This window comes from Gossypium raimondii, chromosome 11 (assembly GCF_025698545.1).
Source record: "Gossypium raimondii isolate GPD5lz chromosome 11, ASM2569854v1, whole genome shotgun sequence".
In the NCBI taxonomy this organism is placed as follows: domain Eukaryota; kingdom Viridiplantae; phylum Streptophyta; class Magnoliopsida; order Malvales; family Malvaceae; genus Gossypium; species Gossypium raimondii.
In genome coordinates, this window is record NC_068575.1 from 42,731,542 (window position 1) to 42,865,154 (window position 133,613).

At 33.8% G+C, this 133,613-nt stretch overlaps 6 protein-coding genes and 1 non-coding gene across 10 annotated transcripts; 3 read left to right on the top strand and 4 right to left on the bottom strand.

Annotated features, from left to right (window-relative positions):
• The first annotated feature begins 17,988 nt into the window (after positions 1 to 17,988).
• LOC105803801 (vacuolar sorting protein 39) lies at positions 17,989 to 23,781 on the top strand. The gene is made up of 12 exons (XM_012636203.2): positions 17,989 to 18,513; positions 18,961 to 19,172; positions 19,264 to 19,395; positions 19,478 to 19,621; positions 19,765 to 19,877; positions 20,171 to 20,594; positions 20,878 to 21,207; positions 21,611 to 21,832; positions 21,959 to 22,201; positions 22,444 to 22,896; positions 22,993 to 23,091; positions 23,226 to 23,781. Exons 1-12 carry the CDS (start codon positions 18,084 to 18,086, stop codon positions 23,424 to 23,426), a joined length of 3,003 nt encoding a protein of 1,000 aa, XP_012491657.1. The 5' UTR covers positions 17,989 to 18,083; the 3' UTR covers positions 23,427 to 23,781.
• Positions 23,782 to 23,907: 126 nt separating this feature from the next.
• Positions 23,908 to 24,952, bottom strand: LOC105803802 (uncharacterized). The gene has a single exon (XR_008190913.1). It is a non-coding gene; the product is annotated as an uncharacterized LOC105803802 (transcript).
• A 9,730-nt stretch (positions 24,953 to 34,682) lies between these two features.
• On the bottom strand, positions 34,683 to 36,478 carry LOC105803800 (ADP-ribosylation factor-like protein 2). The gene is made up of 5 exons (XM_012636201.2): positions 36,206 to 36,478; positions 36,003 to 36,113; positions 35,682 to 35,844; positions 35,422 to 35,502; positions 34,683 to 35,042 (listed from the first exon to the last, which is right to left on the bottom strand). Exons 1-5 carry the CDS (start codon positions 36,268 to 36,270, stop codon positions 34,905 to 34,907), a joined length of 558 nt encoding a protein of 185 aa, XP_012491655.1. The 5' UTR covers positions 36,271 to 36,478; the 3' UTR covers positions 34,683 to 34,904.
• A 579-nt stretch (positions 36,479 to 37,057) lies between these two features.
• Positions 37,058 to 44,090, bottom strand: LOC105803799 (uncharacterized). Of its 4 annotated transcripts, none has more exons than XM_012636200.2 (26): positions 43,869 to 44,090; positions 43,620 to 43,781; positions 43,195 to 43,360; positions 42,959 to 43,075; positions 42,720 to 42,853; positions 42,486 to 42,636; positions 42,335 to 42,399; positions 42,028 to 42,099; positions 41,730 to 41,845; positions 41,111 to 41,285; positions 40,924 to 41,034; positions 40,758 to 40,836; positions 40,492 to 40,635; positions 40,275 to 40,388; positions 39,972 to 40,093; positions 39,795 to 39,877; positions 39,570 to 39,694; positions 39,368 to 39,488; positions 39,099 to 39,236; positions 38,635 to 38,731; positions 38,402 to 38,527; positions 38,189 to 38,281; positions 37,983 to 38,088; positions 37,727 to 37,872; positions 37,567 to 37,647; positions 37,058 to 37,463 (listed from the first exon to the last, which is right to left on the bottom strand). In XM_012636200.2, exons 1-26 carry the CDS (start codon positions 44,022 to 44,024, stop codon positions 37,335 to 37,337), a joined length of 3,129 nt encoding a protein of 1,042 aa, XP_012491654.1. In that variant the 5' UTR covers positions 44,025 to 44,090; the 3' UTR covers positions 37,058 to 37,334. The 4 variants fall into 4 exon arrangements, with proteins under 4 accessions (XP_012491654.1, XP_012491652.1, XP_012491653.1 ...); XM_012636198.2 differs by having other exon boundaries at positions 37,962 to 38,088; XM_012636199.2 differs by having other exon boundaries at positions 38,177 to 38,281.
• Positions 44,091 to 53,708: 9,618 nt separating this feature from the next.
• On the top strand, positions 53,709 to 55,740 carry LOC105803798 (GATA transcription factor 18). The gene is made up of 2 exons (XM_012636196.2): positions 53,709 to 54,892; positions 54,985 to 55,740. Exons 1-2 carry the CDS (start codon positions 54,452 to 54,454, stop codon positions 55,285 to 55,287), a joined length of 744 nt encoding a protein of 247 aa, XP_012491650.1. The 5' UTR covers positions 53,709 to 54,451; the 3' UTR covers positions 55,288 to 55,740.
• A 57,575-nt stretch (positions 55,741 to 113,315) lies between these two features.
• Positions 113,316 to 115,440, top strand: LOC105803797 (uncharacterized). Its single transcript, XM_012636195.2, has 4 exons — positions 113,316 to 114,249; positions 114,772 to 114,861; positions 114,958 to 115,025; positions 115,143 to 115,440. The coding sequence occupies exons 1-4, from the start codon at positions 113,596 to 113,598 to the stop codon at positions 115,276 to 115,278; spliced, it is 948 nt and encodes a 315-aa protein (XP_012491649.1). The 5' UTR covers positions 113,316 to 113,595; the 3' UTR covers positions 115,279 to 115,440.
• A 6,878-nt stretch (positions 115,441 to 122,318) lies between these two features.
• Positions 122,319 to 122,951, bottom strand: LOC105801051 (uncharacterized). The gene is made up of 2 exons (XM_012632389.1): positions 122,811 to 122,951; positions 122,319 to 122,711 (listed from the first exon to the last, which is right to left on the bottom strand). Exons 1-2 carry the CDS (start codon positions 122,949 to 122,951, stop codon positions 122,319 to 122,321), a joined length of 534 nt encoding a protein of 177 aa, XP_012487843.1.
• Positions 122,952 to 133,613: the final 10,662 nt, after the last annotated feature.

The window sequence follows — 133,613 nt, forward strand, 5'->3', positions numbered from 1 at the left end:
ATCCACGATGATGTTGTAGAGCTAGGTAACCTATAAATTTCACTTGTCGTGTGAGTATGGAGCCATCATCTGAGAAATCGGGATCCCTTTGCAACTCCAAGTCCATGTTGGCGATGATTATATCGTTTGGGGTTGAAGTGTAACTAGAGCTTCAAGTTTACAAAGGTTATGCTGTCAAAGGATGGAGCATAACCTATGTCGTTGCTGATGGTGGTTATGCAGGCACGACAATGAGCTTTTCCTTGTCAGAGAAAGATGCTTTATAAAACCCATACACAAGTTCAAGGAAGAAAATCACAACGGTCTTCCAGTATAATCAAGCAATTCGTTTTATCCATCTACACCAAATGGCAAAGGCAGTGACCCTGTTACTAAAATCTGCTACACGCCAATTTTTTCATAGGTTATATTAATGGGGTCACTGCCTTTGGTGGAGATGGATAAAATAAATTACTTGATTATACTAAAACACCACTACATTTTTTATGTATAAGTTTTATAAAGCATCCTCTTCTAATGAGAAAAACTCATTGTCGTGCCTGCATAACCACTGTCAACTATGGCCCCATCTATGCTCCATCCCTTGACAGCATAACCTTTGTAAACTTGAAGCCCTAGTTAAACTTCAACCCGAGATCATATAATCATCATCAACGGGGACCTTGAGTTGCAATGCGGTCTAGCTTCCCGAGTGATGGCTCCATACTCACATGGCAGATGAAACTTGTAGGTCATCCAGCTCTACAGTACCACCGTAAATTCAAACATCCCTTAAAACTATAACCATGTCTATCTCAAATATGGACAAAAATAAATCTATAAACTTTTAATTTCTAATCACAATAAAAAAAATAGCAAAGCATTTTCATTGCCACATCAGTGAAAACGTGCTCTGTAAGACGCGCTTTCCTTTTTCTCTCCAAAAACAGTATAGATCAATAAATTTTTAAAAAATAGAATAATTTCTCTTTTGTTTTTCTTTTTTTTTTAGCATATTTCTACAATTCTACCAAAAAAATAACTCACCCACATCTTTATGAAAAGATTACATTTTTTCCTTAAATGGGGTTAAATAATGTAATTCCTTGTATAGTATCAAATACCGACACTTTATATATTATTAATGTATATAAGTGTGTGTATATATATATTTTAGAATAAAGACTCTTTTTGTTTGTGGCATTATAGATTAGGTCATTTGAATTATAGAAAATTGAATGACATGTATAAATTAGATCTAATTCTGTTTTTAATAATAATATTGAAAAATGCAATACATGTATGTTGACTAAAATTACAAGAAACCCTTTCCCTAAGGTTAAAAGGAAAACAAAATTGCTTGATTTGATACATAGTGATTTATGTGACATGCATAATACTCCTACATTAGGTGGAAAGAAATATTTTGTTACTTTTATTGATGATTGTTCTAGATATTGTTATGTATATTTATCGCATTCAAAAGATGAAGCGCTTGATAAATTTAAAGTTTATAAATCTGAAGTTGAACTTCAGTGTGAATCATTTATCAAGTGCTTAAGATCGGATAGAGGTGGAGAATACTATAATCCAAGTTATTTTGAATTCACTGGAATTGTCCATCAAGTTTCATTTACACACCACAACAAAATGGTGTAGTGAAAGAAAAAATAGAGTCTTAACTGAAATGGTAAATTCAATGTTATCATATTCAGGTCTTGGAAAAGGTTTTTGGGGAGAAGCTGTTCTAACAACTTGTCATATATTGAATAGAGTTCCTAATAAGGAAACTAAAATAGCCCCCTATGAACAATGGAAGAAAAGTACACCAAACCTTAATTATTTGAAGGTTTGGGGTTGTAGAGCTATTGTAAAAATTCCAACACATAAACGTAAAAAGTTAGGTGAAAGAGGAATTGAATGCATATTTATAGGTTATGCACATAATAGCAATGCATATAGGTTTATAGTAATTGAACCAAATGATTCAATTTCAATTAATACTGTTATTGAATCAAGAGATGTTATTTTTGATGAAAATAGATTTAATTCTATATCAAGACAATTACAACCACAACAATTGATCCATTCTTCAAATGAGAATGAGATTCCATTGAAACAAATTGATAATAGTGATGAATCTTGTCAAGAATTAAGAAGAAGTAAGAGGATTAAAAAGGTCAAAGATTTTGGACCAGATTTCATTATGTTTCTTGTAGAAGGAAAATGTGAAGGTATATGCAATAAGATACCTTATTGTTATAATCTTGAATCGATCCTATTACATTTGAAGAGGCGGTGAAATCTCAAGACTCGCTTTTGGAAAGAAGCAATAAATGATGAGATGGATTCAATAATGGGAAATCAAACTTGGATCTTAGTTGATCTTCCACGGGTTCCAAACCAATAGGTTGTAAATGGATCTTCAAAAAGAAAATGAAGGTCGATGGAACCATTGATAAATTTAAAGCAAGGTTGGTAGCAAAGGTTTTACACAAAGACAAGGTATTGATTACTTTGATACCTATGCTCCAAGAGCAAGAATTGCTACAATTAGACTATTAATATCACTTACCTCTATATATAATTTGGTTGTTCACCAAATGGATGTTAAAACTGCATTTTAAATGGTGAATTGGAAGAGGAAGTGTACATGGAGCAACCGGAAGGATTTGTTGTTCCAGGACAAGAGCATAAGGTATGTAAGCTTGTTAAATCTTTATATGGGCTTAAACAAGCACCAAAACAATGGCACCAAAAGTTTGACAATTGTTTTAGCTAATGGCTATAAAATAAATGAATCCGATAAGTGCATATATAGCAAATTTGATAATGGAAAGGGTGTCATAATTTGTTTATATGTAGATGACATGCTCACTTTTGGCACGGATTTGGAACAAATAGAAAACACAAAGAAATTCTTGTAAAACAACTTTGCTATGAAGGATATGGGTGTAGTAGATGTTATTCTTGGGATTAAAATAACCCGAGATAAAAGCACTATAGCTTTATCACAATCACATTACATTGAAAATATGCTTAAAAAGTTTGATCTTTTCAACTGTATACCAGCATCTACACCCATGGATCCTCAATTAAAATTAGTATCTAATGCTGGTAGGAAAATTGATCAATTGAAATATGCAAGTCTAATTGGTTGTCTTATGTATATAATGACTTGTACAAGACCAGATATTGCATATGCTATTGGAAAATTGAGTAGGTACACAAGTAATCCAAGTAGTTTGCATTGGCAAGCTTTGAATAGAGTACTTAGGTACTTAAAGAAAACTATTAACTATGGATTGTGTTATAATGGATATCCTCCAGTTTTAGAAGGGTATTCGGATGCTAGTTGGATTACAAGTTTGGAAGATCATGCATCTACTAGTGGATGGATCTTCATTCTTGGTAGAGGAGTCATTTCTTGGGGTTCCAAAAAAAAACAAACATGTATTACTGATTCCACCATGGCAGCAGAATTTATTGCATTAGCCGCTGCATCTAAAGAAGCAGAATGGTTAAGAAATTTGTTTTATGATGTACCTTTATGGCCTAAGCCAATTTCACCTATTTCTATCTGTTGTGATAGTGAGGCTACTCTAGCAAAGGCATATAGCCAAGTATATAATGGAAAGTCTAGACACGTTGGATTAAGACATAGTTATGTCCGACAATTAATCTCTGATGGAGTGATCACTATTAATTATGTGAGGTCAAGTGAAAATTTGGCAGATCCTTTGACAAAAAGTCTTGCTAGAGATGCAGTAAAAAGGACCTCAAAAGGGATCGGATTCAAGCCTATTAATTAGAGTCACCCATGATGGAAACTCGACTCAACGCTTGGTATAACGTCAAGTCTTAAGTTCAATGAGACAAAGTACATCATTAGTATGTGACTGTTAGCACTATAAATAAATTCATCCTAAGATTAAAGTGCTAGGTACCCGTAATGATAAGGGAAGGATGAGTAATATACTCTTAATGGACCCATAACATAAATATGTTAGAGTGTTATAATTACGGGAACACTTTTGATGGGATCTACCTATGTGAGTGGAAGTGTGGCCGCTTCTAGGAGCTTAAAGGCTTGGCTCTGACAGCACTCATGAAAAGAGGACATAGACACATGGCCATAATAGTGTCCCTAGATACTATGCATTGACTGATGTTGAAATCATTGTGTGCGATGTGTTCAGTTAATCAAATGGAATAGTTGGTTCAAAGCTTAGTCTACCATGCAATTTCGATTAACTTTAACATGTTTTCACTAAGTGAAGGTTCAATTGTAAGACACCTTTATTTATGCAAATTGATTTCCAAGAATATCAAAATCTAAATATTTTGAAAATGGGGGGAGATTGTTGGAACATTTTCAAATATTTATAGAATCTCAATAACTATAAATGAATGGGTGTAATTAATCAAAAGATAAATCTTTTGGTCATTGGTCAAAAGTTATATCATTTGATTTTTTTAAAGAATTATAACTATTCAAAAATATTATTTGAATAGTTACAAAATTAAATGAATAATTATTATTATTTATTTATTCATAAAGACACCTATTGAAAGATGTCTCTATGAAGAGACATGAAAATTCCTATAAATAGGAATGGGATTTCATTTGGAAATATATCAACAAATTCTAATATTATTTCTTCTCTTCCTTCATTTTCTAATATTATTAGATTATTCTATAAAGTATTACTGCAGAAATCTTTTATAGAAATTGAGTTTTTGTTATACATTACTCAATGCATAGTGGACTATTCTCGTCAGTGCAAAACGCAAATAGTCATTGGCTTCATTGTATCCTCGAGGTTAATTTGTTTGGAACTCATTTGCACACTGAAGATAAATTGGGGCGAATATAACCTTAAAGATAGTGGCTTGATACACGCATTGGAGCCTTGTCCTATTTCTTCTTTTTCTTTTCGAGTTCAGATCGTGTGTTCGAGATTTTCCTTACCGGAGTTTTGTACTAACAGCTTGTACTATTACCATCATTGAACTAAAATGAAAATGGCTTAAGATATCACGTGAGTTTGACACTTTTTTTTCTAAGGTAGTACTATTTTTATTATTTTTTAATCTTATATCTATATTTGACAAAAGTTATATATTTTGATACTCAAAAGTAACTTTTTAGTATTTAATTAGGGCTTCAAGATTGATTTGATAAAAATTAATTACTAATATTATTGGCTAATTATGAATTATTATCGAATCAATTATAAAGCTTAAATTAAACACTAAAAAATTAATAATATTACCTTCAAGTATCACAATTTATAACTTTTATCAAATGTGAAAACCACATTAGATAAAAATGGCTTAATGACAAATTTGGCCACTAACGTTTACATGTTTTGTCAAAATGACCCTAATTGTATTTTCGAGTCTTTTTTAGCCATCAACCTTTGTTCCTTTTTTCAATTTGCTTTTTTTAACATATTTGATAAAAATATTGTTAAAAAAGTTAACGGAGATGATGTGGAATTTCATATGTGGAATATTTTTAATGAGATGTAATTTATTATTTAGGTAACCCAATAAGATAATTACATGTGGAAAATAATAAAATAAATAAATCATAAATGAATTAAAAACAACTTTTCTACTCAGAAACGAAATGTTCCAAATGCTCCTGAAAATTTTTGCTCCCATTGTACCATTTGTATCTATATGCATTAGGATCCCAATTCTTGGATCTCTCGGTCCGAGAAATCAAAATAAGAGAATCGGACCATTTCTTCTGACTCTTTTTCAAATTAGATAAACTTTGGTTGATCGTATATTTCATTATAATTCTATGATTCAGAATATCATCTCCTATTTGATCCCTTTGAATTCCATATTCGAAGTTACGATCAGATTGATTCTTTTTAATGAATCGATTCAATACATTTCTTATATATCCATAGGTGCTATATCGGATTTGAATTTGATTTCAGATCAATCTATCTTAATTGATTGCCTCCATTATGTTGTTGCTAGTAAATACCACTATTTTTGGTTTTGGATCTTCCAAATAATTCCGTAGGAGATCTGGACCCATTTTTTTTTCTGATCCTTCGATAAAAAAAACTCATTTTCTTCATAAAAAATAGGAGGTAGAGTTGATAAAGATTTCTTTTTCGATTCATCCCTGGAGTTTAATTTCATTTATGATTATTTATTTCATTATTTTCCACATGTAATTATCTTATTGGGTTACCTAAATAATAAATTGCATCTCATTAAAAATATTCCACATGAAATTCCACATCATCTCCGTTAACTTTTTTAACGGTACTTTTATCAAATCTGTTAAAAAAAGCAAATTGAAAAAAGGAATAAAGGTTGATGCCTAAAAAAGGCTCAAAATATAATTAGGGTCATTTTGACAAAACATATAAACGTTAGTGGCCAAATTTATCATTAAACCTGTCGAAACCATTTTTTGAAAACAAAAATAAGTTATCGACTTTAAAAACAAAAATTGGAGTCGCCACCGATCCTTTATTAAGGTGTGATCGGCTCACCAAAAAAAAACAATTACAGTCGCAAAATTTGAGAAAAGCAGGTTCGGAGTCGATTCACATACGAGGAAGGGTTAGCACCCTCGTGACGCCCAAAAATCGGTACCAAATTTGATTATTTTATGTCTTGATGTCGAAAATTTGAAAAGATTTTAAATAGAAATTTTTAACCCGTGAATGGATTTAAAATGACAAAACATTCTCATTTCAAAGAAATAAAACACCACACCCAGTAAGTTAGGGCACAATATTTTATATTTTCAAAATACCGAATATTGCCTTTTGTTTTAGAAATTCTTATTTCGAGATAACGAAATGTCACGACCAGTAAGTTAGGACCCGACATTTTGAATTCCCGAGAATAAGGTTTTATTTGAAAATTACGAATTTATTGTAAAATAAATACTTAGCTTTCTAAATTCATCGAAAAATGATCACGATCCAGTAAGTTAGGACACGATCTTTCTCGAGAATCATGATTGCCAAATATTTAAAAAAAAATTTTAAAAAAATGATGATTTAAGTATTTTGACCAAAATCAAAATATATTTTTCTTTAAAAGTATGATAAGATGTTGATGCATGTACATACAAAGATCACGAAAATGAATCAATAATGCAATGTACATGCATTTTAAAAATAATAAACATAATAATGTATAAACATAATATATTGGTAATTATCAAAATATGGACATATGTATATATAAAAAAATTAAAAATATATTTATAAAGGTATAGAATAATATATATCTATGTATACGTATATATAAAAATATTTGGATCATAAAATATAGAAAACATATATATATTATAAAAGTATATACGCATACATATGTATATAAGGCTAAGAAAAATAAAATATAAATTATAAAATTGTACATATTATAAAATATAAATAATATGTATATATTATAAAATTGTATAAACATATGAATTATAAAACATGAAAATATAAATAAATATAAAATATGAATGTATATAATATATATATATATAAACTATATACAAATAAAAATAAAAAATTTGTAATAATAATAATAACAAAATACGTACTACATATATATTTAAAACATTTAATATATATTATATATATGAGCACACATATATACATACAATAATAATATAATAATAATTAACAATAATAAACAATAAAAATAACATAATAAAAATAAACTAAAAAACAAATGAAGGAATAAATTAAAATATCAAATGAAGTTGAATGCGAATTTTGAAAATAAAAACAAGAAATGGAGTAAATTAAAACAGTGCAATAGATAAAGGACCGAAAAAGTAATTTTCCAACCCACCCTAAAACGCGCACACTATTGGACCAATTTGAAACAAAAATAAAAGGTGCAATGATTTAGAACAAATAAATAAGTTAATTTGAAAAGCACCATAAATCATGAGGACTAATGGCGAAAATAGTCCATTTTGAACCCTATATACTCCCATTTTAAAACCCAAAATCAATTCCCTTCGCCATTTTTGTGGTGTGCATAACTCCTCTCAAAACCCTCCTCTGCCGTTCCAATTTCCTCCCTTTCCGACGGATAACGGCTAACGAGAGCGCCTGTGAATCTCTCGACGGTAAGTCCTCCTCCCTCACCCTTTTCGTGTTTTGTTTTAAGAAAATAAAAGAAAAGAACCAAAATAACTTTACAAAAGGCGGTAAAGAACAGAGAAAAATAAAACAAAATCCTACCTTCAAAAGTATTTTTGTATATTTCCTTTTTATTTTGCATAAAAATTTCCTCCCTTTTACATAAATCCATTGGCTTTTTATAGCCTAAAACCTCTTTACAATTTGTTGTCGTATATTAGGTCATTACTCTGTTTGTGGTTTGTTGCGGTGTGAACGTACATGGTGGTGTGGGGAATTCTTTGAGCGTGGGTGGAGACGATTGCCATGGCGTAAGGCGATTCTTTGCGCCGATTTGCTTCAATCTGCTTAGGGTTTCGCTATACCTGTGTTCTTTTGGGCTAATGAGCTAGTGCTAGCAATTTGGGTTGTTTGGGTATTGGGCTTGTAATTTGGTTATTGGGTGGGTGTTATTGGGTTTAAAAGCTGGGTGTAATTTATTGTATTTTTATTTTAAGGTTTATGTATTTGGGCCGGGCTAAAATGGCCTATTACAATTGCCCTCTTTGCTTGTTGTTGCAGTAATCTGAACAGAGCAAAGACTTTAAGATGGCCAATTTTGCCGGGCATACCGGACCTTAGCGCTTTTCTTTTCAAGTAGCCTCATTCCAACCTCTCGCATCTTGAGAGGTATAGGAATTGGTGCTTCAATCCACTCCAATCGTAACGTTAGGAGATAGAACTTGTCTTGTAACTTCTCAAAAGAACAAAATTTGCTATCTTTAGTCTGCTCCATTGCAACTTCAGGGAGATATGACTTGTAGCTTCAATTTATTCCACTGAAAGTTGACGCGACCTGCTCCTTTGCAATTCATAGAGATAAGATCCGTGGTGTTAATCCGCTCCACTGCAACTTCAGGGAAATAGGATTATCTTCTTCAATATATCCAATTACAATGTCGAGGAAACAAGATCCGCCGTCATCAGTCTACTCCACTACTGCTTAGGGAGATAAGATCTGCTATTCTTCGATCGATTCCACTGTCGACCAAGGAGATAGAATTACTGACTTCAATGTACTCCACTGTAACCCTAGGGAGGTAAAATCTGCCATCTTCGATCTGCTCCACTAATGCTTAGGGAAATAAGATCTGAAATATTCAATCTATTCCACTGCCAACCAGGGGGATAGAATTACTAGCTTCAATGTACTCCACTGTAACCCCAGGGAGGTAAACTTCGCCATCTTCGATCTGCTCCACTACCGCTTAAGGAGATAAGATCTGAAATCTTCAATCTATTCCACTGCCAACCAGGGAGATAGAATTACTGGCTTCAATGTACTCCACTGTAACCTCAGGGAGGTAAAATCTGCCATCTTTGATCTACTCTACTAATGCCTAAGGAGATAAGATCTGAAATCTTCAATCTATTCCACTGCCAACCAGGGAGATAGAATTACGGCTTCAATGTACTCTACTGTAACCACAGGGAGGTAAAATCTGCCATCTTCGATCTGCTCCACTAATGCCTAGGGAGATAAGATCTGAAATCTTCAATCTATTCTACTGCCAACCAGGGAGATAGAATTACTTGCTTCAATGTACTCCACTGTAACCTCAGGGAGGTAAAATCTGTCATATTTGATCTACTTTACTAATGCCTAAGGAGATAAGATCTGAAATCTTCAATCTATTCCACTGCCAACCAGGGAGATAGAATTACGGCTTCAATGTACTCCACTGTAACCACAGGGAGGTAAAATCTGCCATCTTCGATCTGCTCCACTAATGCCTAGGGAGATAAGATCTGAAATCTTCAATCTATTCCACTGCCAACCAGGGAGATAGAACTTGTCTTCGATCTCCTTCGCTGTCGATGCAGGAAGGCAAGATCTGCTACTTTCACTGATCTGTTCTCCGGAGAACATGACCTGTATAATGAACCTAATTATGCCTAATGATTAGGATGGCATGATCAAAATGAATCAAATGCTCCTAACTAGACATGTGTGAATGGTGTTTGCATGAATGCAAAATTTTACTCTCCGAGAATGATCCCGCTTAGGTTGTCATTACTCGAAGTTTATTAAAGTCGTATCACTGACGTGCTACAACGTCTTTTGTTCGGATCACATCTCCAAATAAACGCTTGATCAAATTGCCCCTCACTGTAAACCTCAAAGTTTCATCCATTGGGACGTAAAATTTGTATCATCTTTCTCCTGCTGTAACCCAATGGTAGAAAATTTTAGTCTTTTCTCAATCCTCATCTATCGCAATTCAAGGATGCAAAATGTGAAGCTCTTTGGTCTTTCATACCAATCTTAGGGTGTCATACCCAAATGCCTACGCACGAATGAAGGATTCTTCTCTCCAAAGAAACCCCTTTTTATTACTTGGTGATTATTGCTTGCTTGTTCATCTAAGCCTTGCCACCAACCTATCATCCTGTCATTTTGTTCAATGTTTTTGACAACAAAATCAAAAAGAAAGTCCTAATTTAGACGTTTCCTTCTCAGATTTCCAACCTTTAAACCTGGTGCGTTCTAAACAACAGTCCTGTTTCAGGCTCCAATATTGTTTAGAAACTTCTAGAGTAATATGCAAAACTTCCCTTGTGAAAGTTTTATTAGTCCATTAATCATTATTCCAATGCAACATGCTTGCAAAAAGGTCATAACAATGGATAAGAATAAAGTTAGTTTTGAGCATAGCTCGAAATGAATAAATTATCAAAAATAGTAAAGAAGGATAACAAAGAAATTGATTGGGAATGCGTATCTTGGAAAAGAATGAAGTATTCCAAGAATAACAAATTCAAAATAAATAGTATGGAGACGAGGTGCCCCAGATGTCGCAGCTTGAACTTCTCTGTACAAACTTCTTGAAGACCATTTTGAGTTTGACATGTGTTTAGGAGATCTACATTACTCTGTCGATACCCCAAGATGTCGCGTACCCTTTCCTGCTGACTAAGGCATATCAAGATCACAGCATGTCCCATTCTAATCAACATTTGAGCTGCTTTGATTACCTTATGCCCATTTTGACCAATATTTGAGCCGCCCTTTTCGGGTTTTCAACTCAAATCCCCTTTGGTCTAAGGTGCCCTTTGCGGGTTTTCACCTTAGCCTCTCCACTTTTACTTTTTCCATTTTTCATTTTTTATTTTTCACAACTTTTTTTTCTTCTCTTTTTTTTGTGACTCAAAGTGCCCTTTGCAGGTTTTTACCTTGGTCCTTCCTTCTTTAAGCGAAGCATTTCTAAATTGATTTTGAGTTTACAGGATTAGACAAGTTTTTACTATCCGTCTCACTCAAAATCAGTGCTCCTCCAAAAAAGGTCTTCTTTACAATATAAGGACATTCCCACTTTAGCACTCATTTTTCTCTAAAATCCTTTTGTAGAGGAAGGATCTTTTTCAATACCAGGTTTCCCTCGTGGAATTTTCTGGGACGAACCTTTTTGTTGTAAGCTCGCATCATCCGTTTTTGGTACATCAGACCGTGACGAATAGCCTTTTTCCTTCAATTAAGTTCAACTGATCTTATCGAGATTGGATCTTCATCCTACTTCATTTCACCAATACCTCGAGAAAAGAATTTCAACTTCAATGGAAAACTGTGATAAGCTAAAGAGAAAGGCATTGCCCCAGCGGGGTTCTTTTTCTTTTTTTTACTTTTTCCCTTTTTTTGTTTTTTTTTTGTTTTTTTTGTTTTCTCTCTTTTTTTTTTGGATTGAATCTGCACTTATAGGATTAGGCAAGTCCTGGTCATCTCTTTCAATCAGAATCAATATTATTACAGATAAGGTCTTCCCCATAACTTCCACTTTCATTTTGTATGCGAAAGATCTTCTTTGGCATCAGGTTTCTCTCATAGAGCCTTTTGGGGCGAAATTTAACTATGACGAGAAAATTTTAGATCTTCCTCTTCAATTAGGATCACATCTAACAAAAATACGGAAAAAAATTACAACTTGACTTCAACGGAATAAGCCAGAGAAGAAGGTATTGCCCCGGTAAAGAATTCTAACTACATCGTTTATGATGTGAATCTTGAACATACTGCAGATTTTTGACGTTGTGCTGTTGCTCAAATTACAATATCAGTACTTAACTCGGGCACGTCCTGGTATGACCATGCGATAACATCTTTGAACTCTCGAAGTAACTTAACAAGGTCTTGCTTCATTTCTCCGGTTATGCATGTTCTCTTAAAGTCACAATCTCCATTGTCTCTTCAGGAGGTAAAATTTGCTCTCTTTTTGCTCTACCATCCTCAACAAGTCTGGAGATAGGCTACGATCTATGTCATCTTCAAAGTCAGGAGATCCCTCTAAACACATGTCTTGCTCAAAAAGAGATTCTAAATCTGTAGAGTGTCATTCATGTCACTGATATCTAGGGGCCCATAATAAATATCAAAGAATATACAAAAGAATGTATAGATTTATGAAGAACTATCTATACAATATGATTATGAATGAATGAATGATGTAAAAGAAAATCCAAAAGAATGAAAGAATAACTATTCAGACAGACTGAAAGAATATTGGTTCAAAAATGAATGCAAAGATGTATTTTATTAGAATAATGACGTTCAGACATGAGCCTATTTCACAAAGGAATTTCTATCAATTTTAGGCTAAAAACAACAAAAATGTTCCGAACATTACTCTAAATAAGCTCTAAAAACTACAGGGGTCTCTTCCGCAATCCAAATTGCTTAGAACACTCTCAAATTTATAAGGGCAGACATCTAACAAGGCCCTTTCTTCAGTTGTGTCTTCAAACATGTCATTGATGTGAAAGCTTCTCAACATCTCTTCATACATCACATTAACCCCATTATCAATAATGATTGGGTAGTGAATTTCTTGCACTCGATGAATCCTCAAATCTGACAATGTCCATATTGATGAGCCTTTCAACCAATTTCTTGAAAGCAGTGCAATTTTCTATCGAATGCCCGCAATTCCTGCATGGTATTCACACTGAGCATTTGCATTATACCATTTAAGAAATGGGGGCAACATCGGTTTCAAATAGAAGGGAGACACCACATGTGCATTAAATAGGCTTTGATACAGCTCACTATAAGACATCGGTATAGGCGTGAACTGAAGTCCTTTTGTATTTGTCTTCGTGTAAGATTCTCGCTTTAAAGGGCTCTGACGGTTAGTGATTTCTGTCTTTGGTCGGCCCATAGTGATTGGTTTTGAGTGACCCTTTTTATATCTACCTACATTATCCCCATTATTCCCCTTTTTCCTTGGGCCTTTTAAAGTATTGATTTGAGAGTTCCACTCTTGCCCCTTCCGTTTGTAACGATCTTCAAACTGTTTTAGGAACTCCACCCTCGTCTGTTCTATTTCTGCTTGATCATTAATGACAATAGGATTAGTTGAATCGCCTATCGAGTTGGAACCTGAGCCAATCTGGAAATTCACCGGTGTCGAGGTGCTGGTCTGATATTGGGGTCGGATGTTAACAATTACCCTTTGTGGATATGCATTTGGTTGTGCTTGGGTATTTGTTGGGGTGAAGCCTGAAGGATATGTAGAGTCCTCATTATTATCCCCAAAGTGGGCCACTAGGGTCTTTCCTCTTTCTAACCCTTTAGCCAATAACTAGGTTAACTGGCACATTATATTTCTTTGGAATTCTAACAACTGATCTCTCATATCTTGCTAAAATTTGGTCAATTGCTCCTATATCTGCACTTGCATTTGCTCTAATTTCTCCAAACTTTGGTCCATTTCTCTAGTCTTTGCTTGGATGCCGTGAGGATGTTGGTTTTCCAAATTAACTGAAATAATTTTACTCAATTAGGCTATTTCAATAGATTTTAATGCATATGATGCAATGTAATGCAAATGCATGAGATGAATGCAAAAAGAGACGTTGATTCTGATTCAATTCCATTTAGAAAACTTTTCTAGAAGACAAATTTCTTTACATAAAGCGGATATATATATACGGCTTTGCCCTCATACTCCAGGCGAAGACATCTTCTCCTTCTTCATCTGGATGCTAAGATAAATCTTGTGAATTCTTCAAAAGGGGTATCTCCTCTACCTCCCTTTTTACTTGATCCTGGTTATAATCCAACGTCTGCGCATCCTCGTAAGGGTTATCAGCTTCTTTAAGGAGGTTGAAATGTCAGAAACTCTTGAATGATCAGCTTGACCTTGAGGCACGAAATAAAGTCATGTATTCATCCATCACCCTTCTAGCGTTTCTTGGAATATATTCAGGCAGTCGTATTATCTTCCACTTTATCAAGAAATCCATTTCCCATGATAAACTTTCTGTCTAGCAACTGAATACGAAACGCCTCTTTATAATGGAATGCCATGTAATTGTAATGCCATGCAATCAGAGTAAAACACAAAAAGTCAGTAACAATTAAATACAATACAACCAAGAAATAGTAAAAACTTCTAATTAGGTGCCTACTAAGGTTCAAAGTAATTCTATCTAGGGTAGGTTCCTAAGGTTCAATATATGAGGTTTTGGCTTTAGAGCAACTGAACCGAACAGTGATTCCTCGATCCTCACCCATTATAGGCTCATATAGACCGAGTTCAGTTCAGGGGGACACATTTCCCTATGGCTACACGGAGATGAAAATCTCACGAAGACATAGGTACAAATGTATCCCGAAAGCGATCCACTACCCTGCACGGAGGTGAAAACCTCACGAAGGACTAGCTTCTCACTCCCACTTAGAGGGGTAAAATTGACCATGAAATGCAAAATGCAAATAAGCTAACAGCCTTAAGCTAATCAAGCAAATATATAACAATGAAAAATCAATGAATGTAAAAGGGAAATCATGGTTTAAAAAAATCTTTAATTCTCGACAAAAAGATACTAAATAATCAATTTATGGCTCAACTCTCGAAAGTCCCCAGTGGAGTCGCCAAGCTGTCGAAACCATTTTTTGAAAACAAAAATAAGTTATCGACTTTAAAAACAAAAATTGGAGTCACCACCGATCCTTTATTAAGGTGTGATCGGCTCACCAAAAAAAAAACAATTCTGGTCTGCAAAATTTGAGAAAACAGGTTCGGGAGTCGATTCACACGAGGAAGGGTTAGCACCCTCGTGACGCCCAAAAATCGGTACCAAATTTGATTATTTTATGTCTTGATGTTGAAAATTTGAAAAGATTTTAAATAGAAATTTTTAACCCGTGAATGGATTTAAAATGACAAAACATTCTCATTTCAAAGAAATAAAACATCACACCCAGTAAGTTAGGGCACAATATTTTATATTTTCAAAATACCGAATATTGCTTTTTGTTTTAGAAATTCTTATTTCGAGATAACTAAATGTCACGACCAGTAAGTTAGGACCCGACATTTTGAATTCCCGAGAATAAGGTTTTATTTGAAAATTGCGAATTTATTGTAAAATAAATACTTAGCTTTCTAAATTCATCGAAAAATGATCACGATCCAAAGAAGTTAGGACACGATCTTTCTCGAGAATCATGATTGCCAAATATTTAAAAAAATTTAAAATGATGATTTAAGTATTTTGACCAAAATCAAAATATATTTTTCTTTAAAAGTATGATAAGATGTTGATGCATGTACATACAAAGATCACGAAAATGAATCAATAATGCAATGTACATGCATTTTAAAAATAATAAACATAATAATGTATAAACATAATATATTGGTAATTATAAAAATATGGACATATGTATATATAAAAAATTAAAAATATATTTATAAAGGTATAGAATAATATATATCTATGTATACGTATATATAAAAATATTTGGATCATAAAATATAGAAAACATATATATATTATAAAAGTATATACGCATACATATGTATATAAGGCTAAGAAAATATAAAATAATAATAAAATCTATGATATGTACATATTATAAAATTGTATAAACATATGAATTATAAAACATGAAAATATAAATAATTATAAAATATGAATGTATATATATATATATATATATATATATATAAACTATATACAAATAAAAAATAAAAAATTTGTAATAATAATAATAATAACAAAATACATTACTACATATATATTTAAAACATTTAATATATATTATATATATGAGCACACATATATACATACAATAATAATATAATAATAATTAACAGTAATAAACAATAAAAATAACATAATAAAATAAACTAAAAACAAATGAAGGACTAAATTAAAATATCAAATGAAGTTGAATGCCAATTTTGAAAATAAAAACAAGAAATGGAGTAAATTAAAACAGGTACAATAGATAAAGGACCGAAAAAGTAATTTTCCAACCCACCCTAAAACGCTGCACACTATTGGACCAATTTGAAACAAAAATAAAAGGTGCAGTCAGATTTAGAACAAATAAATAAGTTAATTTGAAAAGCACCATAAATCATGAGGACTAATGGCGAAAATAGTCCATTTTGAACCCTATATACTCCCATTTTAAAACCCAAAAATCAATTCCCTTCTGCCATTTTTGTGGTGTGCCGCAACTCCTCTCAAAACCCCTCCTCTGCCGTTCCAATTTCCTCCCTTTTTCGACCAGATAACGGCTAACGAGAGCGCCCAACGAATCTCTCGACGGTAAGTCCTCCTCCCCTCACCCTTTTCGTGTTTTGTTTTAAGAAAATAAAAAGAAAAGAACCAAAATAACTTAAAAAAAGGCAGTAAAAGAACAGAGAAAAATAAAACAAAATCCTACCTTCAAAAGTATTTTTCTGTATATTTCCTTTTTTATTTCGGTACAAAAATTTTCTCCCCTTTTTACATAAATCCATTGGCTTTTTATAGCCTAAAACCTCTTTACAATTTGTTGTCGTATATTCAGTCATTGCTACTGTTTGTGGTTTGTTGCAGGTGACGAACGTGCATGGTGGGTGTGGGGAATTGCTGAACGTGGGTGGAGACGGTTGCCATGACGTGGGCAGTTGCTGCGGCGCCGATTTGCTTCAATGTGCTTAGGGTTTCTGCTATACCCTGTGTTCTTTTGGGCTAACAGGCTAGTGCTAGCAATTTGGGTTGTTTGGGTATTGGGCTTGTAATTTGGTTATTGGGTCGGGGTGTTATTGGGTTTAAAACTGGGTCTGTAATTTATTGTATTTTTATTTTAAGGTTTATGTATTTGGGCCCAGGCTAAAATGGCCTATTACAAAACCGATAAAAAATAAAAGAGATATCGCATCAAATTATGTATTAAGGTAATGAAAATTTGTTCCAAAAAAGTAAAATCATCTAAATGTGGGCCGCCTAACCCTTGCTTTAGGAAAAGGAGAACTGAATTGGGCCGAACATTGAAGGAAATTTGTCGCTTAATCCTTGATTTTTTTGGTTCATTGGTTCCGACTAGACACATCCATGGGTAAGGCCGGCAGTTCGGCCAGTTCGAAAAATTTTCAGCCCGCCTCTTAAGCTCGGGCCCAGCCCGGCCCAAAATATGGGCCTAAAATTTTGCCCTGGCCCGGCCCGGAAAAATATCATAAGCCCGATCCTGGCTCGGCCCGGCTCATTTTTTAATAAACATTAAAAAATTATTTTAAAAATAAAAAAATAAAAAAATTTTAAAAGTATTTTAAAATTAAAAAATAAAAATAAAAAATATATATTTATTATATTCGGGCCGGGCCGGGCCTAGGCCTCATTTTTTACGAAGCCCATATTTCGGGCCTATATTTTTACCCGAACCCTCCCATATTTTGGGCAGGCCGTCGGGCCGGGCCAGGCCACCCGGCCCATGGACAGCTCTAGTTCCGACCACCCCGTGTCCACGATTGTTTTGCACTTATGAACACGACGTGGCAGCTTGTAATTGGATTTTTGTGAGTACTAAGAAGCGCCGGGCCTCAGGACAACGCATCAGGCTGGTGTTGGATGTATGGTTGATGAGAAACGGTGTCGTAGTTATATATTCATTCTCAGGAGTAAAACTACAATAATTTGAGAACAGACCGGAAACGATCCGCAAAAATGGTGCACAGCGCCTATGATTCCTTCCAGCTCCTCACCGATTGTCCCACTAAGATCGACGCCATCGAATCCTACGGCTCAAAGCTGCTGCTGGGCTGCTCCGATGGTTCTCTTCGAATCTACGTTTCTGATTCCTCCGGCGCTGACCGATCTCCACCGTCCGACCCGCACGCGTTGCGGAAGGAACCTTACGCGCTGGAGAGAACCGTTGCAGGGTTTTCAAAGAAGCCTCTGATTTCAATGGAAGTACTGGAATCGAGAGAGCTACTGTTATCACTCTCTGAATCGATCGCGTTTCATCGGCTCCCCAATTTAGAGACCATTGCTGTGATCACCAAAGCTAAAGGCGCTAATGTCTACTCTTGGGATGACCGTAGAGGTTTTCTTTGCTTTGCTAGGCAAAAGAGAGTCTGTATTTTCAGGCACGACGGTAAATTCTTTGAATTTCTCCTGTTTTCTCTTTTTTAGTTACCAATGAATTAATGTTTCAACTCTTTTAATTTTTTAGTTTTTCAATTTATTTTTTCTATTAAAAAGGAAGGGAATAAAATCCAATGGTGTTTTTGAATGAAAATTGAAAAGCAAATAACAATTATTTTTAAATGTACTATTTCTGTAAAACGAATGCATGTTTTTACTATAATCTAGACTAATTTATTACAATTGGTGTGACATTTGAATAATTTGCTTATTTTTAGTTAATTAGGGTTTTTCTATTTAACAACTTTTTGATTAATCAAAAAGCAAACAGCAATCAAACTAGCCATATTGATGTGATCTCTTGATTCAGATTTGGTAAATTTGTTTTGTATTGTCGGAATTAATGGTTATTGCCTGCCGACTGTTGAATGAAATTGATACGAAAATTAATGTGCAGGAGGGCGAGGGTTTGTGGAGGTGAAAGATTTTGGTGTACCAGATACTGTAAAGTCAATGTCATGGTGTGGTGAGAACATATGTCTAGGTATTAGAAAGGAATACATGATATTAAATGCCACAAATGGTGCGTTGTCAGAGGTGTTTTCTTCGGGGAAGATAGCACCACCTTTGGTCGTTGCTCTTCCCTCTGGGGAACTTATTCTTGGGAAGGTAACAACTTAGTTTCATAATTTATTTTAAACATTATGGATCTTTTAGCTAGCGAAGAGTAATATCAAGTGTGGTTCCTGCTGTCACTTAGGAAAATATTGGTGTCTTTGTGGATCAAAATGGAAAGCTTCTTCAAGCTGATAGGATATGTTGGTCAGAAGCTCCTGCTGTTGTTGTCATTCAGAAACCATATGCTATCGCTCTATTTCCTAGGCGTGTTGAGGTGGGTGTTACTAAATGCTAAAAGAAAGGGGTTTTTTGCTTGTCTTAATATTTAAGCACTTTCACTTATCTATGCTTTGCAGATTCGCTCTCTTCGAGTTCCTTATCCATTGATACAGACAATTGTACTCCCCGGTGCTCGTCGTCTTACGAAAAGTAACAATGCCGTTGTTGTAGCCTTAGAAAAATCTGTTTATGGACTCTTTCCTGTTCCTCTTGGTGCACAGGTATTCCTATTTCCTAGTATACTTAAGAAGTTTAATGTTCTCTTATGGATCTTGATCCTTTTTCTTTATGCTTTAACATCACAGTTTGCCCTTATTTGAAGTTCTTTGATTATTGCATTAAAAGGTTCCAACTTGCATTGCAGATTGTCCAATTAACAGCATCTGGAAATTTTGAAGAAGCACTGGCCTTGTGTAAGCTGCTTCCACCAGAAGATGCAAGTCTTAGAGCTGCAAAGGAGGGCTCAATTCATATAAGGTGGATTTTTCCTCATTAGCAGTTATTGTTATGTGCGGTTATATCAAGTTGAATAAGAAATAGTGAATTATTCGCAAAGCTTATATTATCTTTAAAACCACATCATCATTGTAGTGCACATGGTCACACCTTTATTTTCTCAAGAAATCATAACAAAATACTGCATAAGAAACGTCTGTTTCTTACTTGAAAACTGTATTTTCCCTGGCATATGATCATAATTCAACTGGTTATTCAGGCTTATTGTATGTTCCTCAAGTGATACATTCTGGTTAAATGTTCATGTTTCGCAGATACGCTCATTATCTTTTTGACAATGGGTGCTATGAGGAAGCAATGGAGCACTTTTTGGCATCTCAAGTGGATATTACTTATGTTCTTTCTTTGTATCAGTCCATTGTTCTTCCCAAAACAACCGCAGTTCCAGAGCCAGAGAAGCTGGCGGACCTTTCTCTGGACGCTCCACAACTTTCACGAGGTTCATCTGGAATGTCAGATGATTTGGAAACCTTCCTTCCACAACTAGCAGAATCTGATGAGAATTCTGCGCTTGAATTCAAGAAAATGAGCCATAATACTCTTATGGCTCTTATTAAGTTCCTACAGAAGAAGAGATACAGTATTGTAGAGAAGGCTGCTGCTGAGGGAACTGAAGAGGTAGTTTTAGATGCTGTTGGGGATAGTTTTACATCGTCAAGGTTTAAGAAATCAAATAAGGTGAGGCTAGTTTCACTTTTTGTAAATGACACTATGTTTTGTTACTGCGAAGCTTATTTTGTGATTCTATGTCAATTCATACATTAAAATTTGGATTTATGCAGAAGTGCAAATTCTTTTGACAAAAACCAACTAAAGTATTTGCAACTTCAATCATGATACGTTGATAAAAGAATCTTGCAATGATTTTCTGTTAATGTCCAATATCTTTTTCCTCCAAAATTGCAGAATATTTATATCTATTATATAAATTGATGATCTAACACTATGTTTTATCTCTTAGGGGCGTGGTAATGTTCCAATTAACTCAGCTGCTAGGGAGATGGCAGCTATACTGGATACAGCCCTCCTCCAAGCTCTGCTTCTTACCGGACAATCCTTAGCAGCTGTTGAATTGCTGAAAGGTCTTAACTATTGTGATGCAAAAATATGTGAGGAGATCCTTCATAAAGGGCATCATTATGCAGCTCTTTTAGAACTTTACAGAAGTAACTCCATGCATCGGGAGGCTCTAACACTTTTACATCAATTAGTAGAAGAGTCAAAATCAAACCAATTGCAGGCTGAACCCATCCAAAAGTTCAGTCCTGAGGCAATTATTGAATACCTCAAGGTCAGATTATTAGTTAGTAGGAAACTTGCTCTTATTACGTGTTGGGTTGGATGTGGTGGATAAAAGGAAACATAAAAGGACTAATATGAGAAGATAATGTTAATTTTGGGTGAGTTTGGATAGGCGGTGCATTTACCTGTGGTTAGTGTAAAAGCAGCGGTGGCGGTGAGATTAGATACTGTAGCGATACTGTAGCGTGAGACAAAAAATAAGTTAAACGCACCGCACCGCACCCAATCGCCCATCCAAACCCACCCTTTGTTATGGCTTGATTTCTGGACCATATTCTGTTAGCACTATATATATAATTGCTTTTATTTGATGCAATATTTATTCCATGGTCAGAAGAACATGCTGTAATAAAACTTCTATATGCTGAGTACTTTGTCTTGTTTATTTGCAGCCTCTCTGTGGCACTGATCCCATGCTTGTACTTGAGTTCTCAATGCTTGTTCTTGAAAGCTGTCCAACACAAACCATTGAGCTTTTTTTGTCTGGAAATATTCCAGCAGACTTGGTCAACTCTTACTTGAAGCAGCATGCTCCAAACATGCAGGGCAGGTACTTGGAGCTTATGCTTGCCATGAATGAAAATGGGATCTCAGGGAATCTGCAAAATGAAATGGTAAAGCACTTTTTGTTTGTTATGAAACTAACTTATTTCAATTGTGTTCAAAGCCACTGGAGTTCTCATTGTTGCCATTTGCATTGCTGATAGTTCAGCTAATATTACTAGTAATGACTAATGTAGGTACAAATATATCTCTCTGAAGTACTTGAATGGTATTCAGAACTAAGTGCTCAACAGATATGGGATGAGAAGGCTTATTCTCCAACCAGGAAGAAACTATTGTCTGCATTGGAAAGCATCTCAGGATACAGTCCTGAGGCTTTGTTGAAACGTCTTCCTCCAGATGCTCTATTTGAAGAGCGTGCGAGTCTGTTGGGAAAAATGAACCAACATGAGCTTGCTCTATCACTATATGTTCATAAGGTAGTTTATGGCTTTGGTTCATTTGGTTTCCTTCTTAAGAAAGATGGCTAATATAAAAAGCTAAAAGTTGTTGAATATTTGATTGATCTAAGGTTACTACAGCTTATTTTGTTAAAACAGTTGCATAGGTATTAGTTCATTGATAACGCCAACTCCCCCCCCCCCCCAATTTTTTTTTTTAAATTACTTGTTCTTCATTGCTAATATGCTCCTAGTAAATTGATTTCTCTTTATCTTGATAGCTTAATGTACCTGAACTGGCACTGGCCTATTGCGATCGGGTTTATGAGTCATCTGTTCATCAACCACCAGCAAAATCTTCTGGCAATATATACCTCACTCTGTTACAGATATATCTGAATCCTCAAAAGACAACCAAGAACTTTGAAAAGAGAATTACAAATTTAGTATCATCCCCAAACGCAAGCATCCCGAAGATTAGTTCAGCAACTTCATTTAAAGGTAGAGGAGGACGAAAGAAAATTGCCTCAATAGAAGGTGCAGAAGATATGCGTATTAGTCCCAGTAATACTGATAGTAGTAGGAGTGATGGTGATGCTGATGCTGAAGAATCTAATGAGGAAGGAGGTTCTTCTATCATGCTTGATCAGGTACTTGATCTTTTGAGCCGAAGGTGGGATAGAATCAATGGAGCTCAGGCACTTAGACTGTTACCCAGGGAGACTAAACTACAGGTATGTCCTAAAATCTTGTGTCAATTACAAAGCTCCCGATGCAGTTGCATCTTAGTGTATATAATCGTTGATATTTAACTTGTCTTCTGCCTGCAGAACTTGCTTCCATTTCTTGGACCTCTTCTGAAAAAATCCAGTGAAGCATACAGGAACTTCTCTGTTATCAAGAGCTTGAGGCAGAGTGAGAACCTACAGGTACGTAAATTGTTTAAGTGCATAAAATAACTTGTATACTATACATCGTCATAAATGTTGTTGGCTCCTTGGAAAGTACTCTCTTCTTTATTTTCTTTCATTCAAGCATCTATCTGAAGTTGTATTTGAAACAGGTTAAGGATGAACTCTACAACCAACGAAAAGCTGTAGTGAAGATATCGAGTGACAGTATGTGCTCTCTCTGCAACAAGAAACTGGGAACAAGTGTATTTGCCGTCTATCCAAATGGGACAACACTGGTCCACTTTGTTTGTTTTAGAGATTCACAAAGTATGAAAGCAGTATCCAAAGTCTCACAACTAAGGAAGCGATGATTTTGAGTCTCTCCATACAGTGGGACGGTTGGCTATTATTTATCACAAGATGACACTCAAATGCCTAGAATCAGTTTTGGAGGCATTTATTATTTCTAAGAGTTTTAACTTGTGAATGGTGAAAGAAAGCAATGCTTCAAGTGTGACTAGGCCACCAGCAACAGGAAAGGGAGCATGGCTGTCATTTGTGTGAATGTAGATTCTAGTATACTTTTTTTTCCTCTTTCCCTATTGTTTCAAAGACTTCATTCCAGGTACTCCCGATGGATGATCAACATGGGTTTTGGCACTTTTGCTGTAAGCACAATCACAGTATATTGGGTTTGGTGTAAAAATGCTGTTCATTAGATTTCAATTTTATCGCTCTCAGTCCAGTTTAAAAGTTCTAACACTGATGCTGGCAAGGAAGTGTTGTACCGGAGGCAGGAAGCAACCAGTCAAGAATTTGAACTCTGAAATGAAACAACAGAACAGAAATGCGTAAGAAATCGAACTTAATTATCAACTTAATTAACCATAACCTTGTCGGCAATCTTTGGTCAATTCAAACTCCTTTTAGCATTTTAGCTTTTTCCCAGCAAAGACATAAACAACTACTCCAAGTCTAGATCCCTCCTTCGGAGGTTCAGTGTGTATGGTTTCGACATCAAAAAACTTTCTTGAAAAATACAGATTCCTTTTTCCACCTTCTCGAGTGTGCCATAATGAAAGCCATCTTTTCACATCCTCCGTTCAACAGAAAACGTAGCGTTTGGATCAACGGCTCGAACAAATGAGCATGATAAACCACGTCGGAGGCCAAAACAATATCAAATTCCCGCCCAATAACCTTCACGTCATCATCCTCTCCCCACCTCAATGGAGCCACGTTGACGGTCCCACCTTTTCGAGCTACTACGTCAGCGTTCGCGTCAACGTTGAATTGAAGGTTGGGGACGACTTGTGGCAAGTCTGTCACCGTCACATTAGCTCCGAACATCACGGCTGCGGAAATTCCGACGAGCCCAGTACCGGACCCTAGCTTAAGGATTTTCAGTTTCCGATCATCATTACCTCCACTGGTGGACAAATCAGTTAGGAGGTTTTTGTTGGGGTAACGGCGGTGGTTTTCAAGGAGCGTAACAAGCGTCGTAGCGGCTGGCCAAAGCTGGAAAGAAATCCCTTCCGAAGGAAGCTGCCTAATCACCACCGTTGACTCGATCGAACGGATAGAATGTTGTTGCAGTTGTTGCGTCACTGCACCGTCACCTAGCATGGTAAGGCTCTTCCCTTCATCTTCTTCATCAGGCAAGATCATTTCAGGGGGATTTATATAGTCTTCATCGTCTTCTTGTGTAGCCATTTCTTTTGGACTCCGTTGCTTTAGCGCCGCCAATGTCACAGAGTTCTCCCCTCCATTTTCAAAGCTAGTTTGCTTATTAGGGCTCGTCCAGGGCAAAGTCTACGACTGGATTATTATATTATTTAAGTTAAAATACGTTATAAATCTCTATATTTTTTTGTAAAATTTTAAATATAGTCCTTTTAATTTTATTTGTAAGAATTTAATTTATTTTTTAGAATTCAAAATTTAAGTCTAAATATTAACATTATTAAATTTGTTGTATAACATTTTGAAATAAAAAAATTTTATTTGATAGCATATAACTAAAAAATGACGTAATAAACTTGAATTTAACAAAAAAAATAGTAATGTTTGAATTATACTTGTATTTTTAATTTAAAAGTAAAAAGTCTAAATTGTAATTGTATGAAAATTATAGACTTTTTCTTTGTCGAGAGAAGTATATAGATTTAGGGTGTGTTTGGGTGAGAAATTTGTAAAATAATTTCATTTGTATCAAGATTTTCAAAATTCTAAATATATATTGAAAATTTTCAAAATTTTTGAGTAATTTTAAGAGGAAATTTTATAGCTCAAATTTTTTTAGATTCCACTTAAATAGGTGTTTTTCAAAATTCTTTCTAATTTTATTTGACTAATACATATTATCCCACTATAAGATAAAAACTTAAACTACAAAAATTATTTTTACTTCATTATAATATATATTTTAAATTTTATTATATTAAAACTATTTATAAAATTTTACAAATATAACAATATTTATATTGAATGTTTTTATATTATTTATTTTAATATAATTATTATTTTTTATAATTATTTTAAATTTATAAAATTCCATTAACCTAGTTTTTTTCTAAATCAATTATTTATCCAAATAAAATAATTAAAATCTTAAAATTTTAAAATTCTTCATTTAAGCATGCTGTTAGAGAATATATTAACCTATTATTTACTTGCCAATTTCTTAATTTATCTAGTTACGTTATTACTCCGTTGCTTACGCTGGGAGATTTTTTTTTTAAGTAGCGAGATTTTCAATTATTTTAAATTTACTTAATTAATTAACCTTTTAAAATAATAATTATCTTTAATTAAAAGAATGTTAGAATATAATTATTCATACATTATATAAAAATTTATAAAATTTAAATATGCAAATAATTTTTAAATACATCATTTACAAATTTAACAATAATGAAGTACACTTGTATTATAATGATGATGTGGTAACCTTTTTTTAATAAATGAGTACAAAAGTGAATCGACCGGATCATATGAGCATTTTCATTTAATATTTAAAGAGGTTGTAATAATAAATTTAGTTTTTAATGTTGATTTAGTTATAATTTTTTTATTTTTAAAATTTAGTTAAAATATTTTTATTAAAAATTGATTGGATTTTAAAATTTTAATGGCATTGACGTGACAAGTGGCAACTCGCAGTTCATGTATGCTTCATAAAAAATAAAAATATATATTAAAATATTCAACAATTTTTTAAAAAATTTAAAAGATTATCCACATTACAATGAAATACATGTAGATTGTTATGTGAACTGTCACACGGTGCCATTAAAATTTAACAGTACATAAAAAAATAATTTGACTAAAACTTAAAAATTAAAAACCAAAGTGATGAAGAAAAGAGTTAAAGCCAATATGACAAAATAAGTAAATATTAAGGGTTAACTTTGCCAATCATATATGTGAAATTTGTCGAGAGAGTAACCCATTAAAATTCCAACAGTACAAAAATTTATTTAAGCTCAACTAACTCAACTTATTGCAAACTCTCTCATGCAACTATAAAGATTCAACTCTCCTACCAAAATTTTCTCTTGTGAAAACTTAGGGCAAATTAATAAAATAGTTTGTTTACAACATAAAAACACTCGTAAATATTCCTAACAATGAATGGATATTTTTTTGATACATTAGAAAAAATACAAAACAACTTAAAAATGAAGCAAACTCGAACTCGAAATGTCCTCTTGGAAGAACAGGATGAGACTCGTTGCTGGTTCCAACAACTCTACCACACCCTTCACCATATCTTAAGCAAACCCAACAAAATGATCTACACATCGGTAGCTTGATTGAAATGAAAGTGAAATGGTAGTTAGATATGTTTGATGTGGTGGCATGAATGAAACTTGAATTGGTAAATTGAAATAGAAGTGCTTATAATGCTTTGTGTTGGTATCCAATATGAGTGCAATGAATGAAAAATTTTGATGTTGAAATGGTGCCAATGAGGCATATTGGTTAGAAGTTTAGGCAATGTTTTAAAGTGTATTTTGACATGTTTGAATAGGTACATCATTGAGTATAAGCATTGGCATGTGTTTGGAATGTTTGAGTTAGGTAAATTGCATGTAAAGTCACTTTATGTTGCACACGGTCTAGTACACGACCGCGTGTCTCCACACAAGCTAGTGACACATCCGTGTGACCATTGTAGGAGGTTAATTTTTGTTCCACACGGTCTCAGTTAGATACACATCCTAGCCACACAGCCGTGTGAAATTTTGTTGAATTGTTTTATTTTTAATCCACACGGCTTTAGTGAGATACACGGCTTGGATGTACAGTCGTGTGACCCTTATTTACTAAAATTTCTATACTTTTTGTTAAGTTTACAATTAAGTCCTTACATGTTTCCGGATTGATTTAAGGGCTTTTGTAAGCCTGTTTGAGACCCGATTTGACTATGAATGGTATGAAATGTTTGCATGTAACCTTTTAAGTTTAAACATGTTTACGAATGTTGTAACACCCCTAACCCATATCCGTCGCCGGAATAGGATTAAAGAACATTACATGAGTTTACAAAACAATTTCAATTAATTCATGTCAATTACTATTCATATCAAAAACCAATCATATTTAATCATAATGTCCATTGAATGGGCCCTTGAGACCCAATTTATGCTTTAGAAACAAGTAGGGACTAAATCAAGAACTCAGAGAATTTTTCGCAAAATCTTAAAATTTTTCTTAGGTGCAGGGGACACACGCCCTTGTGGCTAGGCCGTGTGAGCCACACGGCCAAGTGACACGCCCGTGTCTCAGGTTGTATGGGCATTCGATGTGAGGCACACGACCGTGTCCTAACCTGTGTCCATACCCGTGTAACTCTCTGACTTGGGTTAAATGGCCAGCCACACGCTCGTGTGTTAGGCTGTGTGGACAATTTAATTTTCAAAAATTAGGTGCAGGGGTCATACGGCCAAGTCACACGCCCATGTGTTAGGCTGTGTGACACACATGGCTGAGATACACGTCCGTGTCTCTGCCTGTATGAGCAATTCAAATCATTCTGTTTCTTAAAATTTAATATGCAAGGGACACACGGCCAAACCACATGTTCGTGCACATGGTCGTGTGTCACATACGGCTGAGACCCACACCCGTGTGGACAAAATAAGACTATTTCCAAGCCTCATTTCTCACCAAAATTTGCTTTGCACCTACATTAACATTTTAACACATTCCCAAACCAATTCAAAACATTTAAATCAAGCCAAAACCAATTCTTATGCATGACATATCATCACATATTTTCAAGTGACCAACTTACCAAATTGGTCAAATATTCATTTAAGCATATTTATACCTAATATGTATATCAATTCAAGCACACAAACACATATCAACATAATATGGTCTCATACACATATACATCAAAACTTACCATCACTAGCCATTTCAATGGCTAATTACAACCAAATTTAATATGCCATCATTTGCTCAATTTAACCTATACATGCCATTATACTAAGGGAACTTTTACTAATTATACCAAAATGAACTGAAGGATAGTGTGATCTTGCTCCGACCCGCTTTCAACCTTTACGAGCTTCCGAGTACTATAAAACAGAGGAAATAAGACAGAGTAAGCATATTATGCTTAGTAAGTTTGTATAACGAAAAATCAACTTACCAATCATTTATATTTAAGATAAGCATACAAAATTTATCCAAAAAAATTTGGCAATTTGTCTAAACACATATAATCTCAAGAAACTTGTTAGTCAGATATTACATATAAACATCAAGAATCAATGATGAGCTCATCATGTAATAACTTTCATAAACATGTGCGTTTCATATTATATTTCCATATAACATGTGCATTTCCATAACAAATCATCTTAAGTTCAGTTTAACCATGTCAGAGCTTTACCCGTTGAATTTATTTGAAATATCGATGGATACACATGTAGTACACTCGAAGTGTACAAAACTGTAATCTGTCAACTCATATTCAGGGGTACCCATTAGGGAACATAATCAGGAAGCACTCTCTCGAGCCATATAACAGGATGCTCATGTAAGCCATGTAACAAGAAGCTTATCCGGGCTATAACAGGAAACTCATAAGAGTTTAAAACAGGAAGCTCATTGAGCTTAATAGGTAACTCCGAAGGGTTATTATCAGGGAGCTCCGGATAGCCATATAACAGGAAGTTCAAGCGAGCCATATCAGAAAGCTCATGAAGAGCCATATATCGGGACGCTCATAAGAGTTGCGGTATGTTTGCAATACATGTAAGATCAATACTGATCATATAACAGGACGTTCACAAAGAGCTGCGGTATTTCCGCAACACATGCAGGATCAATACCGATCAGGATGCTCGTAGGAACCATGTAACAAGAAGCTCGAGAGGGCTTATAACAGGACGCTCTTTCGAGCTATAGTGTGTCCGCAACATATGCAGTACCACATCTAATACGGGAAATCTTGTATCCATCAAATTTTATTTATTCAAACGGGACTTAACATTTATCGGGTATTATTGGATATGTGACTGATTTTCATACATAAGACATTTATACAATTCACACATATACAACATTCAATTCAAACATATTAATATACATAATTTAGTTACACGAGCTTACCTCGATAATTGTTCGTGTTCGTAGGCTACTAATCTAATACTTTTTATTTTCTTCGATCCAATTCCAAACTAGGTCTAACCGGATCTATATGGGTAAATTTAACTCATTTTAATAAAATTCACATTCAATTTTATCCAATTCACATCCTAGGAAAAATTACCATTTTGTTCCTATACTTTTAATAAATGGCGATTTCGTCTCTAGGCTCGGAATATGAAATTCATGAAATTTAATCCTTATTCCAAGCCTAACCAAAATTTTCATATAACATTTACAGCCCATTTATTTTACAAAATTCAAATTTTTTTTATAAATTTTACATATTTTCAATTTAGTCCTAAAATCACAATTTCATGAAAATTTCCTTTCCAAAAGTTGTTTATCTATCAATAACCTTTCATTTTCTACCATGAATTTCAAAATTTCAACATACTCATCCATGAAAAAAATTTTATACTTTGATAACTTTGCAAATTGATCCCCAAAATAGATAGATTAGGCTAGTACGATCTCGAAAATATAAAAATTACTAAAAATGGGACAATAATTCATACCCAATTGGGCCAAAACAACTTGCTTGAACTCACTTTCTCTTAGCTAGGGTTTCTATGTATTTTAGTTTGGGGAAGATGATGAAATAAGATGATATTAGCTTATTTCCATCTTTAATTAATTTAATTTCCAATTTATTCCTTTTCTTTTTCTAATTTTCCATGGTTGAATCATCATAAATATCTACTAACTCCATTTAATGGTCTAATTGCCATATAAGGACCTCAAATTTTAAATTCTATAGCTATTTAATCCTTTTAACTACTAGAACTCAATTTTTTTCATTTTATGCAATTTGGTCCTTTCTATAATTAAACATGCAATCAGTAAAATTTTCGCAACAAAAATTTCATACGTTATTTCTATCATAATGTAGACCATGCAATAATATTAAAATAATTTTTCTTTCTAACTCGAATTTGTGGTCCCGAAACCACTGTTTCGATTTCACTGAAAACGGACTGTTACAAATGTTATGTGTTTCGTTATCTATTGTGGCATCCTATAGCTCGGGTCCAGCAACCAGATTAGATTAAGGGGTGTTACAAAACACATCTCGCACAATAATTTCAACACCAGTCAATGCACAATATCCATTGGCACTATTATGGTCATGTGTTTGTAACCTCTTTTTATAAGTACTGTCAGAGCCAAGCCCTTGAGCTCCTAGAAGTGGCCACACTTCCACTCATATAGGTAGATCCCATCGAGAGTGTTCTCGTAATTTTAACACTCTAACATATCTATGTTATAGGTTTATTAAGAGTATGATACTCATCCTTCCCCTATCATTAAAAGTACATATCACTTTTTATCTTGGGATGATATATTATATATTATTTTATAGTGCTAGCAATCACATATTAATGATGTACTTTGTCTCATTGAACTCAAGACTTGACGTTATATCAAGCGTTGAGTTAAGCTTCCATCATGGGTGACTCAAATTTTATAGGCTTGTACCTCATCCTTAAATTTCAAATTTTCAACATAGCTATGTTAATTATCTATACCACATGGTGAAACTTTATATTTATTTGTGTCTTGAAATTCACAAGACCAACATTATCCCCACCATGTTCAATTACCCATTCTTTTGCAAAAGAATGCTATCAAGGATATCCTTTCTACTATTGTCAAACTATAGTGATCATTTTATCTTTTCTTATCATGAGAATTTCATAATTGACTACTTTATTTATTTCTTAATATCCAAGAAATTAATTTCATAATCACCAAATATATGAAATTATACATCATTTATTTTCACCAAGTAAGTTGTTGTAAAGAGGCCCCAAATCCCTTGTAAAACTAGACAACATATTTGCTATTTGTCATAGCTTCTTTTCAAAGTCAATACATGACTTTAAAACTTTTTATTTTATTTTTACATTCATAGTCGAATAACATTATTTTTCTCAACACACCATATATAGACAAGGGTGTAACATACATAGTCATATTAAAGAACCATCAATTGTCCAATCAAGTGACTATTAAATCATACATTTATTCACCTTTCACCATGGACATTATCAATTATTTTCTTACTATGATCAAAATCATGTTCATCACATGAATGGGTCAAATAACATTCATATTTCTATTTCATACTTACGAGATCTTTGATTCATGGCTTCCAAAATAAATTTCAAATTTTACTACATCACAAATTTTTATAGAACCACGAAATTATAGATCATATCCAAGCCATATATTAAAAAAAGAACACATGCACCATCGTAAATATGCAAAATATGATCTTGATTTCAAATATATGATTATCATGTTATATATTCTCACTAAAAGATTTGGTAGCTATTCAATTTTATTATATAAGCCAATGTTTTCCACTATTCTACATTGACTAGAAAAATTGACCATGCATATGTATATGACTTATTTCATTTCTAGTCAAAACCACTTGACCCAAACTTAATAGCATAGAATAAAAATGTGCAATCATATATAAAACTCATTTAGCTTATGGTTATTTAACAAAAATAACAACCAAAATTATTTATATTATACGGAAAATGATGTTTCACCAATATAATCCAAATGTTAGTTTTAATATCATGATTTAAATTAAAAATAAATTCATATATCAAATTTAATACATATCATAAAAATAAATAATATTTTTACTAAAAATTCACTCACAAATTGGATGGAATGAATTACATTTCAATTTTTTAAACTTATTGTTTATTTATAATACACTAATAGGTGCATAAGTGACTTTTTAAATGACATCACTTTTCAAATTACACTTTTTGGTTTCAAGAGATCATTTCAGCTCAACCTTTTGAAAGTAACTGTTGAATTTAATAACACAACTTTTTGACTTAGAAAGGTTTTCCTGATTGGTCATAATGCTTCTATTAGATAGAAACATGTTTAACAAATGTTTGAACCATGTCATCACTATTCAAAATAAAAATATTGTTTTGATGCATTAATAGATCATTTCCCAACCGTGCATTTTCATTCCATTCATGCATTCTATCCATCTTCTTTCTTTCTTTTTTGTTGCATGATATATTTTACATAATTTTATATCAATCATAATCATGCATCTTAAAAAGTTATGTAGACAATGAACTAGCATTTATTTTTATTTTTTTGTTAAGTAATTGATGCATAAAACACTCACTTCTTTTGCATAATGCAAATCAATAAACAAATAATAATTAAAATTAAATTCATGGAATAAGAGTAAAATAACAAATTTAACATACTATTTATTGCAATTAAGATTTCTTCTATATCAAAATTTGACAAGATCATTGACCTTGATGCAATCATGGTACCATGCTTGTAATGGCATGTGAATGCACAATGAACAGACAAATTTTCTTTAATTTCTCATAAATTGTAAAAATAGAACTTTAAAATTGTTGGAGTGTAGGATAAAATGAACTTATGAGAAATTAACGAAAACTTCAAGGCATGTATCCATGTCACTTTTTTTAATGTTTTATTTGCCCCTATCTATATTATAGTATGTAAAAAAGTTACTGACAAATGAACCCCGATGATACAATAAAATCCAATGACTATCTACATTTTTCATTGACGGACAGTCCACTGAGCACTGAACGGAGCATAGTAAGGATATCAATTTCTATAAAGAATTTTTGTAGTAATTCTTTATAAAACAATTTAGAAATATAAAATATGGTGGGGGAATAAAAGAAACTTTATTTCTGTTTTTTTTAAGTGTGCCACACAAATAAGATTTTACTCCTATTTATAAATTTTAACAGATAAAATAAAAAGAAAAAAAAGAAGCAAATATTTGTATCTGAAGCTCTATCTTCAGAAAAATTGGAGTTTGTTCCTTTCCCAGGGAGAAGATCTATTTCCTTGTGATATTCATAATTAAGGTGATTAGTGGTTTAGAAGAATTTTGTACAGGTATTGAACATTTGATTTAAGAGTGAGTGGTTTTTTAACAACTAAACGTTTGGAGTTAACTACGAATAAAATGCTGTTACTGAAGCCCAATCATGCTTTAATTAAGCCACCATGTACATGGCCTACCAGAAACTCGTGCAAATTTTTTTTTTTTAATATCAACCAATTTTCGATTAAATATATTCCAGAAATAAACTTTGAGAACGGGTAGGAGTTAATTGAAATATAAGTTTTGTTTAAAATTTTCCTTTGAATTACTTTTAATATTTTATTATTTGTCCATCATATTCAGTGGCGGAGCCAAGGGGACTGGCAGGGGTTTTGGTTTCCCCTAAAATAAAATAAAAAATTCATTTAGATCTTTTTTTTAGAATTTATAAAATTTTAAACTAGTAATGATAAAATTGTACTTTGACTCTCAAAAATAATAAAAATTAGACTTAATCATTTAAAAATTATAAAGATAAAAACTATTAAAATGGTAAAATTATATTTTTACTATCATAAAAATATAAATTTATTTCTAATCCAAAAAAAATTCTCATTGATCAAATTATATTTGTAATTTTCTTAATATATATAATTGACTTATTCAGATATATGTGTGTGAGCAAGGCAAGCCCACCGAACGCATAAAAATGAACAGCAAGCGGAGTCCAAAGCAGAAAATATAGGACGCATCCATCGAAAGGCACAAAATATAAGATTGTAGGCACAAAATATTACAAATTTACGAACTGATATCGAAGGTTTTGCTCGCGTCTTATTCAGAATAGATGCAGTCATGCCGTTCATTAATAATCATCCAAATATTGCAATTTCCATTTTTCTTTTATTACCAAAAAATATATCTGTTATTTTTCAATTTAAAGACAATTGAAGGTCTCGGGTTACTGGATTCAGAGTCCAATGTCCCGACCACTAGACCATGGGACCACCGTTGAATACATGACCACAGACTCATCTATATAAAGTAAATACTAAAAGACAACAATCTTGACGGGAACGTAAAAAGGGCAAACGGTCCGTAAAGAAATCATTATCAGATTGGCATTAGAACATTGTGTTCAAAGATATTTGATAAATATAAGTACTTCAGACCTTCAATTTTGATATTTGAAATTCTCCAAACACATTCAAATGTTTATCTTTCTGCTTCAAAAGTCAACCAAACAAAGTACTTAGATTTCTAATCTATTACTGTGCTCTCAAATGAAGAATTATAACATTTTATACCAATCAGATTCAGGCTAGTCAAGCATGTAAATCCGCGAGGCAACATCTTGCACCAACCAATCGAATCCCTCAAGAAGCCCTTCACCAGTGTATGCACTACACCCTACAATTTTCCAATGCCGAGTTTTATCCATAGATTCCAGGTTCAGCACCTGCACAGCACAATTTTATGACCAAACTCAATGGGCGGGGGGGAGTTCAAAGTACATGACTTTAAACAATATTCACATGCCTACAGCAAACCAGCATTTCAAATACTAGTTTTAGTGGCAGGAAAATCTGTGAACTAGAAGCCAAAAGAAAAGCTCATACTGTGAAATTTAGTCTCCAATCATGCATTTATACGAAACCTTTCTAGCAAACATGCAACACATCCGAACACAACATGCGCAAAATAACTTTGGGTCCTTCATAAATTAAGAACTAAACATCGCATTCTCAGTTTTGCAGTCTAACAAACAAAGACAGAGACAACGAAATTAAAAAATTAACAAGCTGAAGAAGTACTTAATTATCAACTAGTAATCTTACTTTAGCAATTTCAGCTGGTGTAAGAGCACCTTTTATGTCCTGTTTGTTAGCTAGTATCAACAAGGATGCTCCTGATAACCTCTGCAACACAAAGAAAGCATAAGCCCCAGTTTACATTGCACGGCATTAGCTTGCAAGTTTTCGTTTTCTAATATTTATTGCAGCAACCTCAAACTGTTATAGTAAGATGGATAGCTTCACCGAAATGAATATAAGACGTGCATTTGATGGGGAAAAAACAAGTCAAATTAACATCTTACCTCTTCCTTTAGAAGATTATCCAGTTCCATTTTGCAATCATCTAATCTTCTAAGATCTGAGCTATCAACAACCCAAACCAAACCATCAGTTTGCTCAAAATAGTTCCTCCAATACGATCTTATAGTTCTTTGACCACCTACATCCCATATATTCAAAGTATATCTGCCGAAACCCAAAACCAAATCTAATTCAACATTACAAATCATAAATATAATGAAGAAAACTAAAAAAAGAAACAACCCAAAATTTTTTATTTTCAAACACTTGGTGAGCTCAGGTAGTTAATGATTAGAAATTGTTAAAAAATGCGAAAGTTTTACTTCTGGTATGTGATGGTTTTGATGTTGAAGCCAAGAGTGGGACTAATTACGCTTGTATCCTCTCCGTTAATCTTCAAAACAATTGTGGTCTTCCCTGAATTATCAAGTCCACTGCGCCAACAATTCGGTATAATTGTGAATACAAATTATCGAATGAACAAAAAAAAGAAAAAATTGAAGGGAGAGAAAAATGTGAAACTTACACCATAAGGATTCGCATTTCCTTTTCTTTTCTCTTGATTTTCCGAATGATACTAAGAAGTCCCATTTCTTCTGCTTACGGCAAAGATAGAAAGAAACTAAGAAAATTTTCGATTGATCTGCAGATGGAGAAATTTTGGTTTCAAGATTTTGCGGAGAAGTTGATATATAGCGCAGCACTGTCCTTTGGACGATATTGTTTCGGGATTAAAAAGAAAAAAAAGAGTACATTCCATTTTTTCATTTTCCCTCATTTTTATCTCCTGTTCTTGGTGATTAATTTAGTGATTTGTGTTTTAACTAGATCATTGGACGTCCACAAAGTGAGTAAAAGAAAATTTATGTAAAAAATTATATTTGAAAATTAAATAATATTTAAAGAAATGATTTTTTTTTTCTTTGTAAAAAAAAAAAAAAACAGCTAATCCTTTCAAAAGAAAAGGTTCCGATTGTGTAGATAGTGGATAAGTTTTAATTGGGTAAAACATTTCTTCAAGTCTTTCATAATTTCCGTATTAAGCAATTTAATCCTTTAAAAAGCAACTAAGTACGATTAATAATTATATCAATGCTTTTCATCAATTTACCCTAATGGAAGAAAAGATAAAACAAAAAGATACGTATCTAAGATTTCTTTTAAGATATATACACAAATTAGATGCTTGAACATTTGATAATTGATACATAAATGCTTAAAAATAAGCATTGAACTAGCTTGTCAAGTTTCATTAACATCTATTTCCACATTCGTTTCATTTATGTTTTCACTATTTAATTTTTAAAAAACAAAAAGCAAAAAACCTAAGAAATCTCCCCTTGCATAAAACCTTAACTCCTGTATCAAGACAGAAAAAGAAAAATTAACTCATTTTTTCCATTAAGATATACCCTCTGTTTTTAACCTTTGTCCTGCAATTACATCAGCATTTTACAAAGTAAATTCTAGCAATGAAAACCATTAAATATAACAACAAAATTGAAGGGTTTTGCTATATCAGTTTGCCAGGGCAACGGCTCTGGAGATTGGTGATCTATGCTACAAAAGTTGAACACTGCTTTCCCTTACTCCACCCTATCCTGGCACCTCGTGTTTTCAGCTACCAAGGGTGGGTGTCCTAATTTGTTTTCCCCTTAACTCGAAAGCCTGGGAGCCTTGAGCAGATAAACATCTCTCACAAATCCTTTCCCCAGTTCACCTATATTTCTCAACAAATCAACCGGATATTTTCTGTCCGTCTCTTCCTCTTCTCGTTCTCGTTTCTTCCAAAAGTATATGTATAAAATTAGAATTCAAAACAATTTGCAGATTGTTTTACATCACAAAATACTATCATTCAGAAAAACAATGCGTCATTCATCTTACCTTTGACCGTTCCCATGTTAGACCGATAGCATCACCTCCTAATGAATCATACCATAACTTCAATCTGTTGGAGAACCCTTTCTACGGAAGTAAAGAATATGTAAGCACAAAAGATTGAGATGCTAAGATCGACATCTAAGCTTTTTTCTTAAATACTTACCTCTACATCTCCAACAAAGCACCTTAGTGGATCAAAGTTTACCATTAGCTTGGTTTTAAGTTGCTCTAAGCTGCTACCCTTCATATCAGAAGGCAATAGGAAGGGGTGGAAACAAGTGCTAGCATTGCCATGAGCCACATGCCGCCCTGACCAGAACAGTATTTATATTACTAATAATTCCACAGGAAGAAATTGATAAAATCAAACTAATATAATAGTGGTGAAAACTGAAAACCTTTGCCTCCAAGGAATATACCTTGGTCCAGTTCAGATGTGAAGAGGAGACGTTTTGGGTAAGGTAATCTATCTCCATGGAGAAGTATTACAGCATCATAGAGGCTCAGTGGAGTTCGGAGAAGGCACTGCAAGCCAAAAATGGCCAATATAAGTATAGGTTTAGAAACAATGCAATAGCAGAAAAACAGGAATGGAAAACCAAAAGTCAATAACTGTATAATGCACCTCCCATCCACGGGAATCAGTCTGATTTTGCAATATGAGTTTTGTCAACAAGCTTGCACTGCTTCGAGCATAAGCCGCCAACCTTTTGAGCTCCTTTTGCATAAAAAAGAACACATTAGTTAAAAGATATAAGCAGTTCTACTACTACTAGTACTAAAGCCTGAAGGTAAATGGAGTTAATGCAACCAAATTCAATTCAAAGGGATCACTAACCAATGGATTTGGTGAGCATCTAGTCCAAGCTTCAGATGCCTTGTCATAAGCAGTAGCCAGGAACATGGCCTTGCTTTCGTTTTGGGTGTTTTCTTCGTAAGCTTTTCTACTTTGTGTAAAGTTATCCTAGACAAGCAGCGTACAAATTAATTGCTGCTTAATAAAGAACACACATGAAAGAAAAACATCATATACTCTTAATAATTAATCATTTTCCGAACTGCAAAACTTACATCAATCTCTTTCTCATCATTTTGGCTCAGATCACCATTTATATCAACAACCAATGGAGAAAAAGCCCAATCATGTTCAGCTAGTAGTCGCAAGAACCTAATATTCAAGGTATAAAAAAGGGAAAAGCAAAGGAACATTAACTGTCAGTTTATGTAGTCCCTTCACAGCAGTTTCAAAGTGTTGCTGAATCAATCAACAGCAAAGAGCTATATACGTCACCTGACAATGTCTATAAAATAGGATACATCCTAATCATTTTATAATTATAGTAATTGTAACTTCAATATATTGCAATAGCAAATCCCATATTAAATCAAAACTAGAAATTTATATTCAAGCACAGCTTAACCATACAACATAATGTGGTTAAGTATGGCACAGGTTTACTACCTTATTTGCATAAAATAAGAAAACTTCAAGATCTATTTCAAATGAAACTTCAAAGTGACAGAGAGAAGTCAACCTTAAAAATCCAGTGATCCGCGAACAGGGAACATTAAATGGTAGAGGCTTCAAAAAGAGGTAGGCAACTAATAGCTCAGCAGCCTCTTCTGCCAAGCAAGCTGAAAAGAGATGTGAAGCAAGCCACCGTTTTGCAATCCTTCGCAAACATTAAAACAAAATCAACATGATTAAGGATTCAGAATCTTTTCTTTCAACCAGATAAAATAAATTTCAATAATTAAATCCAAAAGAAAGAACTCTACAAACTAAAACGAGTCAATTTGGCACCTAACAACCGGCCCAAATATCGGGTAACGAAACTGTAATCCATTTATCATGCTTGCATGTTGACTACGAACAAAAAGCATTTTATCAGCAGATGAAACCCGCTTCATTTGGTCACCTCCAACTACAAAGAAATGAAATCTGTAACTCTACATGACAATAATTCAAGAATAAAGAATTCATGTATCAGGATGAGAGTTCATACTTTCTTTATTCACCAGGCTTAGGCCTCTCTCATGCAAAATTCTAAGACGAAATGCATATCCATCCATGAAAACATCCACATCTTCCTCAGTAGCAGTACATGTTATCCCCCAGTTATCCTGAAGACTGCCGTAACACTTCATTAACTAGATTTTTCAAAAAAAAAAAAGAAACATGTTGATATATTTAACATAGCCTAGGGATAAATGCTGCTATAATGACTTACCTTTCTGCAATTTTCAGAAGGAAAACTGATTTAGTTTTCTCAATTAAGACATCATCCATTGGCCAATTCCCAGAACCTTCCAACTAAATCATCAGAAATAAAAATAAATAAAAAATAATTCAACTGTTTGAATATGATGAAAGAGGGGGAAAATGACTTGACGAAATAATAACATGCCTGAATCATAACTTCAAGTGACTGAACACAGAATGGGGTCAAATTATGTAACCTTGCCACATCCACCTTTTTACTTGCCAGAGGATGAGGTTCAGGAGGAAATACAGAAGTAAACCTGAAAGCTGCGAATGTAATAAATTATGCCAAAAATCATGACTGCTTATTCAAACAGAAGGAACCAGTTTATCCTTTGCTTCAAAGCACATGCAGAATATATCCCTTAGAGCCCAACCGCAACAAAATTCCACAAAAGATTTAGAAAAGATCATAAAAGGATAAGCTTTTATAATTAAAAAAAAATACCAGAATCAAGAGGCTGCACACTAGATATCTTCAAGGGAACATCTTCAATAGAACGCAATCGTTTAGACAATTCTTCAAAAGTTCCAAGCAGTTTTGCAGAATGTGATACCGGGTCTGAGAAAATGATATCAATGCATGCATTGCATGAATAACCACAGAAGGCAAAAACAAACAAACAAACAAAAAAGAGCAAGCATTTAATGGTTAATACGATTACCTTTACCATCATGTAGCAAACAGAAATCAAGCTGATCCACTACTGGGACAATATCCTTTTTCGATAAAGAAAGATGGCGTCCCAGTAAAAACTCAATAATTCTTTTTAAAATGAGATGTCTTGTCCCCTGCTTGCTCTCCCATACTAGAAAAAAGGGGGTAGCAGTCAAGCTAAACTTTCCAATTTGGATTGAAGAATGGAGTCTGAAGGGGCAATTACACAACTTAATTCTCAAATCAGCCAATACAGGACCATTACTTTCTCACCTGTGCTTTCTGCAATTTTACCATCTTGAAATCTCCGAAGCTCAGCCTTCTCACCCCAAAATTTTCGAAACATGAGAGCCTGTTGCAGGAAAATGAAGATTAGTCCAAACTAGATGATTCGAGCAATCAACACAAACTTATCAATAAAAAGAAATGAAAACAATACCTCGTCTTTCTTTTCAGCATTTGGGCCAATATCTACAACCCTAAAAGCCTTCTCTACAGAGCTCACTGAAATTCCAACAAATAATGGCTCACTATCAAGTGCTGATAAGCCCTGGATTCATGACCTAGGATTAGAAGTAGAACTATAAAAAATTTTAAAAAATTAAAGTCAATCATAGATTCTGTACATTTTCAACATTAAAGTCCGAATAAGTGTTCCTCCAAATAACACGAATAAACTTTGCTCTATCAGTCAATCCTTGATTAAGCAGACTGTGTACATCCTGCTCATACACTCTCCAACATTCCTCATCCAAGCAAAATCCCAGAGAATAAACCTCACTATTTCCTTTCAAGTTCAATCTGATAAGTACAAAGATATAAATAGTCATTACAAGAGGTAAAAATAGTGATAGATTGCCTTCAACAAGCATCAAAAACACAAGTAGCGACAAGAATGCATCAATTGAAAGAGTGGTTGCTTCAAACAGCTAGGCTCCAAGAAAAAGATGCATTCAGTAAGATAACAAATTATTTACTTCAAAATTTGAAAATATATATATATCAAATAACAACGGCAAGTTGATCAGGGAAAAAGCATAATCTCTTTCTTTGTTGATTCTATCAGACCAAAACAGAATGTAAATATAAATAAATAATATCTGGTATAAAGACCTTCTAAATGCTCAAACACAATTATTTTATAACAATAAACAGAAGGAAACAAACTAATTACAGTTTACAACCTATCATTTTCTTTGAGACAAGACGAAACAAAGAAGGAGCCATCAACTTATTGATGCATACCTAATGCAATAATCGTATTTAGCAGCATTGTCGATCTTGGTTGTGAAAATTTCCTCACATCCACCATCTCTGCATTTTTCTAAACACCTAAGTGTTAACGCAACTTCATCTTGTAGCTGATTGTAGGAGGAAAATATACTTCGTATTAGAATTCCATCCAATCAGAATAAATCAGAAACTTAAAATTTGTCTTCAATTAAAGAAGTAAAGTCAAATATAGACATGGAATCTTTTGAAGAGTGACATAATTTTAGAAAATCGTCATATAGGTCTTCCAACCATAATCACAAGAGGATACCTCAGGATAAGCAACACTTGATATTCTGAATGCCAAATTGAAGCGGGTTAAAGAATTAAGCTGCTCATTTCCCTGTTCAAAAACCCAAGGAATTAACACAATATGTATTGTACATCCATGTAAAAATACAAGGTAAGAAGGTTAAATCGGAAACTCATGAACTAATTAGCATCTCCAACCAACATTATGTTACATCTTAAAAAGTATCTAATAACGGTAAAATTTAATAGCATAAAACATTTACAAGGATAGCTTTTCAAGGATCATATACCAAAAAGTATGAAAGCCAATGAAAATCACAACAGACCTTAGAAGAAACATTCTGGTCTGACATTGGAAAGTAAAGCCCATGCTTCCACAATGGATGAGTTTCTGTGGAACAAAAACAATTTGAATTTCTAACTAAATTTGATGATTAGTGTTCCTCTACAGGTATATATTAAATGCTAAAAGCATACCAATAAATTTCAATGTGGCACGAAATATCCCCATTGGCATCATATCACGGTTAATCTTATTTTTGGCCACAAGGTACGACACTATAATAGATATTAGAAACCCATTTAAGCAATCATGAACATATATCGAACTTCTCAACCGAGCCCAGACCTGCACCAACAATATACCAAAATTTCAGATGCAATGCCATGAAAACTCAATGTTTAAAATGCTTCAAGTATATGGCATAATACCTTCAGCAAGATTAAGGCCTCTCCCAATTCCTTCCATCCAGAAAATGTTTTCTTAATAAAATTTGACTTCTCCTCTAAATACATGTCTTCCAATATGCTACAATTATATATTGGTGTAGGCTGAGGATCATCCCCTTCATAAGATTTATAGACATATATTATCAGTATGAAGAGATGGACATTCACCGTACAGCTCAAGGGTGGGGGGAGGGAGGGAAGAACTAATGGCCATGTATTACCTGCATTCAGAGCTCGTACATTGTTCCGCTTCATGTTCAACTTGGAAAGATCAAATAGGGATGTTGCTGTGGGAATTATTCTTATAAAAAGCCCAGGAACTTCACCAAGGTTTGCAGCTACAATGCCATTATTTAAATTTGACTAAATCAGGGATTTGTTCGAAAGTTTAGGGAACTGTCAACTTGTGATAACATGACAAAGGTGATTTTATTGGGAACTCAAGTAAGAAATAAACCTGGATAGACAACCAATACAGGTTTCCTAGCCTCGTTTTGCAAAGCAGACCATTCAACCTTCTGAATTGATGAAGAGGATTTCAAGTGCTTCTTTATAACACAGAGGTAAAGGCACCTTTTAGCATGATACCGGTAATTTAGGTAGTCTTTCTCGTGGAAACATTCCTGCCATATTTTAAAAATTGTTAAACAGCAGCACCTTTGACTTTGTATCAATGTAATAATCTGACCGATTTAAAGCCATGGTAATAATTTCGAATTCATCAAACGAAAAACAAAATTGAAGCATTTTAAGTAATGCTAAGCAAAATTGAACGCAATAAACTAAATTATGAATTGACTTCTTAAATGCTACACGTTAAATATATGCATTACAATAGAATACTATAGTGAATAAAACATTGCAAATTGTAAATAATCTTACCTTTGGTAAGCGGAGGAGAAGATCAATATTAACATCTGGTTTTGCTATGCAGCCTATTGAATAACTACCACCAATTTCAATAGACTTCGGCTTCTTAAATTTAAATTCGGCTTTGTCTGCACCAATATCTCTCACAAAACCTCGAGCCCAATCCGCGGTAACCTTCAAAAATCTTCCATCACTATTCCCTTCCCTCTATTTATGAAAAAGAAACCAAAAACAGAACTAATTAAATAAAAATTTAAATACCTGAAGGCCTTCAGGAATTTTATCTATGGCGGATTTGATGGCGGAAACGGTGTCGTCGACGAGCTTGGTAAGTAGAGACGAACATTCGAGACGAGCCTCCTTTAATAACTCTTGAACTTTGAAGTCCATAGAGTCAATGCAAGTTTCAGTCTCCATTGCTACTTGTGTAAAGAGATGAGAGTTGGCCAGCTAGGGTTTAAGTCGAGAGCAGGGTTTAAACTTTAAAGTTGAACACGTTCTTTATATTTTATTTTATTTTATTTTTTGCCAATAAGTTAAACACGTTACTAAAAGATTGAAACAATAAAAGCCCAAAGTTCATACACCTTTAGAAACCGGGTCAAGTAGGACTGCTGTAGCCCTTTCTTTTATCTAGTTACGTGACAAAGGCCCAATATATAAGTCGAATGATAATAGCTGCTAAATACTTGTATTTCCCTTTTCACATCGTGAATAAATCTGCCTAATTATTTCAATATTTGTATGATAAAAGGAGGCCTATAAAGAGCAGGGAGCATTTTGAGCTTTTGAAGATGCTCTTAATATAGCTTTCCTGAGCACAAATTTGGAACTTCATGATTTCTAAACTAGTTGTTCACTTTATCAAACTCTTACATTTTTTTTTGTATATATTGGTAACAATTAATATTGTTGCCTGCTGACAAAGGAGAAGATGGAGGAGGTCGGATAGGTGGTTCATTCAATGGGTTGCAAGTCACAACAAATGTTATGAATAGGAGATTAGCTTAGGTGAGAGAAGGAAGGAAGTTGATGGTTGATGGTTGAGGCAGTTATGTGGTAACCAAAAAGATGGATTCTTACCTTGATTCCTTCATTCTGCGTCGAACTCAATATCGACTTACTGCATTATCTTGACATTTACTTCCTTATAACTTAGCTTGTGCATATACTCTTCCAGAGGAAAACCTGTTTACTTACATCCTCGTATGTGGCCTTTGAGTATAAGTTTTGGCCAATAATTTTAAGAACTAATCATTTCTCGCAGAATTGTACTTGTAAGATAGCCTCACTAGCTTTCCCCTTCAAGATAGTCCAAATAGATATTCCATTAATTAGATAGTCTTTAGTAGACTTTCCCCGTAAGGTAGTCATTGGTGGACTTCCCCTCATTAGATAATCCTTGGCAGACTCTCCAATAATGATAGTCCGGGTGGAAATTTCATCTATCAGATGGTCCTAACTTATTTTCCCATCATCAGGTAGTCCCAAACAAACCTTCTATTTAATATAGCCATTGGCGAACCCTTCCATTTTATCTGGTAGTCCTAAAGGACTCTCTTTCAACAGAGTCTTTAGTAGATTTTCCCAGAATAGATAATCCTTGGCGAACTCCAAATGGCGGATATGTATTTGCAAATACTCTAAAGGGAAATCCTTTTTTCCACATATATGCCCTAATGGCTTCCTTGTTTACTGTCTTAGCAGACTTCATTTTGCCATAAAGGTGAACTTATCCTCAACTGGATCATGCCATAGCTAGACGTGGACTTTTGACTCTGAAGAGTCAGTAGACCATTTTCATGGTGTTGCTCCGTAGAGCTAGTAGATCATTTACATGATATCGCTCCATAGAGCCAATAGACCATTTATCCATCCAGATTTCCTCAAGTCCTCATTTTTAGTTCAAACACCTAAGTGTTCACTCGGAAGGCCAGGCCATTTCATATTTCGGTGACTCCAATTCGCATTCAATTCATCTATTCCTTCATTACATTGATTTTCCTATCTTCAACTAACCTGCCAAATAATTCCTTCTATACTCCACATTTTATAAATATACATTTCACGCACAACATTACGTTCATTATTACAACACGGAGTATGCCACATATCAATTCATCAATACACATCCATATCATACATTCAGATAACATACTTGTAGACATTCATATAATTGCACAACCATATGCATGCATAACCTTTCCAATCAACAAAGATCATATATAGCCAAAGAACTCAAACTGAACTCAGTGCAGAACATACAAGTAGCACAACAACTAGAACAACACCCAAATAGTGGAGTACAGAAACTCACCTATCGTCTTTCCTCTCTGCCAGCTTAGCTTTTTACAACAACCAGAGTCTCCTCCATCCTGGTTAGCTAAGCATGACAACCAAATATACCAGTTAAATTGAATGACTTCATGTTTCAAAATCTAGATTCTAGAAACTTGCAGAAACCTTTCAAAATTGATAGAAACCCCCTAACTTCTCTTTTTTCTCAAATCCATAAGTACAGAAAGATTAAGAAGCTTACTAGTTCATTATATTATTATCTTTTCAGACTCAATCCTCTTGTTCATTGTTCCATGCAGAGCTTTACTTGAATTTTCTCTTTTTCGGAACAACTAAATAAAAAGATGAATAAAAGAAGAAAATAAAACAGAATCGAGAAGAATTCCCCCTCGAAATAACACTTTTTATCTATATATAATCTTACACGCATGGTCACCTAAAAACCCATCAAAACCAGTGACTGAAATCATTATGTTTTCCACTCAATAACCAGTCAATTCCAATGTAACTGAGCTAGAATTAAAACTCAACTATTTTCCATTCAACCACTAAAATTTTCAGATTTTACAGTAGAGGTTGCCAGACCTACGATTTCTTTCAATTAACACCCAACTCTTTTCTTAATTTCGGACCTCTATTAAAAATTAGGTGTGACAGATAGACTCCAGAAATGAGCTGAATGGTATGAAATCAAAGTAAAAGAAATGAATACCATGAAATATGAAAGATATGATGTTATTGATAATTTGTAAAGATGCATTAATGAATGCTTGGTTATTGAATGATATGGAAATTAATATGTATTGAATAATTGTTAATTGCTAAATAAGTTGGAGTTGGTCATATAAGTTACACTGTTGAATAGATTGTTTGATATTGATATAAGCATGTTACCTGTACAAGTCCACAGTTGGAATCGCTTGACATTTTGGAACATGAATTGATTGAATATTAGATGTATATACCCATGTCTTATCTTAAAACATATTGATAATGCCTTGGTATATATATCTTGAATCATAAATGTACTATTGAACCCTTTTACTCAGCGTACGATTTGTTTGTTTGTGCATAGGTTCAGGTATTTTTAAAGCCCCAGGAAAGTGAAGTCAGCATTTGGACCTCCGTTTTCGACTCAACTAAGTTTGTATAGCTTATTTAGTTTTGGTCAAATGGCATGTACCTAGATTTTACTTGTTTCAAATGTTTTGAATGGTCATTTTTGAGAATTTGTATTGTAAATAGTCAAAATGGTTAGTAATTATGCATGTAAATTGTGTTAGTTTCTTGGTAAATGGTTTTTAACAGGTTGAAAATTGTGGTAAATGATTAATTGAAGCCTTTAAGGTATTCATGTATGCTATAAATGCTTGTTGGGCAATCTATAGAATTAACTTGTAGAAGAACAAGGGTCACGTCGCGACGCCGGTCCCTCAACGTCGTGACGAGGGCCAAGTTAGTATGTTGTGTCGTGACGTGGAGCTCTTGTAGTCGCAACGTCGACCTGAGATTTTGTAAACTTTACAATTTGGAATTAATCTGACCTCGGGTTAGCAAAAGAGCTTTTGTAAGCTCAATTAAGACCCAAAAATGATTTTATATCCTATTATGCACATTTGATACTTGTATTTAAATGTTTTAATGTTCTCAAATTGAATATAAATGATTGTAGTTGCTTCGAAAACGAACGTGACATCCCGTAGCTCAAACCTGGCGATCGAGTCAAGTACGAGGTGTTACACTAACCTTCATTCTGCTTGTTCAAATAACTTAAGTACTTTGAAAATGGTGTTTCTTTGTATATAATTGCTTTATTTATTAATGGAGTTTTGCTTCAATCATTTTAATTTTGTATGCTTTCCAGACTCAATACAATTTTCATTTCTTATGCCTGGTTGGTATGTGTTACAACACAAAAGTTGGAATGACTAATTATGGTGGTTCACACCGTGGGTTGAGCTAGCAAAACATACCCAAAGTTGAAAGCCCTCCCATATAGATTCAAGCTCACAATGGTATGAACTTGAAAAAATTTGACCCTGTGACAACTCAAGCCTAAGAAAGCTCGAGCCCAAAATAACACGAGCTTAAAATCGATATGAGCTCAAGCCTAAAATAAATAAATATATTTTTATATATAAAGAAATGAGACTATTGTCACAATTTCAACTATGCTTGTGGAGTTTAACTACACTAGTAGTGTATTTTTTTATTCCACAAGCTATATAAAAAAATTGTCATGTTTTTTTATAAATATTTTACTATATCTTATAGGACACTTGTCAATCCTTGATCTTGCTTTTAGAGTCTAAGAACTTCATTGATAGTGCACCAAATATTATTCTAAAATATATTAATAAAATAATATTCTTAAAATTTTAAAAGTGCCAAAGTCATACAATCATACGAAGTCAATATTTAGTACAAATATTCAAACATCAAGTTATCTCAAATCGAATTCCTAAACAAAGAAAGATCCAATTTTTAAAATAAAATTTATTTAATGTTTATAAATTTGGGTTGGTATATAATATTTTAGGTTTGGTTAATATCTTTGAATTTGAATTCAAGTATAAATATTTAAAAATATATAAATTTAATAAGGCAACACATTTAAATTGAGAAATTGATTTAATCGAATATATTTGGACGATTAAGTCAATTTTAATCGACTTTACTCACTCATAAAAGCATAGATTAAGGGTTTAAGGTTTATAAAACTATCTCTATATTTGATTTACCAAATTAAATTCTTTGAAACATCCCAAAAGTGATACAAACTAAGAATCTCATCATATTCCGAGATTATTTCCATTTCTTTTACTTGGTGAAGCAATATTTTGTGACATATTTTCTACTCAACATCTCTTGAAATGCAAGCTATTCTTAAAAGAAGAGTTGTTCTTAAAAGAAAATTGTTTCTAGATAAGGGTTATTTTGAACACGAATTATTCTCAACATAGTTGTTTTTAGTAGAGGTTATTTTGAACAAGAGTTGTTCTATGGTGAGACTTTTCTTGAAAGTGCTTGCTCCAAATGATGGTTCTTCTAGAAAAAAAAACACAATTTTTCTAAATAAAACATGTTCTAAACAATAGCTATTCTGAGCATAATTGTCCTTGAAGCACAATTATTTTAAACAAGAGTTATCTGAACATTAGTTATTCTCAAATGACGACTATATTGAATGACAACCGTTCTAAATTGAAGCTCTATTTTGAACATAACTATCTCGAACGTAATTATTTTTAAACATCAATTGTTTTGGACCACTATCATTCAGAAAACAAGAGTCATTTTTTTAAAAGAGAAATTAAGTGAAACATGCTACTACTTATTCAAGTTAACTCTGTTCTTAACTTTGAAAGTGTAGTTGATTTTATTTATCTATTTTAACATGCTACTACCAAGTGTGTACTTGTTTTTCCTTTTTCCATAATTTTACTACAAATTTGTTGAGATTTGTATAGAATGATTCTTAATTATATCATTATGTGTACGATAAAGGATAGCTATAACGAGCAGGGGAAATATTAAGCTTTCGAGGAAGCTCCTAATTTAGCTATCCTAGGCACAGATCTGGAATCTCATGATTTATGAACTAGCTGTTCACTTCATCAGCTACCATTAAACTCTTACTCCTTTTATTTATATATGTTGATAATAATTATTCTTTTGACAAAGAAGAACAGTCAAGTAAGTTCCAATTGACAAAGTTTCTTAAGCGTCAAAAAGATCTCCAGAACAATACTGTTGCCAGCACCAGCAAATATATATATATATATCTATACACCTACCTCTGACTGATTCCCGAAGCTCCACTCTTCTGATTCATAATAGGACTTCTCTTTTTCTGACAAAATTACAACTTTCTTCATATTGTCTTTTGATTTTTGATCATTATCAGTTGAAAATGAGATCCTCAACTTTGTGGGTTTTCCGATATCGACATAATTTCATTTCCAATGGCTAAGATTGGTTTCCAATACCTAACTTCACCATCTTTTGCTTTACCCTGTTCAACTACTTAATCAAGAGGATTGGATATGAGTTTGTGACTTTGTGTTAATTAGTTTATTTTTATATAGTTAGAAAATTAGTATTAATAGTCCATCATCCCATTAATTTTGATTTAATGTGTAATTTTATATATTATCGATTTTTATAAATTACTAACATCATTATTGATATAATATTATTTCATGTTATATATTACATACACAAATAATTATATTTATCTAATATAAAACTAAGTTAAATGTATTTATTTTATTTTTATAATGTATATAACTGAATTAAAATAAAAGATTTATATATATATTTGAATCAAAATAAAATTTAATGTGTATAATTGCACAAATTTAAAATTCATGTATCAAATCATGTATTGAAAGTATCAGCATGTGCTTTTTTTAATAATACATTAAATTTCATTAACTCTTAAAAACTGTATTTCATATGCATATAGAGATTTATATAATTTCATAGTTGATATATATATATATATATAAATATTAGTTAAAGAAAGCGTATCTTCCAACAGATATTTAGAAGAAGAAGTGCAGTTTTTCCGTGAATTCAAAACTGGAATCTGAATGATGATCAATTGTCATTTTTCGTGAAAAAAGAAAAATAATCTCCTAATACGTCTTATATATATAATATATATAAAGGCTGACGTTTATCACGCTTTACATTGCTAAAAACCAATAGGATAATAGGTAAGGTAGAAGGTGCAATATAAACAACTTAAAATCGCAAAGCTTTCTGCCATCAGATCATCAACCTTTTTTCCTTCGCCAGAAGGAATAAAGATGCAGCAGACAAGATATGGGAAAAGACCAGTCAACAAATTATATTCAATAAATATAGGATCCTTATAGGGTACAACTGAATGGAATTTACTGCCACAAAAAGAAAAAAAACTTACTGTTGATTCAATATTTTAGTATCATAAAAGAAAATGGCGGATGAAAAAAAAGAAGAAAAGAGTGTCCATATCGTAAGCTTTAAGCATTTAAAATATAAATGTTTGGGTTTGGAAATTTGTGTTTTGTTGCAGGGAAAAAAGGGTTATAGATAGAGATTCAAAGTATTTAAAGAAGGGAAAAATAAAAAAAAGAGAGGGTTTACGTAAAGGACATGCATACAAATGACAGTCAAGGAAGACTAGATCCAGTCCAATGATACCTAACCCTTCTAAGGCATTCATCCATTTCTTTTTCTAACCATCTTTTTTTTTAATAAATTATTTTGGGTTTGGTTTTAGGATTTATATTTGATGTAACCATGTATAAGTTGGTATATTTAAATCAATGAAATTCAGATAAGCACAAGTGCAAGGAGTTTAATCCTTAGGACAAACTCATAAGACCAATGAAAGAAAAGAAAAAGGTGCAAAATTTGAACGTAAGGTTTAAGAAGATAGTGATTAGACTTCCTTGGAGGCGACAATTAGAGGTTACAGTGACCCTTAGATTAGATGCCCATTGATACTGACAACAACTTATCTTTCATAGGACGGCTTAATATATTTGTTTTTCAAACAAGCACTCCTTTTTCTAAATGTTGGTCCGTTGGGTCGTCGGATCCTTTGTTTTTTTCTTCTTCTTCTTCTTCAAACAAACACTCCTTTTCTCAACTTACCTTTTTCTTTTCCCATCCATCATAAAAAAAAAAAAACTCAATCTCCCAAGAAACATTCCAGTTGTATTCTCGTTGCTTTTGAGGAATGTTCAATTAATGCGGTCTCTCATTATTTAAAAGCCTGTTGCAAGGGTCTTTCCTTGTTTATCACATTTTTGCATGCCCTGCATGGCATGCAAAACCCAACCCAACCCAACTCTACAATTTTTTTACATTTTTAAAATTAAAATAAAACAAAATCTACACCCTCACGGTACCCTCGTGGCACCTTGAGAATTGATAAAACCCCTGAGACGATCTGCTTTGATTTCCCTTGGAAAAACCATAAAAACTATCCTAAACCCTAAAATTAGTGGACCCCACCCCAACGAGTCACATAGCATCATGATTCAATTCGGGAGCACGAAAAAAATAAAAATGCCATCTAAAACATTAAATCATCTTCGATGGGTTTTGTGGGTTTGAGATGATTAAGCAAATCCCAGAGTTTCCCATTAAAAAAGATCTCCTCGAATTTTATGGGCATTTGAGCTCCTCCCCCACTCTCCTCTCCTCGGCGTGTTCTCCACGCTCGTATCGATCATTTGTGGGTCGCGTGGCGGAAAATGATGATTGGAAATGGCGACACTATCTCGGGCTACTCACAGGGTTTTTTTTTGTGTGTGTTTTCGTGGTTTACAAAGCGGTGAGAAGAGCATCTTTTGGAAAGCGGTGGTCGTCCCGTTTGTCGAACTAAGTAAGGCCCCTCACCAATCTCTAGACGATCTGATTCTTTTTTTTTTTTCCTCTCCTTCTCTCTCTCTCTTCATATCTTTTTGAATCTTTCCATCATATTCTTCATGAGATCAATTGAATATTATTTTGGGTTTTTTATTTTGGTTTGGGGTTTAGTCATGATGATGTGGGGTCATTTCTGAGTGTTCCCTTTTTTTTTTGGGGGGGGTTTCTTAATTTCTCAAATTTTTTGACCTTTTTCTTTTTGTGATTTCCCATCTTTGACTCAAACATCTTTCTTTTCTTTCTCTCTTGGTAAGCTAAGTAGAAACAGAGATGTTTGTTGCTTTGATGATTGCAGAGTATCTCATTTTGATACCTTTATTTTTAATTTAATTTATTTCATTTCATTTCCCCTTTAGCCTTGTTTCCAGTGTTGGGGATTTTACTATTTGCTAAGACAAAATACTAGAAACCAAAAGGCTTTTTCGGGGTGGTGGTGATGGGTTTTAGATACGGAACATGAAGAGATGATTATCATGACGATATTGGCTTTGGTTTTTTGAGAGAGGTTCACGTGATTCCAGGGTACGGCTTGGTTCTTATCATAGTAACCTTGAAAACTTGATTATCTTTTTTTTTTTTGGAAGGGACGAATGGATTGGACTTGCCTATGACTATAACAACTAACGGAGTCGCCGTTGTTATAATAGCAGTGTTCATAGCTCTGCTGAATACACTTATAAATAAAATTATCAGCTTAATTTATCCTTCCCCCACTGCCAAAACCAGTGCGTGACAATCACTATCTCCTTCCTGTATACCTGATCATTGAAGACGTAGTTAAAGTTAAAACCTTTCAGATATCACAAACCAACAAAAAATTTAAATAAACAAGTATTACTAAGTGATCAATGTTTATGGGAAATTACAAAATGTCTTTATTCTCTATCCAACTTGGAAAACAACAATTTTAAACTTCAGACACTAATTTTTCTTTCAAACTATAATCAAAACGATGGTGGTTTTATTATCTGAGAGCACGAAGGAATGGTATAAAATCCTGGGAGTGAATAATACCCTTCGGCAGTGGGGACTGGAGCGTGGGAAAAACGCCGCAGAGAGAAGGGGCGTGGGGGGGGGGTGAGGGGTGGAAATGTTCCATTTTCCTTGGGAGGCTGGCAATGACAGAGGAGAGGGAGCAGAGATACGGATACGGACAGAGGTTTTGATGTATTGGGTTTGAGAGTAATAGGGCCTCGTGATCGGAGAAGGCAGATCCATGGAAGACTGTTCCCGCTAGTCACGTGGCCCTCTTTTGACTACCCAATGACCAACCCATTGCCTTGCTTTGTTACGAGCGCCCCCCCTCCCCCACCTCCCTTTTCCCCTTCAGTTTTGGAGTATAAATTCCATTGCCCACGACACCACCAAGTCCTCAACTTGCAAATAGTATAGCCTTATTAGTTATTTCTCTATACTATCCCCTCCACCCTGACCCAGACTCTGACTGGCCGACTTATTTTTCTTTTTTCTCTTTACTTAATATTTAAGAGTACAAGTATACTAGTAGTATTTTAACTATATTTATGCATAGTTTATTGTGTTTTTTTTGGGGAGGTTTTCTAAAAGTTTATTTCTCTATCTGTAACATGCAACCTGGGACCCTCTCTGTCTGTATCTTTATGTCTCTCTTGCTATACAAGCATGTACATCTCTCCATTTGCATTTGACGACAACGTGGACTGCAGGTGCTGACTGGTATTTCGCCATTTTATTAGCTTATAAAGCTACCAGACAACAACTCTTCTCAGTCCCCCCCCCCTCTCTCTCTCTTTCCTCCCAACTTATTATTCAAACACTATATTATTGCACTTGGCTCTCAGTTTTACTATTTGGCTCGTACTACCCTGCCATTGCCCTTTAACTATACACTCCCACCATCAAATTCTTTCTATTTTCAATTGCATTAGCTTGTTCTTTTTCCATTCATCTTCAATCCCTTTGTTTCTTCGTTTTTCATTTTGTTCTCACTGATCAGTTGGCGATTGTTGGTTGGTTTTTTGATCATTCTGAATCTGCCCCCATTCGATCTTCGTGGTCATCCCATAGTGCTGAAATTGAGGTGACAGTGGGTATAGTTAGGCCTTTGGCACATATTCATAGAGAAACCGATTGAGAAAACAATGCACAGGTGCAGTAGCTCTCAGGGAAACATGGTGGGTCCATGTTCATGTGGCCTGTATCATAACCAAAGCAACTCCTCGTGGCTATTTTCCATTCCGAACCACCGATCTTGCGATGAAACCAACATGTACCCTTTCATGCCCTCTTCATCTTCTTCCGTCGATTGCACTCTCTCTTTGGGAACTCCATCCACTCGTCTTTGTGAAGACGACGACAAGCATATCCGGCATGAACGTAGTAACCCTTGCATTTCCAACTATTACTGGGACATGTTGCAGAACAAGAGCGCACCTTATTCACACCAAACCACCAAAGCTAGCCGTGGAAGCAATGGAAATAGCAGTAACGGCTCAGGCAACGATCCTCTATTAGCTCGCCGCTGCGCCAACTGCGACACTACTTCAACCCCACTTTGGAGGAACGGGCCGAGGGGTCCAAAGGTATACCAAAATTTCCAAATCCCAATCTCTCCATTGTTTCTTCGGGATAAAAAAAACAAACAACCTTGTATCCTTGTTTCTGTTAATTGCAGTCACTTTGCAATGCCTGCGGGATTCGATTCAAAAAAGAAGAAAGAAGAGCTACAGCAGCAAATGCAAACAACTCATCGAGTGCAACAGCTTCAATGCTGGAACAGCAACACCATGGCTATCAGTATCACCACAACAATTCATGGGTTCATCAGAACCAAAAAATGCCATGTTTCTCGCCTCTTAATGAATTCAGGTTCATTGAAGATACTGATCGAGATTCTGATACTGGGATCCCCTACCTTTCTTGGAGACTCAACGTCACAGACAGGCCAACAAGCCTTGTCCATGACTTCACAAGATAAAAAAAAAAAAGAACATCAAAGAATAAAGAAGAAAAAAGAAAAGGAAAAGAAACCCTGGTTCCCATTGACGGTCAAGATCATGCACCAATGACTGAAACGTATCACGATGATGGTGACGCTTACATGGTCTTCGTTTCGTCTAGTCAATTTTTTTTTTTTATTTAAAATTTTGCTTTTCTTTGTTTGTCTCCTTTGTCTGTCTTCAATGGATGGTGTAAGAACAGGATCATCCTATGTTCTTAGTTGCTTTTGATTTTGATAAATTTTTTTCATGTTCTTTAACTTTTCCTTTCACCTTCAGTTCTATATTAGTAAAACATTTCTGTTTTAGAGTTGCAACTTTCTTCACATATCATCCCCTTGTTGACCTCCCCCAGTTTCTTGGTCTTCATCATCCCACTAGGTGAAACATTTTTATCAGATATATGATGAGTTCAGCACCTTTAGATTTAATTACTGATATTTCTTTCCTTCCCTGATGTAATGTAAGGATATAGGAAGTACGTGTTTTGCTTACATAATGCAGCATTGGTACCTTTTCTTTTTTAATGTTTATGAAACTGGAGTTTGCTTTACCTGTTGAGACTCTGGACTCTGAATCTGCCTCAGTTTTTTTTTTTCATTTCTCTCAATTTCACAACTCCTAGACAACTTAAGATGAAAGAGAATATTTTTTTAATGCCTTGGGGGACTTAGTAGTAAATTAAGTAACTATTCATGATTTAATCTTTGGTCCAAATACTTGGAAAATTAACAATTTGTGGTTGTCCTTGCGGTTCAGGCACATAGCAGAGCAATAATTTGTCGCATTAGGCTTTTTGGGCAAATCGACAATGTCTGAAACGCACACGCATACTTGAATATTGACCGTCAAATTGGCCTCACCTCTGCAAAATGCAAACCCTATTTTTGCTTTACGTTAGATTTATTTCCGCATAGTTGATTCTGAAATCCAAGTAGATTGGTTTTTCATTTAAAAAGGAAAAGAAGAAGAAGATATTTTTCACAAGGTTATAAATATTGAAATTTGGAATTATGAATAATATAATATAAGATAAGATGGTTGGTGCATGTGGAGGGGGGAAGTCTAATTACCAAAAAGAATGTTTGTTAAGGATAAGTAAAAAGGAGAAGTCAAATTAGAAAAATAGGCCGAATATGGAATTGATGGTCACATGTAAAGTGGTTGTGTTCAACCTTGAATGGGGCAAGCAAACCCCACATTTCAAAATTTTTAGACAGGACTTGTCTTCTATGCCCACACATCTGTCTTATTTATTTTTTTATTATATCTATTCTGCCATCTGTAATTATATATGTTCGCCTAATATTTAAAAAAAAATTTGAATTATTACATAAGTCCCTATACTTTTTTTCTTATTTATTTGATTGGTACCCTAATAAGCTTTTATTTTCAAGTGAAAGGTTAACAACTTGTTTAGGCTAAGGTATAAGTTGAAAGATTAACTTTGTTTTTAGGGGGAAGACTAATATAAAATAATATAAAAAATGTAATTTTGTATCAAATATAAATAAATTTATTGTTTTTACAATGACAAAAAAGAAAGCCTTACCCACCACATTGCAGACTGCCTATTTCAGTGAAAATAGGCCCAGCCCACAGTTCACATTTTTGTTTCCTTTTTAATAGATTGATTTACGCAAAACGTGTCTTGGATCATACCAGGCCTATTCGTTATTCTTATTTTAGGTTTAACAGATTAAATTTCACTTGTATTTTTTTATTTATTTTTCTGGGCATAACGTTAAATTTGGTATGATAATAATTTTTTCAATCTGACCTTTGTTTCTTTTTTTTTTTTAAAGTTAAATATGATGATTAACTTTTTCAATAGAATTCTCTCTCTTACAAATCAAAAGTACTACGTTATACATTTTAGAAGGCATAGTACAAATGGAACTCTCTCTGGACGCTCTCGCTAGCAATGAACGCTCAGGCTCTCCGCTACCGACGGAGCTGCTACGAGCTACTAAGAAAGTAAAAAACAAAGATTTCGATCTGGTGGATGTTGATGATCAGGTGATGAAGGAACCCGAAACACGTAAGGTTTCCTTTAAAGAGATGTTAATGGGCAATGGGAATGAAGGAAAAAGATGAGGATGTGCATCTCCCCTTGGATGATGAAAAGGAGATTGCATTTCTTGAGGGTGATGTTAAAATATCTTTAGATGCCCCATACCCTCAAATCTACTTCTCTGAAAGAGTTCATAATTTGATCAACAAAAGCATGAAACAAACGGTGATCGTACGCATGCTCGGAAGACCAATCAGATATAGGGCACTATCTAATAGAATTGAAAGCCTCTGGGGGTTAACAAGTGACTACAAGATTGTTGATCTTGATAATAATTACTTTCTTGTTAAACTTGCTAGCTAGAATGACTACAATAGAGTTCTTATGGGTGGCCTTTGGATGGTTTACGACCATTACTTGGAGGTGCAACCTTGGAGCCGCGAATTCTCTACAGAGGAGGCTCATCTATCGAAGATTATAGCATGGATATGATTACCGGGGCTTTACTATCGTTATTACATAAAGGGTCTTATGCTCGCATTGGCTGAAGTCAGTGGTAGAGTCGTTAAGGCGGACTACAATACCACTGATGGGAAGAGAGGTAAGTTTGCGAGGATTGCTGTGGTGGTTGACCTATCAAAACCTCTTGTTTCGTTCTTGGGGATCGACAGGAAAAAACAAGCAGTAGTTTGTGAGGGTCTTCCATCAATTTGTTATGACTGCAGTAGGGTTGGCCACATCAAAGAAAATTGAAAACTGAATCCCAGTGAAAAGAAAACAGATACCCTGTCAACTGCTATGGAAGAGACGATGAATCACACATCGGTCAATCTGATGAGGAATAAAGAAAATAGATCCAATGATCAAGGACTCTATGAACCTTGGATGCAAGTAACTAGTGGTCGGAGCAGGAACCTGACAGCGGCCGGAAGGAATGGTGGAAGACCTACGAGCCATATTAAGGGAACTCCTACAATTCAATGTTTTACTGTCTTGAGTGAGCTGCAATAATGGCAATATAAAGTCCAAAAAAGGAAACAAACCAAACAGTTTCTTCCATGCAAACGACGATTATTACAAAGGAAGCGGGGGTTAGAAGATATGGGAACATGAAAATTAATGGTGATTAATCAGCTAACGACACTTGACAAGGAAAATCACCAAGCAGTAATTGTAATTGATGAAGGCTTGAAATCGACTATTCATCGAGTTGGTCAACATGTAAGAAAAGATATAGGAATCCAAAGTAAATTCAAGACTACCAGCATGAAAGAAATTACAAAAAAGGGTCATAAAGTCAGGAAAAAGGTGGAACGTAAAAATGCACCTAAGCATCTTCTTTCAGAATGGATTGCTTCTCTATCCAGAAAACTCGATGAGCACACACAAATGGATAATCCTAATGGAGGGTCCCTGAATGGTTTGCTTCCTTCTACAAGTTCTGGGGCAAATGAGGAGATTGAGCAACCAATGATAGTGGCTGGGGATATGGTGGCTGAGAATGATGTGGAAGAAAACGACTCTCCTGACAGTAATTTATGAGTTTGATTCTTCTTCTCTTTTTTCTTTATTTTACTATGATGAATATATTGTTTTGGAATCGTCAAGGTGCAACGAGTAATAGGTTCAATCACTTTTTAAAGACGTTTGTGTCCAAGCATAAACCGAGAATCCTTGTCCGAACGGAGACTCGTATAAATGGAATAAAGGCCAATGGAATTGTTAAAAAAGATTGGTTATGATCATTCTTACAAAGTTGAAACACATGGTTTCTCAGGTGGAATATGGATTCTTTGGAGACAAAACATCATGATAGATGTAATTTCCATATCGAATTAGTATATTGATCTGTCATAATTCAGTGTAGCAGATTAAACTAGTTTTCGCATTTGAGGAGCTTGAATACAAGCATTTTGTTATGTTTTAGTCAAGTTTTCATAATTTCATTTACATTCAATAAAAATGTAATTTGAGTCTTTTATTGACCTTAGGGGCCGAATAAGGCCTAAGGGTGAGCTAATATACTTTGTGAGTGTGCAGGAGACCATTAGAAGGCGTGCTAACTCGATACTGGTCATTGTGTTGCAGCACGAAGAGTTTGATGTCGCAACAAACGGAGCAGAATAGAAGAATTCCAAGTTTGCCTTCGGTGTCGCGACACGGTCTAAGGATGTTGCGACACACCCCTGAAGATACCCTGAATATGAGCATACTGTCTTTGATGTCGTGACATAGGCATTAAGGTGTCGCGACATCAATCTTGTATGGGAAACACTTATGAGCCAGGGGCGTTTTGGTTCGCACAATCAAAAGTTAAATACAAGAGCGTCAGCTAACCTAGGGTTGAGGATGACGACAACCTTAACTCTATAAATAGGCTCTTAAACACTTGTTAAAGGACAACTTTTGATATTATTAGTTTCCTTTGTAGAATTTAGTTTTCAATTTATTTTTCTTTCTCTTAGGGTTTAGACATCTTTTCAGTTTTTTTTGTAATAGACCCATTTTGCCTAGGGCCCAAATCAAAAATAAAACCAAATTTAAAATAAATAAAACCAATAATTAATAAAAAGTTCATAGTCCAATTAATTACAAAGCCCAATTGTATACCAGACCCACTACAAACCCAAATTCAAAGTTATCCTAATACTTAACCCAAATACCTAGCCCAATTGCTAAACCTATTGGAGCCCAATACCAAATTTAACCCTAATTAGAAAACCCTAACTCAGCAGGCTGTTCGCGTGTCGCTCCTCCCCCAAGCATCCACACGCGCCACCCATCCCTTGTGCGTCGCCACGTCAGCACAACGGCCTCGCACCTATAACAAACACAGCAAACCAACAAGAGAACGCACTAGAAGATATAACAGAAAAGGGCCAACGAATAATAGAAGAGATTTTTGTATTTTATTTTTGCTATAAATTCATAGTATTTTGGCTATAAAAAGCCAGTTCGTTTTTGTAAAGAGGGATATTTTTTTGATTACGCACGAAATAAAAAATACAGAGAAATTGAATAAGACGAAGGTGATTTTCGGATTTCTTTTTTTCTTCTTCTTTGTTTTCTTTTGTTTTTCTCTTTGCAAATAAAAAAAAAGAAATAAAATGGAGATATACTTACCTGCGCGGAGGCGACAACAGAGCCCTATTTGTTCCGTCCAAATCGGAGCTAGATGAGACTTCGAATTTGTTGAGGCGGCGCAGCGGTTGAGAGACAAAAGTGCCTAAATATGTGTCATGCGGTTGAAATGATTTTGGGGTTTTGAAATTAGTTCTTATAGGGCATTTAAACATTGTCCTTTGGGGCCTGAATCAGTGGCCCCCAAAATGGCGTCGTATTTGCTCAAACCATGTACGACCCGATCCGGCCCTGGGAGGATTCGCGCATTTTGTTCAACGGTCTTTTTGCGCAATAAGCCCCTCTGCATTGGCTATCATTTCAATTCAGTTATTCTTCATTTTTTTAAATTGTTACCGCATATTTGATACAGATTCCATTTAAATCCCTGGTTGAATGGTGTCGTTTCCATTAATTGGATTTGAATGCTTGAATTTGTGCGTTTAATTGCTGTTCAGTCCCACAATTTTGAATCGATTACAAATGTAGCCTTTCTTCTATTTTTATTTCTGTGTGTTGCCCTTTTAATTTTGTTTTAATTCCAATTTAATCTTCGATCTATTATTTTCTTTTTTCCTTTTCTTCTTTAATTATGCTTCAATTCTAATTTAGTTTTTATTTAGTTTAATTCTAAGTCTAATTAGTTCATATTCGACATATTTTTAAAATCTAGTATTATTTTAATATCTAAGCTTAACATTGTTTTAAATTTATCATTAGTATTATTTTAATATATAATATACTATTATTTTAAATTATCATTAATATTATTTAAGTTTATCATATATCATAATTTGAAATTTATCATGTACTATAATTTTAAACTTATCATATTATTATTTATATCTATCATATACTATTTTTATGTATATATTTTTATATAAGCTTAATATGATTAATATGTATTTTCTTAATAATCTTATTTTATAATATATTTATTTTTAAATTTTCTTTTATATTTTTACATTTTAAAGGATTATATGATAGTATTCTCATACAATATCATTATTATATGTATATGATATATATATATATATATTTATATTATTATAACTATGATTTTTTAGTTCCCCTTTAAATACGTTTTTAAGCTACTTATATGTATATAATTTCATTCTTTAAAATACCTTCTTCTATATTTTTATCTTTCAACTTTTACATATTATTTCATACATCATTATTTATATCGGGTTTTCATTTTATACGTATCACTTATTAGATTAATATATGTATATTGTTTTGTATAGTGCTTGTTTTGATTTTCCTCATGTGCAACATTTATTTTAAAATTTGTTTAAATATTATTGTCTCACATAGTATTTATTTTTAACTCAATTTTGGTTATTTCAATTTCTTGCATATTTTTTATTTTAAATTTTTGTACATATGCTTTATTGATTTACAATTTCCATTTCCTTCATGCCATTTGTTTTTAGTTATTTCAAAACTTGTACATTTGGTTTCATTTGCATTAATTGGCTCGTTTTTATTAGCTTTTGAATGTTGATATTGATATTGGCATAATGTACAATTGAGATTATTGTTGCTATGTTTGTTTGTATTTATTTATTGATTATTCATTGCTCATTAATGTATATTTTATTTTGAATTATCCTTTTATGTTGTACATTATCATTCAATTGCAATACGTTCATTTAAAAGGTTATGTTTTATTAAAATATTGAAATCATTTTTATCCATAAGTTTTTCAATATATTCAGTATCCAAGATTCTCGAGAAGATTGTGCCCTAACTTACTAGGCTTCAATTTTCTTCGTTGAATTTAAGTAATCGAGTATTTCTTCTTCAATTAAAGTGTAAAAATTTCAAACCGAAGCTTATCTCGGGAATTCGAAATGTTATGTCCTAACTCACTGGATACGACATTTTGTTATCCCGAGACGAGGTTTTTAATAAAAACAAATACATGTGTTGTCATCGGAACTTCAAAGAATCGTACCCTAACTTACTAGGTTTCGATTTCTTCATTGAAGCAAGATGACCAAACTTTATAGTTTTCAAAATAATAAATTTCAATAAAAATTTTGAAAATGGGAATTGCTTTCTAATCTTTTTATCATTCGACCTTAAGACATTAAATGATCAATTAGGTACCAATTTTGGGCGTTACGAGGGTGCTATCTTTTCCTCGTACGTAACTGACTCCCGAGCTCATTTTTTTTGAAACTCGTAGACCAAAGTTATTTTCAAGGTGATCCGATCACACCTCAATAAAAGATCGGTGGCGACTCCAATTTTCATTTTTAAGTCGAAACTAAATTTTTGTTTTAAAAATTAGTTTCGACACTTTTCATTAGTGTTCTTTGGAGAACTTAATTTGTAGACGCAATCAAACGTTTAAGGATTTCAACACTTCATATATCAAATACAAATAGTATTCTCTAAACTTTACTCTTGTTTTATTCTTTATGCATATATTCAGTACCGAGTTTATGATGTTTAGTGATCCTGTGAGGAACTAATCCTCTTATGAGGGATTAGCGAGTGGAGGTATGATTAATTAATTGTTATGTAGGGTTTTCTTAGTGGATCAACTGTTTGGGAGAGGAAGAACTTGAACCCTAGGCTTGACCACCCTAGGAAGTCATTTAGGTGGAAATTAACCCAAAATTGGTATGGCCTATTCGTGAACACCTTAGCTCGAACCGGTTTAGATTGTGAGGTCCAAAGATAAATAGTTATTACCGACTCGTTATTTGAGTGGAAGACCGGAAGATCTTGCTGGGATAGTGACTAGTTGATTGCATAAGAAAGCCCGAGACGATAGTTGATTATGACTACCAAATTGAGCTAATCACCCATGTTTACATTTGATCCTGTTTATAATCTAGTTTTTCGAAGACTCTTTTTATTTATGTTATTTTTAGTTCTTTAATTATAAAAACAAAAAAAACCTTTATTTATGTTTATTTGTAATATAGTTTATTTAAAGTACTAATTAGATCTAATTGCGTTTAGGTTAAAATTGATCTAGCACTCACCTCTCTTGGGTACGATTCTCGGAGTACTCACCTACTCTGCTGTAACTATATTACAACTGGACTCGTATACTTACAGATTCCACCTCATTAATATATCTTTTATTGTAGTATTCACACTCTGGACGTTAGTATGTCCAAAGGCAGTCATATATCCACACTCAATGCAAAGATATTGACACTAGCTTAGAATTTTTGCTTACTACCATTATGGTAGTCCAAATGCAAGTAGGAGGCTTTTTTGGCAGCATCTTGTGAATATTTGCCCACCCTCTAATAAACCTTGGGTTATGGGCAGAGACTTCAATGCAATCTCTTCTCTTGATGAACGGGCTGGAGGATCAAGGTGCAACCATGGTGTAAGTTCTCAGTTAATAATGCTATATTTGAACTTGAGTTACATGATCTTGGTTTTTCAGGCCCTTCCTACACTTGGACTAGAGGGGCACTACATCAAATACTTTATAGGTGTCTTGCTAATGAAAGTTGGTTGTTGGGATTCCTGAACTCATCCGTTCAACATCTAGAAAGACTAAGCTCTACCACAGATCCATCCTACTTTCACTTGGAGGAGATTGTGGTGATAAAAGTGACCGCCCTTTTCGCTTTATTGTTGTCTGGCAACAACATCTAGGATTTGGTGAACTGATTGAGAAAAGTTGGTCTTTTTCAAAAGGCATTGTTGGTAATGTTGAACATTTTAAAAATATCGTTAAAGTGTGGAACACTAATTTTTTGCCATATTATTGGAAACAAAAAGAAGCTGATTGTGCGCATTTTCAATATTGAAAGAGCACTTGAGAGGCTTGATATGCTACAATTCGTTGTAGCAAATTAAATAGTTTCATACTTGAATGAGCTTGAATATGAGCAATATTATTATGTTTTATTATGTTTTTATATTTTAGTTTCAAAGTTAATAAAAAGTGTGATTTGAGTCGATTTTATGACATTAGGGGTCGAAGTAGGCCTAAGGGAAGAATAAAAAAGTTAGTGAGTGTGCAGGACACTATTCAATGGCATGAAAACTCTAGGCTAGTCATTATGTTGCAACACAAAAGTTCAATGTTGCAAAATAGTTAAAAAAAATGCCAAAATAGCCATACTACCTTTGGTGTTGCGACATAGTTAGAGCCAAGTAAACTACCTTCAGTGTTGCGACATAGGCAATGGTGGTCACGACACCAGCCCTATTGCGAAGCATTAATGAGCTGAGGGCGTTTTGGTCTACACAATGTATTTTAACATAAAACATCAACCAAACTAGGGCTAAGGACGACGAACAACCCTGAATTTTCTATGGGGGATTAGTGAGTGGAAGTGTGATTAATTAATTTCTATGTAGGGTTTCTTAACGGATTAGTTGTTTGGGATATGAAGAACTTAAACCTTAGGCTTGACAATCCTAGGAAGTCATCTAGGTGGGAATTAACCTAAAATTGGTATTACCTATTCGTGAACCCCTTACCCCAATCCGATCTGGACTGTGAGGTAGAGAGATAAGTAGTTATTGCCGATTTGTTAGTTTTGTGGAAGATCAAGAGATCTTGCTAGGGTAACGACTAGTTAATAGAGTAGAAACTCGAAATAAGAATTAGTTATGACCATCGAAGCGAGCTAGTCACCCCTGCTTTGATTTGATTTAGTTTACATATTGATTATCTGTTTTTATTATTTTATGCATGTTTATTTCTTTTCTTACAAAAACAAATATTTTTCACTTTATACTTTGTCGTACTATAATTTGTTTATAGTATTAATTAGATCTATTTATGTTTAGGTTAATATTAATTTAGTACTCACGTCCCTTAGGTACGATTCTCGGAGTATTTACCTACTTCGTTGTAAAATTATATTACAACTTGACTAGTATACTTGTGGACACTGCCTCAATTCTATATTTTTAGTAGTAGTATTCATACTCTAGACGTTAGTACGTCCGGAGGCAGTCAAGTTGTTCGTGTCAATGCTAGGGAGGAACAGTACTAAATTAGTTTAATTTTCGTGTCTTATAGAATAATTAGGAAATTTTAAAATATAGATACGAATTTAAATCTAATTATTTTTCTTATTTTTATTTTAGCATTTGTTATTAATATTACTATAATTTCTACTAACAATTTGTTTTTTTTCTTGTAACAAGGATTGCTGGCAGTCATTAACACCTAGTGCAAGACATTCACGAGGGAAGTTCATAAAACAATTCATAACATTTGACTTAGAGTATATCCTATCTAACATCTAACACAATGATCCAGGTGCTAGGGGGTAGTTCCTTTTGATATGAACTGGTTACGACCTAGTATTACTCGACCTGTTATTCAAAGTCCTTATTTTGAATTCAACCATCAGTTGCTAACATGGATTTCTTCAAATATCAGGTTTGGTAGTAACAAAAATGAGGACCCCATAGCTTTCCTCCGGTAGTTTGAGCACATTTGCAGCACCATTGTGTATGCTGGTGTTTCAACAGAGGTTATCAAAATTGTTATTAATATCATTCACTTTAGAAGGTCAAGCGAAAGCTTGGTTAGATGCACTTCCTCAAGATATGATTACAACCTGGGCTAAATTTATGCAATTATTCTTACGTTGAGTTGTGCCTATGACCCATGTAAACAACACATATGAAAAGTTATTTAAATTCAAGCAAGATGTTTTTGAAACATTGGGATAGGCATGGGAAAGGTTTAAAATTATTATTCGGTCAAAATTGGGAGGAGGTGTTAGCTTTGCAATACAACTACAACATTTCTATGATAGGTTGTAACAACCCGTTTTTCTGTGGCATTGAAAATAATGGTTTCAAGATCACAAATCCGATGAGTGATTTCCTAATATTATTATTTAATATTTACAAATCAATTATGATATTATATTGAATGTTGGTTTAATAATTTTTGCAAATTGAATGAATAGTTAAGTACAAGTGAATGTCCCCACAATCAAGTGGTTTTGGAAAATGAGGTACCAGGACCTTGTTTCTGTAAACTGAGCCATCAAATATTTTTATTAAATATTTACGAAGTTACAATATAGGTATATTAAAATTGGGTTAGGAAATTTTGGTGATTTGATAGTTAATTAAAGAAAAAGGACTAAATCATGAAAGTTGCAAAAGCTAATCACTATTGATTATTATGGGTTAATTGAGCATAGAAACATATTTGAATGGCTTTATATGGTAATTTAGCCATAATTATTAATAATAGACAGTTTGCCCATTGCATGATTGTAATATTTAGTTAACAAAGGCTAATTTTGTAATTTAATAATTGGTTTAAGAAAATAAAATGTAAAAATGCTATCATCTTTCTCTATTGACTGAAATTGAAGGAAATAAAGCCATAAAACCCCATTTTTGAATGCTTGAAATTCAACCAAGTTTATAATTCATGCACGGTAAGCTTTTTCAATTATGTTTTAGTGATTTTTATGTTTTGATATTGTTGTAGCTTAATCTAGCTAACTTAAGGGCTAATTTGTAAAACTATTAAATGTTTTAAATTATGCCATTGATGAACTAGTGATTTTTTGAAGTTTTATGATAGATTTATAAGCTTGATAGTTAAATAGGACAATATTGTAAAGTGATTTTGATTAATTTTTATGTTAAAGGATTAAATTGCTAAAATAGTAAAGCTATATGAAATTCTTTTAAAAATATGATGAATATGGGATGTATGGAAATTATACAAAATTCGGTTGGCCTTTTTTGGATTAATTTATGATTAAATTGAATGTTTCGGGTTTAGGGACTAAATTGAATTAAAAGTAAAAGTTCATTGTAAAAGTGTAAAATGACGATTAAGGGTCAGCCTTGTTTGAATGAATTAATTGAAAGAAAAATATTATTTAGATCAAGGAACGAAACAATCAAACTCGAATTGTGGAAAAGCTAAATTAAAGGATTAATTGTCAGCCTTGTTTTCACAATCGTTTTTGTCTAGGTAAGTTCATATTATTTTTCAAATTAAAATTGAATATTAAATGTTGTTAATTAATTGTGTATAAACTACTGAAATTGGAAATCAGACTACGTGGTAATGAATCAAATTCTGAGATAATTCTAATGGACTAAGTAAAAGTCTCATACATAAGGTTTCTATATGATTCTCGTTCTGGACCAAGCTCTAACATTTTTTGCAGACTCGGATATGCATGTGACATAAATTTTGCCTGGACTAGTAATTCTTGTTGTTTTAAAGGTTTAGCCCGGTTGTTTTAAAGGTTTAGTCCGGGCGGGTAACCTAACACATATATTTATGTATCATACAAGCATAATCTATTTCCCAGACTTGTAGTGTTAAATTGTTTCATTAAAATGGATAAAAATACGAATTCTGAATATCCCTATATTGTTGTTTACTGACTTAGAATTGTGGAATCATGTTGTGTTAAGGTTAACACTTTGAAATGGCTATACAAAATGGTTATATGAATTGGTTCTACTGAATTGGTTATGTGAAATGATTATAAGAATTGGTTATATAGAAACAGATATCTGAAATGGTTATATGAATCAGTTATATGGAAACATATAAACGAAATAACTATATGAAGTGACAATATGAAAATAATTATATGAAGTGTTATATGAAATGTTTATATGAATAGATATGTAAGAAGGACATTTGAAATGAACACTTAAAATGGAAATGTGAATTGGTAAATGAATAAATGTTGAATGAATGGTATATCCAATGTGTTTACTTGTACATGCTTTATGACATGATAAACTTATAAGTTTTGTATATGTGAACTCACTAACCTTGTGAGACTTGTGATATGTATAGGTTAATAATGAACTCATGACATTGCTTATAAATTTTAATTGCAAAATGTTTAAGTTACAACTTTTACGGTAAGTTAAAGTTTGAGTTTATACGAACTTGCTAAGCAAAGATTTGCTTACATTCATTGTGTTGTTTTTCTTGTAGATCAATGGAAGTTTATCTCAGTTGGAAGTTCAAGTCGAAGCTCGCACTATCCCTTAATCTACTCGGTATAAATTGTGATTACTTTGATTTAGGTTATAAGTGACATGTACTAGGAGTTCAAATTCACTTGTTATTAGACATGTTGTTCCATGCTTTGTTATGTGATGTTGTAGTTGTGTTTATTTGGCTCTTTTGGTATGCTTTAACCATATGTATATAAGTGGTAAGATTTATGCATTTCGAAGTTTGGTTTTTATTATGGTTTAAGGTTATGAGATGCTTGATAGATACATGTTTTGTGTTTTGGGAAATGATGTATATAATTTGGATTCTAAATGTTTGAATTGTGGTACCAATTGTAACACCCCATAACCCGAATCCGTCGCCAGATTAGAGTTACGAGGCATTACCGATCAAAACCCAACACGGATTTTTTTTTACCTAATCAACTCAAGATAGACAACATATAAAATACTTATATATATTTTATACATATACAAAGCACCACTTAGCATATAAATTATAGCCTGATACGTACAAACTTCATAAATTTTATTACATCTAAAATCATATATCATACCAATCAAAATGAATCAAGTACAAAGTCGTATAAGTATAATTACAAACATCATATTATTCAAATTGTTAACAAAAGCATAAAGATTATGTATAACTAGTACAGATGTGCCATTATTAATAACTAGAACGAAATCATAAAATGGATTATTTTCGTATGATTACTTAGGTTCATAACTTTTAAACTAATAAAAATTACAAGCAACCTAAAACACATTTAATTTAATAACATTAAATTCATGTACCATACACATTCGAATATATATATATATATATATATATATATATATATATATATAACATGCTCTTTTTATAGCCTTAACATTAAACCAAATCCATTTGTATCACATTGTATTATCTATCGAAGTTTCTACCATATCCGAATACACATGGCCTACAATACCAATCTAAAATCAAACATGCATTAATCAAATTTCATATACTAACCATATTTCAAAATCCAACTATATATTTATCATTAACCAAATCAAATCTTAATATCATAACTCAAGCATATATCCAACATTTATTTCATTTCAATTTACTAACAATACTAAATATTACAACATAGGTAATCTACCCTATTTGGACAACTTTTATTCATGAATTTGGTCTGCATATAGAAAAGAGTTTGGGCAGCATTTAAGCATCAAAATTGGACAGCATATATGTAACAAATTGGGCAGCATTTAAGCATCAAAATTGGACAGCATTATGTAACAAATTGGGCAGCTTTTATGCATCAAAATTGGACAGCATATATGTAATAAATTGGGCAGCATTGAAGCATCAAAATTGGACAGCATTATGTAACAAATTGGGCAGCTTTTATGCATCAAAATTGGACAACATATATGTAATAAATTGGGTAGCATTTAAGCATCAAAATTGGACAGCATTATGTAACAAATTGGGCAGCATTTATGCATCAAAATTGGACAGCATATATGTAATAAATTGGTTCAACTCATAACCAAATCAATCCATGTAACAGTCCGATTTCGACTCTAATTGGATATAGTGGTTTCGGGACCACAAGTCAGAGTAAAAAAAATATTTTAATATTATTTTGTGTGTTTATTTTGTGTGCATTTGATTGTGTGAAATTTTCGTGTTTTAATTTCGTCGTTTAAGCGTCCGATTTAATAAAAGGGCTTAATCGCGTAAAATGAAAATTTAGGGGTTAAATATAAAAGTACCTAATTATTGTTGTCTTTTTAAATGAGAGGATTTATGATGCAATAAGACCATAAAGTAGATAGTGGGTGGCATATGACATAATTGACCTTAATATATATGTTATATATATTTATTATAATAAGGTTAATTTAGTCAATTGTTAAATTAAACATTATAATTAAAAATAAATGATGAAAAGATGAATGTTTTCATCTTTTCTTAGCCGAATGTTAAGCATGAAGAACCCAACTATGGTTTCTTAAGTTTCGGCACTTTCATAGCAAAATTAAGGTATGCTTTGGTTTCGGTTTTTGATAATTTTTACGTTTTTGAGATCATTGCTTTGAATACTTCAAAACCCATGTCTTAATTTTGTGAATTGTTGATGATTTTGAAATGTGCCATTGATGAATGCTTGAACATTGTGATAGTTGATGATGAAAAATGAAAGAAATGTGATAGATTAACATGTTTTGTTTTTGAATTTTTAGTGAATTTGAGAAATTAGAGCTAAATTGTGAAAATGAATTTTATTGGGATTAAAATGTGAAATAAATGAAATGTGTGGATTTGTATGAAGATAAGGAATATTCGGCCCTAGCTTAGTGTGGGAAAATTTTGTGTATTTTGTGTTTTGTGCAAAAAGGACTAAATTGCAAAAAGTGCAAAATGTTAGGGGCAAAATGGTAATTTTCCCATTTATGTATTTTTGGACTTAATTGAATGTTTTGATGAATAAAAAGGTTAAATTTGATTATGTTTAGATCAAGAAACGAAGAAAAAGGATTTGGATCGGGGGAAAACGAAAGTAATTGAATAGTCGATCGTGTCCGCTAATATCCGAGGTAAGTCGACTAGCTATTTAATGTTAATAATTCAATATAAATATATATATATATATATATATATATATATTTGTGTGTATGAATATCTACTGTATTTTTATGTTAAGGCATAAAAAAATAATATACTTTGATTAATTAAGTTGATATATGGATGGCTTATATGTGTACACTTATATTCGGCTATATGAATATAAGTCTAATTAAGCTTTGGGGATTAAATGTAGTTAAGAATGGTGCATAGATGGATATAATTATATATAGTATAGCTATATGTTTGAAATTTCATTTGGAAATATTTGATGATATGAGGGCTATAATTGCAAGAACAATTTTCGAATATGATATGTATAATTAAGTATAATCTTTGAATTTGATTAAGGGTATATATTGTATATACTTTAATAATTTTGAATGAATGTCTCTGTGTGAATTGAAGGATATACATGTATATTTTGAATAAGTTCTGAACATATTTCAAGGTTTAAATGTTAAATATATTTATATATATATGGAAATATCGAATAGGTAATAATATACATATATAGTTATTTCGTATAAGTGTAAGTATATGAGTTAAAATATAATGTATGAATTGTATATATATATATATATATGTGTTAGTTAATGTATATTTGAGTTTTATAAGTTAAAACAAATTTCATAGATTCTATATATATATATATATATATATACTTAATAATATATATATATGCTGAATTTTGTAAGTTGGATGAAATTTAATGGATTACATATATGTTAGCGAATGTATGTATTGAATTCGATAAGTTGAAATTAATCACATGAATTATATGTATGTTAGTTAATGTTTGCTTTGAGTTTTATAAGTTGAAGCTTATAATATAAAAGAAAATATATATAATATTCGAATGCAGGTATTGAGTTCTATGAGCTGAATTTAATGATATGAACTATAGAGATGTTATTCAAATGTATGTTTGCTACGAAGATTGGAATAATAATTCGATTCTTGTTGAGATACGATTATTGAAATGATTTATATGAGATATAAAGAATATCTAGATTTTCTTATAAAGAATTTTGTGAAAGACCAATTTCATATCCATGGTATTCAGGCTCGATGCCTAGCAGATGTAGTGCCGGTGAATTAATTCAGACTTTAAGTCTAGCAGGCTAAGTGCCGGTGATCTGAACCAGGTTATGAACCTAGCAGGCTAAGTGCCGGTGATCTGAATCAGGTTATAAACCTAGCAGGCTACGTGCCGGTGATCTGAATCAGGCTATAAGCCTAGCAGTGCTAAGTCTTGTGAATATGTTAAATTAAGTGATTATATGCATGTGATATATATAAATATATAAATGATTTTGGGTTATATATAATGAATAAGTATATGAATATTTATTTATATGTATTCGATGAGCTTATAAATGTTTGGATCTATGTGTTTAGTGAATAGGCACATATATTGGTTGATATGAAAATTGTTGAATATACATGTATGCAATCGGCACATGTGGATTAGAAGTACAAATGTGCATTTGATTCATGTAGTTGATAAGTAAAAATATAAGCTTTTGACATATGTATTTGAAAGATCATAGATATGCATTCATGAAATGCAAATGATTAGTATATTTGGAATTTGTATATGCAATTAATGATTATGTATGTAACATGATTATAAGCATATAATGATTATACATATGTTCGTTTATATGTATTTTAGATTGCTATAAACTTACTAAGCTATAAAAGCTTACTTTGATTGTTTTTGTCCATTTGTTTTATAGATTTTGGAGACGCATTACGAGCTCGAGGATCATCAGCATAGTCTATCGCACTATCGACTTCTTTTGGTATTTTGTTAAAAATTTGAACTCGATCTTATGGCATGTATAGGTTTGAGTATGTTTTTGGTTAGTTTTGGATCATAAAATATAAATAGCCATGCGAAAATGACTTAAATTCCATGTTTGTGATCAGTTTGGTTTTAAAAAAAAAATGGTTGTGTTTGTTTGGTAATGCCTCGTAACCCTAATTTGGCGACGGATACGGGTTAGGGGTGCTACAATCCATCATCCAATGCATAACTATTGTACATATACTAATCACTTAATCAAATTTAACATGTCCAAACTATATATATATCACATTTATTATCATATCACAAACTTATACCATAATTCAATACGCAAAATTATAAACCTCATTTTCATGACCATTAAAACCATATGCATAAACGCCAAACTCGATCAAAATAAGATGAGCCATTTTCACATGGCCATTTATATACATATTCCAAAACTAACCAAAAACATAAGCAAGCCTATACATCCCATAATATCGAGTTTAAAAATTTATCAAAGTACCCAAAAGATGTCGATAGTGTGATAGACTTTGTTGACGGTCCCGAGCTCGTAACCAACCTCCAAAATCTAAAAAAAATTGAAAAGCAATATACACACAGAAGCTATTTAAGCTTAGTAAGTCATAAGCAAACCTTATTCATTTTCATTTTACGTTAATATCAAACTACTTTACCAAGCCAACCAAATCAAATATAAGTAAACATTGAACTTTATAAAACTCAAGGCACAAATACTCAAATTCTTGTATACTTAGCATTTTATAATTAAAAACTATGATAATAGGCATATTTCCTATACCACCAAATCACTTATAACTATGAACATGCTCACACATTATTCATATATCAATCAACTTTGAATCATCAATTCAATATACAACTTACCTTAAATTTCATAGCATGATATAAATACATACCTGAACATTATTAATTCGACTTCACATTCGGTTATCACTTAACATTGCCCGTTAACCACTCGGAATTAAAAAGGATACACGGATAGTTGGAAACTCGTACAATGCCAATGTCCCAGACGTGGTCTTACATGTAATCACATATCGATGCCCTTTGTCCCGCATGTGGTCTTACACGTAAACACAAGTCGATGCCAACGTCCCAGAAGTGGTCTTACACGATAACACATATCGAAAATCCTATGTCATGACATATGTATCCTATCTATTCCTAAGGTTCGTACGGGACTTTCGGACAATGTATCTCGATCGTCGAACTCGAATATAGCTCATTTGCTCAATATACATTCGGCCATACACAAATATATTCACAAAAATTCCACCCAACATGTAACATATATATATTATCAAATTTAATGACATTTATATGCTTATAGACTTACCTCAGATGTTGTCGACTGCTAAATCGGCTACTCGACCACTTTTGTCTTTCCCCGATCCAAATTCGATTTCTTTAGTTCTTGGTCTAAACATATTCAAATTAAGTTTATTTAAACACCATTCTATTGAATTTAGCCTAAAAACACATGAATGGGAAAATTACAATTTTGTCCCTAATATTTCACACTTTTTACAATTTAATCCTTTTGCTCAAAACACAAAATACACAAATTTTGACTACACTCCTTAAGGGTAGAATATTCTGTTGTCTATACAAGCTCATGCATTTCATTTATTTCACATTATAGTCCTTCAAAATTTATTTTCACAATTTTACCCTAATTACTCAATTTCACCAAAATTCAAAACAAATCATGTTAATCTAACAAATATATTTCATATTTCACCTACTAACATCATAAAGCTCAAGCATTCATCAATGGCACATTTCAAAATAATCCACAATTCACAAAATTAAGACATGGGTTTTGAAGAACACGAAGCAACGATCTCAAAAACGTAAAAATTATCAAAAATCGAAGTAAAACATACGTTTAATCAAGCTAGTTTTGTGCCGAAACCTTAACAAGCATGGATGACTTCTTTCTTTGCTATATTAGGCCAAGAAAGATGAAAAATGACCCTTTTTTATGTTTTAATATAACATATATTAGCATAAATTTTAGTTTACAAATTTAACCTTAAATAAATAAATTATAAAACATATAATATAAGGGCAATGTTGACCATTGCCACCCATTATCATCTAAATGGCTTAATTGCCATTTAAAACCCCCATTTTTGAAAGACAACAACAATTGGGTGCTTTTAGATTTGACCCCTAATTTTTTTATTTTACGCGATTAAGTTATTTTCTTTAGTCGGACACTCAAACAACGAAATTAAATCATGAAATTTTCACACAAGTAAATTCACACATAATAAACACAGAAAAGAATATTAAAATATTTTTAGGACTCGGATTTGTGGTCCCGAAACCACTATTCTGATTAGGGTCAAAATCGGGCTGGTACAACTCTTCCCCCCTTTAGGGATTTTCGTCCCCGAAAATCTTACCGGTGAATAAGTGTGGATAACGTTCTTTCATTGTATCCTCCGGTTCCCAAGTTGCTTCTTCAACTCTGTGTTTTTGCCATAGTACTTTGACTAACGAAATTTTCTGCTTTCGTAATTCTTTAACCTCACGAGCCAAAATGTGAATCGGTTCTTCTTCATATGTCATATCAGACTTAATCTCAATCTCTGTCGGACTAATCACATGTGAAGGATCAGATCAGTATCTGCGGAGCATTGAAACATGGAATACATTGTGAATCTTTTCTAACTCCGGGGGCAGCAACAATCTATAAGCAACCGGCACGACACGCTCTATTATTTCATACGGTCCAATGAATCTAGGACTCAATTTTCCTTTACGACTGAATCTGAGTATTTTCTACCACGGTGATACTTTCAAAAAGACTTTATCTCCAATCTGAAACTCTATATCTTTTCTTTTCAAGTCTGCATATGATTTCTGACGATCCGATGTTATTTTTAGACTATCCCGAATCACTTTCACTTTCTGTTCACTTTCTTTAATCAAATTGACCCCGTGTATCTTATTTTCACTAAGCTCAGTCCAATACAATGGTGTACGACATTTACGACCGTACAAAGCCTCGTGAGGTGTTATTTTGATACTAGATTGAAAGCTGTTATTATATGCAAATTCAATCAAAGGTAAGTATCGTTTCCACGTACCTTCAAACTCGAGAATGCAACATCTCAACATATCCTCAAGTATCTGAATGATTCACTCGGATTGACCAACTGTTTGCGGATGAAAAGTTGTGCTAAAATGTAGTTTCGTACCTAAAGCATCTTGTAATTTCTTCTAAAACTGCGATGTGGACCTCGAGTCTCTGTCCAAAACAATAGAAATAGGTACACCGTGCAACCTCACAATTTGTGAAACATACAATTCAACAAGTTTATCAAGTGAAAAATCAGTACGAACCGGAACAAAGTGAGCCGATTTTGTCAATCTATCAACAATAACCCAGATTGCATCTTTCTTGCTTGGTGTCAATGGCAAACTGGATCCATCGTGACTCGGTCCCATTTCCACTCGGGAATCATAATAGCCTGAAGTAATCCAGACGGTACTTGATGCTAGGCTTTAACTTGCTGACAAATTAAACATTTCGAAACAAATTTAGAAATGTCTCATTTCATACCGTGCCACCAATAGTGCTGTTTCAGATCGTTATACATTTTCGTGCTACCCGGGTGAATAGAAAATCGACAATTATGAGCTTCATTCAAAATCATCTGAACAATCTCGAAATTTTTTGGAACACATAATCGATTTCTAAATCTCAAACAATCCTCGGCATCAACTAGAAACTCATAATTAGAATTCAAGCCACACTGAGCTCGTTTCGCAATTAAATCATCATCTGCTTTTTGAGCTTCACAAATCTGTTGAACAAATATCGGTTTTGCTTTTAACTCAGCTATTATCGTACCATCATTAGACATAGCTATATGCGCGTTCATTGCACACAAAGCAAACAGTGATTTTCGACTTAAGGCATCAGCAACAACATTAGCCTTTCCTGAATGATAGTCAATCACAAGCTCATAATCTTTTAGTAATTCTAACCATCGGCGCTGTCTCAGATTCAGATCTTTTTGAGTCATTAAATACTTCAAGCTTTTGTGATCAGAATAAACATGACATTTTTCACCAAACAGATAGTGACGCCATATTTTCAACGCAAATAGAATAGCGGCCAATTCCAGATCGTGCGTCGGATAATTCTTTTCGTGTGGCTTTAACTGTCTCGAGGCATAAGCTACAACTTTGCCTTCCTGCATTAAAACACAGCCCAAACCATTTAAAGATGCATCACTATAAATAACAAACTCTTTACCCGATTCTGGCTGAACTAAGACTGGAGCTTCGGTCAAAAAAACTTTCAACTGATTGAAACTTTTCTGGCACTTTCCTGACCACTCAAACTTAACGTCTTTTTGTAGTAGCTTTGTCATCGGGGTCGTAATCATAGAGAACCCTTTCACTAACCGTCTATAATAACCAGCGAGCCATAGAAAGCTTCGAACTTCAGAAACATTTCTCGGAGGTTCCCAATCAAGTATAGCTGAAATTTTACTCGGATTAACCCGAATACCCGATGCTGATACAACATGACCTAGAAAACTGACTTCTCGTAACCAGAACTCACATTTACTGAACTTTGCATACAACTGTTTATCTCGCAAAGTTTGTAACACAAGTATCAGATGTTCGGCATGCTCAGTTTCGTTACGAGAGTAGATCAATATGTCATCTATAAATACCACCACAAACCGATCCAGATACTATCTAAAGATCCGATTCATCAAATCCATGAAAACAACAGGTGCATTAGTAAGTCCGAAAGGCATAACCAGGAACTCGTAATGTCCGTACCTCGTTCGGAAAGCTGTCTTTGGCACATCAGAGTCTTTAACTCGCAACTGATAGTAACCCGATCTCAAATCTATCTTCGAAAACACTGAAGCCCTTTTTAACTGATCAAACAAGTCGTCAATACGTGGCAACGGATGTTTATTCTTTATAATCACCTTATTGAGCTGTCGATAATCAATACACATTCTCATCGTTCCGTCTTTCTTTCTCACAAATAGAACTGGTGCACCCCAAGGAGAGAAACTCGGTCGTGCGAAACCTTTATCTGTCAACTCTTGCAACTGTGCTTTCAACTCTTTTAATTCAGTCGGTGCCATACGGTACGGAGCTATCGAAATTGGAGTCGTCCCTGGTACTAGCTCAATACCAAACTCTACCTCTCGTATAGGTGGCAAACCTGGTAATTCTTTGGGAAACACATCTGAATACTCACACACAATAGGCACAGATTCAATCTTCTTTTCGGTCACTTTACTATCAAGAATATATGCAAGGTAAACTTTACAACCTTTTCTCACATACTTCTGAGCCAACATCGATGATATTATTGCTGGTAAACCATTTAGATCATTAGATTCAATCCGAATAATCTCATTGTTCTGGCACCTTAAATCGATAGTCTTTCTTTTGCAGTTAACCACATCATCATGTAAAGTCAACCAGTCCATACCCAGAATTATATCAAACTCATCAAATGGCAACAACATCAAATCAGCCGTAAAACACAAATCTCGAATCATCAACGGACAATTCTTACACACTTTGTCAACCAAAACACACCGGCCTAGGGGGTTTAATACTCTAATCACAAACTCAGTAGACTCAACATGCAAAGTCTTACTGGATACTAAAGTCTCACACACATATGAATGAGTTGAACCAGGATCAATCAGTGCAATAACATTAGTATCATAAAGAGTGAAAATACCAGTAATGACGTCTGGGGATGAAGCCTCCTCACGTGCGCGAATGGTATAAGCTCTAGCAGGTGCACGTTCCTCAGATCTAACAGCTGTATCTTTAGTCCCCCTCTGACTGCCACTCATTTACTCGTGTTTCTGGGGGGTCTACCTCTAGCTACAGTGTTACCTGATCTCCTATTCTGCACCATATTTTGATCCGCTAACTCTAGGCATTCACGAATGAAATGATCCCTCGATCCACATTTAAAACAGACTCGATCATGCAATCTGCAACTGCCAGAATGTCGTTTACCGCAATGTTCACACTTGGGTTGATTTGATCTGACATTACCCACACTCGCAACTGAAGTAGCTTTCGAGCTCACAGGCGGTCTATCCCGATCCCGGCGTGAATACCCCGTAACAGTCCTTGAATGACTAGTATCATCTCGAAACTTCTTTGAGGTCGACTGAAATGACTTACTAAATGATCTTTTACGAGAATCTCTAGCTTCAAAGTCAGCTTTTCTTTTCTCTTTTCCGAGCTCCTCAGCTTTACAAGCTCGTTCAACAAGTACCATGAACTCTTTTATTTCAAGTATACAGAGCACCACTTAACATATAAATTACAGCCTGATACGTACAAACTTCATAAATTTTATTACATCTAAAATCATATATCATACCAATCAAAATGAATCAAGTACAAAGCTGTATAAGTATAATTACAAAAATCATATTATTCAAATTGTTAACAAAAGCATAAAGATTATGTATAACTAGTATAGATGTGCCATTATTAATAACTAGAATGAAATCATAAAATGGATTATTTTCGTATGATTACTTAGGTTCATAACTTTTAAACTAATAAAAATTACAAGCAACCTAAAACACATTTAATTTAATAACATTAAATTCATGTACCATACACATTCGAATATATATATATATATATAACATGCTCTTTTATAGCCTTAACATTAAACCAAATCCATTTGTATCACATTGTATTATCTATCACAAGTTTCTACCATATCCGAATACACATGCCTTACAATACCAATCTAAAATCAAACATGCATTAATCAAATTTCATATACTAACCATATTTCAAAAATCCAACTATATATTTATCATTTACCAAATCAAATCTTAATATCATAACTCAAGCATATATCCAACATTTATTTCATTTCAATTTACTAACAATACTAAATATTACAACATAGGTAATCTACCCTATTTGGACAACTTTTATTCATGAATTTGGTCTGCATATATAAAAGAGTTTGGGCAGCATTTAAGCATCAAAATTGGACAACATATATGTAACAAATTGGGCAGCATTTAAGCATCAAAATTGGATAGCATTATGTAACAAATTGGGCAACTTTTATGCATCAAAATTGGACAGCATTATGTAACAAATTGGGCAGCTTTTATGCATCAAAATTGGACAGCATATATGTAATAAATTGGGCAGCATTTAAGCATCAAAATTGGACAGCATTATGTAACAAATTGGGCAGCATTTAAGCATCAAAATTGGACAACATATATGTAATAAATTGGGCAGCATTTAAGCATCAAAATTGGACAGCATTATGTAACAAATTGGGCAGCATTTATGCATCAAAATTGGACAGCATATATGTAATAAATTGGTTCAACTCATAACCAAATCAATCCATCATCCAATGCATAACTATTATACATATACTAATCACTTAATCAAATTTAACATGTCCAAACTATATATATATATATATATATATATCACATTTATTATCATATCACAAACTTATACCATAATTCAATACGCAAAATTATAAACCTCATTTTCATGACCATTAAAACCATATGCATAAACGCCAAACTCGATCAAAATAAGATGAGCCATTTTCACATGGCCATTTATATACATATTCCAAAACTAACCAAAAACATAAGCAAGCCTATACATCCCATAATATCGAGTTTAAAAATTTATCAAAGTACCCAAAAGATGTCGATAGTGTGATAGACTTTGTTGACGGTCCCCGAGCTCGTAACCAACCTCCAAAATCTAAAAAAAAAATTGAAAAGCAATATACACACAGTAAGCTATTTAAGCTTAGTAAGTCATAAGCAAACCTTATTCATTTTCATTTTTACGTTAATATCAAACTACTTTACCAAGCCAACCAAATCAAATATAAGTAAACATTGAACTTTATAAAAACTCAAGGCACAAATACTCAAATTCTTGTATACTTAGCATTTTATAATTAAAAACTATGATAATAGGCCGATCTCCCTATACCACCAAATCACTTATAACTATGAACATGCTCACACATTATTCATATATCAATCAACTTTGAATCATCAATTCAATATACAACTTACCTTAAATTTCATAGCATGATATAAATACATTCCTGAACATTATTAATTCGACTTCACATTCGGTTATCACTTAACATTGCCCGTTGAACCACTCGGAATTAAAAAGGATACACGGATAGTCGGAAACTCGTACAATGCCAACGTCCCAGACGTGGTCTTACATGTAATCACATATCGATGCCACTGTCCTAGACAGGGTCTTACACGTAAACACAAGTTGATGCTAACGTCCCAGACGCGGTCTTACACGATAACACATATCAGAAATCCTATGTCATGACATATGTATCCTATCTATTCCTAAGGTTCGTACGAGACTTTCGGACAATGTATCTCGATCGAATCGAACTCGAATATAGCTCATTTGCTCAATATACATTCGGCCATACACAAATATATTCACAAAAATTCCACCCAACATGTAACATATATATATTATCAAATTTAATGACATTTATATGCTTATAGACTTACCTCGGATGTTGTCGACTGCTAAATCGGCTACTCGACCACTTTTGTCTTTCCCCGATCCAAATTCGATTTCTTTAATTCTTGATCTAAACATATTCAAATTAAGTTTATTTAAACACCATTCTATTGAATTTAGCCTAAAAACACATGAATGGGAAAATTACAATTTTGTCCCTAACATTTCACACTTTTTACAATTTAATCCTTTTTGCTCAAAACACAAAATACACAAATTTTGACTATACTCCTTAAGGGCCGAATATTCCTGTTGTCTATACAAGCTCATGCATTTCATTTATTTCACATTATAGTCCTTCAAAAATTTATTTTCACAATTTTACCCTAATTACTCAATTTCACCAAAAATTCAAAAACAAATCATGTTAATCTAACAAATATATTTCATATTTCGCCTACTAACATCATAAAGCTCAAGCATTCATCAATGGCACATTCCAAAATCATCCACAATTCACAAAATTAAGACATGGGTTTTGAAGAACACGAAGCAACGATCTCAAAAACGTAAAAATTATCAAAAACCGAAGTAAAACATACCTTTAATCAAGCTAGTTTTCTGCCGAAACCTTAATAAGCATGGATGACTTCTTTCTTTTCTGTATTCGGCCAAGAAAGATGAAAAATGACCCTTTTTTTATGTTTTAATATAACATATATTAGCATAAATTTTAGTTTACAAATTTAACCTTAAATAAATAAATTATAAAACATATAATATAAGGGCAATGTTGACCATTGCCACCCACTATCATCTAAATAGCTTAATTTCCATTTAAAACCCCTATTTTTGAAAGACAACAACAATTGGGTGCTTTTAGATTTGACCCCTAATTTTTTTATTTTACGCGATTAAGTTATTTTCTTTAGTCGGACACTCAAATGAAGAAATTAAATCATGAAATTTTCACACAAGTAAATTCACACATAATAAACACAGAAAAGAATATTAAAATATTTTTAGGACTCGGATTTGTGGTCCCGAAACTACTGTTCCGATTAGGGTCAAAATAGAGCTATTACACCAATGATGGTACATTGATTAAGCACTTAGGTTGAATGTTTTTAGTATGTTTTTGATATGTATGAATGTGTTTTTGAATAGGTGGAAATGGTTGTAAATGGTTGGGTTGATAGCTAAGAAATGTTGTTTGAAATTACTTGTTTTTGAAGTCATTTTGGTTGCACACAGCCTAGGACATGATCTGCCACACGGTCGTGTGCCATAGACGGCTTCCTCATATGGTCGTGTGCCTTATTGATTTTTAGGTGTACGTTTTTCCACACAACATCAAGCTATTACATGGCCTGGAGATATGTCCATGTGCCCCTAACTTTGAATTGTTCACGGTTTTGCCACACAACCATGTTCCTGACCCACATGACCTGGGTTCTGTCACACGGTCGTGTGACCCCTGATTTCAAATTTTACCATATTTTTTGTTTTGTTTTAGATTAGTCCTTGTTTGTTTCCAAACTATTTTTAAGGTCCTGTGGACCCGATTTAAGTTTCGTTTTCACATATATGCTATGAATAGTGATTGACTATTGATTTATGATGATTAAATTGAACTTAGAAGTATTTTGATCTATAATCAAACTAAAATTTTGGAAATATTTCAAATTAATCCTAGTTAAATTCTGGATGGTATTTGAGCATACATAAGCCCGTATATGATCTGAGAAATGACGTATTTGTTAATCATAAATTGAATTGACTATGTTTGGATGATTTTTTGTTAAAATTGAGAAATAATTATACATTTATGAAGTAATCTATGTTTATTTGAGTTAATCAATATGATTTGAATGTATTGCCCTAATAATATTTATGAGATGTATGACATCTATTTTTGCCGATATGCTGCAACAAGGTCTCGATGTATTCATGGATGATTTTTTGGTATATGGGATTCCTTTCGGGAATGTTTGGATAACCTTGAGAAAGTACTGAAAAAGATGTAAAGAAACCAACTTGATGCTCTATTAGGAAAAATTCTATTTTATGGTAAAAGTAGGATTGGTTTTAAGACATCAAGTATCAAGAAAACGGTTGGAAGTGGACAAAGAAAAAATTGAAGTCATAAAGAACCTTCTTAATCCCACGACGATCCGAAGGATACTAAATTTCTTGGGACATGCTGGGTTTTATAAGTAGGTTATAAAAGACTTTCATCACATATCCAAATCGTTGAATCAACTTCTTTAGAAGGAAATACCTTTCATATTTAATCAAGAGTGCATCTAAGATTTTGAGGTAATAAAAGAAAAACTTATTTTTGCACCTATTATTATTACCCTTGATTGGTCGGATCCTTTTATTATAATGTGCGGTGCTAATGATTATGCTGTAGGAGTAGTACTGGAGTAGAAAAGGAACAACATATTTTGCACCATTCATTATGCAAGTGAGACCTTGAATTCAACATAATGTAATTACACTACTATTGAAAAAGAAATTCTTACTATTGTGTTTGCATGCGAAAAATTTCATCCTTATTTAATGGCAAATAGTGTTTATGTCTACACTGATCACTCTACATTGAAATATCTTATGAAAAAAAGGAAATAAAGGCTGGATTAATGAGGTGGGTGTTATTGCTTCAAGAGATTGATCTGTGTATACTGGATCGTAAAGAAACAAAAAATCAAATTACAGATCATCTTTCTAGAATAGAAAATGAGACGAAAGTTAAAATTCTGAAGAAATAAAAGAAACCTTTATTGATGAGTAGCTATTCAGGGTAGCAATGCATCAAGAAAGGTATAAGGACAATAAGATACCATGGTACGCGGATTATGTGAATTATACTGCCAAATGATTTTTTTCTAATAAACGATCATGGCAATAAAAGAAAAGAATCATGCATGAGTCGAAAAAATTTATTTGGAAAGAATCATATATTTTTTAGCAATGCGCCAGTCAATTAGTTTGAAGATGCGTGGTTGAGCAATAGATAAATGACATCTTACAAGAATGCCATACCTCATCATGTGGTGGAAATTTTGGAGGACAGAAAACAGCCTAGGAAATATTACAATCAGGATTTTATTGACGAACTATAAATAGAGATGCTGACGAATTTGTGCAGGGGTGTGATAGATGTCAAAGGACCGAAAGTATATCTAAAAAGGATGAAATGCCACATACAGGAATCCTTGAAGTAGAAGTATTTGACCTTTGGGAAATTGATTTTATGGGACCTTTCCCAAGTTCCCTTAAAAATCAGTACATCTTGTTAGTTGTAGACTACGTTTTTAAATGGGTTAAGACAACAACACTACCAATAAAAGATATGAAGTCAATGGTCAAATTCTTAAGAAAAAATATTTTTGCAAGATCTGGAACACCTCGTGCTCTTGTAAGTGATAAAGGATCACACTTCTGCAACAAGCAATTTAAAATTGTCTTAGCCAATTACAGTGTAAGACACGAAATAACTACAACATACCATCTTCAGGCTAATGGACAAGTAGAGGTGTCTAGTCGAGAGATTAAGCAAGTATTGGAAAAAACATCAATTCGAAAATAAAAGATTGGTAGCTAAGATTGGATGATGCACTATGGGCTTATAGAACAGTTTAAAAAACCCTTTAGGCATGTCTCCTTACAAGTTGGTGTACGGAAAAACTGCCATTTGTTAATCGAGGTGGAAAAGAAAGCATATTGCGCAATAAATGAATTGAATTTAGATATTTAACTAGTTAAGAAAGAGAGATTATTCCAGGTGTAAGAATTAGAAGAATTCTGATTTATGGCCTATGAAATTGCAAAGCTATATAAAGAAAGGAGTAAAGTTTGGCCTAATGCTAGAATAAAAAAATGAGAGTTCTTACTGGGATAGAAGGTACTCTTGTTCAATTTAAGATTAAAATTATTTCCCAGAAAAATTAAATCAAGATGGACAAGACCATACATTATAAATCAAGTAACACCTCATGTTGCAATGAAACTCATTGAAAATGAGGGACAATCTTTTCTCATCAATGGTGAAAGAGAAACATTATTCGGAGGAATGACTAAAGAAGTTGTCAAAACACAAGTTTTGCAATGTAAGGTTCTATGGACTCAACATCAAGGAAGAAAACCTATGGAAGAAGATTGGGAAACATATGAAGAATTTGGAAACTTTACAACCAAAGAGGAAAAAACTGAATTAAGGAATGAATGCCTAGTCGCAAGAATAAATCAATTTAGAAACTGCTCATCATGTCTCGTCACCCCTACGAAACTTTCCATTCCAACTCTACTAACTTAGGATGTGTTTGTAGTAGTATTTTAGTAGAATTAAAACTAATAATTTAGTATATTTTCTTTGTTAGAAGGATTATGGGTGGTACCAAGTTCGAAGGGTGGATCAATAAAACTCTACTTGTACTTATCCCAAAAAAAGAGAAACCAAAATATATTCATCAAATTCGGCCAGTCAGTTTGTGTACATTGCTATATAAAATTGTTTCTAATGTGATTGTGAACCAACTGAAACCTTACATGCCTAATTGAGTGCTCTCTAATCAATCGAGTTTTGTCCTAAGACGATGTATCACGGATAATATTATTATAGTGTAAGAGAAAATTCACTTTATGCGCAATAAATCTGGAAATAAAGGTTGGTTAGCGATTAAAGTTGATCTGTGTAAGCTCGAGTTCTATGCAGATTCTACGGAATGGTGGGCTTACAAATGAGTTTAGGCCACATAGAGGTCTTCGTTAAGGTGATTATAAAATCCCACCTGGTGAAACCTTATTTTTCAAATGATGTTTATGGAAGTAAGGCATACAGAGTAAGTGTGTTAAGTATAAAAGTTAACTAAGTATGAGAATTCTTTGAACAAACCTATAATGCCCCGGTTCTGGTGGGCACTAGGTTTGGCGTAGTCTTTGATAAGTACAATTGGGGAATTAGTAATCGCCCAAGTGCCCCTTTTGGCATATACTGGGGCATATACACCGACCCGATTAGGATTGTGAGTTACCTGAAATTCAGTCAACAACAAAATGAGTAGAGAACTCAGTGTATAACCATTATAGAATTAACTAGAAGCATAGTATAACAATAAATTCCTAAGTCAAAGCCTATTCAGAATTAGAGACTTTCCAGTATAATGTTACACATCAATTGAATGGCAGTACAAATCTAATTCAGATATAGAACAGATCAGGAACAAATACAGTGATTCCTACCCACATCCGCTACACACTATTTTCGATCACCCCAACACACTGATAAGGGAGTTTAAAACCCCTCCAGCCTTGCACACCATATAGTGTCGGTCTGACATATTCAAGTAGTTGCAGACCAGCTGTTAGATCAAGTTGCACTAAAGTGCCAGATTAACATCTAGATTGTAGCCAAGCCACTGAATCAGAGCAAATTACTTTCTCCTTTTCACAATTCCCACCCAATGCAAATGTAAATTACAGATATCAGAATGTACACAGTCATTAAGATCCAATTCATATTCAGATGGTACATATCAGCATCACCAACAGTCATCATATTCAGTATCCATTTACATACCCATAGTTCAGTCTCAGATTTATCAAATAGCAACACATACAGTCTAATATAGGTCATTAATGCACTACAGAAAGCTGACATTTGCTTTAGATAACGCTTATGGCCTCGGAGATCACTTTTAGATCTAACCCACATGCCCGAATAACCTTACACGGCCTGGTACACGCCCGTGTGCCTACCAGTGTGTCCCACACAGCTTGACAGACGATTGTGTCTCTGGCTCGTATGGACTCTGAAAGCAATAGTGAGTCACACGACCTGGACACACGTCTTTGTCTCTAACCCATGTGATCACTATCTTGGTCTCAATAAGTTACACGACCTAGACACATTCCCGTGTCCTTGGCCCGTGTGAACCTTGCACTAACCTGACCACACACGACTTGTACACACGCCCGTGTGCCTCGTTTTTAGTAAATAGTGAGTTACACAGCCAACCACACGGCCGAGACTCGAACATAGGACTGGACAATAGACAGATGCTTAACTAGTGAACTAGCAGACTCATTCTTGTCACAGATTTACACAGAATTAACTTTAAGTCAGTGGCCCAAGAGTAGAGATTGATTAAAATTAAACTACAAAAACTTCTAAAAATACGACTCGAACTCCTGACCTCAAACACCTAAACAGAGCATATAATCACAGATAACGAGACTTGATTACTACAGAATCTAAAAAATAACATTCAAAATTTTGGGGCATTACAACTCTCTCCCCCTAAAAGAAATTTTGGCCTCAAAATGTACTTGATTCAAACAGATACGGGTATTGTCGTCAAGTCAAATCTTTAGGTTCCCAAGTAGCTTCCTCCATGCCATGATTCCGCTAGAAAACCTTAACTAGAGGAACAATTTTCTTCCTCAACACCTTAACGTCACGATCTAAAATCTGAATAGGTTCCTTCTCAAAAGTTAAGTTTGGTCATACCTCAATTTCCTCAATCGGAACAATGCGCGACGGATCAAATCGATACTGTCTCAGCATTGAGACTTGGAACACATCATGAATCTGTTCCAACTCCAGCGGTAATTCTAATTAATAGAAAGCAGGTTCGACATGTTTCAAGATACGATATGGTCCAATAAACCTCGGGTTCAACTTGCCTTTATGTTCAAATCGAAGGACCTTTTTCCATGGTGACACCTTCAGAAGCACTTGATCGCCTATAGAAAATTCAATATCTTTTCTCTTTAAATCGGCATAAGATTTTTGTCTATCAGAAGCGGCTTTAAGACGGTCTCGTATTAGCTTGACAGTATTCTTAGTTTCAGAAACTAGCTTAGGACCCAAAACCCGATGTTCGCTTAACTTAGTCCAACACAATAGAGTACGACACTTGCGACCATATAGAACCTCATAAGCTGCCATCTGAATAATAGACTAAAAGCTGTTATTGTATGCAAACTTAGCCAACGGTAAGTAATATTCCTAACTACCCAGGAAATTTATTACACAACCTCAAAACATATCCTCCAAGATTTGAATAACTCGCTCAGATTGTCCGTCGGTCTGAGGATAATACGTAGTACCGAAATTGAGTCGGGTGCCTAAAGTCTCATGAAGTTTTTTCCAAAATCAAGATGTGAAACGCAGATCTCTATTATAGATAATCAAGATGTGAAACTCGTGTAGTCTCACGATCTCAGCAATATACAGCTTACCGAGCTTCTACAATGAGTAATATGTTTTGATAGGATTAAAATTAGCGGATTTGGTTAATTGATCAACGATGACCCAAACTAAATCTTTCTTAGTGGGGGTTAAAGGTAACCCACTAACAAAATTCATAGTTACACGCTCCCATTTTCATAGAGTAATCATAACCAGCTGAAGTAATCCTGAGGGCAAATGATGTTTTTCTTTAACCTTGTGACAGATCAGACAGTGTGATACGAAGGCAACCATTCTTCGTCTTAGACCAAGCCACCAATAAAGTTCCCGGAGGTCCCGATACATCTTACTTCCACCAAGATGCATAGCGTAAGGGCTACTATGTGCCTCCTATAGAATCGATCGCCTCAGCTCATTATCATTAGGCACACAAATTTGACCCCTAAAACACAACACTTTGTCACTGTTTAAACTAAAATCTGAAGTTTCACTCGAACCAATCTGTTGCAGTCGCTGAACCAGAATCTATTCGACCTAATCGGTTTAACCTGTAATTGAGCTAACAATCCTCCATCCTCAACTAAACTTAGACAAGCAAACATCATTTTTTGGTTAGTCATCACTCTACGGCTAAAAGCATCGGCTACCACATTTGCTGTACTAAGATGATATTCTATCGTACAGTCATAATCTTAAGCAACTCAACCTACCTGCGCTGCTTGAGATTTAACTCCTTTTTAGTTAACAAATACTTAAGACTATTGTGATCAGTGTAAATGATATACCTCTTATCATAAAGGTAATTCCTCCAAATATCTAGAGCAAACACAACTGCATCCAGCTTAAAATCGTAAGTAGTTACCCTCGTGCATCTTAAGTTGTCACGACCGTCTTGCATCAAAACACATTTTAGACCAACGTACGACGTATTACTAGAAACCATAAACTCATGACCCGATTTAGGTTGACCTAGAACAAGAGCTTGCGTCAGAACAAACTTGAGCTTTTCGAAACTAGACCGCTATTCCTCAAACCACACAAACAGAGTGTTCTTACGCTGTAGCTTCGTCAAAGGTGACACAATGAGAGAGATTCCCTTGACAAACCCTCAGTAGTAACCTATTCAGCCTAGGAAACTCTGAAGCTCAAACACATTTCTCGGTTGTTTCCACTCAACTATAGCTTCTATTTTCTTGGGATTAACCTAGATCACTTCAGGAGTCACCACATGTCCAAGAAAAAAATCCTCTTGCAATCAAAACTCGTACTTGTTAAACTTAGCATACAATTGCTTTTCTCGGAGTGTCTAAAGAATAATAAGAAGGTGGTCATCATGGTCTAACTCGGTCTTTTGATAAATCAGTATGTCGTCAATAAAGACTACCACAAACTGATCCAAATACATTTGGAACACCCGATTCATTAAATCCATGAATGCTGCCGGGCATTCGTTAACCCAAAAGGCATCACCAAGAACTCGAAGTGTCCATAACGAGTCCTAAAGGTGGTCTTGTACACATCAATCTCTTTAACCTTGAGCTGATGGTAACCAGAATAGAGATCGATCTTAGAGAAAATAGATGCCCCATAGAACTGGTCGAATAAGTCACCGATCCTCGGTAGCAGATACTTATTCTTTATTGTCAACTTGCTTAGCTGTCGGTAATCTATATACATTTTCATCCACCCATCCTTCTTTTTAACAAACAGCACTGGTGCTCCCTACGGAGACACACTCGGTCGGATAAACCTTTTATCGAGAAGTTCCTGGAGTTAAGCTTTTTGCTCCGCAAGTTCCTTCGGCGCCATGCGGTAGGGTGCAATAGAAACAGGAGCAGTACCCGGTAACAAATCAATGCTAAATTCAGCCTTTCTATCTGGAGGTATTTTAGGCAATTCATTAGGAAAAAAATCCGAGAAATCCCTTACAGTACGAATATCCCCTACGGAAAGCTTTGTAGGAAAAGAATCAGATATGTAGGCAAGGTATGCCTCGCACCCTTTCTAGACTAGCTTATCAGCTACCAAGCGATGATTACATTGGAAAGGTAATCTCGATGCTCACCAACAATAACAACCTCGTTATTTTTATCCATCCTCGAGTAATTCTTTTAGACGCACAATCTAAATTGACCCGATACTCTACGAGCCAATCCATTCCCAAAATCTAATAAAATTCATCAAAAAGTAACTCCATCAAGTCCACTGGAAATACTATACCCTGAATCTTCAAGGGTACTCGTCTATATACCCTATAAGTACGAAACAATTGACCCAAAGGACTAATCACAGAAAACTCTGGCAGTATTCTCAGTAGTTATACCTAGATTTGTAGAAATAGTACTAGCTATATATGAGTGAGTAGACAGAATGTCAATGAGTCCGAAGTATGGAACAAAATAAATAAAGAATGTAATGGTTACTGCCCTACTCTAAGAGATTGAACATGACCTGGAATAGAAGTCGGTGCCATAATTTGCACCTGATTTGGTTGACAAGGATAATCCCTAACTCGATGCTCCATCGACCCACAACAGAGGCATGCTTCTAACTTTCTCTAGCACTCGTGCAGATGGCGCTTCTTGCAGTCGCTACAGAGCTGAACGTCGGTAACTGAAGCTAGTGCCTCAGATCTCGGAGGCCTTTCGAACCTCGCCCGTTTCTTAGGGCGCTACCTAGAACTAGAGGGATTCGAATTCCTTTTAGTCTTACTCTAATCTCTCTCGTGGTCATCCCACTCGTGCTCATTACGTTTCACCTCTTCCACTATCTTAGCCTTATCAATCAAGGCCATAAAAACTCGCTCCCTCTGAGGAGCTATTAGAACCTGCAGATCATAATAAAACCCTTCCTCAAACCTCACGTATTTATCATAATAAAATGCTACCAGAGCCCGTGTGTACCTACTCAATCTCAGAAACTCAGCCTTATACTCGGCCACAGATTGATCACCTTGAACCAGGTTCATAAACTAGTGTCAATGAGCCTCCACTTAACTCACCCCCATATAGTTACTTTAGAAGGCACTCTTGAAATAGTCCCAATTAACCTACTCAGGCTGAGCACCTTGCTCAACCGTTAGTCACCACTGATAGGCTTCATCCAGAGTAGGGACACTGCAGGCCTCAATTTTTGAGTGGGAGTACAACACTCCAATGATGCCCTGAAACAACTCAGCACCATTTGACCGAAGTCGTTCAGTAATTGACCCACGACCTCTAGATCAAGAATGGGTCTAGATGATCCTTTCCAATGCTTTAACTATGGCCTGGGAGAGTGCATCATCCACAGCCATCGAAGTATGAGACATCGTCTCAGCAGTAGGATGACTCCACTCGAGCTCTTCCTCTATGTCCACAACGCCCACGAAACCCACGTTCACGACTACCGAACGAATTCATAATGGCAATCTATCTACAATGTCAAAGTGCACAGATCAGTTCAGGATTTCAACATAGTACTTCTACCAGTTCTATCAGTGTATTTAAACAAATAACAGTTTAATCACTACAGTGTTTCCATTAATCACCATAACAACAAAGAAATACTTATAGGTTCGGCATTAGAGGATCGGTCATTTATAAAAATTAGTTTTTAGAATGACTCAGATATCCTATTTTCATTTATCTATCTTTTGGCACACATTATAAGCCCAAAAAACAATCCGAGTGTTGATTAACCTGACTCTGATACCACTAAATGTAACACCTTATACTTGTCCTGGGCGTCAAGGCAAAGTCCAAAGAGTTACATCTATGTTGCTTGAAAAATCGACTTATATAACATAATTAAAACCATCTGACAAAGTGAACAATCATAAACTTCAGTCGAAATCCAACAATCTTGTAAACATATAAAAAAAGAGACTAATGCAACTACTAATAATATAGATAAGAGGGGTGATTATGCAAGTTGACCAAGCTCCCACTACGTCGACCTGATCAGGATTGTGAGTTACCTAAAATTTAGTCAACAACAAAATGAGTAGAGAACTCAGTGTATAACTATTATAGATTTAACTAGAAGCATAGTATAACAATAAATTCCTAAGTCAAAGTTCTATCCAGAATTAGAGACTTTCCAGTACAATGTTACACATCAATTGAATGGTAGTACAAATCTAATTCAAATACAGAGCAGATCAGAAATAGATCGATACACACCATCTTTGACCACCTCAACACATCGATAAGGGAGTTTTAAACCCCTACAGCCCTGGACACCATATAGTGTCGGTCCGACACATTCAAGTAGTTGCAGACTAGCTACCAGATCAAGTTGCACTAAAGTGCCAGATTAACATATAGATTGTGGCCAAGCCATTGAATCAGAATATATTACTTCCTCCTTTTCACAATTCCCACCCATTGCAAATGTACATTACAGATGTCAGACTGTACATACGGTTATTAAGATCCAATTCATATTAAGGTGGTACAGATCAATATCACCAACAGTCATCATATTTAGTATCCATTTACATACTCATAGTTCAGTTTCTGATTTATCAGATAGCAACACATACAGTTTAATATGGGTCATCAATGCACTACAGAAAGCTGACTTTCGCGTTAGACAACGCTTATGACCTCGGAGATAACTTTTGAATCTGACTTGTATGCTCGTATAACCCTACACGGCCTGTCAAATGCTCGTGTGCCTACCCGTATGCCCCATACAGCCTAACACATGCCTGTGTCGCCAGCCCGTGTGGTCTAAAATTGTAAACAGTGAGTCACACGGCCAGGACATATGCCCATGTCCCTAACCTGTGTGATCCCTATCTTGTACTCAGTAAGTTACACGGCCTAAACATACGCCCGTGTCCTTGGTCCGTGTGAACCCTGCACTAACTTGACCACACACGGCTTGGACACACGCCTGTGTCTCGTACTCGTATGGCTCATTTTTGGCAAATAATGAGTTACACGGCCTAGCACATGGCCGTGTAGCATCGATAACTATGTTTTTTAACGTCTAAAATTCGTAAAAACTTGAGTTTTTGGTACACACCTAAAGTATTTTTAATGTAGAAGCAACGTAGAAGACTCCCAAAGCCTAACACAACCATCCAATTACACAATTAAGCCATTTAATTGACAACAACTTTTAATTACACGCAGAAAACTATATCAAAAGTTTTGATGCAAAACCTTCAACAATTCCAGACTTACTAACAAAATTAACGGCGATTACTCGCGCTGAAGATCGTTGGTTTCTGTATTCTCACCTAAAAAGAAATCGAATAATCACTTAAAAGAAAGTTTAAACTAATCAAGTTGGAAATAACCTTGACAGAACTAATGAACTACTATCTAACGAAAGTTCTATGATTAATGCGATTACACAATCTATATAATTGGCAGTAAGGACATGCGCACCTACCCGACAACGTAGCAGACAAACCATGCGAACCAAGTAACAATTGGACCGTAAAGAAGGAAAAGAGTAAAAAGAAAGAAATGAAAAGGAAGGAAAAAAAAGAACAAAAAAATAAAGATGGGAGGAAGAGAGAACACTTAATTAATTAACCACCGATCAAAATTTTGGCATTAAGCAAAAACATTACCTAATGCATATGCCGAGACTCAAACATAGGACCAGAGAATAGACAGATGCTTAACTAGTAAACCAGTAGGCTCATTCTTGACATAGATTTACACAGAATTAACTTTAAGTCAGTAGCCCAAGAGAAGAGATTGATTAATATTAAACTAGAAAAACTTCTAAAAATGCGACTCAAACTCCTGATCTCAACCACCTAAGCAGAGCATATAACCACAGATACAAAGACTTAATTACTGTAGAATCTCACAAATAACATTTAAAATTTTGGGGAGTTACAATCGCGTTGGAGCACGATCACACTATCTTTCCATCATTTTGGTAGTTTTTGGTTAATTTGGCTTATGGTTATAAATGGCATGTTTAGGGCTTAAATGTAATCTTGGTTTCTCAGTTTTTTTTAAGTTGTGATGAGTTTAATGTGGTTGGATGCCTAATTGATGTTGTTTGCAAATGATGTTGTAAATAGGAGAAGTTGCTTTTATGCATGTTCTATCTTATATTAGGCAAGTCATGGTTGAATGGATGCTTTTGGAATGGTTGTTGGTATGTTTGATCTAAGTTTATTGAATGAACTTGTAATATTGAATGAGATTATGTTTGGTTTATAATTTTGGTACCTTTTGTTGGTACATTGGTTAGTTTTATAGGTTGATGGAGTTGGTATGTTTTAAATGTGTTTTAAATGTGTTTTGGTCATGTGAGTGTTTGTGGAAATGTTGTGTCTTGGTGTGCAAGAATTGGATTCGAAATGGCTTGTTTTAGGGGTAATATATGAAACACACGGCTTGGGACACGGGTTGTCACACGATCGTTTGCCACACAAGGCTACCCTACACTGTCGTGTGTCATTATTATTTTAGGTGCAGGTTTTACATGACTGACACATGACCTATAACACGGCCGTGTTACCCAACATCGGATGCATACACGGTTTGGCACACAGCCTACGACACAATCATGTGGCCCTATTTTGAATACCCACTCGGGTGTATACACGGGCTGGGACACGACCGTGTGTCTAGATTTTGAATGTCCACACAGTTTGGGCTATGCCACATAGCCTGGTCACACGGCCGTGTGACCCCTATTCCAAAATTTTCAAGCTTTTCTAAAATCTTCTATTTTATTTCAAATTGATCCAGAAATGTTTCCAAACTATATCTAGGGCCCCACATGCTAGATTTAAGGCCCGTAAGTGTATTTTTACTTTAATTAAATTGAGTTACGAAATGGTAACATTTGAATTGCATAATTATTTTTGCTTTGATGTTGAATGTTCTATTTTGTACAGTAATACTCTCTAACCCTAATCCGGTGATAAAAATAGGTTAGGAGTGTTACACATTACAAGCTTGGCATTATAGCACAATTCAGGGGGTTTTTAGACCATAAATATGTAAGGGCTCTATATGTATAATACGTCGAGCTTGGCTAAGTCTCTTAGGTATGTGCAAACAGCTTTATTTATGTGTAAAGTAAAGGATGTAGAGAAATAATAAATTAAACAGTTGAGAAGGAAATATGAATGAATATATTAAAAAAGATAGGCAAAGGATCAATTCATTGATAAAATGGATGTTATACAAAAAGAAGACCATAAAAGATAAGAAAGGATAAGAAGAAAGAAATTAGTCCTCTTCCCCTGAGTGATGCCTAGTAGACTTGGCGTGGACTTCTTCTGTTGACTCCATTTCCCCCAAGATTTACTCTGAATGTTGAAGCTCTTTAAGATTCTCTTCACCCTCTATTTTGGGTGAGTTAAGAATGAAGAAACCAGTAATTTGTTTCCATTTTGAAGCCCTTGGGGTTGTAAATATTGAAGCCTAATGAATATGTAGCAGCGTCTAGAAGAAAGTTGAAGTCTACTTGACAGAAGTCCATAGGACCAACGACCACTTGGGCGTGGAGAATCAGGTTAGCCTTCCACTTTGACAATGCCTCAATAAAGTTTCTTACTGTGTACTCCTGATATTTCTTGAAGGCTTCATCATTGAATTAGCGTAGACTATCCTACTTAGCCTTATAAAGTAACTTCTGGTATTAGAGTTGTTCCTTTAAGGAGGAATCATTCTTCTCTAACGATTCAACTGTGTTCTCCAACAATCTACACTTTTCTCTATCTCTTTGTTTTTGAACTTTCACGCTACCATACTTGGGTCGATTTGTTCAACCTTGCTTTTAAGAGCCTACTCCCTACTGCATTGCTCCTCTATCATCTTGGAATTTAACTTAAGGAACTCATTGTAACTGGAAATTGTGGCCTTATGAAAACTTTGAAACTTTTAAAGAGATCCACTCAACAACCTGTTCTCAACAGATAAAGCTTTGGCAGATTTGGCCATCTAAGAAAAAGAAGTTAAACCCGGCTTGGACACAATAAAAGAATGGAATGCCTCTTTCTATTGTTGAGGAATCAAGTTGTATTGGTTTTTAAAGATCAAACTTAAAGAAACAAATGAGGTTCCTGAAGTATAAAGGTTGCGCCAAGGAAAAAATTCATTATTTTCAATAGAAGAAGAGAACTGTGGTTGAGGAATAGAGGGATTCTTAGATAGATCATCTGGTGAGGTTTCTATTTGGATTTCTGTGTAAGGAGAACATGTAACCTGAGCAGAAGAGTCTACTGCACAGGCGGGTTCCATTGGAACTGTTGGTGAAATTGGCAAGAAATGAACCTTTGGACTTGGAAGTCCTTTCCCAAGTCTATGCCATTTGGGTTGTAATTGGTCACTCTCCTTAGTAACCGAAACATTTTCACTTGCCTTTAGTCTCTTCTGATACTTCTTGGAAATAGGCTGCCTAGTAGGAGTAGTTAAACCTCCCTCCATATCACAAGTGGTACCTAAAATGGCTCTGATGTCCATGCCTAGCTTTAAGCTGGGAGGAATATGAGACTTGGAAATAGACCCTGCACTATCAATGTGAGAATTAGCTTCACTTGAAGAAAAATAAGAAGGATGAGCACGATGAGTGATAAGCTAGTTTCAAGAACGTATCCGCAAAACTCGTAAAAGTAAAATGGGGGCTCTCTTGCATGCCCAGTTAAGATCTGGGCTAAGATAATATTGTCGTTGTGTAGACAAGCCTTGGGCACTGAAAGCACAATAAAATCTTCCAGCTAATTAATACAGGCACTGTTTTTATGGCCATTAGGGCTCTGATTCAACAAGCAGTACTGAAAGACATTCTAATTGTAACTAATTTCACTAACTCTAGAACATGACCTCTAATTAAACACTTAAATTACTTATTTTCCACCTTAGAGTAAATAAGCAAACTCTGAGAATAAGTGAGCTCTTGAGGAAGGGACCAGCAAGTGGAAAAGCCAAACCCATCCTCGAGCTTACAAACTACCTTTATGAACTTTTCCCTTCTCCAATGAAGATTTGAAAACATTGAAGTGGGCGTATCCAGCATTTGCCCATTGTTTGGTGATTTTTAGTTGGTAAAATTTTTGGAAGACTCCTAGGAGTGTAGGTTCATTTCGTTAGCAGCAATCTAAGCAATAGGCAATAACGGTCTACTAGGAAAAGGCTAATAACTGCCTTTGTGCAATGTCGTATTCAATCAACATTGAATAGAAGAATAGGTGCAAAGGTAAATAAAAACCAACCTCTAGCATAATGAGCGGAAGGATGAAACCCAAGGTGTTGGCACTTAAATGACACCTTGAAAGTATATCAAGGTCGTAAGTGAAGTTTGGAAAATAGAAGCCTCAGGCTATCAAGAATCAATTCACTTCTTCTTAGGTATTACTACATTCGTATTTAGGAGTGGAAATGGTTGGAAGGGTATTTTTGAGTTCGTGAGGACGAAAAATGGTGGGACAATTAGGGATTGAAACTCAGCCACATTGGTCATTACCTCAACCACGAGTGTTCATTCTTGACATCTTGTATGAAAATAAGAAAATAATGGGAAACAAGGGGAAACAAGGGGAAATAAGGGGAAATAGGATTACCTTTAAGAATTCTTGAAATCGAAGAAGACGAAGGCAGAAAAGGAAGTTAGGGAAGCTGTTAAGAAATTTGAAGGCTTGACGAAGGTTTTAGAGGAAGGGTTAAATTCTTTGTTTTGTAGGGATAAATATGCTCAAGAAGGCACCCTAGGAAAAAGTATTTGAATTCTCCAATGCAAGTTTGATATTTTTCAAAAAGGGGTAAGCGTGAGGTGTCCATACTCGAGTGTTAACCATAAAAAAATTGATTTCATTCAAGAAAGCAGTCTGACGATATATTTTTAAGAATTTTGGGGAGCATTCCAATAAGAAAGAAAATGTTGAAGTGTGTGCAAGGGAATTTGTGCAATCACTAATTTGAGTTTGGCAAAAACAACCCAAGTCATTCTCGGAATTTCGAGAAAGAAATTTCTTAAGTAGGAGAGAGTTGTAACATCCCGCTTGACGAAACCCTAATGTTCAAATGATGTTTATGGAAGTAAGGCATATAAAGTAAGTTTTGAGTGTGTTAAGTATAAAATTTGACTAAGTATGAGAATTATTTGAACAAGCCTATAACGCCCCGGTTCTGGCAGGCACAAGTTCTGGCGTATTCTTTGATAGGTACGATTAGCAAATTGGTAATTACCCAAGTTCTCTTTATAGAATATATGGGGGCAGACACAGTTGTGTGATGAAGATGTTGAGAGCTCATCGCAGATTGTTGTAATTTGTTGGAAAAATGATGTAGTCAGGTAAATAGATACTGAAGGTACGAGCCCACGTTAGAAGTAGTGCACCCTTTTCCCCGTGATATTATACATGTTGAGTTATAATGTAAGATGGTTAAGAACTAATCGAACGCAAACCGAGATAGTTAAAAGAGAAAGGGAAAGTACTCAATTAGTTTCCTCGAAAGCTATAGACCCTTCGTAAGACAAGTCAGTAGTGATATGAAATTTTTCAAGTTCCACTAAAGACTTTGACTATTTCAATAGGTCTTCAAGTTGAAAGATGGAGAGTTCTCTTATTGTCATTTCAAAACATTGAGAATTAAGACCGGAGTAAAATAGAAGATTTCTCTTATGATGGATCGGGAAACCCTGAATTTTATCAGTGATTTCTCCGTGTCAAGGTAAGTCTTAAGGCATTGCAAGTAGAAATGTTTGAGCGTATGAAAAAGTAAGGCCTCGTATGAGGGTTGTCTGAATATAAGATAATAGTAAAGGCTATTTTGAATGGGTTTTATATGTGGTTTTTTGTTTATAAGACAGAGATCATTGAAATTCCTGCTTTAATGATGGATCTGGAGTTCAAGCTACTATTTGTGGTTGTCAGGTGAGCCCTTAAGCCGACTCTTGCATGCATAATATTATTCAAGATGCTTATGTAGAATGTAGTCACACTACAATTCTGAAGTTAGGTAAGTATGATAGAAAGATAATGTTGTAGTATGACCAATAAACAAGTCTTTCATGTGTAGCCTGTATAGTACCTGATAAGTTGAGTATGTGATGGATGTTCTGATAGTGAAACGAGGTTCTATGAATGATTCTGGAATGTATGAGATAAATCAAAATGAAATATGTTAAGTCTTAAATGAGTTTAATGCATGAAGGTTTATCAAGTGAGCCTAAGTCTGTTCATCGCGATGGACTCATCTAAAGGGGTCCGTCGGGACTTTAAACACGATTCTCTGAAAGAAAAAGTCCATGGCACCATATCGTGTAAGACCATAACTGGTGGGTTATGGCACCATATGGAAATATCTAAAGGAATGTTATTACCTAATGGAGTTTTCTCCGCGACCTAAGACAATGTGGGGCAAACCTTACATAATGTGAGTTTAGGCAAATCCCTATGATGAAAACGTATAGAAATGGATACCTTTGTGGTAATATATGAAAATGGATGCCTTTATGGCAATCTATAAAAATAGACGCTTTTATGGAAATCTATGAAAATAAAAGCCTTTGTGGTGATCTATAGAAAGGAAAGCCTTCGTGGAGTTTTCTAAAAGAAGGCCATTGTGACTATCATTTGAAGGGAATGCCCTTGTCGCAGACTCTGAAAGAGAGAAATAGTAAGTATGGTGAACTCTAAAAGAATGATATGAATGGTTAATTCTGAAGAATGGTAAATATGGAAAAACCCTAAAAGAATGATATATATGGCGAACTTTGAAGAAATGGTTACGTTTGCAATGTCTTGGCATAGTCTGCATGGTCTTAGGATATGGACAGATAAGTTGGAATGAGCTAGAATATTTGGCGAATTCAAGGTATGGATTGTAATTATCTACAACACATCTAGTTGTAAGTTAATTGGAACAGTACTCTTAAATAAGATGTAAATATACAAAAATTTGTATGTTTTTTTTTAGTAAGTTTGTATTAGGGGTGTAACACCTGAGATCCAGATTCGAAAAATCGAATCGGGTTGATGGCATTACAAGTTTGGTATTAGAGCATGGTTCAGTCAGTTCTTGGACCATAAAGATGAAAGAGCCTTGTACTCGCCATAAACAAGCTGAAGAGTGAAGAACAATTAGAGGATCAATGAAGTTACCAAATGTGTTGCATAGGTGCGATATAGTTAAATGGAGTTTTACTCACTAAGTTCTCATGAACTTACTTATGTGTATCGTGTTACAAGTAAGTTGATTTGGGTCTACGACAGGAGGGATGACGCCAAGGCTATGGCAGAGGTGACAGAACGGGCTATTATGCATACGGAACGTGTTAGTTGCACTATTATAATTAATATTATCACTAAGGTCTATTATGCATAAAACAAATAGAATAATGTATTTAATTTATGATATTCACTTGTAAGTTCTCTCTATTTGAAGTCTTGTACAATGGTTGAAATTATCTACAGTACTTCTAGTTGTAAGTTAATTAGAGCAGTACTCTTAAATAAGATGTAAATATTCAAAAAATTGTATGTTTTGTTAAGTCTGTATTAGAAGTGTAACACTCGAGATCTAGATTTGGTTGAGGGAGTTATAGTGATCATCTTTCTCCCTACCTTTTTTGTGTCTTGCATGGAAAGGCTGGCTCATACAATATCTAAAGATGTAGAGAACAACAGATGGAAACTGAATGCCTTCGGACGTACTAACGTTTAGAGTAAGAATACTGTACAAAAGATATAAAATAAGTGGTGTCCATAAGTATACAGGTCAAATTGTAATATAGCGAGAACGAAGTAGGTGAGTACTCTAAGGACCGTACCCAATGGAGGCGAGTACTAAATTATTTTTAACCTAAATACAAATTGATCTAATTAGTAATTTAAATAAATTATAGTACGAAAAAACATAAAAGAAAATATTTTTAGGTTATAAATAATGAAATAAAAATAACAAAAACCTAAATATAAAGAACTTCGAAAAACTTAATTTATAGACTTTAATCAATTCTAGGTATGGGTGATTAACTTACTTTGGTAGTCATAACTAATTTCTATTTCGAGTTTCTACTCAATCAACTAGTGATCACCCTAGCAGGATCTCTTGACCTTCCACTAAACTAATGAGTAGACAAGAACTACTTATCTCTCGATCTTATTTTCTAGACCTATTTAGGGCTAAGGTGTTCATGGATAGGCTATACCAATTTTGGGTTAATTCCCACCTAATTGACTTCTTAAGGTCGTCAAGCTTAGGGTTTAAATTCTTTCTTTCCCAAACAGTTTATCCACTAAGAAAACTCTACATAAGAATCAATTAATCACACCTCCAATCGCTAATCCCCAATAAGAGGATTAGTTCGTCATGAATCTCATGAATACAATAAACTTGAATATAAAGATAAACATAAATCACAAATCAAGAATAGAGTTTAGAGAATCATGTTTGTGTGAGATGAAGCACAAACAATCCACTAGCGTTTGATCGCATTTTACAAACCTCGTTATCTGAAGAACACAAAAGGAAAATAATTAAAAATAATCCTAAAGCCTAAAGGAAAGGAAAATTAAAAACTGAAATTACAAAGAAAAACTTAAAGTATCAAAAGTTGTCCATAACAAGTGCTAAACGAGCCTATTTATAGAGTTAAGGTTGTCTTCGTCCTCAACCCTAAGTTAGTTGATGATCTCATGTTAAATATTTGATTGTGTAGACCAAAACACACTTGGCTCCTAATTATCTCTCGTACAGGACCAATGTCGTGACACCCTAGTGCCTGTGTTGTGACATCGAAGGTAGTATGCTTAGGTTCAGGGTTGCTTCAGGGGTATGTTACGAAATCTCATGGCTGTGTCACAACACCGAAGACAATCTTGATATTTTTGTATTCTGCTCTCTATGTTGCAACATCAAACTTCACGTGTTGCAACACAATGACCAGTATTAAGTTTATAAGCCCTCTAATGGTCTTCTGCATACTCACTAAATATATTAGCTCACCTTTAGGACTCATTTAGCCTATAAGGTCAATAAAAGACTCGTAATACACTTTTTATTGCATTTAAACTAAACTATGAAAACTTAATTAAAACATAATGAAAACGCTCGTATTCAAGCTCTTTAAATGCGAAAACTAGTTTAATCCGCTATATCAAATTATAGTAGATCAAACTCCCTTACACTTAAGTCATTACTTTTCCTCAAGAAAGGCAAACAAAAGCAATAAATTAAAAAACGACCCTTAAGCAAGTATAGTACATATGTTGGCTTTGGAGTACATAACTAGGCATTTCATATTTATACGTAATCTTGACATGATATGTAGATGACTTACCACTTTTGATATTAAACACCTAAGTTTAGTATATTGTAAGGCATACAAACATTAAGGTTTTCAAATGTATGGATCCATCAATAAATTATACATATAATTTGATTATCCTAACAGAATACAAGTAGTCATAAATGCAATTATTTAATATGATTTCAATTTATGAATAAGTCTACCTAGGTCACATAGGGCTTTCTGGCTTGTACCATTCAAGGCTTAGGACAAGTGTGGAATTCAAGAACGATAAACATCAAAATAGTTTCAAGCATGAAAATAGTTTGGCATATCGTATCATTCCCTATTCTCCTCCCTTAGTGACCCTTACCCACTCACCGCCTTATTTCTCCACATAAGAAATCATAGCATAATACAACAACTATGGCTAGCTCACGAGTTTCTATGCCCTAATGAACGGGTTTTTCTATTTTTGTGAATTTACCACATTTTTCTTTTTCAATACATCTCACTCACGAATGCTTTTTCTTTTCAAGTATTTTTTCTACTCGTTTTGATTTTTTTTTGAATTTTTTTTTGCATTTATAAGTTAACCTATAATTACTATATCACACTGATCTTTCCCATTTCACTCTGTTATTACAAAATCCGTCGTGATGTATCTACTTAACCCTTAATACGTGTGGAAAAACATCTATAATCATGTAGTTCAGGACCAAAGAAAGAGGGAAAATACAAATTAACATTTTTAGCTCGGGTTTTGTATGGAGGTTCATCAAGAAGTATTTTCTGGCTCAAATATAGAAACTAAAGATGAATAAATAGGGTTAGATTTTTGTCTCTATGTGTATACTAAACAATGTCTTAAGTTATCCCTAGGTATCTCAATATTCACAAATTTAATCAACCAAACAATCACAAATTCAATAATCTATCATACATACTAGCATGGTCGTTTTTTCTGAATTCTCTATATCATTTGGTACATTTAATTGCTTAGTGCCTATTTACGATTGTAATATATAGAACTTAGTAGTATAATAATAAAAATTTAAAATCATCTACTATCATGCCAAATTTATAGTAACTATAATCAACCTATATACATGCTCCTAATCAATCACTTGTATTTCTACAAGCTCAAGCACACAATAGATAATAATTTCAATCACTATTATAACATTTCATACCATATAAAAGCATGTAGACAAAAGTTATACCAAGTTAACACAAAATTTAAGTCATGTCCTAAGATCACTAATTTTCCATACAAACAATACATGTATTATCGAACAATTCCCCATCATGATAATAAACTTTTGCATATTAAACATTTGCCAATTACATTATAGGCTCAATGTCAACTAAGTTCCCAACCAAACTAAACATAACAAGATAGTATAACATCTTTTAATTACATGCCACATATAACTAATATTCAAGCAAACATCTATTCATTATATGCAAAGGTAACTATGCACCATCTTGTTACATATTCATTCTTATACTTACCAAATGAACATTAACCATTCACTAAGACATGCAAAACATTGGCATTCTCGTTTACACACATACCATTAAAAATTTCAAGACATGAACCATTCAATTTACTAGCTCCAAGCTAGATCCAAAGAATCAACATTCAAGTGAACACTTAAACATAACAAGACTTATATATATACATGTTATATAACATTCAAATTCAAGTATTACCTATGAACCATCATTACCATCATTCCAAAATAACTTCTTATACTTATAAAATCCTATATACATTCCATTTCTAACTTACAACATGCTCATGTGTGTATTCATTCCAAATAAACCAACTCAATAAGGTACAAATCATTTATGCCACATATCCATTCCAAACTTATATAATTACGGCATGTCATCTACTAATGTTAAACATATAATTAATTTTAAGCCAATATAATCAAAATTACAATTAATCTAATTAATAAAAAATAAATATAATCAAATATATCAAAAATTAACATAGTAACTTCTATATGAACTTACTTGACAAAACAACGACACACAAAACATCGAGAACTAATCGAAAAATTGACTTTTACTTAATTATCTTCTTATTAGCTCAAATCTCAATCAGATAATAATTTATTTCAATTTATCAATTCCAAACATCTTAAAATAGCCCATTGCAATCATATATTAAATCAATTTCATTTTCAAATGTCCCTAAGTTTTACATTTTTCAATTTAGTCCTTAAACCGAAATATCTATAGCTTTCAAATTTGAGCTTCAATTTTAAACAGGTCTCAATTTCATCCTTTTATAGCCCTCTATTACCATTAGTTATAGAAATTTCATACCAAATTTTGAAATATTTACACTTTAGTCCTTTTAACAAAAACATCAATTTCACTTTACAAAATAGTCCATTTTCATTTCTAAGCTTAACAACCAATCATTTAACATTAAAAGCTTCAAGTAATAACAATGGAAACATTTTAAACTTTAATATTTTGATAAATAAGATATGAATTATCTACATTGAGCTACAACGATATGAAAAACATAAAATTTACTAAAAATGGGCTTTGAAAATCGTACCATGCAATGGCTGAAAGCACTTGAAGCAAAAAAAAATGACTACTTGGTTCTTCTCTTTGTGGTTTCGATGAAAGAAGCAAAAATTATGGTGATGATAACTTTGTTTTATTATTTTATCCTTTATAAATTTTTACATTAATATAATTATAATAATTTTAACATTAATCACAACCTAAACATCACTCAACCATCTATTAGCATCCATATTGGAATTATTTCCACTTTAATCTTTGATTAATTACTCTTTTAGTCCTTTTAATCAATAAAAATTAATAGCGATTAATTTTTATCACTTTTCTGATTTAGTCCTTGTACCCTAATTAACCATCTAATCATTAAAACTTTTGGACCAACATTTAATTCACTTATATAAAACTCCATAAATATTTAATAAAGATATTTATGAGCTCGATTTACAGAACAAGGTCATGATTCCTCATTTTCCAAAATCACTGACTTTAGGGTCAAACCACTTGACTTAACTAATTGTCAAATTAGATATTTTATAATATCTTAATCCAATTTAAATTTATGTTAGAATCATAAGTATTTTTAAATAATATTTACAGGCTTGATTTTCAAATTACGAGGTTTTAAAAATGTTGTTTTTGATCCCACTAAAATCAGGTTGTTACACTTGTACCCTAACTAACTATCTAATTAATGAATTCGTTTGACAAAATTTTAATAATATTATAGTTAACTCGTAAATATTGTTTAATAATATTTACAGACTCGATCATTGGAGAACGGGGTTTCGAAACCACTATTTTCGACACCACTAACTTTCGAGTTGTTAAATGATCTTTGTTGATTGAGAATGTTATGCATGTATAAGATAATGTAGGTATATGAGTATTCGCACATGTATTTTGATATACATGATATGGTTATGATTTCATGCCTAAAAGGTAGCGTACTCCATATTAGTATGTTTTTGAAATGCATGTATTGCATGTTTATAACAGTGGAGTACGGAGGGAAAATTATTGACAAGTTAGATGAAGTTAAGATTTGGTCATGTGGAGGATTGGGCGGATGGTTTAGGAAATGGAGTTTCCATTTACCTCAATCTAAAAATTTTTGGGTATAAACCGTGATATGCGAAGCTCTAGGCCTTGTGGAAGGGACACTACAGTGTTGAAGCATCAAGGTTAGACGTGAGGTGGAATAGATGGGTTGTAATGGGGTATGAGGTGTGAGACCATAGTTCGGCTATGACAACCAATAGAGTTTACCAGGACACTAAACATGGGGTTTGAGGTGTAAGACCATAGCTCAACTATGGAAACCAATTGAGTTCGTTAGGACATTAAACATGGGGTATGATGTGTAAGACCATAGCTCGACTATGGCAACATAGAGAGTCCGCCAGGATAGTAAATATGAGATAGTTCCTTGGGACAATAAAAACGGGGTAGTCTATTGGGATAATAAACATTAGGTAGTTCGCTAGGACAATAAAAACAGGATAGTCTACCGGGACAATAAAAATGAGGTAGTTTATCAAGACAATAAACACTAGGTAGTCTGCCAAAATGGTAAACATGGAAGCCAGTAGGGCATATGGTCTAACCCAACAAGAATTGCATATGGGAATGATGTGTCGGTATTGCCTTGTATATAGGCAAATGAAAGAGGATTTATCTTAGGATCGTAGATAAGGATCTGCCATTAAGAACTGCCAAAAAGAGGTATTAATAAGGATTATCCAAGTGACAGTTATGTCTGTCAAGATTATTTCTCTTTGAGGAGGATCTATTACGAGTATACCCGCCAGAGAGTTAGTTTCGTAAGGAACCATCATATAAGGGAGTCGTAAACTCGAATGGTCACTTAAATAATAGTTTGCCGAATATTGTATGCCAAAATGGTTCGCTGCATACAGACATGTTACACCTTAAAAGCAAAGTATCGTAAATAGGGCAGATTACAAGAGAGTAATCCAAACAACATTTCAACCCGATAGTAGAATAGAAGTAGAAAAGATTAAATAGGTTTAAGTCTGCCAGTGTGGCATGGGTTTTTACTAGTAGCCTTGGGAGTGGAATTGTAACACCCTTGAACCGTATCTGTTGCTGAAATAGGGTTACGGGGCATTACCAGAGTTTACAATTCAAATGGACAGAAATTTCAAACATTTCATAACATATCATTAAACATATTAAAAACTAATTTCAAACAAATAAATTGTCCCTTATACGAGCCCTCGAAGCCCAAATTACACATTAGAAACAAGTTGGGACTAATTCGAAAACTCAGAGAAATTTTTAGAAAACATTTAAATTTTTCAATACTGCAGGGATCACACAGCCGTGTGGGCATTCGAAATAGGGACACACGGCCGTGTGTCCTTACTCGTGTAACTCACTGGCTTAGGCCACGTGGCCAAGCTACATGCCCGTGCGCCAGGCCGTGTACCCTTCAAAGTAACCCCACATGCCCGTGTACCAGGCCGTTTGCTAGGCCATGTAAGAGCCTGAATTGCAACTCTTTGAAAGCTACAGGGGATACACGGGCGTGTCACGTGGCCTTGTGTCACACACAGCTGAGACACACGTCCATGTCTCTTACCGTATGGACGAAAATAAGTCATTTTACAATTCATTTTTCTCACCCAAATTGGCATGTACCTACACACAACATTGCACATACTTGCAAGCCATTACAAGGCATCCAAATCAAGCATAAACAACTCTTATACATATGGTATAATATCATACAACCAATATGCCCTTAGGCACCTCAAATGACAATGTATAAACATGCCTAATCATGTATTCAATTTGACCAAATAATCAACTAACTTACATGCATATTAGCACCAATACATACCAAATAATTTACTTACCTAAACACAACCATTCTATCACAAGACACATATACCAAATATACGTTTAGTTATCATATTACCTTTTATCATTCAATCACAAATCAAGCCACACATCAACCATATTAAGACAACTTATAAACATACCAAAATATGCCAAAACATAAGCCAAATAATATGGCCATTGTGCCAACAAGACATATAGACATATAGGCCATCATTAATCATATAAATTAAACATTTAGCATTAACAATTTTTATTTTTACAACTCAAATCATCAAAAATATTGAACAGTGTCATATAAATTAAAACCAACTAACCATTAACTTTATGGATATCTACATGGAGTTGAAAAGAAACATTTGATAAAATAAATATATAGTAAAAGAAATTTAATTACATTGGGGGTTGGTCTGAGATCATGATCTCCCATTCCAAAAAGCGTGTTGAAGGAGGTAGAAAATGGAGCAAGTCCATATATAACACTTCTTTCCATAGATTAATAGTTGCATTTATGTGAAATAATGTTGCACACGTTTCATTTCTTGCCCACATTTAAGTGTTGGAAACATTAATTTAGCACCTATAGCTAGCTACTGCTCCCTGCTCTCTCCCATAATTGAGTGGGGAGTTGACTGCTGGAGTTTTGTTGGGAATTGGTTAGGATTAGGAATCCAACTTCAATAAATAAACTTTGTTTGTTTTATCTATTTTTAAGTTTATCATGTTGAATTTGGTTAAGAATTTTAAAATTTTTTGTGTTTATTTATTTAAAATTAAATATATTTATATTTGTTTATTTAATATTTACAAACATATTCTAAAAATTATTTATAAATATATAATTGAAAATATTTATAAACAATGTTCATGAGTAACAAATAAATAAACAATAAATATATTATTTTTAGATATAAAATAGTTAAATATAAATATTAATAATTGTATTATAAATGGAAAAGAATACAAATAAAATTATTTTATTAATATATACTAATAGAACAATAAATAAGCTTTAAATAATTTATGGAATAAGTTTTAAATAAACATAAATGAACTTAACAAGTTCTATTTGTGTTTGGTTTGCTTAATAAACGAGCCTCAAGGTCTTGTTCATGTTCATTTATTTAACTTAATGAACGAATTTAAATGAACAAAAACTGAACTATTCATGAATTGTTCACCAATTGTTCTGTCCATTTACAACCCTAGCAATGGTTGGCTCCCCGTAATTTTACTTGTTGCTGCTAACCCTGTTGACGTATTTTTTAACAGTAAAAATAAATAAAAATTTTAATAAAAATATCAGTTTACTCTTTATTTTAAGGTATAAAGACTAATTTATCTATTTTTTAGTAAAAATAATAATATACAATTTAATTTCTAGTACACCAACTTTTATAATACTTTTATGAATCTTACTCTAATTTATGAAACTAAATATTAAGGGTAAAAATTAAAAATTTTGGAACATTAATTTTAATTTTTATTGTAAAGATTAAATATGAAATTTAGCTAAAACATAGAGTTTGACTTAGAAATACAGTTGATCTTTCATGCTAAATTATTAATATGCCAGAATGAGGGTAAAATTTTTATTTGAATAAAATCAGATTGCAATTGATTTGAAATATTTTAGAAATGAATTATACATATTTAACTTCTCCACCGAATGGTTTCGTTTCTTCTTTTGACATTCTCTCTAATAACTCTCTTGAATCAACGTAAAACATAGCTTGAAATGATCCAACAGATCATCAATGTAAAAATGCAAAACAATTGAAAAAAAAGAAGGAAAACATGGGTTTTGGTTACTTGATTTCAGGTGGAATATGAAAAAAGAAATGTTGATTTTAAAATATATTTAAAGTTTTGGGTCGATTTTTGAGGTATTTATGTAAATAGGTGAATTTTAAAGAGAAACAAAAAACATATCCTGTAGGAAGTATGTTCTGCTGAAAACACATCCTATAAGTCATGTTTTCACCAACATGTCATAAAAATGTGCGTCGTAAGACGCATTTTTTTGACTTTTTGATACACCAGTTTTTTTGGTGAGATAGTTAAATGTTAGTGGTTTGATTCCTTTCCTACTCACATTTGTATTTTTATTTCATGTTGTTTTAAGAGTTACTTTTATTTTTAATTACTATTTTTAACATATTAGCTCTTTTGGTTATATACATGGTTAAGTAATAATGATTTTATTCTTAAATCTTAAGTTCAATTTCTTTTCTATACACATTTGTGTTTTTATTTCAACTTGTTTCAAGCTTTTTTTAATTAATAAATATATTATTTTCAATTTTTTATTTTAATTCATCATTTAATTAATAACTCTTTTATTTATAAAATAAAATAATTATTGCAAAATATCATTATTTTTAGTAAATATAATTTTTATATGGGTAATATTTATTTTCAATCCATACCATGATGAGTGTAGTAGATTTTAGTATTATATATTTTTGTATGTGTATTTGAAATAATTATTTGAAATATTTCACATATAAACATAATGATATTTGAAATAATTAATTGAAATATAATTCACATATAAAATATTTGAAATATCATAGCTTCAAAGTAGATAAAAACAATGATATTTGAAATATTTTACATATAAAAATAATAATGATATTTGAAATAATGATTTGATTTTATAATATTAAAATCACCATACCCACAATATAGGTGGAGAAAATAAATATTTGACATATAAATATTATATATAAAGAAAAATATATCAAAAAAATTAGTTGCTGATTTAAAATATATATATTTAACATAATGATAAATATCAATTTTATCAAAATATATTTTTATATAATTGAAAATAATTATTGGATTTTATAAATAAAAGAGTTATTAATTAAAAGGCAATTAAAAAAACTTAAAAACAATATATTTATTAATTAAAATAAAAACTTGAAATAACATGAAATAAAAAATAAACATACTTAGAAGAGGAATCGAACTTGGAATTGAAGAATAAAATTATTATTAATTAAGCATCTAACCAAAGAAGTTAATGTATTAAAATGAAAGTAAAACTTAAAACAAATGAAATAAAAATACAAATATAAGAAAAAATAAATACAATCCAAGATTTAAAAACAAAATACTAATATTTAATTACCTAATTAAATGAGCTAATGTGTCTAAATATCAAAAATACAGATTGTAGAATACATTTTAGTTTATTTCTTTAAATATAAAAAAGAAAACAGCACAAAATCGTAGAGGTCGGAACAGTGAAAAATGAAATGCAGATGAAAGGTTCGAAATATTTTTTTATGTTAAAAGTCGATTTAGAAAAAATACAATAAAATAATAATAATAAAGCAACCAAATCTGAGAAATAAGGGATGCCAGCTAATGGCGGTAAACGGTGGTCATTGTGACAGTGCGCTACAAATTTTTAAAGAAGATAATGGATATTCATATTTTTTAAAATAGGAGAGGGAGAGAGCATTTAATTGAGAGAGAGAAATCAAAGGTCAGAATGAAAATGTAAAATCATTAAACATATTCATAATTTATAATATTCTATTCATATAAATATTGAATATAATATTAAAACGATATTTTGTTTTATTAATATTATATTATGGTGGTTAGATTTCAATATAATTTTTATTATGAAGTAATATTGAAATTTTGTTATAATGATTCCATATTTTATTAGTAAATATATATTTTAGAAATAAATATAATGTATTTTAAAAATCTCATCATTCACTCTGTATTGTTAAAAATTAATGTGATTAATAAAATAATTAGACATAAACATTCAGCGTACCACATATACCTTATGTTGATGTATAAGAATCAACAGAAAAACTAGTTTAATCTTTAATTAAAACAGCATAGATTTATTTATCCATTTCTTAAAGATTAATATGCTTCATAAAACTTTTACATGCATATATATTAATATTTCTGCATCAAATTTTGTGCAAAGCTGACACCTGTTAACCAGATTGATTGATTAAAGCATTATTAATCGTAATTAAATTTGACAGCACCTGGCAAACCAGACTAAATTCTTTTAAGTATTATTAGTAGCTTTCTGAAAGCGATAATTTCTTTTGCCCAGTTTTCAGAACGAAAGGTTATTCCATATTTCAATAGTGTTAAACCTATTTTTAGTACAGGAATTTAGTATTTCAACCAGTAATTTATTACTGAATTGATAAAGTTAAACAATGAGATATTTTCATATTTTTTATAGTTTTTATTTTAAGGTTAATATATTTGATATTTAAATTTAGGTTCAAAGTTTAATTTAAAATTAAATATTTCCTCAAATTGATACTAAGTTTTATTAATATTTAATTTGATAGAGCATATATGTCAAATATCTATTAGATCATACAATGTAATTTAATTTAAGTATCAAATTAAACATAGAAACCAAACCAAAATACCACAAAAATAAAAACCCTCTCAAATTAAATTCTAGGCGATGATGGTATATATGCGTTTATATTTGACTCTGATAGTGTACAACTTCAAAAACCGTGAGAAAGCCAGAAGACTGTCAACTGTTGAGTATTGAAAATATATATATAATAATTATATTGATTTTTAAAATTATTTATTAATTTATCGACGATTTATATGGATATGATTTACTAATAATGTATTAGTTCGTATGAAATACAAAGCTATATATATATATATATATATATAATTTAATTTCAATTTTTTCACCATTTAAAAGATAAAAGAATAGGTTTTTTTAATATCATCAAATTTACATTCAATCATTTGATTCAATTAATTAATTGTTGCATAATTGATCAGGATTCAAGTTTACCTACCTTTCCAATAAATTATATGCAGGATTTGGTTAAACTTGAAAACAAAAATTCAAGGAAAGTGTTTGGATAAAACATGCAAACGTCAATACGGGGACAGTCTACTTACCTAAAATGCCTATAAATTTAAGGAAAGATTTCAATGGGTCCTGGAAAACATGCTGATGTGAGTAGGTAGTGTAGGTGATCAAAAATCAAACAACCTTGTAAATTAAATTACTTTTTTTTTAAAAGAACGTGTACCCATTTGAGTAATAAGGATTTCGTGTAAGAAACTGTAGAATCTATGATTTGGATTCGTTACGTTGATTAGGTTTTCGAATGTGCTACCTTTGGTCATCGTTATTGGTTTTGGCTTTTAACAATTCAAAGACCAATCGAGCTGGTTACCAAGCCCACAATGGCAATGAAGTGCGTTGAAACTTCTGACCTTTTTAATGTTTCTGATAACAACCTATAACCAAACCTGGCTTTCCTCGGAATTTTAAATACCTTGGATTAGCTTACGTTCTATACATCACTGCTTTAAATCAAGGGGAAAAGGTAGGCGAAGATAAAGAAAACAAGAGAGAAAAAAAATGGTGAATCTTGTAGCAGCACAAAAGCCACTGATGAATGGGTTAATGAAGATGGCGGGGGTTCAGCCTTACTCGGTGGAGATCGAGCCAGGCACGGTGATGAACTTTTGGGTTCCTTGTGAAACAGTCAAGAAACCCGGGAAGGGTGAAAAAAAGGTCACCCATTTGGAGAAACCAACAAAACCAGTGGTGGTCTTAGTGCATGGCTTTGCAGCAGAAGGCATTGTCACATGGCAATTCCAAGTGGGTGCTTTGACGAAGAAGTACTCGGTTTATGTACCCGATCTTCTCTTCTTTGGTGGCTCCATTACTGACAAACCAGACCGGTCACCGACTTTCCAAGCCGAGTACTTGGTTCAGGGTTTAAGGAAACTTGGTGTCGAGAAGTGTGTGGTTGTGGGGTTCAGCTATGGTGGGATGGTGGCATTCAAGATGGCGCAGATGTACCCTCACATGGTGGAAGCCATGGTGGTGTCTGGCTCGATCCTGGCCATGACTGATTCCATAAGCGTGGAAACATTAAACAGGCTAGGGTTCTCGTCTTCTGCAGAACTGTTGTTGCCTAATTCTGTTAAGGGTCTTAAAGCTCTTCTCTCCGTTGCTGCTTACAAGAAGCTTTGGTTCCCTGAACGCCTCCACAAAGACTATCTTGAGGTTCCTTTACATTTTATTACTCTTTATCATCATCAACAATGTTTATTCTATCATAATGAACATTTTGCATGCATGGCTGGCTGGTGATTCACATGTTTTTCATGGGGTTTGGATTAATGTCCCTGTATGAGGCACGTATTAGGATTCTAGTGTTAAGTATGTTGGCTTATTATCTTTTAAACATATAGTATAATTATATAAAAGCAAATGAATTAGGTAAACTTTCGACACAAAGGAACAAAACAAGAATGAGAAACATGTTTGGAAGTACAAGGTTTATAATTAGCTCAACTGACTGTGCCTACTTTATTACACCAAGTGAATTGGTTAACCGAGAGGTCTGCCTTTCCCTTTAGTTATAGCTACAGGTGGTCCTAGCAAAAATTAATGGATCATTGAATTAGAAAATAAAGTTTCACAGGAAAAGAAAAAAGAGAGAAAATACAGGGTAAAAATATTCTACTACTATATTAGGGAACTTTCTGAAACTGAGATCATGAATGACCCTGGATGGAATTACAGGTGATGTTTACCAACAGGAAAGAGAGAGCTGAACTACTGGAGGGTTTGGTCATTAGTAATAAGGATGCCACCATACCATCTTTTCCACAGGTTATCTGCATTTGCCTTTATTGTTTTGTTTTTTTAATGGTAGATTTTTAGAAAAGAAATTGCTTACTCCAGTTTTGTTATATTATGATTTTGCAGAGAATACATCTGCTGTGGGGTGAAGAAGATCAGATCTTCAAGCAGGAGCTTGCTTACAACATGAAAGAGTATGTTTTATGATCTCAAAAACTAGATAGAAAACAAGTTGAGATTTGAGGGTTCTTTTTTTTTTTGGATAATTGGATATATATATATATATATAAAATTTTCTATTGATGATGCAGACAACTAGGAGAGAATACAACATTCAAAGGCATACAAAAGGCAGGTCACTTGGTTCATCTGGAGCGACCTTGTGTTTACAATAGCTGCCTTAAGCATTTCCTGGCTTCACTGTATGCTGATCAAGTTAACAAATGAGTTTATGGTTTTTCAATCCCATGCCAAACTTTGCTCTCATAAATACAGAAGAGGAACTGGGGTGTGTGTGCTAAGGGACTTTTGTTGTACTGGATTATTATTTTATTACAAAACCTTTCAGTTTTCTAGCAAAGAAATAATTATACAGTGCAATTATTGTGATTTTTTTTTTTTTTTGTATTTTCATCATCTATAACAACTTTTTCATCTATACCAGCAATAAAATATAAAACACACCATTTACTAAATTATTTTTTATAACAATTTTTATTATAAAATAAAATTAATTTTATTCTTAAATGAAATATAAAAAATTAATTATAATATTTCAATTAATGTTTAAAGTTATATTAATAACATTTTATTAAATAAAAAATCTTTTGACATAATATTATTTTAATTTAAATTTTAAAAATTTAAACATGATCTCAATTTTATATGCTGATATAAATGTATCTTGAATACAATTATAGACATATTGTAATCACAACTTTATAACATCTAAATTTTGGGATTCAAATGAGTCTACAAAAAAGTCTATATATAAACAGAGTTGATTGTATAATTAAGAACAAATTCCTTTTTCTTTTTCTTTTTTCCTTTTAAAAAGGTAGTGCAAACATGTTATCAAACAACAAGGAAACAATACATGGTACAGGTTTGCTGGACATGAACTGCGCATATGTACCCTTAACAATTTTGAAAATCAACGAACGTTTTTATCTAAGGAAGATTGAACTCCCTTTGGTTTCAGGGCCCCAAAGTGCCACATACACAACCGTGAATGCCGCCACAACCGCGTAAATAGTGAATGTTCCTGCTCATAAGATGCAAGCATGTTTGTTTATATAGATTCTTCTTAACTTGTACATTGCAACTAAACACACATATTGGGAGAGGCAAAGACCTCCACCACTCTAGTTCAGAAGTTTGCCATCATAGTAATCACCTACGATGTCAGCCAATTTGCTAATGTTGCTACACTCCCAGCTAGGCCCTTAATATTTACCGGAAGTATTTGAAATGATGCAAGTTTAGAAAAATAAGCACCTCATCCGGACGACACCAACACTGTGAGCAACTTATTTTATGTTCACAAACACTATAATCGCTCTACAAATAGTAACAAACTACTTAAATGCATACAGGCATGCTACAAATGATAAGAGTACATGATGGTATAAAGTACATACACCTCGTTCAGCAGCAATACCAGATAAACATGTAATATAATCACACCAGATTTAATATCCACCACTAGATATGTCATTACCTTAACCATCACACGGCTTTATCTCTTGACAAAGCCATAATGCTCACAAAAACAGTTAGATTTAGTTTTGTTGGGAAGATGTATGCCTCCAACTAAATATGATAATAAGGGGGTTCGCTTAGAAGGATTTCTTCCTTTTTCTCATCGGTCTCAGTTGGTTATATCACCCAAGGTCAAACAAGTTCATGTATAATCACTTATGACACATACTATGATAGTGTGATCGAGTCTAGAAAACACATGCCACGATAATTTATGATAATGTGATGTCTTCTGATCCGATCTGACTATCTTTTTTATAGATATAAAAAATGTCGGCCAATCAAACCATACCGTCTCTGATAAAGTAGATAGTAATGTTCCGGCTTCCGATCAGGAAGCAAATCACAGTATCCCCGTTTCGCAAATACCCGAAAATGAGGCGAGAAATGTCTTCTTTGGGATGATGAATTGGTGGTTACCTGAATTTATGAGAACTAATCCTATGACGCTGCAACCTCCGCCCCTATTGTGCCTCATCTAATACTCCTTCATTCTCATAATACGGAAAGCGTACGACAACCTCCGATAGATAAGATCAGAAAATGTGGGGCTAAAGAGTTCCGAGGAAAAGCGGAAGATGATCCGGTCAGGGCTGAATATTGGCTGGAGAACACATAGAGAGTTTTCGATGAAATGGCTTGTACCCCTGATGATTGTTTGAGATGTGTTGTCAACCCCAGTCGTGTGGCCAGGCTGTGTGGTATAGCCTAGGCTACGTGGCCTCCCCACACGCCCGTGTGGCCAGACTGTGTAACTAACTGTGACCGTGTGAAAAATCCTGCACCCAAAAATTAAAACAAGGCAAACTTTCATCTAACACCCAGGTTCCAAGCCCAATCAAAACTAACCATATCCATACTTTAAAAACACATTTAAACAAGCCTAAAACATGTCAAAACAACCAATACTATTTACTTTCAAAAGGGCATGCATAAGAATTTAACATGTAACGGGCCGTTTTCAGTGAAATCGAAACAGTGATTTTGGGACCACAAATATGAGGTCGTAAAATTTATTTTAATATTATTTTGTGGTCTAAAGCATGATATTATTATTGTATAAAAATTTTGTTAAGAAATTTTATCGTTGGTATGCTCGATTTACAAAAATGGACTAAATCGCCTAAAGTGTGAAAGTTGTGTTCTATTAGCTACAGGTGTTAAATAGCTATAGAACTTTAAAATGGAGGTCCTTAAATGGTAACTAGACCATTAAATGAGTTAGTGGATGTGCATGGCTTGGTAATTGAGTAGTTTTTAAAGTTAGGTAAGGGTAAAATGGTAATTAGGTAATTAATAGTAAATTAAATAAAACAAAAGAAAAATGATTCATTCTTTCTTCATCTTCCACCTCTTTTTCACCAAGAAAATAGCCATTGGAGAGCTCAAAGTTTCAGCAACTTAAACCCTTACATGTAAGTGATTTTTAAGCTCGTTTTTGATGGTTTTTATGTTTTCGGATCGTTGTAGCTTAACCTAGCTAACTAGGGGACTAATTTGCAAAACTATTGAATAGTTTGAGATTTGCCATTGATGAAAATGCTAGGATTTTGAAGTTTAATGGAAGAAAATGAAACTTTGTTTTTAAATAAACAACTTTTGTTAAAGGAATTTTAATGAAATTACCAATTAGGGGTTAAATTGTGAAATGTGAAAATTGTGTGTTAAATATGTCAATTTGTGGAGTGTGTGGGATGCTATAAGTATATAGTAAATTCAACTAGGCTTAGATGTTGATGAAATTGCATGAATTTCATTTTACGAGCCTAGGGACTAAATTGTAAAGAAGTCAAAAGTATAGGGGCAAAATGATAATTTTGCCATAACATGAATTTTGGATTGACTTGAGTTGAATGTGAATTAAATTAGTTAAATTTGCTATATATAGATCAAGAAAAGAAACACTCAGAATTAAATCAAGGAAAAGACAAAGTAGTGGATTAATCGATCAATTGTCTCCGTACTAATTCGAGGTAAGTTTTTATGTTTAATAAGCATTAAATTATATGTGTTTTAAATGCTTAATTAATATAATTGTGATGATATGACACCACGGAAATTCTCGACAAGGTATCGGCAACAAATGAATCCCAATTGAACCTTAGGAATAGATAGTATACAAATGACATGTCATTAGGGGTTACCGTGTTTTGGGTGCTGGTCCTGTACGTCCTACCGGTGGCTGAGTTTTCGACATGCGTTGCGGTTACTTTATAGCTTGTGTGAGCAGCACCATGTAGCTACGTCTTGACTGACAGCTTGTATGAGCAGACCTAGTGATGGCTCGAGAGTGAGTATTTATATGAGATATGAGATAGATGTGGTTTCGACCACGTATTGACACTTAGTGTCTGAGATACCCGAGTATCTGATAGTATTCCAAATGGTTCAACGGGCACAGTGATGATTTGAGATTACATGAGTTCGATGCGAACTAGTACAGGTATTTATGTGAAATATGCGAAGTGATTTATATTTGATATATAAATACATGGCTAACATGTTGTGATTGTGTGATAGGCTTTGGGCCAAACTAAGTCGCATCTATACTTTTATTTTTGTTTACCTAAATTGTGGATGATTTGGTAAGTTGTATTTATTAGTCATACGAACTTACTAAGCTTAATTGCTTACTCCGTTTTAATTTCGTGTTTTATAGTGATTCAGAAGCTCACTAGGTTTGGAAGTTATCGGAGATCGCGTCACACTATCAAATACTCATTTTGGTACTTTGAACTTTATATTTTAGGTAAATGGCATGTATAGGTGTTTTGGCTAATGTCGCCTATATTTCTTGTTGTGTTTTGGCCATTTAATTTGGCTTGAAAATGGTATATGTTTGGTTATGTAAATATGTATAAATGACCTTATGGTATGCGATGTATAGTGGCTATGTGAATGCCTTGTTTGTGATTTAGTATTTTGGGTACCAAATGGTTGAAATTGATATGTGGTATGCATGTTGAATTTAGGCACAATGTCTCATATATGTGTTGACCATTTAGGTATATTTTGGAAGCATATTTTGGCATGTTATAAATGGTCTTTTGAGGTACCTAAGAGTATCATTGTAACACCCCTAACCCATATCCGTCGCCGGAACAGAGTTACGGATTATTACCAGAGTTTACAGAATAATTTCAATTAATTAATGTCATTTACCATTTTATAACCGAAATCATACATATTCTATCATATAGTCCCTTTAAATAGGCCCTCGAGGTCCAAAATAGGCATTAGAAACAAATCGAGATTAAACTGGGAACTCAGAAAATTTTTCGTGAAATTTCAAAATTTCTCCTAGATGCAGGGGACACACGCCCGTGTGGTGAGGCCGTGTGACACGCTCGTGTCCCAGATCGTGTGGGCATTCGATGTGAAACACACGACCATCTTCTAACTCGTGTCCTTACTCATGTAACTCTTTGGCTTGGGTCACACGGCCAACCACATGCCCGTGTGCTAGGCCGTGTGGACAATTTATTTTTCAAAAATTAGGTGCAAGGGACACACGACCAAACCACACGCCTGAGACACACGCCCGTGACTCTGCCCGTATAGACAAAAATAGGCTATTTTAAGGCCACTTTACTCACCCATTTTGACATCAACCTGCATACAACATTCACATACACCAATATATCCCAACCAAGCAATTAATACAAGCTAAAACATGTTCTCAACATGACATAACATCACTAATATTTCAATTACTTTTACTTACCTATTTAACTCATTTCATAGATTTATCAAATTCTGTTACTAAATACATACATACAAACATTTACATTGCAAAAAATACCGGATTAAACTGGATAGTTAGACTTGATGTGTTGATCCAATCTCCCGACCACATGTTAGTCTACAAGAACATTAAACACACAAGTAAGCTTATTGAAGCTTAGTAAGTTCAATAGATTAAACATTGATCTTACCGAACTTAATATAATAAATACAATATAAATCGATAAACACACTTCCTTCAGACCAATATCAATAATAATCAATAGATCTTTCAATTCAATCACATAAGTCTTTTACCATTTCTTACTAAATCGAAGAACGGCTTGCGAATATGAGTATATCGTTTTTCTTTGTGCCATAGTCCAACTATGGTCTTACACATGCATTGTTATGGCCTTGCCATGGTCTTACATCCGTAGTGCCATAACCCAGTTATGGTCTTATCATCAGAATGCCAAAGCCCAGCTATGGTATTACACATATATATATACTGCCATTATCCAACCATGGTCTTACGTTCAAGGTCTCATAACACAATTATGGTCTTTTCATTAAAATGCCATAGCCCAGCTATGGTCTTACATTTAAACACTGACATGGTCCAACTATGGTCTTATCTGTCAGTTTATCCTTTGCCACGAAACGATCGTACTCAATCCCACTTTCTACTCATTTTAAACATTCAATTCAATTTTCATACTTTTACAATAATCTTAATTTCAACAACAAAATACGAATAAATACATTATATCATTCCTAAATTAACAAATAATCATGAAATTTTAACCATATGAACTTACCTGAATTAAATTGTAAAGTTTGTAGTAGTTCGGGGACTATTCGGCTAATTTCCCTTTTTCTCATTAGTCTACAGGCTCTTGATCTAAAATGTAAAATTTTTCATTCATTAGCATATTTTTCAATTTCAGTCCACTTCAGAATTTATACCCTTCAATTTTTGAAATTACACAATTACCCCAATTTTTGCAATTTAGTCCTTCACCAATTAGCCTATCAAATGACCTAATTTTTCTCAATTGATGATTTATCCAAATATTCTATGCTATTTCAAAGCCTTTGAAAAATATAATTTAATGCCAAACCCTAGGATTTAATCTTTTTCACAATTAGGTCATAAAATCAATTTCTATTGAAATTACTTGATAAAATCATCATATAACAAAATTTAAGCTTCAAATACATGTTAGTTCATCATAAACATCCAAAACTTATCAATGGTAACTTTTAAAATTACCCATAGAATCAAAAACTAATGAATTAGATAGTTGGACCTAATTGTAAAAGTCTTAAAAACTCAAAAAATTCAAGAAAGGAGAAAGAATTGAACTCACATGGTGGAAAAATATGCAATACCAGCTTAGAGGACCTTTAATGGCGTTTTTGGACTAAAAATTAGAAAAATAAATGTCTAGAATTCAATTTAGTCACTTGTTTTATCTTTATTTTAATTCCCAAATGACCATTTTGCCCCTAAGTCATCACATTTCAAGAATTTTCTATTCACCTACCGTTTCAGCCTTCTAATAAATGCATAATTGTGTTTTTGGTCCTCCCTTATTTACCACTTAAGCTATTTATTCCCTATTTCTCTTAATTAGCTAGTTTTGCACCTTTTTCAATTTAGACCTTTTTACTAAATTAACTATCAAAACATTAAAATTTTCTGACGAATCTTTAATATTAACTTAATGACACTCTGTAAATATTTATAAAAATATTTACGGCTCAGTTTATAAAATTGAGGTCTTGGTTCCTCGATTTCAAAATCAATTAATTTAATAAATATTTCTTAAGCACAAATCACTAATTCATAAGCCTTCCTAAATTCATAAATTGCTCATAAACACTAAACAATGAAATTTTGGAACTCACTTGTCACATTTGGTGGTCTAGAACCACTGTTTCCGACATCACTGAAAATTAGGCTGTTACAACTCTCCGCCCTTTAGGAAATTTCGTCCTCAAAATTTGTTACCTGAGATTAAGCTTGGATACTGTGATCTCATCAATTCTTCTGTTTCCCAGGTTACCTCCTCCGAACCATGACGATGCCACAACACTTTAACTAACGGTACTCGTTTATTCCGTAATTCTTTAACCTCTTGCGCCAAAATCTTCATCGGTTCTTCCGAGTACGCCATATCTGGTTGTAGCTCAATTTCACTATGAGGAATCACGTGTGAAGGATCAGATCTGTACCGTCTCAACATTGATACATGAAACACATTATGAATTTTCTCAAGTTCCATTGGTAAAGCTAATCTATAAGCCACAGGGCCAATTCTTTCAACAATTTCATATGGTTCAATAAATCTTGGGCTCAGTTTTCCTTTCCTACCGAATCGTAGTACTTTCTTCCAAAGAGAGACTTTTAAAAACACTCGATCACCTAACACAAATTCTATATATTTTCTTTTCAAATCTTCATATGATTTCTGACGATCAGACACAACCTTCAAACTGTCCCGGATAATCTGAACTTTTTCTTCAGTTTCTCGGATCAAGTCGACTCCCACTAACTTGGATTCACTTAGTTCAGACCAATACAATGGAGTCTTACATTTCCTTCCATAAAGAGCTTCAAATAGTGTCATTTTTATACTAGACTGATAACTATTGTTATAGGCAAATTCAGCTAAGGGTAAATACCTTTTCCAGCTATTTCCAAACTCGAGTATACAACAACTCAACATGTCTTCTAGAATTTGAATCACTCGTTCTGATTGCCCGTCAGTCTCAGGATGAATTGCTATACTAAAACTTAGCTTAGTACCCAGAGCTTCTTGCAGTTTACTCCAAAATCTAGATGTAAACCTCGGATCTCAATCCAAAATAATAGATGTCAGACCCCGTGTAGTATTACAATCTCAGACATATATAATTCTGCTAACTTCTCAAGTGAAAAGTCTGTTCTGACCGGGATAAAATGTGTCGACTTAGTCAATCTATCAAAAATCACCTAGATCGAATCTTTCTTTCCCGAAGTCATAGGTAATCTAGATACAAAATCTATAGTGACATGCTCCCATTTCCACTCAGGAATCATGACAGGTTGTAACAAACCCGTTGGTACTTGATGTTCTGCTTTCACTTGCTGACAAACCAAACACATAGCTACAAATTCACAGATTTCTCGTTTCATACCCGGCCACTAATACATTTTTTTTCAAATCAAAATACATCTTCATACTACCCGGATGAATGGAATACATACTACTATGAGCTTTAGAAAGAATGTCAATTTTCAAATCTGAATTATTTGGAACACAAATTCTATTGCGATAGCGTAACATACCGCTATCATCAATGATATACTTTGAACTCAACTTGTTCCGAACCAACTGTCTTTTCAATGCCAATTTCTGGTCATTATCTTGCAGCTCTCGAATCCGTTGAAGGAATAAAAGTTTCATTCTCAATTTTACTAATACAGAACCATCTTCATTAAGAGATAAATGAGCATTCATTGCTCGAAGTGCAAACAAGGACGACTTTTGACTGAGTGCATCCACAACCACACTAGCCTTTCTTGGATGGAAGCCAATAACCAGGTTATAATCTTTTAGTAATTCTAGCCACTGTCTCTATCTCAAATTCAACTCTTTTTGAGTCATCAAATATTTCAAACTTTTGTGATCCGTAAACACATAACACTTCTTGCCGTATAAATAATGTCTCCAAATCTTTAAAGTAAATACAATTACAGCCAAATCAAGATCATGTGTAGGATAATTCTTCTCATGTGATTTTAATTACCGAGAAGCATAGACTACTACCTTTCCTGACTACACTAGTACACAACCTAATCCATTTTGAGACACATCACTATATACAACATACGGTACACCCGATTCTGGTTGAGTCAAGACTGAAGCTTCTGTTAACATTTTCTTCAATTGATCAAAGCTCTTGTGACACTCATCAGACCAAACAAATTCAACATTTTTCTGTAGTAGTTGAGTCATCGGCAAAGCAATCATCAAAAAGTTCTTAACAAAACGGTGGTAATATCCTGCTAAACCTAGAAAACTTCGCATTTCTTTATATTCTTCGAAGTTTTCCAATTCACCACTGCAGATATTTTACTCGAATCCCTTCAGCTGACACAAGATGACCCAGAAATCTGACCTCATAAAGCCAGAATTCACATTTGCTGAACTTTGCATACAACTGTTTCTCCCTCAAAGTCTGTAACACAATTCTCAAGTGTTGTGCATGCTCAAATTCTGTCTTGTAATACATCAGTATATCATCAATAAATACAACCACAAATCTATCCAAATAAGGTTGAAAAATTCAATTCATTAAATCCATGAAAGCAGCAGGAGCATTGGTCAAACCAAATGGCATTACTAAAAACTCATAATGACCATACCTAGTTTTGAAAGTAGCCGTTGGCACATCACACTCTCTAACCTTTAACTGATAATACCCGGATCTGAGGTCTATCTTCGAAAATACTACAACACCCTTCAGTTGATCAAATAAATCATCAATACGAGGCAAAGGATATTTATTTTTAATTGTAACCTTGTTCAACTGTCTATAGTCTATACACAATCTCAAAGAACCATCTTTCTTTTTCACAAATAAGATAGGTGCACCCCAAGGAGACATATTCGATCTGATGAACCCTTTATCTAATAATTCTTGCAACTGTATCTTTAATTCCTTTAACTCAGCTGGTGCCATTCGGTATGGTGTTACCGATATCAGAGCTGCTCCCAAAATCACGCCAATCACAAACTCAACTTCACGATCAGGTGGTAAACCTGACAATTCCTCAAGAAACAAATCAGCAAACACATTAACAATTGGTAATTGTTCTAACTTCGATTCAAAACCCCGAGTATCAAGAATGTAGGCTAAAATGCCTCATTACCATTCCGCATTAATCTCTGAGCTGAAAAAGCTTAAATAATTCTAACAATTTCTTTCAGATTTGCAGACTCAACAGTAATCATCTCTCCTGTCTAACATTTCAAATCAATCTATTTTTCTCTAGAATTTACTACAGCATTATGCTTCGTTAACCAATCCATACCCAAAATAACATCAAATTCCTGAAAAGGTAGTAACATCAAATCAACAGGAAATTCACAACCTTTTATTTTCAGTGGACAGTCACGACACACTAAATTAACTATTACACTTTAGCCTAATGGATTGGTGACTTGAACATCATAATCAGTAGGTTTAACAAATAATTTCTTTTCTATTGCTAATGCAATGCAAACATAAGAATATGTAGACCCAGGGTCATTCAATGCATATATAGTAACATAAAAAAGATAGAATGTACTAGCAATTACGTCTAAAGCTATAGCTTCTTCTCTTGCTTGGATAGCATAAGTACATGTCGACGCTTTAGTTTCTAACAAAACAGCCTTATCTCTCATATTCAAACGAGTAGCCCCAGTAACACTATTTTATTCTAAACATTTACTTCTTTGGGAAATGGCTAATTGCTTTTCTTTTTATTCTTCCTCCTCTTTTTACAGTTGAGAACAATCTCGAATAAAATGATCAGTGTCCCCGCATTTGTAACAAGCTCCCGTCTTGCCTCTATATTCATCGAAGTGGGGTTTCCCACAATATTTACATTTGGGCTTAGGAACATTTTGCACACTACCCACACTAACCGTAGGTCTAATAGTCATCTTGTAATCTTGTTGAGTCGCCTTATTCTTATTTGATCGTTCAGACATTGAAGTAGGTTGATTGAATTCCTCTATAGGTTTTTTAGCCAGAAATGCTAAAACTGATTTGGAGGAGCTTCTCCTATAGGATTCTTTATTTCGTCTATCTTTCTGCACCTTTCTATTGTACACTTCTTCCATCTTTTGAGCACGATCTGATAGAACAACAAATTCCCTTATTTCAACGCCCCCAATCATCATTCTAATTTCATTATTCAATCCTTCCACAAACTGAATACACATTTCTTCTTTGGTTAGTACAATCTCCCGAGCATATCTGTTGAGGTATACGAATTCTCTTTCGTACTCGACTATCAATCGATTACCTTGTCGCAAGTCAAGAAATTCCCTCTTCTTTTTATCCAAATATGTCTTGCCAAAAAATTTCTTTTTAAATTCACTCTGGAAAAATTCCTAAGTGATTTTCTCTTTCGGCGCCATAGCCACTATAGTCATCCACCAATTATATGCTTCATTTTTCAGTAAGAAAACAACACATCTCAAATAACCATCTGGGGAACAAGCCATTTCTTCAAAAAATCTTACTGTATTCTGAAGCCAATATGAAGCTTTAACTGGGTCATCATCTGACCTACCCCGAAATTCTTCAGCCCTAAAATTTCTGAGTTTTTCTATCGGAGTACGTTTACTTGATTCACTTACTAGAGGAGGTGGAGGTGCAACCGGAGGCTCTACAGATGGTGCTGTAGGGGGAGTTGGTTGCTGAGCCTGATTTCTTTCTTGCATAAATTTATTAAACTATTGGTTCATAAACCCATAGAACATATTTTTAAGTTCTTGTTCTTGCGTCGGGGAAATTGGGACACTACTACTTGTCCCATGCTCAGATGGTTGTACTCTACTATTAGCTTCATCACATTAAGTATGTTCAGATCTATCTGACATCTTTACAATCTATAAGAAAAACAAGGATTAGATCGGATCATACACATCACACTATCACAGATTTATATGGCATGTATTTCTAGACACTTTACACATTACATTCGTTCCGAGAATCAATTAAATCGAGGCTCCGATACCAACAAATGTAACACCCCTAACCCATATCTATCACTAGAACAGGGTTACGAAGCATTACCAGAGTTTACAGAATAATTTCAATTAATTCATGTCATTTACCATTTATAACTGAAATCAAACATATTATATCATATGGTCCCTTTAAATGGGCCATTGAGGTCCAAAATAGGTATTAGAAATAAATCGGGAACTCAAATAATTTTTCGCAAAATTTTAAATTTTTTCCTAGATGCAAGGGGCACACGCCCGTTTGGCCAGGCCGTGTGAACCAAATGACACGCCCGTGTCATTGGCCGTGTGGGAATTCGATGTGAGACACACGGTCGTGTCTCAACCCGTATCCTTACTCGTGTAACTCTTTAACTTGGGTCACACGGCCAACCACACGCTTGTGTGCTAGGCCTTGTGGACAATTTATTTTTTGAAAATTAGGTGCAGGGGACACACGGGCAAACCACACGCCCGTGCGTATGGCCGTGTGTCACATATGGCTGAGACACATGCCCATGTCTCTACCCGTGTGGACAAAAATAGGTCATTTTAAGGCCACTTACACATGCATTTTAACATCAACCTGCATACAACATTCAAATACACTAATATAACCCAACCAAGTAATCAATACACCAATATATCCCTTTTTCTCATTGGTCTACAAGCTCTTGATGTAAAATGTAAAATTTTTCATTCAGTAGCATATATTTCAATTTCAGTCCACTTCACAATTTATACCCCTCAATTTTTAAAATTATACAATTACCTCAACTTTTACAATTTTTACAATTTAGTCCCTCACCAATTAAGCTATCAAATGACCTATTTCTTCTCAATCGACGATTTATCCAAATATTCTAAGCTCCTTCATAGCCTTTGACAAGCAAAATTTAATGCCAAACCCAAGGATTTAATCTTTTTCACAATTAGGTTATAAAATCAATTTCTATTGAAATTACTTGATAAAATCATCATATAACAAAATTCAAGCTTCAAATCCATGTTAATTCATCATAAACATCCAGCACACATCAATGGTCACTTTCAAAATTACCCATAGAATCAATAACTAATGAATTAGATAGTTGGACCTAATTGTAGAAGTCTTAAAAACACAAAAATTTCAACAAAAAAGCAAGAATTGAACTCACATGGTGCAAAAATATAAAAACTAGCTTAGAGGACCTTCAATGCCATTTTTGGACTGAAAATTAGAAAAATAAATGTCTAGAATTCAATTTAGTCACTTGTTTTTTCTTTATTTTAATTCCCAAATGATCACTTTGCCCCTAAATCATCACATTTCAAGATTTTTCTATGCACCTATCATTTCAGCCTTCTAATAAATGTATAATTACCTTTTTGGTCCTTCCTTATTTACCACTTAAGCTATTTAATCCCTATTTCTCTTAATTAGTTAGTTTTGTACCTTTTTCAATTTAGTTCTTTTCTTGAATTAACTATTTAAACATTAAAATTTTTGAAGAATCTTTAATACTAACTTAATGACACTCTGTAAATATTTATAAAAATATTTATGGCTCATTTATAAAATCGAGGTCTCGATTCCTTGATTTTGAAACCAATTAATTTAATAAATATTTCTTAAGCACAAATCACTAATTCATATGCCTTCATAAATTCATAAATTTCTCATAAACACTAAATAATAAAATTTTGAAACTCACTTGTCAGATTTGGTGGTCTCGAACTACTATTTTCGACATCACTGAAAATTAGGCTGTTACAATTATGATTGTGTATGATATTATAACATGTTATAAACTTTAGATTGGTTGGATTTGAATGCCTATTTATGCCATGGTTGTATAAACATTGTTGAGATTAGGTTGGTACCGAATTGGGTGAGAAATATGGCTTGGAAAATAGTCTAATTTTGTCCACACGGGCATGTGTCTCAGCTGTGTATAACACACGGCCAGGTGACACGGCCTTGTGTCCCCTGATACTTCTATAGATATCAAGTCAATAGCTTCACACGGCCTAGCACATGGGCGTGTGGCTTGGTCGTGTGAAACAAGTCAGTATACTCTCCAGTTTTCACACGGCCTAGCACACAGCCCAGCACACAAGCGTGCGAGGCCATTTCGAAGGGTACACAACCTGGCACACGGGCGTGTTGTCTGACCGTGTGACCCAGTTCACTGAGTTACATGGGTTTGGACATGGGATGGGACACAGCCGTGTTTCCCCATTTCAAATGCCTACACGGTCTAGCCACACAGGCGTATGTCTCCTGCACTTTGAAAATTTTCTATGTTTTTCGAAAAATTTCTTAAGTACTTGATTTAGTCTCGAAAAATTTTCTATGCCCAGATTATATGCTGCGTTTTGGAGGGACGTGGATTATTTCCCACTTGGTCCCCCAAGTTATCCGCACATTGCATTCGTCCCCTTTACCTTATTTTATTTTCATTTGGCTCTTTTAATTCTATTTTTAATTTAATTTAATCCCTTTCGTGTTTTTTTATCAATTAATTTAATAATATTATTATTATTATTTGTTAACTCTAGTATTATTTGCATTGTTATTAAACTTTTCATTTTTTATATATGTTACTTATTTAGATTAATGTATGTATATTATTTGGTGTATTACACATATATTTTTATTTACTTTAAAATTCATTTTAATATTATAATTTCACATAGTATTTCTTTTTATCTTCCTTTAAATCTATTTCAAATTAGTATATATATATATATATATATATATATATATATATTGTTTGTGATAAAATTCTATGCATGTGATTTATCAATAATTTTCAATTTCCACCTTGTATGCTATTCATTTTTAGTTTATTTCAAAGATTGTTTATATTAATTTATTTGATATTCCTTTTAATTCTTTAGCTTTTGGTATTAATATCTACCAACATATAACATGAGATTCTTACCATTGTTATATTGTATTGTTTATTTATATTTATTGATTGTTTGACATTCATTAGTATACATTTTAGTTTATGAATCATCATCTCGCATTGTACATCGTTATTCAATCTTTTTTTTATTTCGTTCAAAAGAATTACGTTTAATATCATTTAAGTATCAAAACCAATTTATCCAAAAACTTTAAAAATAGCGCAATACTCGAAATTTGGAATCCTTGAGAGAATTGAGCCCTAACGTATTGGGTTCCAATTTTCCTCGATGAATCTAAATAATCGAACATTTTGTTTAATCAAAACACATAAATAAAAACTCATTCTCCGGAATTCGATACGTCATGTCCTAATGTATTGGATGTGACATGTCATTTTCTCGAAATGAAGATTTTTAATAATAATAAGGGGTATATTCAATGATAGGAATTTTGAGAAATTGTGCCCTAACGTATTGGGTTTCAATTTTTCATCTGACTTAAAGCAATTGAATATCCCTTTTTGACTTCACCGCAAGAGTTTTGAAAATCAAAAGACAAGCTCATTCTCGAGGACTAAAAATGTCGTGCCTTAATGTATTGGGCATGACATTTCATTACTCCGAGATGAGAAGGTCTTTAGCATTCACATCGATTTATCCAAGCATCTTTCATAAAATTAACATTAATAAAAAAGGAAGGATCGTATTTTAAAATCTTTTCAAATTCCCGACACTAAGACATTTAACAATCAATTCGGTACCAATTTCGGGCGTTACGAGGGTGCTAACCCTTCCTCGTGCGTAACTGACTCCCGAACCTATTTTCTCAAAATTCGTAGACCTAAAATCATTTTCAAGGATCCGATCACGCCTCTTTAAGAGATCGGTGGCGACTCTAATTTTTTTTAAATCAACAACCAAATATTTATTTTTAAAAACAAGGTGGTTTTGACAGCTTGGCGACTCCACTAGGGACATTTAGAGAGTCAAGCCGCAAAACTGATTATTTTTTTTCTTATTGTCAAAAATTGAAATTTTGATTTGAAAAATTACGATCCTCCCTTTGCATTTGTTTGTATGACACTGTAAATCGAGTTTTATATCTTGGCATCATATTGCATAAAGACTGTTTAGTCTTACCCGTTTAAGTGGGAGTGAGAAACTAGTCTTTCGTGAGGTTTTCACCTCCGTGCAGGATAGTGGACCGCTTCCGGGATACATCCGTACCTTGTTTTCGTGAGATTTTCATCTCCGTGCAGCCATAGGGAAATGTATTCCCCTGAACCGAACTCGGTCCGTATGTGCCTATAATGGGTGAAGATCGAGGAATCTACAGGTTCGGATACCTCAACTTTAGAACCGAGCTGCATATAGAAAAACCTAAGAGCCCACCCTTGATCGTACTACGGAAACCCTAGTGGTTGCCCCGATAGGTGTTTGATTCCTTTTTTTTACTTACTTGAAGTTGTGTTTTTATGTTGCACTAACTTATGGTGTTTTTGTTATGTTTGCATGTCATTTCATATTCAAAAGAGTGTCGATTCAAGTTCGATTACTAAATTAGAAAGCTTGGCATGAAGAACGAATTTCTTGATAAAGTAGAGGACAATGCTGCTGTCTGTATGGGGTCAGAGAAAACACAATCTAAGAAAAGAGATAGTCTGTCGGGGGGTACACGTCGGAGTTATGGGACTACACCTGTATCAGTGTAACGTAAAATAGCCTTTAAGAATTAAAGGTAATATGGGATCATTGGAATGACGAAACTAAGCAATTTTTCAACTCTAGTTATGGTCTACTCGACATTAAGGTAGGCGAACATTTATTCCGAGCCTTCGCTCAGTATTGGAACCCCGCATATAGTTGTTTTACCTTTAGAAGGGTTGATTTAGTGCCCACTATAGAAGAATATGCCGCTTTGCTTCTTTGCCCAAAAATCCAAGTTGATAAAATCTACTCTAGAGCCGTTAATATCCCAACCTTTGTAAAGAAGTTGATGAACATTACCGAAATGAGTGAGCAGTGGGTCACAGCATGGATCAAGCAGAAGGGGGAAAGCAAGTGCATCCCTTGGAAAAGCCTGCAAGAGCTGATTTTGGTGCACACTGATGCGAGGAAAAAGGTTGACGTCTTTGATCTGAGCATTTATGGGCTAGTAATTTTTCCTAGGGCCCTAGGGCACGTAGATGAGGCTACCTCAGATCTCTTTGACCGACTTGATAAGAGGGTTACACCAGTTCTGGCAATTTTGGCAGAAACCTTCAGGACACTGAATGCATGTCGAAGGACGGGTGAAGGCAGATTCATCGGATGTGTGTAGCTTCTACTTGCATGGTTCCACAGTCATTTTTAGAAAATTGATAAGGTTTCGTATCGAGTCTTCTCTGAAAATTATTCTCCATTAAAAGAGATAACAGCTACACCAAGGAGAGATGACATCTAGGAAGAGAAATGGTTGATCATTCTTCAGAATCTTCGTGAGGAGGATATCGAGTGGAGAGCCCCGTGGTTACTTCCGAATGAGATATTGTATCGATGTGGTAATTTTGATTAGGTCCCGTTACTTGGAATCTGGGGAGCTGTTGGTTATGCTCCATTGATGGTGCTAAGACAGTACAGGTCAAGGTAGTTTATACCTGCGACCCAAGACTTAGCTGAGCTCGAATTCTCATATAAAGACAATGGCTATAAAAAGAAGACTCAAGAGATAACCAATGCATAGGACCAAACTCGACGGATGAAGAGATTTGTCGTAGGCCCGATGACGACTCCTGAATATAATTAATGGTGGGTTAGAAGAATCAATGATAATATCCCAAGACTAGGTCAAGGCGACAATCCATCGATAGAAGAACATTTGCGGGTTGTTCCCTCTGAATTGGAAATTATCAAGGAAGATTTTGAGAAGAGGAATGCAGAGCTTGAAAATAAGATCGAGCGGTTGGAAGAAGAAAAGATGCACTAGAGATTAGATGTGGATGTTCAAAAGTTAGAGTCTGATAAATTAAAAAAAGGTAAGAACAAAGCTGAGGAAGATCTGGACAGTTTGAAGACAGACTATAAGAAGTTGAGGTTATCAATAAGAACTGCTGGGCTAGGGAAAACTTTAAAGAAGAGTTTGTCAGAGAACCAAAAGGAAAAATGTGAACTAAAAGGTAGAGTGGCTGGGTTAGAAAGATCTCTTCATCAGTACCAAAGTTAAATTTCGCTATGGAATTGAAAGTGAGCTTGAGCAAGATCGAAGAAATGAAAGAAAGAATAGAAGAGTTGGAATCGGTATTGCGAAATTGTGGGATCCGGACTGAGCACCTGGAAACCAACGAAAGTCGTCAGAGGGAGCAACTTCACCACTTTCAGAATTAAGTCAAAAACAGGGATCGTATCATGTGAGAAGCTGTGGTTCAAATTTGAGAGGTAGCTGATCACCTGCAGACTTTGGCGGTACAAGCCGATGCACTGAGCGTAAAGTATGAGCTGGAATCAAGTCAGGGACAAGAATTAGCTTCGTTACTTAGGAAAATTAAGGTTCTGAGCACTAGGGCAAAACCATATATGTAATCTGTTTTATGTAAAGAATTTTGTTCTCTAGTAAAGTTTTCTAAATGAAATTGAATCAGAATCGACGTCTTT

Excerpts from the sequence above, each read along its gene's own strand:
- LOC105803798 (XM_012636196.2), top strand. The coding sequence starts at position 54,452 with ATGCACAGGTGCAGTAGCTCTCAGGGAAACATGGTGGGTCCATGTTCA. Across the intron at positions 54,893-54,984 it reads ACGGGCCGAGGGGTCCAAAG|TCACTTTGCAATGCCTGCGG; the intron begins GTATACCAAAAT and ends TGTTAATTGCAG.
- LOC105803800 (XM_012636201.2), bottom strand. The coding sequence starts at position 36,270 with ATGGGACTTCTTAGTATCATTCGGAAAATCAAGAGAAAAGAAAAGGAA. Across the intron at positions 35,845-36,002 it reads AAAACCATCACATACCAGAA|ATATACTTTGAATATATGGG; the intron begins GTAAAACTTTCG and ends GGGTTTCGGCAG. Across the intron at positions 35,043-35,421 it reads CACCAGCTGAAATTGCTAAA|GTGCTGAACCTGGAATCTAT; the intron begins GTAAGATTACTA and ends TGTGCTGTGCAG.
- LOC105803801 (XM_012636203.2), top strand. The coding sequence starts at position 18,084 with ATGGTGCACAGCGCCTATGATTCCTTCCAGCTCCTCACCGATTGTCCC. Across the intron at positions 18,514-18,960 it reads CTGTATTTTCAGGCACGACG|GAGGGCGAGGGTTTGTGGAG; the intron begins GTAAATTCTTTG and ends ATTAATGTGCAG. Across the intron at positions 19,878-20,170 it reads GAGGGCTCAATTCATATAAG|ATACGCTCATTATCTTTTTG; the intron begins GTGGATTTTTCC and ends CATGTTTCGCAG.
- LOC105803797 (XM_012636195.2), top strand. The coding sequence starts at position 113,596 with ATGGTGAATCTTGTAGCAGCACAAAAGCCACTGATGAATGGGTTAATG. Across the intron at positions 114,250-114,771 it reads TCCACAAAGACTATCTTGAG|GTGATGTTTACCAACAGGAA; the intron begins GTTCCTTTACAT and ends ATGGAATTACAG. Across the intron at positions 115,026-115,142 it reads CTTGCTTACAACATGAAAGA|ACAACTAGGAGAGAATACAA; the intron begins GTATGTTTTATG and ends TTGATGATGCAG.
- LOC105801051 (XM_012632389.1), bottom strand. The coding sequence starts at position 122,951 with ATGACACTATTTGAAGCTCTTTATGGAAGGAAATGTAAGACTCCATTG. Across the intron at positions 122,712-122,810 it reads TTATCCGGGACAGTTTGAAG|AAAGTACTACGATTCGGTAG; the intron begins GTTGTGTCTGAT and ends TCTCTTTGGAAG.
- LOC105803799 (XM_012636197.2), bottom strand. The coding sequence starts at position 44,024 with ATGGAGACTGAAACTTGCATTGACTCTATGGACTTCAAAGTTCAAGAG. Across the intron at positions 39,878-39,971 it reads CACTTGAAGTTATGATTCAG|TTGGAAGGTTCTGGGAATTG; the intron begins GCATGTTATTAT and ends CTGATGATTTAG. Across the intron at positions 38,732-39,098 it reads CGGATCACTGGATTTTTAAG|GTTCTTGCGACTACTAGCTG; the intron begins GTTGACTTCTCT and ends CTTGAATATTAG.